Raw genomic sequence first — 132,801 nt, 5'->3', positions numbered from 1 at the left:
CCGCTCACATTTGTATTCACGTTTTTACACAGACTCACATGTGAATCCCAAGAGATGGAGCATAAGGACACGTTTCACACACAAATGCGTGACAGGTGCTCACAGTTCACACTCAGGCCAACATAATTTCTCATGCACACATCACCTGTATTTTTTATGATTTCACACACACTAACCACAGTGCCTGACAGTGGGCACTCGGTACTGGACGGAATTGCCCCTGACACACACCATTTTCCACATAAATCACTCACAGACCAACTTTGATTTACATAAATCACAGGCCCAGTGCCAGAGACACAGCAACATGCACACTCAGGCCCAGACACAGACCCAGGCTGCCAGAGCCCCCATCACAGATGCTTGGGCGGTAGATCACATCCCCAGTGACCCACGTCTGACACAGACTCATGGATGCCACCAGCCCTCTCCACTGCCTACACCCACTCCTTTCTGCCTGAAAATTTCCAGGGCAGCCCAGGCCGATGGGTGGAGAGAAAACGGGTGTGTGTGTGTGTGTGTGTGTGTGCGCGCATATGTGGCTTAGAGAAAAACCTTTTGAGTAATGATAGAGGGAGGAGAATAAAAACTGAAGTTTCCATTGTTTCCTGCATGAGTTGCTAGGTTCCAGAGACACATGGCTGGGTTTGCCGCCAGGAGTGAGGTGAGCTGTGGACAGAAGGAAATGCCCAGCTCGCTGGGTGGCACAGGGCTTGGCTCCGGAAGGCGTGTTCCCTGTGATAGGGGCCTGCAGTCTCCCTGGCACTCTGGGGCCTTTCATCCAGGCACCTGGGAGATTGAGATAACACTGGCATCCTGACTCACATCCCAGATAGATGCCCCATCTCCAAAGGACTGGGTTCTTCTCTACCCTGTGGGGCATATTTCTGGGGGACCAGCTCAGAGCTGGAAGGGGCAGAAACTACATCCATAGTGGTTTGCCCAACTCCCCGGTCCCAACCCAGATGCCAGGCACATCACTGGATAAGGTCTGTTTCTGCTCCAGACAGGGAGATGGGGTAGACAGAGGAGGGATGCCTGATCTTGGCCCTGGGTGAACCCCTAATCTGATGGAGGGAAGGGGGAGGATATAGTCCCTGCCCTCAGTCTGATGGGTAATGCTGCCTCCACCACCTTGCTGTGCAATCTTGAGCAAATTATTCAACTTCTTGATATCTCAGTCTCGTCATCCAGAAATGGAAAATAATGCTAAGACCTCCCTCATTGTGTTGTTATTAGGATTAAGATGAATTAATATATTTATTTTGCAAAAAGAACACTTTGAGGCACATGATAAGCCCTAGATAAGTGGTAGCCTTTTCTCTTATTCTCTTGTTCCTGGGTGAGCTCCCAATCTGAAGAGGGAGACACGACTTTGACCCCAGGGGGCTGCAGCCTGATGGAGGAGCAGCCTCTATACCCAGTGTGTGCTCCAGTCACATGGCCAGATGCAGCCCCCACCCCACGGTCTCCAGCCTGATGGGGGAGCATCCTCTACACCCAGTGTGTGCTCCAGTCACATGGCCACATGCAGCCCCCACCCCACGGTCTCCAGCCTGATGGGGGAGCATCCTCTACACCCAGTGTGTGCTCCAGTCACATGGCCACATGCAGCCCCCACCCCACGGTCTCCAGCCTGATGGGGGAACACAGCCTTGCACTTAGGAGCTCCCTGTCTGATGAGGAAGGCTACAACACTTCACTGACTTCAGAGCTGGCAGGTGGCCAGCCTGGTGGCAGGATTTCTCCAAGGCCTCGCCAGTTTGTGGAGGGTCAGCTCCGTGAGCTGCCTCAGTGTCTGTTCCCCACCTCGGGCCCTTTAAGTTCCAGAGCTTTGGCTTCTTGGATGATTTGCTCATGAGCAAAGGGAAAAGGGGAACAAGCGACCCTTTGTAGATGTTTGGTCAAGACAAAACCGGAGTTATAAGTCTTGCTTCCTAAAAGAGGTCCGGGAAAGCGATGGTAAAGCTGACTGGAGACTGGAAGGAGCTAGGCTGATGCCGAGGGCAGGAAAATATGGCCTGTCTAGAAAGTCTTCCAGAGTGACTCCACCCACCCTGAGGATTGGTCATCCACCTATTTATTCTGCGTCCTCTCCTTCCCGCTAAGGGATTTGGCTGGCTCTGTTTTGTTTTGCAGTCCTTGATATCTTTAGTAAGTGTGCTCAAGTTGCTTTGTCTAGGGCCTGACTATCTCCTCATATGGCTTAGAAGAGGAGCAGAGGCAAGGCCTTCTGGGCTTTGCTGAGCCCAGGAGGCGCCTATAATCGTACTGGACGTACTCATAGCTCAGGGTGCTCGTCACACTCTTTGGGAGAGAAACAACTCAAGTCTCGCACAAGCTTCCTTAGATAAAGAGAGACTACAAGAGTTTGGATAGGGCAGAGCAGCCAAACTATCTGGCTTCTGAGAAACAGGAGTTGGGGGGCTTCTGAAACCAGTAGCCAGAGTTTGTGGGTCTCCTGTCTGCTGCTCCAAAATTGACAGGACTCAGCTTTTCCTGTCTTCCACTCCCATTCCAAATCTTTTCTTGCCTCAGAACTTCTCACTCATCTCACATTCCTTTATTCATGCATTCATTCATTCAGGGCTGCAGTGGGTGGTTGGCAGGTTGTTCACTGAGCAAGAGTATGCAGCCAAGGGTATGCTGCATGTGCCCAGAGTGGGTACCTTTTGCTGATATGAGCAAAGGTACTGTGTTGGGTAGCTGTGGCCCTGCATTCACTCAATAATGAGAGTGATCACCTATTATGAGCAAGGGTTCCAGTGCCTGTGTGGGAAAGCAGATGCTGGCGGGGTAAGGATATGTCCTTGGGTGAGACTGTGGACCAGGAAATTGGTATGAAAGGGAGTGGGGATGAGGACAGGGAACAAGGAGATGATGTGGAAAAGAAGAGGAAGAGGAGGGAGGACACGGTTCTAAGCAGGCGGTGAAAGTTCTCATGGAGAGGGAGGGGACCCTGTAAGGCCTGGAGGATGTAGACCTGCCCATTTCTCCAGCCACATCCCTCCACAACATGGTCTTGCCCATGCTGTTCCTTCTCCTCAAGTGCTTTTCCCACCTAACACCCACCCTCCTTCACCCTATTCTCTTTTAGGATTCAGCTCAAACATCATGTCACCATAGAAGCCCCCTGACCTCCCAGGCTAGACCACGTCCCTCACTATACTTTTTCACAACCTCCCTCCCCCATGCTTTTCTCTCTTAACAGTTTTGACAATTGTAATAATTTGGAAGATCATTTAATATTATTGAGGTAGGGGCCGGCCCTGTGGCGTAGCAGTTAAGTGCATGCACTCTGCTGCTGGCGGCCCGGGTTCGGATCCCGAGCGCGCACCGACGCACTGCTTGTCAGGCCATGCTGTGGCGGCGTCCCACATAAAGTGGAGGAAGATTGGCATGGATGTTAGCTCAGGGCCAGTCTTCCTCAGCAAAAAAAAAAAAAAAATGAGGAGGATTGGCATGGATGTTAGCTCAGGGCTGATCTTCCTCACCAAAAAAAAAATAATAATATTATTGAGGTACAATGAAGGCAGGGAGCATGACTGTCTTGTTCCCAACTATATCCCCTGTAAAGAGCCCGGGGCCTGGCGGAGTTGGCACTTGAATAATTTTACTTGAATGAAAGAACAAGTTGGTCCAAGCATGGCATAAAGCATAAATATCCCCCTTCTGGTTTGCGCTCGGGGCCGAGGTAAACTCCCTCACAGTTTGATCAACATCGACTCTCTTTGATCACTACCACAGTCCTAGGTAGTAGGCAGGTGACTGTATTTTGTTACCGCCCTATTCAGACAAGGGGACTGAGGCTTGGGGATGAAGTGGCTTGCCTGGATCACACAGTCCATATGTGGTGGAGCCGGGATTCACATCCATGTCGGTCTGACTCTAGAACCCACATTCTCTCTCTCTTTTTTTTTTTTTTTTGTGAGGAAGATCAGCCCTGAGCTAACTCGTGCTAATCCTCCTCTTTTTGCTGAGGAAGACCGGCTCTGAGCTAACATCTATTGCCAATCCTCCTCCTTTTTTTTTTCCCCCAAAGCCCCAGTAGATAGTTGTATGTCATAGTTGCACATCCTTCTATTTGCTGTATGTGGGACGTGGCCTCAGCATGGCTGGAGAAGCGATGCGTCGGTGCGCGCCTGGGATCCGAACCCGGGCCGCCAGCAGCGGAGCACGCGCACTTAACCGCTAAGCCACGGGGCCAGCCCTAGAACCCACATTCTCAACTGTACCCAATTCTGCCTCCTATGGGTGGTTCTCCACTCTGCCCAGGCAGACGTGTGAGTCTTCTGAAAATGGCCTCGGATTTGGCCCCTCTGCCCCTCCTGATATCTCCCCACAACCCCTCATCATTATCGATCACTTTCTTGCTGAGCTCCCGCCTTGGGTCGCAGGACCAGGGCAGGGTTCCCACCTGTGCCTCATGGATCACCTACCCTGTGAGATGCTCCTTGGAAAAAGGGTTCCCTGGTCAGGAAGTTTGGGAACTCTGCACTCTTTCCCGCACTTTGGCCATTTCAAGGGACACAAACACAGGGAAGTTTCTGAGCAGGCCTCCAGTAAATTTGCCTGTCCATCTCTGTTTAATGCAGCATTCCTCCACATATTTGAGAATGGAATCCACTGGTTTTTGTGGAAAACCTTTTAACATCTCACAGCACTGCTGTTTCTCGTAACACGCTTTGCAAATACAGCCCCAGAGCCTGGCTCCTGAGTTGACCATAAATGGTGTCTATCATTTGAATTTGTCACTTGTGGCCCCCCACCCCCACCACTCTTCTCCAGCCAGGCTGGAATTCTTCTGGTCTCCATACACCCCCTCACATTCCTGCCCACACACCCCTGCTTCAGCTATAGAAGACTTCCGTGGGGGGCCTGTAATTGGATCACCATAAATGCTCATTTCCCTTCCTGTGTCACTGTACCCACGTGCATTTTACCTCGTGTGATCAGTGTATGCGTATGATTTCATGTCTTGCTTTTCTCGCTTAACATTTTTTTCATAAACACAGTTCCATGTGTCAGTAAAGACCAGGGTCACCTAAAAATGGCTCTGTGGACCAGTTCGAATCCCCAAACTATTTATTACCAGTCTGAGACGAGATAAGAAGCTTGCTCAGAGTATAAATCTACTGTGTCACTAAGTGCTCTGTTTAGCTCAGCAGACACTTTTTTCTCTTGCAATGCTTGATCTGTTTTGGAAACAGCACATAGATTTAGATTCCGGTGCAAGCTCTTTATTGTAGATGGTAACCGCTAGCGATTTGTGGGCCAGCTACTTTGAGAGCACTCATATTGACTTTGCACATAATATTTCTAAGAATTATTTCGTATCGTGTCTCAGCAACACACCATCGTTCATTAACTCTGTCCTACTGTTGTGTATTTGGCCTATTTCCAGATCTTTGTTGTCAATAAAGCCTTGCTATGAATGGATAGTGTGCATTCGTGTGTTTATTTTTGTGGTTCCCTCAGTTTTTAAGGATCACACATCTGAGGCCAGAGAGGTGGAGTGGGCTCTGCAGGGTCCTGAGTGGCAGAGGTAGAACTTCCTCCTGGGGCCGCCTGACCCCCAGCCCCTTGTTCCTTCCTCCAGCCCGCACTGCCCTTCCTCCTGGGCAGATTTTCCGTCCTTTCATGCTTTTCTTTGCTAGGCTCTGAGCCTTCTGCAGTATTCCCACATGTTGTCTTTTGGAGCTTGAGAGAAATCCTTTTGGAATGTCCTGTGCCTTCTCCCTCCGAGTTCCCGGCTTTGTTCAATTGTTCACGAGAAATTCCTGCCCTGTTGGGAGGGGCCCAGGAGGCTGTTAAAAGAGTCTGCCAAAAATGGTGGTACCAACTCGGGCACAGCATGTCTGAGCTCTTTGTCCTCCCTGAGATTTCAACTTAAAAGAGGGCATTGTGGATGCCATTGTGGGGAGTGTGCCCCACTGCTAGTATTATGCTTCCTGTGTAGAGCAAGCAGGACCAGCCATATGACAGAAAAGACAGTAAGAGATAAAGTGGGCCTTTGGGATAGAGCGAGGGGTGGGGTGGGCTAAGGCTTAGAGGGTTAGGTTCAGAGATAAAGAAAGGTGAGGGGTGGAGGGAGGGTGGGGAATAGGATGAGTGTGTCTCACGAACACCTACCTTGGTCATACAGAAAGCTGCATTTATTTTCTAGAATCATAGAATAGTGATATCAGATTGTCTGTTTGAAAAGGGCCATATCAGATTTTTTTAAATATACAAAAATCATTCTAATATCATGTACCTATACCCAATGTTCCTAAATGAGGCAGGGACCAGTGGGGTGGGCAATTGAGACCCCAGGTGACCTTTGAGGAAATTTCTCCCTTTGTTTGCTATTTCTGGAAAGAGCATATTCCAGGTTAACACTGCCCTGTTCAGAACACTGGTGTTAAAAGGCAGCCCAAACCTCTGGAATTAAACATCATCTTTGTTTTGTCTAATTTACTGCATATTTTGGCGGCCAAGGTTTACCCCTCTTTCTCTTGGAATCCATGTGATAAATACTAAGAAAGAAGCTGCACTTTGGAAGAAAAGGGCATTGGCTGAAGGTCAGAGCCCTGGGCTGGGATCTCAGCTCTGCTACTTACCAACTCTCTGAGCCTCAGTTTCCCCCTCTGCAAAATATGGTACTAAAACTTAGCCTGGCAGGGAGCAGAGGCCTGAGAGCTGCGTTTCAGGCCTTGGCAGCAAGCCTGGCACACCGTGTGGGGGCTCAATAAATGATGACGTACTTCTGCAGGCGTGAAGGACTTTCCCCGGTTGCCCCCCGGCTGCAGGGATGCCTAGGCCACTTCTGCACACAAGATGGACAGCACGGCAGGCCGTGGTATTGTTCTGCAGCCAGCATGCTGCTTCCTGTTTACACGGACCCTGCACATGCACAGCTTGAACAGTGGACATGGAGGACTTCCTGTGGCCTCTGCATGGCCTCACGGAGCAGAGGGCATCCTCTAACTAAGAGGACTTGGGCTGAGCGACTGGTGGGAGGGATTCATGAGTGGTAAGTATCTACCCTGAGTAGCACTTGGGCCAAGCACAGAGATCCTGTCCCTTTAGGGTACAATCCAACCCCTAACCAACAGTCAAACTTCATTTGAGCACCTAGTGTGTACTGGGTTCTGTAATGACATCTACCATTCATTGAGCACCCACTGTGAGCATTTGTGGAGCGTCTACTACTTGTAAGATATTGTAATCATGAAGATAATTATTATTATTGAGCACCTACTCTGCATATAGTACTCTATAATGACAATGCCAACCATTTTTTGAAGAGCTGCTGTATACTATGCACTGTAACCATCTTGATCATAATTATTTATACCTGATGTCTCTGTGCTGCAGTTTCCTCATCTGTACAATGGGAACAATAGTACCTTAAAGGTCAGATGCAAGGATTACATGAGTTAATACATATGAAGCACTTAACACCATGCCTGGCTTATAGTTAAGAGCTTAACAAATATTGGCTGTCATTAATATTAATAATTATTGAACATCTATTGCATGGAAGACACTGTAATTATTCTTAAGTTAATAGTGGTTACCGTTACTGAGAAATTATTGGGCACAAGGCCCTGGAATCAACATCAATATAATAATTGAGCCCCTACTGTGAGCCAGAACTGGGCTAGATACCAGAGGCCTTAAGAGCAGTGTCCTAGGCAGGGGTCTCACACTCTGATGAGGGGAAATTGGACCGTTTTGGAGGTTGGCATCTCCAGGAGAGTCAGGGATGATTCCTATGCAAATATGGACCCAGAGCAGGAATAGGATGGCTTTGAGTGGCCAGAGAGAGAGTTCAGGAGTCAGGACACTCTTGAATTATCTTTTGAGCTGGGTGAAAATGGATTCTAACAAGCTATATTCCTTTGAATGTTTACCAGGGGAATGGGTCACTGGGGGTCTGAGGACCCATCAGACAAAGGCCAAACAAAGTCTTCTCCCTGGGGAGGGAAGGGATGCAAAAGACAGAAAGGAGTGTGCTGCTGAGCTTTGGACCCAGGGGGATCTCCCTTGTCCTCCAGAGATGGAATAGAAGTGGGGGTGAATTCAATGGGCTAGCGGTTCAGTGCCCCTGTCCTTCCTCCTACCCCAGGACCACCGTGGCAATGTCATGGTAGGGATCTTCAGGCTTGCCACCTTCTCTGCTTGGCCATAGGGCTAGGCCACTGAAGGCCACCTCCTCCAAGATCCATGGAACCTTGTAGACCTCCAGGTTCTGCATTATTTCAAGGTCAGCCCCATTCCACACTCTGAGCTTCTATTGGCCCTCATATTCCCAAGGAGATAGGAGAGCTGCAGCAAGAAGGGACTGGGACCAAAGTTCGGAGCCACGAAGAAATAAGCCCTGAAGCCTGACATGGCTGTTGGGCAGCCTGAGAAGATGGCTCAGGACTCAGGAGGCCTGAGTTCTTGGTAGGGGGCACACTCTCAGTTCTCAGCTGGGGAAGCACCAGGCCTGGCTTGGGACTAGGAGGAGAGACTCAGAAATATCAGAGTCTGGGGGCTCTTCGAGATCATCAAAGCTACCCCACTCATGTTCAGAAGGGAAAACAGAGCCCTGGAGAGGGGAGGTGGTGTCCCCAAGGTCTCAGGGCAGGCTAGTGGCAGGACTAGTCTGGAATCCTAGTCTCCAGAGTCCCTCAGGCAGCAGGACGGTGGATATAGCTGGGGGCCCCATGGGTTCTGATTTCTCAGCACCCAAATCAGTTGAGTCTCTCAAGTTTGGGATCCCTCGGTGGCCCAGGGAACGTTTTCCCGGACATTCTCAGCAAGAAATTCGAGACCACCTCATTCTGAGCCTTCCAGCCCTCACTTGGCCTGGACAGAACCACCCTCTTTAGAGATTTCCCAGGAAGGGCCGTCCCTCCACCTGCAGCTATCCCTGGTTGCCTGTTCTGACATGTCTCCCTCTAGCCATCATAAAGTTTCTCTACATCCACCCTAGGTCCTGGTCATTAAAACCACATCTTTAAAAGAATTAATAGATATAAAGCACTTAGCCCAGTGCTGGCCACACAGTACCTGCTCTACGAGGGTTTGCTATCATCATCATCATCATCATTATTACTTCTACCTTTCTGATCACATGCAGCTGTGCTAAAATCAACAACAATCCTGAAAAAAAAAGAGTACAGATAGAGATTGGGAATGAACAGCCAGTCTATTTCTTTTTTTTTTTTTAACCATCCTCACGCTTCTTTGTTTTCTTTTTTTTCTTTTTGTGAGGAAGATCAGCCCTGAGCTGATGCATGCCAATCTTCCTCTTTTTGCTGAGGAAGACTGGCCCTGGGCTAACATCTGTGCCCATCTTTCTCCACTTTATATGGGACGCCGCCACAGCATGGGCTGATAAGTGGTGCGTCGGTGCGTGCCTGGGATCCAAACCTGGGCCGCCAGCAGCGGAGCGCGTGCACTTAACCGCTACGCCATTGGGTGGGCCCCCAATCTATTTCTTCACATGGGGAAACCGAGGCTAAGGGGGCTAGGAACCTTCCCAGTGATCCATTCAAGATATAAATCAGAGATTCCAAACTGAGACCTGGGGGTTTCACATTTGGCCTGCAAATATTTTTGTTCAGCCCACAGAGCACCATGACATTTTTTAATTTATTAACATATAAAAATCAGATTCCTGGCTTCTCTTGAAAAGGCAACAATCCATTTGAAAGCTGGGTTTAGACCAGGTATTCCCTCTCCACTCAGCCACAGTATCCACCACTCCTACTACCTCTCAGCCCAATTCACCCATTAACTTTTACTGCCCGGCCCCATAGGTCCTCAGATTTATGATCCCCAATCTAAATGGCCGTTTCCCCTCAATGGAGCCTTGGAAGGAGCATCTTGCCACAGACAATTTATTTTCCACAACTGTAGCCTGATGGACATGTGCCCCTTTCACAGTTGGTGTCGATGTCACCACCAGCTACAGGGTTTAGAGATGGGCTCAGGGGCACTCCAGCCCGAGCGGATTGCTTCCCAGAACTTGGGCAGATGACCTAAGGAAAAGATCCCATTGCCCAACAAAGGGAGCTCCGGCAACTTTATCCCGGGCCTCTGCGGCAGCATGGGCGTGAGTTTCCGGCTAGGAAGCCGGCGTGTGCAACTCGCAGAGTTGGCAGAGTCATCCACACACTGCAAAGCATGGACATCCCTGGCAGACGGCACCAGGCGGGTGCTGGGGCAGGCCTTGTCAGAGGTGGCCACACTGGCGCTGGAGTGGGAGTAACTGTGGGGGAAGGAGTGGTCTGGGGGGTCCAGGTGGATGGAGTTGGCGGCGTGTTGCAGGTAGTTGGCTGCAAGCCTCGGCAGGCTCAGTGATGACTTGGGGCAGTTAGTGCAGAAGGCATTGGTGGATCTGTCGAGGTAGTTGATGCCTTTGATGAGATGGTCCAGGAAGGTGGGGCCAGAGGGGCCCGCGGGATGATCTGTACAGGGCAGACAGTAGGGACTGCCACGGCAAGCGGGCTTTCTGGCCACCTTGCGGCAGTTCACCAGGTGGCTCGTCTCTACACACTTGGAGTTGTAGGGCCGGCCCATGCAGATTCTCCTCACTGGAAGTCTGGGGAAGCCGGGGCTGTCAGATTGCTCCGAGGGGTTGCTGCAGCTGCTGGCTTCAGAGCCATTCGGGGTGCGAGGGCGCTTGAGGCCATTAGCCCCGGTCACACTGGGGCAGTGGGACCAGCCTGGATTCCGGGCAGGAAAGGACACGTTGTTGGGATGGTTCAAGCAGCTGTAAGTGTTGGAACTGCTCACCTGGCGTCCAGACATGATCCCGGCTGAGTGGATTAAGCTTCGTGGCACTGAACTGTCGTGAGCTCACCTGGAGGCTGGTTGCCTGGGTCAGCGAGGACAGAGTTGGGTCAGCTCTCCTTGGCTCCCTGACACCTCCCTCCAGGTTTTCTCTCCAAGTGTTCCCTCTGCCTCCAGAGGGCCAACACCGCCCTTCTCCCTCTCCCTATCCTCCTTCTAGGCCCAGGGATCTTCAAACTGGAAAAGTGACACCCTATTCTTCAGAAAGCACAAAGGGCAAGAGATGGGGAGGAAGGCAATACCCTGAGGACAACTGAGGCCAGAGGACCACCTAGAAAAAGCGCGGCAGTCTCCTTTTTCCCTTAGCTCTAGTTCACATTCTGAAATTCCCATTCGCCTTTTAAGCAGGGACTCCAAAAGACCACAAACGCAAGGACTGAATCTCTAATGGTGTAATTCCAGGCACCGAGACAGACCTTCTTTGGAGGTAATATCAAATAGCCAATCATCAATCACACAATGCACCCTGATACTAAAAAAATGTGTCTTAGAAGCGACCTGATACTATGCTATATGCACTCTCTCTATGCCTGGCCCTTTGGTTTTCTTAAATGTAATTCTCACTCCAAATCAAGGAGGTAGTTGTTATCCTATTCCTAGTTGACAGATGGGGAAACAGGCTCAGAGAGATGATGTAACTTGCCTCAGATCAACAGTTTGTAAGTGGTGGAGCCGAGGTACTATCTTGGGTGTGTCTGACGACACCCAAAAGACAATGCTATGTTGTCGGGGTGACTTTGGCCCCCCTCACAGTCGCTAAGCAAGAATTCTCAGCACATCTGCTCCGCCTGCCTGGATGCAGGCACTGATGGGGAGAACCAGATGGAGAGGGGTGTTGCTAACCCTGTAACTAAGTTGATCCTGACTTTAGGAACCCCACATGAGGGGGAGCAGGTGGTACGACAAGTGTACCAATGGGGCTGGGCTTGTGAGATCAGAACTTTCTGGGATATTTGGTCTTGAGCATCTCTCACAGTAGGGGGTCTCCTCATCCACCCCACAAGAGGAAGGGGCATTGGGATTCCTACATCTCCTGGTCCAAAAGTGAGTACTTCACAGGGACTAAGGCCTGATCAGGCCAAAGAGATGCCCAGTCCCTTTAACCCCACCTCCTGTCCCTGGACTGCCTGGGCCCAGCCAAGCACAGTGTAGTCCCCCCCATTCCATTGTCCCTCAATTCCCCAATACTCCCCCCACACCAGAAAGAAGGCTCTGATTTCTCTCCCCCACTACTGCCAGCTTGATACTCATTTTCCACCTCTGCCTAGTGAGAATAGAGCAGAATTCGAGCGTGTGCCTCCCAGAAAACAGCTGCCTGCCCCTCTCCTAACCCACAGCCCCTCAGCTGCCGTTGTCCTTTGGGTCTGAATCCCGTGGAATGTCCAGACCCTTGTCTCTTCCCTGTCTGGTCCAACCCCACCCCATCTCCTCCTCCAGAAATACAGGCGGTGACTGAGGGCTGACCCTCTCAGGGCCCCATCTGCCACAAGGGCCCTCTCCCACTCTCACTCTGTCTTTGGGAGGTAGGTGACTTAGCCCTCCTCTTGGTCTCCACCAGGGATACCCTCATGCCGCTACTCCAGACTGCTGGCCATGTCATAGAATCATGGAATCCTAGAGCTGGGAGGGGCCTCCAGGGGTCACCCTGGTCAAGCCCCTGCCCCAGGGCCAGTGCCACTTTAAGCCCTTCAGGACAGATGGGCCCTATTTTTAAAACGAGGCTGGGGTGGACGTTTCCCAGTGTTCCCTGTTGTTTTTCTAGTGTTTAATTATGCTGAGAGCCAGGAAGTTCTATGCCGGGTCTAATATAACTCCCTTTGGCTGTAGTCAGCATCAATTTCTTGTCTTTTCTCATTGGGTCAGCAATCATGTATCAAGTCCCTCTAAAGTGCTGTCCCTCTGAGGGACCCATTCTTGGGCATAACAGCACCTTCTTTTCTCCCCTCTCACCTCTTCCTCGTGCAGCCAATGACCCGGTGTTGAGCACCTACTATGCAGGGGCTCTGGCTGGAGCTACGGATTGTTCAGGGAGCAAATCTCAGCGCTCCTTTCAGAACCCCCGTGCCCCTCGCTTGGACCTGGTCCATAGGCGGCATCCAGTATATATTGGTTGAATGAATGAACAAAATCCCCCTTTGAGGTCTCATGGTATTTGCCAGGAAAAGCCTCCATCCATCATTTCCTTCCCTCAAATATTGAAAATACAGTTTTATTTTTATTTTGAAAATTTTTCAAACTTACTGAAACTTACAAGATAGTGAAGTCCCCATATACTCTTCATCCAAATCCACTAATTACTAACATTTTACCACATTTATCACTGCACACACACACACACACACATTATTTTGAGAGTAAGTTGCAGACGACAGCATCTTTTACCCCTCAATACTTCAGCCTGTATCTCCTACGTACTGGAAGAACAAGGACATTTTCTTACATATCCACACTACAATTACCAAATACAGGCTATGTAAGGTTGATACAGCACTATTATCTAGTATACAGGCCAAATTCAAGTTTTGCTGATTGTCCTTCTGATGTTCTTTGTGGCAACTTTTTCTCCAATCTACCATCCAATCCAGGATCAGGCATTGTCTTCAGTTTTCAGGTCTTTTTGTATCCTTTAACCTGGAAGTTTCTCAGTCTTTCTCTGTCTTTTATGATATTAACATTTTTGAAGAGTGCAGGCAAGTTGTTTTGGAGAATGTTCTTCAGTTTGGATTTATCTGATGTTTCCTAGTGATCAGATCCAGGGTTACAAAGCACTTTAACAGAAAGCTCTGCGTGGGCCTCCCCAGCCCACAGTCACTAAAAGCCAAGGGCCTTTTGCCCTGGGGTGGGGTAGCGATAGTCACTGAAACAAGGAGCCAAGAGGAGGGATCAAGGGGCCCCCCGAGCTGGAGGAAGAGTGTGGGGGCTCAGTGGACCAAGGAAGCAGTGTTAACAGTTCTCTTCTGGGGCCTCAGCCAGGTCTGGTTCTGCTCTGGGCCGGGGACAGGGCAGGAAGGCAGACGGCCAGCGAGAGGGCTGGGCCTCTGTGCCGTTTGTCCTGAAGGTATCCAGGCATCTAGATCACTGGCCATTTCTGGCCTGGGCACTAAGATCCTCTGGAAATAGCTCCGGGACAATTATTTCAGGAGGAATGTGCTATTCCTGCATCTCCCCAGAAAGCCAGGCTGTGCCCCGTAAGATCAGGAACATCCCCCTCCGGCCTCCCCAACTCCCGGGGATCTCTAGGCCCTCTGGGGGCCACAGAGACCTTCAAAGCCAGAAGGGCTGGGAGCCTGGATTGGGGTCAAGGAGACTAAAAGCCCCTTCCTCACTGAGAGGAGGGGTGGTTCTGTCCTTAGATCCTGTGCTCTCAAGGCCCAGACTGGAATTAAGCCCAGCGGCTGGGGTCCAGCTGACTCCAAGCCTGGGGACACATGAGGGGGAGGGCATGGGGAAGCTGCCTGCCCCACCTCTTGCCCAAACCCATTCCCAAGAAACTGACATGGGGGAGCACCTACTATGTGCTGGAGAACCTGACATCCTTGGCACCAGGCCCTTCACATCCTCCCTCTCATTTAATCCTCACAGCACCCCTAAGATGTAGGTATTTTGCTTTCCAGCTGAGGTAATTGAGGCTCAGAGAGGGCAAGAGACTTACCCAAGCTCATCTCGCGGCCAGAATTAGAACCCGTGTTCTGGCTCCAGAGCCTTCAGGCTTCAGCACCGAGTGAGGAAGAGGGTGGGCCACCCCTCTCAGTGAGGACACAGTAAGTTACCCTGTGAACTGAGCAGCATTGGGAGGGGTCCAGGCTGGAGACGGGCTGGAGGGTAGCCGTAGCCCCGTCACTCAATAAGCCCCCATCCTCCACCACCCAGCCAGGCCCAGCTACCTCTCCCTTCCTAGCACTGCAGAGATAGATGTCAGGGTCTCAGAAGGTCCTGGGTGGGTGAGGTGCCTGCCCTGCACAGTCTCCAGCCACAGTGGTCCCCACCCTTGCCCCACCTGGGCCACCTCCAACCTTGGCGCCTTAGCTCCATTGCCAAACCAGCTGCAAATAGTGGGCTTTCCATCCTTGCCCCTCCCCCTCTCTCCTCTCTCCCCTTAGCCCCCTTCCCTGCAGTCCTATCCACATCCTTGTCCCCTCCTGTGCCCCACCAAAACCATCAGGAGCCCTTTCCCCACCGCAGGCTTGAGGAGTTCAAGGGCATCTCATTCCCCTGGGCTCCCCTAGAATGGAGGGAACAGTCCCCTTCTCCGGATAGAGACCTTAAGACCCTGCCCCATTAGCACGTATGCTGCTCATTAACCCATCACCTGCCACTCGGCAGCTTCTCCCTTCCCCCAGGGCCTAGATGGCAGGAGGAGTGTCCCCTTGTCCTTTCGGCCACATGGCTCTTGGAAGCCTGGGAGATAAGGAGTAAGCCCAGCTCAGCAGCCACAAGTGTGAGACAGCATGTCAGTCCAGGGCACAGCGAGAGCCAAGAGCCATGACGCTTTCAGCTGTCCCACCCTGCCTGGAGGACATATGTGCCCAGCCTCAGGCGACTATTGGCAGTGTGACTCACCTGAGCCCTTACCTGGCCTGGGGCCAGCCTGCCTGCAGGGCTGAAAATCTCTCCTGGGCTGGGTTCTGGCCCTCCCCTGGCTCCCTCTAGCCTTCCCCCCTCCCAAGCACAATGAGTCACACACGCTCATCCCCTAACACGTTCAAGGATTAGGCCTTCTGCTTGCCAGGTGCCAAAACAGCACTTCCCCAAGCCCACATGTGGCGGGGACATGCCAGGACAGGTCTGAGCTCAGGAGCACTGGGCGGGGCGGGGCTTGGCAGGAGACCCAGCCAGCAAGAACTTCCCTCCTGCCCAGTCACTTTTGAGGTAAAGCAGCCAACCTGGGACGGGTCAGGGCCCGGGAAATTCCCGCCAAGGGGGGTGGGGTGATGGTCATAGGCAGGCTTCTGTACATCCTTGCTGAGAGAAGGCCTGGGAAGTAGGACCGCAAGTAACTGGCTTGTGCCATGACCTTGGGTTAGTAGTTGAACTTCCGCAAACCTCAATCTCCTGTTCCGTAAAATGGGGGGAAGGAGGGTGCCCCGCAAACACTGTTGACTTGGTGGACCTGCAATAACAGCTAACGTTTGTGAAATGCCCCCGTGTTGCAGGCACAGTGGAGCCGTAGCTGTGTGCCGGAGCCAGCTCGTACTAGCTCACAAGAGCCGGTTCTTAAATATTCTGGAGTTGCGGGGCCGGCCCCGTGGTGTAGTGGTTAAGTGTGTGCGCTCCTCTGCTGGCGGCCTGGGTTCGGATCCGGGCGCACACCGATGCTTCACTTGTCAGGCCATGCTGTGGCGGCGTCCCATATAAAGTGGAGAAAGATGGGCACGGATGTTAGCTCAGGGCCAGTCTTCCTCAGCAAAAAGAGGAGGATTGGCATGGATGTTAGCTCAAGGCTGATCTTCCTCACCCACACACAAAAAAACCCACAAATATTCTGGAGTTGGGTGAACTGGTCGTTAAACCATTGGTAGCTTGAAATCAGCCACAGTGGGAAAGTTTACACCATGGGAATTGGCAAATGCGATAAATCAGGCTTTTTTTTTTTGTTTTTTCTTTTCTGAGACCCGGTTCACCAGTACGCCACGAAAGCCATGGGACTGGCCAATGACTTAACCTTTTTGAACCTCTGTTTCCTCACCCATAAAACCGTAATAATAATGGCCTGTATGTATTGAATGCTGACTGCATCCCAGCTGCTGTGTATGTTGCTGTATGTAATTTTCTGCATCAAGTTGACTGGGCCACAGGATGCCCAGGTATCTGGTTAAACATCATTTCTGGGTGTGTCTGTGAGGGCGTGGCTGAAGATTAGCATTTGAGCTGGTGGACCAAGCAGACAGCCCTCCCCAGTGTGGGTGGGCATTGTCTAATCTGTTAAGGGCCTGAATAGAACAAAAAAGCAGAGGAATGTTGAATTCACTCTCTGCCTGACTATTGAGCTGAAATATCAATCTTTTGCCCTTGGTGCTCCTGGTTCTCAGACCTTCAGACCGGGCTGGAATCTACACCATCGGCTCTCTGGCTCTGAGGCCTTCAAACTACACCACCAGCTTTCCTGGGTCTCCAGCTTGCAGTTAGCAGATTGGGTGACTTCTCAGCCTCCATAATCATGTGAGCCCTTACCTAATAACAAGTCTCTTTATATATATATATATATATATATATATATAGAGAGAGAGAGAGAGAGAGAGAGAGAGAGAGAGAGAGACAATGTTTATATGCTCCCCAAATTCCTATATTGAAACCTAACCCCCAATGTGATGGTATTAGGAGGCAAGGCCTTTGGGAGGTGAGTAGGTCATTAGGGTGGAGCCCTCGTGAATGGGATAAGTGCCCTTATAAAAGAGACCCCAGAGAGCATTCTTGCCTCTTCAGCTGTGTGAGGACACAGTGAGAAGATGGCCTTCTGTGAACCAGGAGGCAGGTTCTCACCAGATATCAAATCTGCTAACACCTTGATCTTGGACTTCCCAGCCTCCAGAACTGTAAGAAACAAATGTTTGTTATTTAAGCCACCGAGTCTATGGCATTTTTGTTATAGAAGCCCAAACATGGGATAACACACACATATGTGTTTCCTGTTGGCTCTGTATCTCTGGAGAAGCCTGACCACCACCCTGTGCAATGAGCTCTCTACGCATTAACTCATCTGTTCCTCATCACAACCTTCTGAGGTGGATGTTAATCCATTTTTCAGAGAAGAAACTGAAGGGCAGAGGTGAAATAACTCACCTAAAGGAACACGGCCAAGACACAAACCTAAGCAACCTGGCTCAGTTCTGCCCTGTCACCACCACACCTGCCACCTCTAGGGCCATCATTGCAGTTGCTCTTTATTAAGCATTTACCGAGTGGAGATGCTGTGCTAAGGATTTTCCATGTATCATAGGTGCACCCCAAAGCTTCCAGCCTTCTGGGGTACCTTTTCTTTAATAATCAAATCAAATAGCTCAAACCTCCATTCCATGTGCGGTGGGAAGTTCAGAGCCTCCCTTGCTGTTTCTGAGGAAGCCCTGGGGGCTGTTACGGCCTCTTGTCGCCCCTCACTGAGTCCCTGCTTCCGGACCAATTCTTAGCCCCACATTATGTCACCATCATCTTTTCTCAGTAATGTTGCACCCCCCACCCCCACCACTGTGACCACCACTCCCTCCTCATCCATGACCCAAACCACCAGAGACATATAGCAGTTGTGTGTGACAGACTTTACTTAAAGCACAGGGTGACAGAGGGGTGACAACACAGGACAGAAAACAGCCCGACACAGAATAAGTGGCGACCACTCAGTTCTTCATGTCTCTTGGCCTCCTCTCTCCTCAGGCCCAGGCGTCCCATCATGAAGCTCACAGGAGGCCCTTCCCCATCTCACCTCTTCCCCCTGCCCCCATTCTGGGGCTCCCTGCCCCACAGGCCTCCCACCCTCAGGCTGCCGATGCCAGAGTCCACATTTCCGGTTCCTCCTTGTATCCCAAAAAGTTGCTCCCTCGACTCTCACCTGGGGTGGGGTGGGGGGAGGTCACCTTCCATATGAAGGTGTTTCCTCCTGCTGCCCCCACTAAGCTGTGGAAGCAGCTGCTGGCAACTTCTTCCTTCCTGTAAATATGCTTGAGATGACTGGATCCTGTCAACAACATTGTGAGGTAAAGCCTTTGTCTTCCCGGAGAGGATCTGCTTCACACCAGCTCTATCAGCTGTCCGACCTTGGGCAAGTTGCTTCCCTTATCTGATCCTCAAATTCCTTGTCTGTAAGGGAGGGGTAATATGAATACCTGCCCCACAAGGTTGATCCCTCAGCATGTTGCAAATTCTCAATAAATCTGGCTGCTTGTACTTGACAGATGAGGAAATTGGGTTTTAGGCCCAGTGGTGTTATTAATTTGCTGAAAGACCTGGGCCTCAGTTTACTCACCTGGAAACGGAGAGGGTGGACCAAATGGTCTCTAAAGCCCACTCCAGGCCTGTCGTTCTCATGAAGGGCATCCGTGAGTCTTTACATTGGCGTGCAGGACACTTCCGGGCCTCGCCCCTATGTATTTCTTCATCTCAACATTCATTTGAATCCTTTATAACAAACTGGTAAACATGAGTAAAGTGTTTGCCTGAGTTATGCGAGCCGTTCTAACAAATTATCAAAGCTGAGGAGGGGGTTGTGGGAACCCCCAATTTATAGGTGGTAGGTCAGAAGTATGGGGGGTGGCCCCCAGGACTTGGTGTCTGAAGTGGGGGCAGTCTTGTGGGACTGAGCCCTTCAACCGGTGGGATCTGGCGCTAGTACCAGATAGATAGTGCCAGAAATGAATAGAATTGTTGGATACCCAGTACAAGGTGGAGAATTGGGGAACTGGTTGGTGTCAGGAAACACCTCAGCCTCTTTTGAAAGAAACTCTTACATGGAGCCCATGAAAGAAACATGTCCTAGGAAGCAAGGAGAGCATCTGGTTCAGGCTGGGAAGGGAGGTGCCAGCGACCACTGGAAAGACATGACAAAGCTTGGGGGTGGGTTTCCAAGGGGCATGGGACTGCTCTTTAGATTTTTCTGTATGCTTGAAATACTTCACAATCATCAACTTAAAAAAAAAATGCAAAGGTGGGACACAGAAGAAAGAGCCCCGGACTGAGTCTGGAGTTCTGGTCCTAGTTTCCACTGTGCCCTTGGACCACTCGGGGACTTGAGCAAGTCACAGCCTCCTCTGGGCCACACAGGCCAGTCTCTAGCAGCCCTGCCACTGCTGATGTTTTATTAGATAGTCTTCATTTACTTCAATCCAAACATGTATTGAATTTCTATTAGGTGATTATCTAGTTACACGTCTGATCTCCTGAGCAGACGCTGAGTCCCTGGAGGGCAGGAGCTGTCCCCACATTCCTGTCTCCCCAGTGTGCAGCTCAGGCCCTGGTACTTAGTGGGGTCTTTGAATGAAGGAAGGAAGGAGAGAATGGATGACTGCCAGGCTGAGTCATGGAACACTTCTGCCCCTTAAGGGTTTGGAGTCTATGGTTGAGGTCCCCAGTCAGGAAGCCTGGGGTCTCCTCAGGACTGGAGCTCACTCTGTGTCCATCCTTGTGCCTGTACTCCTGGGATGCCTGTGCTGGGGTGGGAGGTGAGGGAGGCTGCAGGAACGGAAGAGCCAGTTTAGAGGCCTCCACTTCCTGCTACAGAGACCCTGTCCAAGACAGGAGAGCGCCAGAAAACAGACCGGAAGGCAGGAAACCTCCTATGGGCTTGGCTTGGGCCCAAGCCCCTACCAGGCCTAGGCTGAGCCCTGAACCTGGTGGGCCAGAGCCTGCCTCCTCGCCCAGCATGGCAGAGCTCAGCTGCTCTGCCCTGGCTCCTCGACACCCTCTTTGTCCCTAAGAGAACTGCCAGCAGTTCAGTAAACAGCAAGCAGCCTGCTTGTGCAGGGAGGGTGGCTGGGGTCAGGAAACCTGAGTTCAATTCCTACCTCTGTCTCTCAGAGGCTGGGTAAGCATGGGCACTTTATCTTGCCTCCCTGAGCCTCAGTTTCTTCATCACATTTCTTGCTCAGTATTGTTGTGGAGATCAAAACAGAGAAGGTCTCATACCATATTCAAGGAACTCAAAAATAAGTTAAGCTTATAGATACAGTTGAAGCCACCTGAAGCCCTTGCCAACCCCACTCCCTCCCTCGTTGGAGGGTGCCACCATCCTGATCTCTGATGATCTGTGCTCCCATGTTTATCCTATGCGTACACAACGCTATACGGCATATCATTGGTTTTCATGCTTTGAAATATTATATATTATGGTATTATACTGAATGTATAATGTATGTGTATATGTATTCCGTATAATTTGCTTCATTACCCAAGGAAATGCTTTTGAGATCTATCCATGTTGATATATGTAGCTCTAATTCAATCATTTTCACTATCTAGTATTGCATTCTACAAATACACCACAATTCATCCACTGTCCTGTCTATATACATTTAGGTTGTTTCCAGTGACATTTTATTATTTCAAGCAACACTAAAATAAATATTCTTTTTTTTTTTTTTTTTGAGGAAGATCAGCCCTGAGCTAACATCTGCCAGTCCTCCTCTTTTTGCCGAGGAAGGCTGGCCCTGGGCTAACATCCATGCCCATCTTCCTCCACTTTATATGGGACGCCGCCACAGCATGGCTTGACAAGCGGTGCGGCGGTGTGCACCCGGGATCTGACCCGGTGAACCCCGGGCCGCCGCAGTGGAGCGTGCGCACTTAACCGCTTGCGCCACCGGGCCGGGCCCTGAAATAAATATTCTTGTACATGTCAAAAAATGAATTAAGCAAAGGTGAGTGTTTTCAGGGAGCTTATATGCATTGACCAGTGGTGTTCACTATTCATTTTGATGGCAATATTTCCTGAACCCAAATCAAGGAAAACAACTGGACAACGGGACAGACCATTTGAGGCTGGAACTCTCTGGAATGCAAGAGAAATAACTGCCACTTTCTGTTCAATGCTTTCTGTGGGCCAGGCCCTGTACCAAGTGTTTTACCTGCTCAAATTCTCACAAAAAAACCCTGTGAGGGAGACACTGGTATTACCCCAGCTGAGGAAACCGAGGTACAGCGAGGTTAGGTCTCTTGGCCAAGGTCATACAACAGTGGTTGAGCTGGAATTCAAACCAAACCTGGGTCTGTCTGACTCCACTGCCCATATTTTAGCCAGACCAGAGGGGCCTCAGTTGCATTCCCCAGAGCTGTGGGAGTGTAAAAGCAAGAAAGACTGATCCCAACTGTGGGCTCAGGGAGGCCTTCCTGAGGAAGGTGTCAATCCCAACTCCCCTGGAAAGATGGGGAGCATTGTAGTGGCAGCAGTGAGGAGCATCCAGAAGAGACACTTCCGGCCAGGGCACTGAGGCTGGCAGATTCAGCACTGCACCCCTTCACTCACCACCCTCGACTCCTCCCCACCATGTGCCTTCCTTGCATTTCTCTCTCTTTCCCCTGATTCCACCCTGATCTGTCTGCTCTCCATCCTTCTTCCCAATTCTTCTCTTTTTACTTTTTTTCTCTTGTGTCATTTTCTCTCTCTTTATTCCCTTAATCATCATCCATCCATCCATCCATCCACCCACCCATCCATTTATCATCTACTCGTCTAACATGAACTGAGCACCAACACTGTAAGAGGGCATTGGAGCCTGGGAGAGGCAGTCCCCAGAATTAGTGGTTAATTAGCATCCATCACACTCAGCTAAACTCCCATGAGGAACCCCTGAGGCCTGTTCTCTCCCTCAAAACACCCAGAGACACACCCTTACACAAACCAGGGAACCTACCAGAAAAAAAACAGAAACAAACACCAGAAGAGACGGTCGTGGCTCTCTGACACCCCCTGCTGGTAATTTGAGAAATTACATTCCGGGTTTGAGTGTCCCAGTGAGACTCCGGAAGGGGCTGCTCGGGTTCCCTGGCTTCACTCCTCCTGCACTGTAACCTCTGCCAGCTGTTCCACCTTAGGTGGGGTTCCTAAGGGTGAGATTCTTGTCAGAAATGTTTAATGTCCTAGCCTCTGCCAGGCCCAAGTCAAAGGCCAGAGTAGGAAGCAGTGAAAGATTGTTATGGATTAAATATTTGCGGCTCTCAAAATTTATATGTTGAAATCCTAACCCCCAATGTGAGGAAACTGGAAGGTGGGCCTTTGAGAGGTCGTGACGCTATCAGGGCGGAGCCCTCATGAGTGGGATTGGTGCTGTTCTAAGAAGAGACAGGAGAACGTGCATCCTTGCTCTCTGCTCTCCGCCATGTGAGGATACAATGAGAAGGGGGCCATCTGCAAACCAGGACACCGGCTCTGCCGGCACCTTGACCTTGGACTTCCCAGCCTCCAGAACGGTGAGAAATAAATGTTTGTTATTTGAGCCACTGAGTCTATGGCATTTTGTTACAGCATCTCCAGCAGACTAAGACAGAGATGTTTGTTTGTTTTGGGGGGAGGAGGTGTGTGCTCTGCAGTGTGTGTGTGAATCCTGTATGTGTGTGCTCTGGTGTGTGTGTGGCGTGTACATGGGGGAGCCAAGGTGCAAATTCTGAGCATGTGCTCACACACCATGCCCCGGGCATGCTGGAGATGGGCATGTGAATGATCCTAACACCTAGTGAGCACACTGCGTGTTCTCAGGGAATGTGCATGGGGAGACGTGCATGCAGCCTCCTCACACGTAGATGGGACAACTCCGAGGCGTTGGCTCCCAGCGTTCCCTAGGGGGGTTGGGCCCCAGTCGTCCATTAGCGCACCCTGTCTTGGCTTCTTTCCCTTCCCTGTCTCCCTTCCCTGCTGCCTGCATGTGCTTCTTGGGACCACCTCCCAAGTAAACGACCTGCACTCAAACCCTCATCTCCAGGTCTGCTCCTGGGACAATGAAGGAGGCAGCCCAGGAGGAGAGGCCAGCGCACTGAGGCTGGCAGAGCACAAAGACGGCAAGAGCTGGGTCCATGCTGGCATCACTGTGCCGATGAGTTAACCAACCGGTAACTGTCCCACCCTCCACCTTCTGGTTAGGTGAGAAGACCCTTACATTGAAGTCTCTTTTAATGGAGTCATCTGTTTCTTGTGGCTGAAAGCCTTCTAGAATATACACTCACATGGCTACTACACGGGGGCTAGCACACAGCAGGCACCCACTCAGTGCATATGGTGTGCATACACAGCTGCTGTGTGCACACGCACACACATACACACTCAGCGGGGCCCCATGCAGTGGCTGTGCATCTGGGACCCAGAACTGGGTCTGCCTGGCACATCTGGGCATGACCTCCCTCGTTCCCCTGTCAGTGCCAGGCTTCGTCTTTCTTTAGCACCTCCCTTGTCCTCAGCCCACCTGCTTCTCCAATGTCCCCACCCTGCTTACCTGGACAACCTCTGTAGAATCCCAGCTAGTCTCCCTCGTGGTATTCTTGCTCCTCTTTAAATTATTTTCCATTCAATGGTCAGAAAACATACGTCAGATCATGTTGTTCTTTTGTTGAAAACCCTTCAAAGGCCCCTGCTGCTCTGAGGAGCCTGCCCTGCAGAGGTCTCCAGGCCCACCTCCCCCTTCCCCTCCCACCGAAACTCCAGCCTCAGGTTTGCTCCTCACTGCATCGTGGTTGGGCAGGGGGACGGGGAGACTGACTCCTGCAGGCTGGATTTCCCAGAAGCCAGTGACAGATGGTTTCCAGCTGGGTTCAGCCAACGAGAGGCACTGGTGGGAGACTGGAGGGAGGAGGAAGAGAGAAACCAGGGTATATCTCCCTACATCTCCTCCATGGCTCCCACCGGACAGGCCTGGGCTGGGCCCAGCTTCTGCTGGGTGACCCCAGCTCATCTCCTCCCTCTATCCCTCCATCCTGGGAGGGAGCTGTGGCTGATTTCTGGGTTCCTCCACCTTCCCTGTTGTCTCTCAGCTCTTCCTCACCTGGGTAACCAGTTCCCTGGATTAAATCCCATCCATTTCAAATAGAGATCTCTGTTTTCCGGTTTGACTCTGACTCTCACAGGCAGTAAGGAGGCCTGAGGGGGAAGCCGGCAGCAGCCTGTGCAGGGCAGAGCCATGGGAACAGCAGGGAAGAGCTCCTGAACCCCGGTGTACTCCCCTGTGCTCCCCCTGCCTCTGGATCTGAAGTCGAGTCCTGTGAGATGATAAGTTTCCTAATTGTTTACCTTAGACAGGATTTCCTTTGCATCTGAAAACATTTGTGGCATTAGGTGCCAGAGACCTGTAGCTGCCTGCAATGTCCATCTTCCCTCTCTTCCCGGGTAAGAGGCATGTTCCTCACGCACAGGGCATTTCCAGGCTCCCAGGCAGCCAAGGGAGGGAGGCCACTTGCTGATTTCCTACCGTAGTCAGGGGAGATGTATGCAGACTCCAGGTTGTGTGGGTAAAGACAGAGCACATGCTTCCCCCCACCCCTTTCTCTGTCCAGAATGTGGGTGTGGTGTAGGAGCTATTCGATGCCATATTAGTTTCCTAGGGCCACCATCTGGGTAGCTTAAACAACAGAAATGCATCCTCTCACAGTTCTGGAGGCTAGAAGTCTGAAATCAAGGTGTCAGCAGGGTTGGTTCCTTCTGAGGGCTCTGAGGAAGGATCCTTTCCAGGCCCCTCTCCTTGGCTTGCAGATGGCTGTATTCCCTGTACCCATGTCTCTCTGTGTCAAAATTTCCCCTTTTCATAAGGACACCAGTCATATTGGAGTAGGGCCCACCCTAATGACCTCATCTTAACTAATTACATCTGCAACAACCCCATGTCCAAATAAGGTTGCATTCTGAGGTCCTGGGGGTTAGGACTTCAACATAGGAATTTGGGGGGGGCACAACTGAACCCATGACACGTGCCTTGCAGATGAGGGCACGCCCCAGGGGTGGAGGGGCCACGAGACAGAAAGAGCAGATGACTTCACATGGCAAGGCTGCAATGCCAGCTTGGACTTAGAAGTTAGAGGGGAGTAAGTTTCTATCTTATTTTATCCACTGTTGTTGAGGAACATTCAAAGAAAGTGCAGACAGGATTGGAGAAACCAGCAAGGGATGGTGAAATGTCTCAAGGCTATCAACAAAGGGGAGCCGATACCACCCCTAGGCCTGAAGGGGCAGAGGGAGGAGGCAGCCCAGAGATAGGAGCTGTGGGAAAAGGACAAGGCCCCCCGATAGGAGCCGGTGGTGGAAGGCAGCCACTGCAAACCCGAGGCCGGGCAGCGAGGGGGCTAGGGAATAGGGCCCCCACCCGCTCTCTCTTCCTGTCCTCCAGTCTCCTGCTAGCACCTTCCATAGACTGAACCAAGCCCAGAGGACAGAGGACCCCACTGATGCTATCCATCATGTGGGCCAGCGGGGCAGGGTAGAGCTGGTGGAGAGCAGATGGAGGGAACCCAGCAGACGACTGACACCGAATTCCGGCCGCGACACTCCCCCTGCTGGCTGTGAGCTCAGGAGGGCTGTGTCTGTCACCTCTGCAGAAGGATCCCTAGTGACCAGGACAGTGTCTGGAATCTAGTAGGTGATCGACAAATATTCGCTGAATGTGTACGTGCCAGGAGGGCAGTGGAATAAGAGGAGGGGGAGAGGAGGAGCTTCACGCCTTCAGCCCCTCCTTCACCACCACCCCCACAGTGGCCGGGGGTTCTCCCACCCACCCTTGCTCAGCCCCAGGAAGGCATGGCACTGGCTGTGGGAAGAAGGCTGTCCCTCCCTCACCCCTCCCCAGTGCCATTGCCCAACAATCCTTCCTTGGGGCAAGAGCCACCCGCATGCTGTCCCAGCCCTGGGTCCCCTCAGTGGCTTCTTGGTGCCATTGCAGGGCAGATGGGGCCATTGCCTCATCCTGGCCTCCCTCTCCATCCCTGAGTCTGGACTGTCCCCTCTGAACCACAGGGCAACGAGGCACCAGACGGTCCTGGACTTAAGGTCACTGCATGTGATCCACAGTGAACATTGGCACCTGAAAGGCTCTGAGAAGCCCTGCAGAAAAGAACCATTCGAACTTTGTTTAATCTCTCATTTCCCAGTCCCATTGGACCTTTGATTCTTTATTTTTTTTTTTTTTTAAAGATTTTATTTATTTATTTTTTCCCCCCAAAGCCCCAGTAGATAGTTGTGTGTCATAGCTGCACATCCTTCTAGTTGCTGTATGTGGGACGCGGCCTCAGCATGGCCGGAGAAGCAGCGCGTCGGTGCGAGCCCGGGATCCGAACCCGGGTCGCCAGCAGTGGAGCGCGCTCACTTAACCACTAAGCCACGGGGCCGGCCCTGATTCTTTATTGAGTGCCCACTGGGTTCTGTTCTGAGAGCTGAGCCCACAGCTGTGAGCAAAGCAGACAAAACCCCCCGCCTTGTGGGGCTCCACTCTCGTGGGGTCCTTTGTCACCGAACATCTATTAACACCCTCTAGAACGCTGCTCTTCAGAAGCACCACCCAAACGCTGCTGCTGGGCTTCTCCAGGACACGCGGAGGGGACGGCCTCCAGACGTGCCCTGTGTGAAGGTCAGGGTCAGCTGCGTTTTCAGGGCAGGGAGAACTTCCAACAATTGGAAGAGTCCTTTAGCTTCCTTCACTCATTCGTTGCCTCTCTAATGTAATGTGTGTATTGTTGTGTACCTACTATGTGCCAGGTCCCTTCTAGGCACTAGGAATTCACAGATGAATAAGAGAAAATTTTGCCCTCATGGAGGGTCCCATCAGGTGGGAACTAGAAATAATGGACCCCCTCCAAGAAAAAGGCTCCCCAGCCCCACCCACCCAGACCTACCTCTCAGTTCCCAATACTCTCCTGCCGCCCAGACCTCCACCTCCGGGTCAGGACATGGTTTGCTGTGCTTTAGGCTGAGGCCGCCCACAGATCTGGCCCCTCCAGCTTCTCCGGCCAGCTCCCTCTTCCTGGGGGTCGAGAGGAGGTTCATCTTTAGGGATTTTGCTCCAGAAATCCTCCAGAGGGTGAATCAGCAGCACAGCTGACAGTGTGTCCAGGAGGCCCTGAGGGTAAGATGACCTGATGGGGATTGTGATGAGAGAGTCACCCCTGAGGGTCTATCTCCCTTGGGACCCAGCAGAGGCCAGGGTGACCGCGTGTCTGTCCGCAGAGCCCACAGAGAGGCTCGGACCTCCTCAAGGGCGCTGGATAAGGGCTGGGGAGGCTTATCATGTGAAGCTGGGGAGGGAGGGTGGGCCTGCCCCACACACTGGGTACCGGCTGCCAGGACAGGCAGTGACAACCAGGGGTCCTTGAGCCAGGCCTTGCTGTTCTCCGGGTCTTAATGTCCCCATCTGTCAGATAGAAGAGATGGACTAGAGCATCTTTTAGACTCTATCTGTTTCAGACATGCCACAGTGGAATCGGGGGCTATCTGACCGGCCCCTCCGCTCCCCAGCCACCTCCTCGGCCCCTGCCTCTTTCTCCCTCAGCTCAGGGTCTGGGAAATGGCTCTGAGCTTCAAAGCTGAGCAAATAAACATATCCAGGCCCATAGGGAACAGGATGTAAGGGAGGGCACGGCTATTTTTACCACAGTTCGAAGGATTTTCACAGCTGCTTCTGTTGTGTCCACACACTTTCCACAGCCCAGGCCATTGGAGGAGCAGACATGACTGTGGGTGTGGTGGGAGGGGGTACACTCCTGATAGAAAACCTACCCAGCCGATGCCACCGTTAGGGAACCACTGAAAGCAGCTAAGCACTGCCCTCCTCCCGTGCTTCCAAAACGTAGGAGCCCCAAAGGAGGGCTCTACACTGAGTCAGTAACAATAGCTTTGCCCCACCCCCAAAATAGCTTCAGCTAGTCCCCCTCACTCTCAGCCCACAATCCTTCACGCAGCATCCACGAAGAGATTTTTTAGATCATGGACTTTGTTTTTATTTGTTGTCTTTTTTTTTTTTTTGGTGAGGAAGATCAGCCCTGAGCTAACATCCATGCTAATCCTCCACTTTTTGCTGAGGAAGACCGGCTCTGAGGTAACATCTATTGCCAGTCCTCCTCCTTTTTTTTTTTTTTCACCAAAGCCCCAGTAGATAGTAGTATGTCACAGTTGCACATCCTTCTAGTTGCTGTATGTGGGACGCGGCCTCAGCATGGCCGGAGAAGCGGTGCGTCGGTGCGCGCCCGGGATCTGAACCCGGGCCGCCAATAATGGAGCGCGCACACTTAACCGCTAAGCCACGGGGCCGGCCCTGTTTTTTTTTTTTTTTTTTTTGAGGAGGATTGGCCCTGTGCTAACATCTGTTGCCAATCTTCCTCTTTTTTCTTCCCAAAGCCCCAGTACATAGTTGTGTATCATAATTGTAGAGTTGTAGCTCCTCGGTATGGGAGGCTGCCTCAGCATGGCCCAACGAGTGGGGTGTATGTCCGTGCCCAGGATCTGAACCGCCGAACCCGGGCCACCAAAGCGGAGCGTGGGAACTTTGCTACGCCACCAGGCCAGCCCCGAGATTTTTTGAAAGTATAAGTGAGATCCCAGGCCCTTTCCCTACTTAATTACCTCCCCCCCCACCACGGCTTTCTCCTTATGCTTGGAATAAAGAGCCAGCTCCTGGGGCCAGCCCCTTGAAGTTGCGGTTAAGTGCGCACGCTCCGCTGCTGGAGGCCCGGGTTCGGATCCCCGGCACACACTGATGCACCGCTTGTCCGGTCATCCTGTGGTGGTGTCCCACGTAAAGTGGAGGAAGATGGGCATGGATGTTAGCTCAGGGCCAGTCTTCCTCGCACACAAAAACGATCCAGCTCATTATTACCTTGACCTGCAAAGAGACCCTACAGGGTCTGCCCCTCACTACTCTCTTTCCCTTATTCTCTCTCTCTCAATTTGGATTTCAGGTAACAGAACTGGATTAATCATAATCCTCAGTCCACTACATACTCTTATCATTGTTTCAGGTCATTAGTCCGCTCATGGACCACTTTCGTTTAGTTACACATATAGTTATTTTAAGTAATGTGGTTAGCACCTTCAAAACCACATTTAACATGATAACGCAGATGAATCTCAAAAGTGTTATGCTAAGTGAAAGTTGCTCAGAAACAAAAGATGCATACCGTAGGCTTCCACTTGTATGTAAAGATTCTAGAAAAGGCAAGACTACAGTGACAGACAGCAGATCACTGGTTGCCAGGGGCCAGATGTGGAGGTGGGATAGAATGTGACCAGGTGGGAGGGAAATTTTTTGGGTAATGACAATGTTCTATATCATGATTGTAGCAGTGGTTACATGACTGTATATGTTTGTCAAAACTTGTTGATTTTATGATTAAAACTGGTGAATTTTACTGTATGTCAATTAACCTTCAAGAAAGCCAAAGCGAAAACCAAAAACTACCAAAACAAAGCTAGAACCTTGAGCAACATTTACGCTATCCTCCTCGCCCCAACCCCAGACTTGAGCCAACCATCAACCAGAATCCTATGTCCATCCTGCCTTTACTTGCCCTTTTATACAGTTTTATTCACCTATTTGTATTCATTGAAAAGTATATTTTAAAATTTCAGTTGTTTTAATTCTATAAAAAGAGTATTAAACTGCATTTAATCTTCTGGGACATTTTTCTTAATTTATATTCCTGGGAATGATCTACATTGTGGCATGTCACTGTGATTCATTCTTTTTGACTGCTGATTAATATTCCATCCTGTGACTGTACTACACATATTCATCCACTCGCCTTGATGGACATTTGAGCTGTTTCTAGGGTTTTGCTATTGAGGATGGAGGACAGGGCTGCGGGGACCTTCTTGTGCCTCCTGGGGCACAGGTGCAAAATTTTCTCGAGGGTCTATACCTAGGAGTGGAACTGCTGGATCACTCGAGAATTCAGCCTTAGGAGACGCCTTTTCTTTGCCGTCAGCCCCCACCGCTCTCCACTTTGACCATTATGCTCCGGCCATGCTGACCTCCCTCTCCTCGGACAAGCCAAGCCCATTCCAGCCTCCAGACCTTTGCCCCTGCCGTCCTCTCCACCTGAACACCCCACCTGCGGGGCTTCCCAGGGCTGGCTTTCACATATCCTTTAGGACTCAATCAAACACTACCTTGTCAGCCCAAATGCCCCCACCCTGGCCCCCATCTAAATGAGTTACTCCCATTCCCACCCCAGTCACCCACATTTCCTTCTCTCCATAGCACCTACCACCACAATCAGAAATAGCCTTTATTTATTTTTGTTGATAGTCATTGTCTCCCCTACTAGATTCAAGCTCCAGGAGAGCCGGGATCCTATCTTATTCATGGACAGCCTGGTATAGAGAAAGCACTCAATATTAATCCCATGTTAGAAATGAGAAATCTGTGGCTCAGAGAAGTTAAGCCATGTGCCCAAGGTCACAGAGCCTAGAGGTGGCAGAGCCAGGATTTGAACCCAGGTCTGACCAGTTCCAGAGCCGTGTTCTTTCCTGGAAGGGGCTGGCTTGTTCTGATGCAACCTCTCCATCCCTCTCCTCTGTATCAGCTGGCCATTCAATGCCACCTGTGCAGCCACATGTTGGAGGAAACTCTGGGTCACTCCCCCATCTGCAGTGGGTAGGGACCTTGGCCTTGGACCATGGGAGACCGGGTGTTCCACCACCTGTTCCGGAAATGGGGCCCAGTCCGGCCCCTACCACCTGCCTTCTGTCCTATATTAGAGTCCCAGGCTACGGTCCCTTTCCTATCTCAAAACTCATGATGCTCCGGCTGCTGAGTTTCCTCCTATTTGTGGCCCCTGGTAAGACCCCAGCCTGTGCTGCACTGGGCCAGGAGCCCTTGAAATCTGCCACCCACCCTGGGTCTCGTGCACCCAACACCTGGGTCCAGAGCAAGGGACTCAGCTTATCCCTGGGGCAGGATTGTGGAGGCTTTCTCCTTGGTGCTGGAGCAGGAGAATGGAGGGGAAGCTGTGGATAGACCAGCGCAGGGGAAAGACTGGGGAACCCAAAGGGCTGTGGTGGGAGTCCTAGATGGGGGGGGCGGTCTGATGATGAAGAACTTGGGCACTGTGGTTAGACTGCTTGGGACAGAATTTCTGTTCCTCTGCTTAACCCTCCAACTCTCTTCTCACGCTCCACCTACCCCACTCCATATCCTGTGATCTAGTCTTTTCCTGATCTCTCTGCCATATTACATTCCAGCTCAAGGCCACCTCTACCAAGCAGCCTCCCTTGACTGACAGTAATTGTAACAGATAACGTTTTTTAAGTGCTTACTATATGCGAGGCAGAGTGCTAAGAATTTTTTCTTATATTATCTCATATAATCCTCACAACAGCCCCATGAGGTAAGTATTATTATTGTACCCATTTTACAGATGGGGAAACTGACCCTCAGAGAAGTAAAGTAGCCCCTCCTAGAATGAGGGGCAGAACTGCATTTTGAACCCAGTCAGTCTTATTCCAAAGCTTCCACTCTTTATGACAGGAGCTATCACTCCTTGAGGGCTCAGTGGGGACCAGGCACTGTTCTAAGTGCATCAACCCCTTTGATCCTGCCATGGAAGGAGGCCACACGTTCGTCTCCATCCCTGGACTCCTGGGACTCTGGAAACCCCTGCTCTGGTCCAAATGATCACTGTTCATATGCGGCTACTGAGGTCCAGAGAGGGAAAGGGGCTTGCAGGGGGTCACAGCTAGGACTGTACCACAGACTTTTTTCCTTTTGGGGACCCACTGGCTGACTGGCACGTCTGCTCTCCCCTCCTGCCTCAGGCTGTGGCTATCCTTCCACCCAAATCTCCTCCCGCGTTGTCAATGGCCAGGACGCGGTCCCCTACAGCTGGCCCTGGCAGGTAAGAGCAATATCAGCTGCACTATTTCCCACCATGGGCTCTGCATCGCATGTTCTGATTGCAAGGCATCCAGTCTTGACCCATTTGCTTTGCTTCCAGTATCCACTTCAGCTTCCAAAGGCCGGGAAACCCTTTGACAATCTACTTCCTGTGGAAGTTTTGCCCATTCAATCTGTTACCCTCACTGGACTGTTTGCAAGTTAGAAGTGGAATCCGGGGCGAGGACAATGCTTAGCTCGAGGGGTTGGTGCGCTAAGAGTAGAATTTTAGGCACTGTGTTTAGGGAGAGAGATTTGGGGGGACTCATTTCTAGTTTTGTTTGTGTGTGTGAGGAAGATCAGCTCTGAGCTAACATCCGATGCCAATCCTCCTCTTTTTGCTGAGGAAGACTGGCCCTGGGCTAACATCCGTGTCCATCTTCCTCTACTTTATATGGGATGCCGCCACAGCATGGCCTGACAAGCAGTGTGTGGGTGTGCGCCCGGGATCCGAACTTGTGAACCCCGGGCCACTGCGGTGGAGCGTGTGCACTTAACCACTACACCACCGGACGGCCCCAAGGGGGGGACTCGTATCTAGACTCCCCAAATTATACAACAGGGCTATAAGGTCTGAGAGCAATAAAGGGATGAGGGGCTTTACAGAGGTCAGTGGAGGGAGGCACAGAGGGCTAGACTCCCTGCACTAACATACCAGCCCATAACACTAGCCATACGTGGCTGTTTAAATTTAAATTAATTAAAATTAATGTTAAAAATTCAGTTGCTCAATGCTAGCCACATTTCAAATGCTCAGTAGCCGCATGTGGCTAGTGGCTACCATATTGGACAGCCAACATAGAGAATATTTCCACCATCATAGGAAGTTCTATCGATGGCACTAGTCTACAGCAGGGGTCAGCTAACTTGTTCTGTCAAGGACCAGAGAGGAAATGGCTATATGGCCTCGACTGCAATGACTTAACTCTGCCACTGCAGTGTGAAAGCAGCCACAGGTGATCCACAAATGAGTGTGACTATAATCTCATGTCTTCCAATAATCTTATGGACAACAATAGACCACAGGCCAGATTTGGCCCATGGGCTGTAGTTTGCCAACTCCTGGTTTAGAGGGAGCTTTTGAAAATCAGAATGTAGGAAATGAGAAAAGAGGAAATGAGTGGAAAGGACGCAGGGAGGGTTGTGCCTCAGAGTGCTCAAGAGGCCCTGAGAGAACTGAGGTTCAGGAGAACCCGAGGCCTGGGGCCGGCCCAGTGGCGCAAGCAGTTAAGTGTGCGCACTCCGCTGCAGCGGCCCAGGGTTCGCTGGGCACGCACTGACGCACCACCTGGCAAGCCATGCTGTGGCGGCGTCCCATATAAAGTAGAGGAAGATGGGCATGGAGGTTAGCCCATGGCCAGTCTTCCTCAGTGGGGAAAAAAAAAAAAAGAGGAGGATTGGCAGATGTTAGCTCAGGGCCAATCTTCCTCACAAAAAAAAAAAAGAAGAAGAAGAAGAAGAACCGGGGGCCTGATAGAACAGAGGGCCTCTGGGCTCTCAAGAGACAGAAGGTTTGGAGATATCCTAGAGGGCAGAGAATGTTGAGGTCCCCAGGGAGGTCATAGGGTTGGGGGTTGGACAGCTTTGGAGAGTCAAAATGTGATCCTAGTGGAAAAGTGATGGGCCACCACGAGCAGTTGTGCAGGTTGGGCACTGCACATTTCTAGAGCGTAAGATTCTTTTCTACATGAATGCTGCCCTCTAGAGTTGTACAGTGCACGACCTATACAGCCATGGGTAGCACCCCTCATTGTGGAGCCCAGACAACTCAGGCTGCTCCCTCTCTGGCCACTAGGTATCCCTGCAGTATAAGAGTAATGGAGCCTTCTACCACACCTGTGGTGGCAGCCTTATCACCGCTGACTGGGTCGTAACTGCGGGCCACTGCATCTCGTGAGTTCTCTCACTTGTCCCCGTCCTTGCGTAAGACCCAGGCAGGCCAGGGTGGTGGGTGACTCTGAGAGGGGAGGGAGGGAAGCCAATCAGGCCTGAACTGACCTCACTTCCACCGGCAGGAGCTCCCGGACCTACCAGGTGGTGTTGGGCGAGTATGACCGGGCTGTGGAGGAGGGCCCCGAACAGGTGATCCCCATCAACGCTGGAGACCTCTTCGTGCACCCACTCTGGAACTCCAGCTGTGTGGCCTGTGGGTGAGTGAACTCTCAGGCCCGGGACCCAGGGTTTCTCTACTCATCCCTCTGTGACCCAAAGCTGATTCTGAGGATACTCTCGGGGACAGTAGGGCTGGGTCCAGGTCCCACACACTGAGGGTCGAAGTCAGCAGAGCCTTTAAGAACCATCTGTAGCAAACCTCTCTCCCGACAGAGGGGCAGCAGGCCCAGGGAGGGGCAGGAACTCCCCCAAGGCCACTTGGCTAGTTGGCTTCAGAACCCAGGACTCCTCTGGCACCCCGTCTCCCAAATCCAAGGGTTCCTCCATTTGACATTCATCCCGAGCTTCCTGGTTCCTGGCACCATGACAAAAGAAGAGCAGTGGCCTGAGGGTCAGGCTCCAGCACTCAGCTGCTGTGTGGCCTGGGCGAGTCACCGCCCTTCTCTGGGTCTCTGTTTGACCACTTGTCGAGGGTGACCTTCTGGGCTTCCTTCGTGGTTGTGAAGGTCAAGGAGGCAATCACTGGGCGAGAACACGAAAGCAGGGCTTCTTGAGCCCCTCAAGCAGGTGCAAAATTGTGTGTCTGTGTGGCTCAGCATTTTTCTGGTGAAAGGGTCAAAGAAGGGTACAGAACGCCTGAAAGTGCAGGGCAGGAGTGAGGGGCCTGATGGTCACGAACTTGATCCATCTTCACGGGGGGTCCTGGGGTAAGTGAAGAGAATAAGCGAACCCAGGTGAAATGACTTGAGTGACAAGCAAGCAGATGAAGACCAAGAGCAGCGCTTCTCAAAGCGTGGTCCCCAGGCCAGCGGCATCAGCATCGCCTGGGAACTTGTTAGAAATGTGACTCCTCAGGTCCCACACAGACCCACTGCATCAGAAACTCTGGGGCTGGGACGCAGCAACCTGTGTTTTAACAAGCCCTCCAGTGATTCCGATGCAGCTGAAGTGTGAGAACCACTGGCGTAGAAGCTGAGGACAATTATGAAGGCCAAGGGTCAGCAGAGGCTCAAGGGGCTGGGGGGCTTCCTAAAGTTGCTCAGCCATAGGAATGAATGGGATTTGGAGGGAAAAGGAGCGGCAAGGGCATACCCTTCGGGAATATCTGGAGCAAAGGTTGGGAGGTGGGGCTTGGTCTGGCTGGAGGACCAGGCTCTCTGTGACTCTTCCTTCCTCCCCAGCAATGACATCGCCCTCATCAAGCTCTCGAGCAGCGCCCAGCTAGGAGATGAGGTCCAGCTGGCCTCTCTCCCTCCTGCCGGCGACATCCTGCCCAATGAGGCGCCCTGCTACATCAGCGGCTGGGGCCGTCTCTATAGTATGTGCCCACCCCTCCAGCCAGCCACAGGGACAGTGGCAGGAAGATAGGGCCTGGGGGCCAGAGGTTGAGGGCAAACACCAGGACTGGTCCTTTCATGTTTCTCCCATTCCTCCTCCAGTGGCAGCCTTCTCCCCTCATCCTCCCAAACATGAATGTGTTCAACTGAACATTTTTTAGTGTCTTCTATGTGCCAGGTGCTGGGGATATTATAGTGGACAAAGCAGACAGGACCATATAATTTGGTGGGAGGAGAGTCCCCATCAGACTAGAAGAGCTGCCTGCCTCAAACCCCCCACCCCACTCTGAGGCTCCCAGCCCTGACTTCCAGACCCCAGCCCAAGTCCTGCACCCCCACGACCCCACACACAGTGCTCTCTATCCCTGCAGCTGGAGGGCCACTCCCGACCAAGCTGCAGGAGGCCCTGCTGCCTGTGGTGGACTATGAGCACTGCTCCCAGTCGGACTGGTGGGGCAGCAGCGTGAAGACCACCATGGTGTGTGCCGGCGGGGACACCCGCGCTGGGTGCAACGTGAGTCAGCTCTCTCCTGCCCGAGGCAGTCCCAGGCTATAGCCACTCAGCTGGGCAGGGGCCCTGGGTATCTCTGCCATCTGCCTGGAAGGTAGAGGAGGCATCTTGCCTGCTTGTCCCCTTCAGCCTCCAGGCCAGCCAGGACTTGGAGGAAATCAGCATAGTCCAGACACAAGACCTTGGCCTGGGAGTCAGGACACCTGGATTCTAGTCCCAGCTCACACTGACTTGCCCTGGGGCAAGTCACTGTCCCTCCCTGGTCCTCAGGCTTCCCCATCAGCAGAGCAAGGGATATTGACAGTATGACCTCTAAAGTCACCTTCAACTCTGTAGTCCTGAAGTTATAATCAAACAATACTATCGTTTTATTATAAGTATGAACCGTAATATTCATAATTAACTATGGCACTAATAACGGGAACTACCATTTATTGATTGCTTTCTCTACTAGGCATTGTGCTAAGATCATATATCTATTCTTTCATTTAATTCTCACAGGATCCTGTAGGACAGATATTATTCCCCAATCAGAAATGAGCAAACTGAGGCTCAGGGAGGTCAAGTAATATAGGAGTTTCTGGAAATCGCCAAAGTCAGAACCAACTCCTTAAAGCTCAGACATGGATCAGGCCCCCATTGCTCTCTGACCATTCTAGGGTGACTCTGGAGGACCCCTCAATTGCCCTGCAGCAGATGGCTCCTGGCAGGTCCATGGTGTGACCAGCTTCGTGTCTTCCCGCGGCTGCAACACTCTCCGGAAGCCCACAGTCTTCACGCGTGTCTCCGCCTTCATCGGCTGGATCGAGGAGGTGAGCGGAAGGCGAGCCGGGAGGGCTCCGGCGCTGGCTCCTCCGAGAGGTGCTGGGGGGAGGGGTGAGAACAGCTGATCCTGAGCAGGGGCTGAGAGGATCCTGGAAGGTCAGCAGTGGAGGGGCCCTTGGGGACATTCCTTCTGGGTGGAGCTTTGAACTCCTGCTGAACTTCCTTATTTCAACAAGTGTTTATGACGTGCCTCCTCTGGTCCAGGTCTTTTCTTGTCATGGAGGATAGAGAGATGTGTCAAAGGGCTGCTTCGTGGGGGACAGATGATTAAGTGAACAATAATATGAAATGTGGTGAGAGCTGTGATAGGGGACACTCAGGCCCCAGTGAGAGTGCAAACCTCATCTGGGAATGAATGGTCAGGGAGGATTAATAATGTTCATGAAAACAGTAATATCCGCTATTTATAGACTACTTTAACAGGTGCCAGGCAGTCTGTTAACTTGTTAACTAACTTGTTAACAGTTTAATCAAAAACCCCCATGAGGTAAGTACTGTGATTACCCCCATTACACAGATGAGGAAACTTAAGCTCAGAGAGATCAAGTCACTCTCCCAGGGTCACATCGCTAACTGACCCTGGGAGTTGAATCCTGTTCCACACGGCTTCAGAATATGTGCTCCTAACTAGACTATTCTGGGTTTTTTTCCAGACCATTTCAAGCCACTAGAACCAAGGCCTGGATGGCAGTGCTGATCCACACTCTCTGTAAAAAATAAAGATTGCTCAGAACATCCTGACTCCAGTCTTTCTTTCTTCTTTGACTCACCTCTTCCCCTCTGGCCTGCATCTAAAATCTTAGATCTGCTATGTAGAGACAAGACCACATCCAACCCTCGCAGATGAAAATGAGGAAAAAATGAGGCCCATTGAGAAGAAAGATGCTATAGGGTGACCAACCATGCCACTTTGCCTGGGACTGAGGGGGTTCCCAGGACACGGGACTTTCAGTGCTAAAACCGGGAGAGTCCTGGGAAGTTGGTCACCCTAGTATATAGCCACATACAATCATTGGCTTATCAATGTAGGCATAAAAACATGGTAGAAGCTGCAGAAAAAGTGCCTTTGCCAGCCCCTTGGGAGGCTCATGGTGGAGTGGGAAGGGCATGTGTTTTCGGCTTCTGTTGATGGGTTGAGGAAGGAAGGCTGTGGTCATTCATTCATTCAACAAGCATTCATTCCTCGTTCCAGAGGAGGGCTCAGAGGGGTGAGACAATGTGGTTCCTGCCCTGAAATGGCTCACTATTTAGATCGAAATGAGCATATTAGAGTATTCATCAAACATTTACTTGGCACCATCTTTGTGGCAAACTCAGGGCTTGAGTACAGACATAAGTAGGACAACTTCAGGGGGACCCTGTGCTGCAGGCCGGGGGTGGGGGAGAGAGGGGGGCAGACACACACACACATGCTCATACAATGCTGAAAACGAGCTCAGAGCCCAGTGAGCTGTTGCTGAGGTCCAAAAGACCGCCACCACGCAGCCAAAAGCAACATAAAACAACCGAATTCCTTTACTCGTGTCTTCTGACTACAGCAAAAGGAAACACGGTCCTAGCAAGGACACATATATACACAATTTTTAATATTAATGTTGTTCCATTGCTCCCTTCCTTTAAAAATTATACGTCTAGTTTTGAAAAGTTTGAAAGATACAACATGGAGAATAATACAGGGAACATCTTGTCGCCTCCCTCCAGAATGAACAAATTTCACATTTTTTGCTTCATATTTTCTAAAATAATAACTATAGCTAAGGTGGAGGCCCCTTTGTACTCTTCCCAGAGGTCATCATCATCATGGGTGTGGGGTTGTCCCCCAATATTACTGCTTTTCCTTTGGGGCACATAGTAGGATAGCTCTTGCCTGCCCCCTTGAGGTAGAGTTTGGCCACGTGGCTTGGTCTGGCCAAGGTGAAGATTTGAGAGACAGGACCATCTGCCGAGCTCTCTTTCCCTTTGCCATGGCAACTGGTAGCTACAGATCAGCCCAGTCCCAGAGTGAGGAGACATGGAGCAGAGCTTCTGCTGAGCCCTCATGGATGTGCAGCACAAGCAAGAAATAGACTCTGTTGTTACAAGCCACTAAGATTTGGGGTGTTCATTACAGCGGCCCTAACCTATCCTGACTGATAAAATGAGTTTGGTGTTTATCCTTCTACTTCATGCTGTTATATTTTTATCACATATATAAACATCCATAAACGCTATACTGCATTTTTTTGTTTTTAAAAATACATGCATGGCTTCACGCTATACGAGTTATTTTGCAATTTGCTTCCTTCACCCAACATGATGTTTTTGAGTTCTCTCCATGCTCATTGATGCCTCTCTAGTTCATTGCTGCTAGTTTTCAGAGTATCCCATTGCATGACAACACTAGTTATTTATCCTTTTCCCCCTGCTGATGGACAGTTACAGCAGGGCCAATTTTTTTGTGATTATAAATAGTGCCTCAATGAACGTCCTTGGACATACCTCCAGGTGCACGTGTGAGTTTCTCTAGGGTGTATTCCGAGAAATGGAAGTGCTGAGTGGGAGCGTGTGCTCATTTTCAACTTTACCAATTGCCAAACTGCTCTCCAAAGTGATGGTATCAACAATACTTCTTAAAATTCCCTTTTTTCCCTTTTCCCATCCACTGTCTCCACACACTACAACTGCCCCACATTTTTCTCCTAAAACCACTCCTGGAATCTCAGCCCTCTCCCACAAAACTCTCCTCCAGACCTCACCCCACTCTGGCTCCTACAAAAGCCCAAGAACTAGTCTGGCAAGGCCAGAGTGAGGGCAAGGAAGGAACTGAGTCAAGGAGAGCAGAGACCTCTGCATAACAGGGGTGCTGGGGAGGATGGGAGAAATTCTGGAACATGCATGGGTTAATCATTTGTACTGAGTCAGTGCTGGGTGACACATGTATCTGTCAGGTGTTCCCAAGGCACAGCAAGGTTGCAAAAGGTGAGTATCTAATTCTTCCCAATGGGTCAGGGAAAAGCCCTTGGACAATTTTCAAAAATAGTTTTAGGATAAAGGCAGTCAAACATGTAAAATTCCACCCAGCCTTGGGGGGAGGCTGACACCTTCTCCTGCATGGGCAAGAGTTTGGAAATCTTGCCTAAAAGTGCCGACAATTTGATCAATAGTTCAATTTCCTTTTTTTAATCTCCAACAATTCAAATCCTTTAAAAACCATATAGTCAAAAACTATTTTTTTTGAGTAATGATTTGAGAATATCAATACCAACAATTCTTTGTTTTTGTTTTCTAAATTAGGAACAATCTATTTTCTGAAAAGGCACAATGTCAACACTTCTATTCTTTTTTAAAAATGATAAGGGCTCAGTGTTGCAATGCTCTCTATTTAATAACACGATGTCAACAATTTAGTTCTCATTTTAAAATCATTAAAGTGTTGATAATTCATTTTTTAAATCTTAAAAGAGTCAATAATTCTATTCTCTTTTCCTTTTTCAAAACATTAATATTGGCTATATTTTAGAAACTTGCACTTTAGGAAAGATTATTAAAAATCACCCACATTCCTACCTCTCTTATACAGCTGCTGCTATCATTTTGATGTTTCCTTCCACTTCTTTGTGTTTAGAAAACCTATCAACAGTCAGATTCAATGAACATGGACAGAGCACCTACTGTTATTCTGTGCCAGGCACAGGCAGAGGAAAATGACCCAAACTTGACCCAAGTCCTCGATGAGCCCACAGTCTGGCTGGGAAGCTGACAGGTACACCCAAGCGGGGAGGGAGACTTGACTCTGTTCTAATGGAGGCGCAGAGTGATGTGGGGTGCAGGGAGCCAGGGTCACAGTGGGATGGGAAGATGGGAGCTCTCGGTGGTCCTCACACTCAGATGATCGAGGCATCGAGGGATTCCTGTCAAAGGTGAACCCATCAAACCTTCTTTGTCAATTAACACCAAAGACATAGTGCTGAGAAACTCTGCTGTCGAAATCATGTTACTAAGAATGGAACATCCCCTTATCTAGTGGGTCGGAGCCCCATTTGACACAGAGAAGCAGCCTGGTTTACCAACTCAGGTGCAGAGCTTCAGACAAGGGGTTTTTGGCACAACAGTCTATATCTTAACTTTGTGATGGCCAAGAGAACAGGACTGAGTCCACTTCTCAGCCTAAGCCAGATGTTAACCCCTTTCCATACAGCCAGGTTTGCTTTGAGCCTATCAACACTGCTTCATCTCATTTTCACCCAAATTCCACTCTTCCCCCAAATTCTATGATAATCCTGTTTCTTCCTTTATTTAGTAAGGCACCCCATGGTTCCTCTGGGTGCTTGTTGCATCAAGTTAATGAACCTAAGTTTGTTAAACTACACCTGTGTCCCTGGTGATCTATATCAGATTGGTTTTACTATAAAATTCAAGCCTTTGTTCATTCATTCACTCATTGATTCATTCAACAAATGTTTACCCAGCCTATGTTCAGTTTTAGGTGGAGACATGGTGACAGGACAGTCATGCGGACCCTGCTTCAAGTGGACGAGATAGAAAATAAACAGGTAATAACAAAAACAGAGTAACAGGATACAAAGGGACCGGATGGGTGCCTTTAGCAGAGGGGAGCAGCGGGTGGGACCGGTGGCACAGTGGGTAAGTTGCGCGCTCCACTTCAGTGGCTCAGGGTTTGCGGGTTCGGATCCTGGGCGTGGATGTACATACTGCTCATCAAGCCATGCTGTGGAGGTGTCCCACATACAAAATAGAGGAAGATGGGCACAGTTGTTAGCTCAGGACCAATCTTCCTCAGCAAAAAGAGGAAGATTGGCGACGGATGTTAGCTCAGAATCAATCTTTCTCATCAAATAAAAAGAAGGGTGGGCAGCGAAGTCTGCCCTGGAGAGACTCCATTTGAGCTGGAATCTGGACAAATAGATCAAGAAAGCATTACAAGCAGAGATCACCAAAGAGGTGAAGGGGAGCCAGTCAGGTTTGCAAACTAACAAGCTCAATGTGCCTGGAGCAGAGTGAGTGAACAGGAGGGTGGGGAAAGATGAGGGAGGTGGGGCAAAGTACAAGGTTTACGTTTTATCCTGAACGACACAACAATCTTGTGCAGAGCCACAACATATATACTTTTTAAATAAATTTATAAGCCTATAAAATTGGAGCTGCTGTGGGACCCAACCTACTGTCCCCCCACCCTGCAGTTTTCTGAAGCATCCCCAAGGAACCTAAGAGTTGGGAGTGGGAGTACAAGTGGAAGTCCTTAACCTAGCCCAACTCTCTCATTTTACAGATGGGCAAACTAAGGCTGAGAGGCGGTGAAAGGTGCAAAGGGTTGTAGGAATGAGTGGGGGCAGGGCCCACGGTCCCTAAGGGAAGTAAGGGTAGGGCCATAGCAAGGAGCCCTGGGTCTCCAACCACCAGCTGGAGTACCTGGTCATCTAGGAGTTTACTGACCAGCACTGGCAGTGCAAAGGGCACATCATCCCTTTCCCAGAGACACTGGGTCTGGGATGATACGCCAGCAAAGGGGCCTTGGGGTGCCCCTCTTAATTCTCTTTCCCATCCTATTTGGATAGGCCAGTTGGAAGGAAAGTGGGATGACCCAACCGAGTGCCTCTCCCTAAAGGCCAAGTCCCTTCCCCTTCAGGGTTAAGAGCCAGGTGGGAGGTGCCTTGGTTAGTATCTCTGCACTTCCTCTTACAGGAGGTGCTATTTAACCTATGTGCCCAGACTCAAACCAGCTCAGCATGACGTCAAAACTTCAGTTCTCAACCATCAGCAATTGCAAAGTCTTGGGGAAGAGGCACACAGGGCTAAGACTGAGCCTCCTATACACACGGGGTCTCCCCCTGGACAGAATGTCAACCCCCCACGGGCACATGCCCACTTCTGTCTGGGTACACCGAGGCAGGGCTACCTGCCCTGTGAGACTGTGCCCACTGCTCATGGGGAGTGATAAGACGGGGCGCCATCCAGGACCACTGTCTCCCAACAGCAGCCACCCGCCCTCTATTTTGGGTTCTTTCCTCTGGGTGGTGCCAAGGCTCCAGGGTGTAACCTCGCGGTGGGGCGCTGACTCAGCTGCGGGCGGGCTCCGAGAGTGTCTCAGTTCCCGCTTCATCTTCTTTCCAGTCTGCAGCTGGGCAAACCGCGGCTCAGCAAGACAAAGAACTTCCCCGAAGCTCCCCACGGTAGGAAGGCCGGAGCAACGGGGCAGCCCAGGCGAGCACCACTCACCAAATTCAAGAGCGCGCGGAGCCCCGCCCCGGCCCCTCTAACTTCGTTCCCGCCCCACTTCCAACTTCCGGGCGGGGCGCACTTCCGGTTCCGGCGGGGGGCTGCGGGGCTCTGCGCCGGGAGCCTGTGGTGGGCTTTCGAGTGTCGTCGTGAGCTGTCACCGCCCCGCCCCCGCCCTTGGAGGGGGCACCTGCGCAGGTGAACGCTCCGCTCCCGCCCCTCCGCCCCGCCCTCCCCCGCGCGCGGACTCTTGGGAGCGGGCGGCTCTAGGAGCGGCGAGGCCCTGCCCTTGGGGTCTGCGGGCTGCTGGGGTTGATGTGGCCTTGGGCCCCGCATCAGCTCAGGAGGGGGAGGAGACGGTCCCAGCCCTAGAGCCCCAGAAGGGCATTTTCCGCCCGACCTGGGCCCTCCGAGCCGCGCCCTTGTGGTGGGAGGTCCCCGCCTAGACGCCGGGGATTTTTTTTACTCGGGTGAGTGGTCCCACCACTTCCCAGCCTTGTGACCTTGGCAGGTCCCCTCTTCCCGAGCCCCCGTTTGCTTATCTGTGAATGCAAATGACAGTAACTGTCCTACTGGGTTATCGGGAAGATTGGATGAGGGAAGGCTTCTGCGGAGTGTCTGGCCGGTAAAATTCAACCAGTGGTAGCGGCTGCTGCTGTTGTTGATGGAGACAACCGGGGCGGTAGAGAGTCGTATCAGGAACTGAACCCGAGCGGCTAAGGGGATCGTGTAGAGGGGAGTGTTTGTAAAACGCTCAGCGCAGTGGCAGATAAGAAATAAGTGCGCAGTAAACTGGAGTGATTACGTGGTGAGAGTAAGCCTTGTGTCTGGCGGGTGGTCTTCTAAAACGGACAAGTTTATAAGCTGGGTAAATCGTGGAGCTGGTCCATCTTTCAGAGTCAACCTTGAGAACTGGCCTACTGACAATTGAAACTGTTCCTAGAAGGCGGGGTTGTAAAGAAATCTGGTGCTGGAAACTAAAAGAATTAATAAAAGGGTGTTTTCCTAAGTCGATTAGGGGTTTTCACTCAGAAAGCTTTTGGGCAGGAGGGGAAAGCCTGAAAAGTTTTCTCCCTCTTGAGTTGTTATGAAAGTAATACATAGTTGTAGTTAAAAAAGAAACAATGCAGAAAGACATGAAAAATGTTTCCCTCTTCTGCTGTTCCTGCCCCTCAGAAATAAATGCAATTCATTTCTTTAATAACCTTCCAGGTATTGTTTGTGGATATATCAGGTCATATATGCTTCTGTGTATGTATTTTGAATTTCCTCTCATGTGATCATACTACACATATTGATCTGCACCTTGGTGACGTGGTGATGTGTTGTGGATGTCCTTACATATCAGCACTCAGAGGCCTACTTCAGTCTTTACAGGGCTGCACAGTATTGCACTGGATGGCTGACAGTACTTTATTTAATCATTTCCCTGTTAATGGTCACTTGGGTTGTTCCCAAAGTTTTGCTTTCCCACAGTGTTTCATCTAACCTTTCCTTGATTAAATATGTCCTTTTTATCCAAGGCATCCCTAAGTTACTGGGATATTCTGCCTTTGTCCTTCTCATCATCCTAGCTTAGTAATAACTTATTTTGGGGGATGAGCACACCCTGTTGATTGAGCTAAAATTCAGATAATATGAGAATTGGTGTACTCCAAAAGTATCCCAGCTGCAGGGTCTAGAATCAATTCAAGGCTCCTAGGAAATGGGTCAGGGGATGTTTAGAGAAAAGGTGATTAGGAGCCGAGAACTAGTTAATGCAGGGCAGGTCGTCAGTGTTGGTGCTTGTTGGCGTCTGTCAGTTGTTGCCCAGGAAACAGATTTGAGAGAATCTCTGAGGTAGGAGGGATTTTAAATCTCAACACTTCTGCCACTGTAGACTAGGGAAGGATTTGTTCTTGGGGAAGGGGGTATTAATGAAAAAAGAGGTGATTCTCGAAAAGTGACTACATCATAAGGGTTATACTCTTTGATTGGACATAGCCTGACGTGAAAATTAATTTAGTCATTTCTGTATTGTCCTCTGAAGTCTTTTTTTTTTTTTTAATAAATTAACATAGGATGTGGTTTTCCTGTAAATAACCCCTCTTTTGGACTGGAGCCCTAACCCAGATGAAGCTAAGCCTTTTTTTCTGGCATTTTGCAGATATTTGATTTGCCTCCCCTTCCTCCCCCTACAGCTGGTTTGCTAATCCTGGAGCTGTCGTGCATCCAAAGAGTTGGAAGTCTCTGCTACTAGGATTCTGACAAGTTCAATTTCCCGTACACTGATTCACCGGTTGAAGGACCTTTGGATCTTGATCTTAACAGCTTTTTTCTTTTTCTTTTCTTTTCTTCGGCCTTAGGCCCCACCCTGATGGTAGCTCCTAAAGTACTTTGTAACACCTGCTCTTCTTTCCTCATCCGAAAGAGATGGGGGGAGGTGGGCAAGACAGCAGAGTGACGTAAATGAACGGAACTTTCTCCTCTATTTTAGCACTTCTTGATAATTTGCTTTTGGACATAGCAAATGCTCCATAAAAATGGTTGGAGGAGGGGCCAGCCCGGTGGTGTAGCGGTTAAGTTCGTGCCTTCTGCTGCGGCAGCCCGAGGTTGGCCAGTTCAGATCCTGGGCACGGACCTACTCACCGCTGATCAAGCCATACGGTGTCCCATATAGAAGAACCACGACTCTACAACTGTGATACACAACTATGTACTGGGGCTTTGGGGAGGAAAAAAAAAAAGAGGCAGATTGGCAACAGATGTTAGCACAGGGCCAGTCTTCCTCAAAAAAAAAAAAAGGTTGGAGGAAGCAAACACCCATGATTTTAAGGATTTCCTCCCTACAAATCGTGTGCATATATGTTTTTTTTTCTTTTAACATAATTTAAAATACTTTGTAATGGAGCTAAAAAATGGATGAAAGATTCTCCAGCTAGCAAGGCCAGCGTTCTTTATTCTTCCTGCTTTGAGAATCTACATTTTTCATTTTGGTGAACCAGTGACACATTTTTTCAACAGTGTCAATTGATCCAGCAAGAAGAAACAAAAATAGAATTTTTAGTAGCTTTCTTAAGAAACCCTGTTAAGATTGGAAAGCTGATGGAATCTGGGTCTGGATTAGATCCATGAGATCAAGGTGGTTTCCATAGCCTTTGTGGTCTGTATTTGCTGACCCTGACTTTTCTCTTTGTGCCTAGGAGTCTGAGACATCCAGGTACAACATTTCCAGAGTTCCAGAATGGAGACTGAAGGGTACCCAGACACACAAAGAAATAGAGAAGTCCAGAATGATCAAATAAGGTCACAACCAAATGAGATAATGGCTGAGGAGCCAGAAGTCGTCCTAATAGGGCCTCCCCAGGTCCAGGTTTCACAAGAGCCTTCTGGGCTTTCACCAGAGAGCCTCAATGAAGAGTCTGTCGAAGACCTGGAGACCATGCCACGAAGGAATGCTCCCAACCCTGCAGTCTCCAGGCAGAGGTTCAGGAAGTTCCCCTATGAGGATGCAGCTGGGCCCAGAGATGTCCTCAGACATCTCCAGGAGCTTGCTGGACAGTGGCTGAGACCTGATATTCACACAAAGGAGCAGATTGTAGAAATGCTGGTGCAGGAGCAGTTCCAGGCTGTCTTGCCTGAGGAGCTCAGAGCTCGGGCCCAGCGATGTCAGCCTGGGGTCAGAATCACTGGCTAAATCTTGGCTGCTCACTTCTTTGTCAACCTACATGTGACAAGTAACCAAAGGTTCTGTTTGTTGCAAGATCCAACTGCAATCACAGGAAATCTGAACCTCGGTTTTCTTTGAGCTTGCCTTTGACTGGTTGTAACAAGAATCAATCAAAACCCATGTCTGGACCTCTTTTTGGCTGAGGCTGTTTCCTGGGACTGTGAACTCCAGAAGGAGTTTCTCTGCCCTCTTGTTAGGATAATCAGAGTGCTGCTTGTTTTTGCTCTGCTGAATGCCTCCTTTTTTGCACTTTGTGACATGCTTTAATATATTGTTTTTATGTATCCAAAGAAGTAATTGCTTTAACTTTCAGAAATCTTGATTCTTGCTGTGGTGGCATGAATGGAAGCTTCTGTAACCCCACCAGTAACTCCTTTGGGATGTCCTTGAAATATTAAAGTTTGGTCCTTAATAAAAATGTCCTGTGGTGATTTACAGTTTAGCTCTTAGTAGTCAGCATTTGAGAAAGGTGAGATCATTATCAGGAGTAGATGTGAGCCAGAGATAAGAGCTATGACTGTGGCATTCGCTGAGCTGGCAAATAGGAACAGGCCTGGCCTTTGTTTTCAAAGTCAGAATTTAAATTGGACAAAACTGAGAAAGGAGTAAAACAGGGTCATCAGAGGTAAGTAACTCTTGTGGAGAGCTGTTCGATGTGCTCTTTCTCCATTTCTGTCTCCTCTGTTCTATAGCTTGTCCTCCTGCAGGAGAATTCACTCTAAACCGACTGACAGTTCTGTTCTGCTCTTCCTGAAACAGATCATCCTGGCTTTCTATGTGCAGAGACCTGTACTTTGGCTAACAGCTGAGACAGAGCCAGAGCTGTGGTTGTGACAGGCAGAGAGTAAATAGCAGCTGCTTCCCCAACATGACCCAGTGTCGAGGAGCCTTCCTGCCTCTGTGGCCTGGATCTTGGATTTGTAGATCTGCTCCTGTAACAAACTTGGTGCCAATTCGGAAACTAATCTTTTGGGATAGGGGCTGGTTAGCTCCAGGCTGGAACTCATGTTTATTCTGCTGGTGTGTTTAGTACTTTCTGTGCCTTCAGGACTGTTCTAGGTGCTGGGATACAAGCATAAAACCCAGTTCTAAGGAAATGTGTGGTTTTTGAGGAGAGAGGAAGAAGCGATCAAATATATTGTTAGCAACGTTAGAGTAAAACTAGTCGTCTTTTGGTATCTAGTTTTGAGATAGCACTAAGAAAACACATTTCCTATTAAAAAAAATACATGTTAAAAGCAAAGAAGAGAGGAAATAGCCAAGTTAAGGAAGTGACATTTTAATGGAACTCTAGGCATAGTAAATCACTGGATACAAGTCACACCTTGGCCAAAAGCATGAGAATGCAAAGGCGTGTAGTGTTTGAAGAATAGGGAACATACAGAGGAGTGAACCATGCCTTTTATTATGAGGTTCAGCTTTTCTGTTCTTAATTCTAAGAGTAAAATTTAACATTGGCAAAGGAGTTAGTAACCCCGAGAGGGTCATAGTATCTCCAGTACTTTGGTTTGTTCAGAACATTCTGAAGGTATTTCCTTTAGTCTGCAGGGATCAAGAACTCGTGGTGGTAAGGAATTTCCTGGCCTGCACCAGTTTCTCAGCTGCTTCGATGATGTAGAATTTAGCTTGCAAGTAAAGGACCCAAGTTTCCAGGTGAACCCAAAATTTTCACCTTACAGATTTTGTGGCAAGACAGCTGAGGTTCCCTGAATGGAGTGAATTTAGCACAGATATTCTCAATCTTGACCCTTTTGGGCCAGATAATTCTTTTTTGTAGGGGCTTGTCTTATGCATCGTAGGATGTTTAGCAGCATCCCTGGCCGCTACTCACTAGATGCTTGTAGCACCCCGCTAGATGTGACAACCAAAAATGTCTCCAGACGTTGCCAAATGTCCCCTGGGGGCAAATTTGACCCGTGGTTGAGAACCACTGATTTAGTAGGAGAGTTCATTACAGACATGCCACAGATTACCCTCAGATCCCTGGTCTCTAAAGCTTAACGTTGACTTGAGAAAGCTGTGGGAAGAGTGGCATAAATTGGGCTTTATATTCCCTTTGTGTGTTTGGGTAATGCTGCCTATTCTGGCAAATCTTAAGAAGCTCTTTGGTATGAAGATTAATACTGCATCTCCAACCTTTAGAACGTTTTTTTGGGATGGTTGGTTTACTGTGTGCCGGGATCTGGACTAGATGCATTCAGGATTCATTTAATCCTAACGGTCATGTGAGTTTCGGTTTTCATGTAAATAAACATGCTTATGATGAGAAAACTGAGCCCCAGCAGTTAAGCAACGTGGCCAATAAGTAGTGGAGCTGGAATCTGAGCCTTGGATTTCTGTCTCTGTAATTTTGGGCTTTTTCCATCATGTCTGGAAATGTTAATTTAACAAGCCTCTCTTGAAAATCTCCTGTGTGCGATATGTTTCTTTTTTTGCTTTTTTTCATCTTTATCTTGCGATTTAGAATAACATTTCTTAGATTCATTTGATACAGAAAAAGTAGGAAAAAACCCAAAAATGGTCCATAATCTCACTTTCTAGGTAACTCCTGTTGACATTTTTTAACGTAAAAGATATATTTGCATGTGGATAGAAAAGTCCAACAGTATAAAATGGTATAAAAGGAAAATTTAAAGGCTCTCTTCCCATTAACACTTTCTTATATATCTTTCCAGAAAATATGAATTATACATATGTAAGCAGATACATACACACACGTGCACATATATACCTTTTTTATTTACACAAAATATATATTATGCATGTTTAGCGTATTTTTTTCTTGCCCACGAGGTCTTAGAGGTCTTTTGCTGTCAACATACAGAAATTTCTTTATTAAAAAAAATTTGGGGGGGGCTGGCCTGGTGGCACAGTGGTTAAGTTCTCGCATTTCACCTTCAGTGGCCCAGGGTTCACCAGTTGGGATCCTGGGTGCAGACCTACTCACTGCCCGTCAAGCCATGCTGAGGAGGCGTCCCACATAGAAGAACTAGAAGGACCTACAACTAGGATATACAACTATGTACTGGGGCTTTGGGGAGAAAAACAAAAAGAGGAAGATTGGCAACCGATGTTAGCTCAGGACCCATCTTCCTCAAAAAAAAAAAAAATTTTTTTTAGCAGCCACATAGTACGTTGTATGGCTAATACCCAGCCTTACCCTTTCCAGTAAAAAACACAAGGTAGAGGATTTAGGTATGGGGTCAAACCTCCAAAGCATAAGTGAAGTTTAAAGAGTAAGTGACAGAGCCAGGGCTCAACCGCCAGGGTCTGAAACCAGGACTGGTACATTTCACAATTGCCCAACACTGGCTCCCAGCAACCCTGTGGTACAGCTCTTTCCCATGGAAGTGAGTCTACAGATGCCCCAGACAAACCCAGTGAGAGGAGAAGCTGGAGTAAGAGGGAAGCTGGAGTTCATCTCCATTTCTGCTGGCTCTAGCCCCATGTTCTTGCCGTGAGGTCACACTGCCTGGATATCAAAGAGTAGACCAACTCCAGTGTTTCCAGGGCTCTGTGGGGATTTGGGAGTACAGTAATTCCCTATATCTATTGCTACTGCAGATTCCTGTGCTTTTTCTACTCAGTTGGCACCACCCAGTTACCCCCAGTGCCTGTCATTGTCATCTCTTGAGTCAATCCAGACCTCAATTCTAAAGATCCCTAAACACTTTTAATACTGTGAGTGATGGGGAAGGAGGAGGACAAAGGAAAGGAGCTAGAGGGAAGTATTTCTAAAATGTCTCATGTGTCTAATTTTCCCTTTGTGATTATTTTGACTCCAAGTTCCACAAAAGAATAATTTCATCTAGTTAGTGAAAAATGCTCCTGCCAGATGGCTGTTGGTGAAAACCAGCGTTGGGGCCACAAGGTAATATGAGATTCCCAGCAACTGGCTGGTGCCATGGAAAAATATGTCATCTGTTGGGCAGCTACTCCCTGAGCAGTGAGTGGGTGCCAGGCCCTGGCTGCTGGAGAGGAGGCCAACTCCAGGAGGTGTGGGGGCCAGGAGGAATCTACCACGATGGTGGTGGTGGCTGGAGAATTCAAATGTAACTGGCCTTCCCAGGAGCATCGTGTGTGGTCAGTTTCCACAGGCAGCTCAGTGCAATGCCCTTGACAATGACTTGCCTATTTTGCTAAGCATTTTCCACCCACTGCCATGCATTTATTGGACATTTTCCTTTGGCCCAGAATTCCCCTCCCCCTCTCCTCCCCCAGCCTACTCCTGTTCATTTTTTTTTTTTTGTGAGGAAGATCGGCCCTGAGCTAACATCTGCCAATCCGCCTCTCTTTGCTGAGGAAGGCCGGCCGTGGGCTAACATCCGTGCCCATCTTCCTCCACTTTATATGGGACGCCACCACAGCATGGCTTGACAAGCGGTGCGTCGGTGCGCGCCTGAGATCCGAACCGACGATCCCCGGGCCGCTGCAGCGGAGCTCGCGCACTTAACCGCTTGCGCCACCGGGCTGGCCCTCCTGTACATTCTTTATGATGCAGACAGGCATGGTCACCTTCGTGAAGCCTTCTTTGACTTCTGCCTTTCATCGGCATCTGAAACCCTCCTGTGAGCTCCTATAACACCTCAGCTTGAGTTCTTCTCGGTCCCTGTTCATTCAGCAAATATATATTATACCCAATGTGCCAAGGCCTTTTCTAAGTATCACACTGCAAGGCAGTGTCTAGTTTGTGTCCCCAGGCAGATTGTGAGCTCTATGAAGAGGGAATCTCTACGTTCTTGGCCTCTCACACGGTGCCTGCACGTGGCTGATCCTCAAGGAGACACATGGTTGCTCCCGACTTAAGTGTTTCCTTGTAGTGAACACAAATAACTAGAGTTCATGGGAGACCAGTAAGTGTTACACTGGGAAGGGGGCAGGGAGTGAGATGATTAGTTCCTGTGTAAGTGCTGGGGATGGCAATGAAAAGAAAACCAAAAAAAAAGGGAAGGCTTCCCTCAGGTGGCTGGCTTCCCTCTCTGTTCTGCACCTTACCTTGCAAGGAGGTGAGGTTAACTGCCCTTGGCTGGCTCCGCTTGAAAGCTCAAGGCCCCCCTCTTGGTGCCTAGCAACAACCTGACTGGCCAGAATGGTGATTTTGAAGCTGGGTGTGTCTCCTAGGCAGGAAGCCACCAACACCGCCACAGCAGCCCGGGCCTCCCCTTCACTTCCTCTGAGCCAAAACTCCGCCTTCAACTGGGGCCAATGCTTAGCGTTTTGGAGCCCTGTCTTAGCAGCACAAATGGGATGTTTGTAGCAAAGGTAACTCCAGCACTTAAGAGCTGTGTGATCTCAGACAAGTCATGTCACCTCTCTGAGCTTCAGTTTCCATATCTGTCTTGTTTCTGTCTTATTCCCAGTTAGGGTCACCCTAGCACAGCACCGGAAGCAGAGAAACATTCGGTAAATGCTATGGTAGCTGAATCTGCTTGGTTAGGGGAAGATTCTGTTAGTGACTCTTTCTCAGCTGTCCCTTTGATCTTGTTCTTTTCTTCTGAGCCTCTCTCTTGAACAGCTCCATCTTCTCATTTCTAATTTCTACACATAACAGCCTGTTTTTCTCACTCCCTATTTCTCTCCTTGTTGCTTATCTTATCCACAGGCATTAGATCTCATCATCGAAAAAATTCTACACTTCTTAAAAAATCGCAGGTGTTTTGGTTTTTAGGCCAGTACTACTGCTGTAGTGACCTTTAATTTTTTTAATATAACGTACATCCTGTAAAATGCACAAATCTTAATTGTACAGCTTCATGAATTTGTACAAAGTGGGTGTACCGCTATAACCACTTTCTGGATGAAGATACAGAATATGGCCAGCAACTTAGAAGTCTCCCTCATGTCTTTCCTAGTTATTAATGCCCTGAAAGGTAACTGCTATTATGATTTCTATTGCCCTTCAGTAAAGTGGTCTGTTTCTGAACCGAATGAAATCATACAGTATATACTGTTTTGTGTCTAGCTTCTTGTGTTCAACATTATATCTGTGAGATTCATCTCTCCCCTTAGCATCCTGCTTTTCCATGCCCATGTACCTGGACATGCCTGCTCTTTCTGCCAGGAATCTTTCTGTTCTTTCAGCATGCCCCACCCTAGTCTGGCCAGCTTAGGCAAGTCCTCTAAACTCAGATCAAACCTTGCTCGTTGGGAAACCTTCCCTGACCAGCTCTGGATTTGAATCCCAGCTCCTCCACCTGCCAGCTGTATGATTTTGGGCAAGTTTACTAACCTCTTCATGCCTCATTTTTGTTGAAGATAATGGTTTCTATATTCCAGAGTTCTTGTGCATTTCAAGTGAGATAATACATATTAAACCCTTAGAACAATACCTGGAACATAGAAAGTACTTAATAAATGCTAAGTGTAACTATTGTGAATACTCTGCTTTTTTTATTCCCCTAGATCCTTGTACACGCTCTCGTCCTAGCACTTATTTTGATGATTGCTTGTCCTTCTATGAGACCTTAATTATTTCAGTAGGGATGGTATCTTCATTCATTGTATTACGTCAGCAGAAATTTACTGAGTATGTACTGCATTCTAGCACTGAGGGTACAGTGGTGAAGGAAGCCCTTCAATTTTACTTTTTAATGGGAAGAGAGAGTAAGAAAAATAAAGAGGTGAGATCATTTTTAATAGTGGTAAGGCTATGATAAATAAAGCAGTGTGGTGTGATAGTGGGTTGAGGGTGCTACTTAAGCTGGATAGGGGGGAGGTCTCCTTGAAGAGGTGTTATTTGACCAAAGACCTACAGGGTGACAAGGAGCAGGTGAGTGCAGAGCAGGAGAGAGAACAGCAAGTGCAAAGGCTCTGAGGTCGGCACGGGAAGCTCGGTTATGTCCGATGAACAGCAAAGAGGGCAGCATGGCTGGAGCCCAGTGAGTGAGTGCATGGTCCAGAGGAATTTGGAGAGAAGGACAAGAGCCTCGAGAAGGGGTTAAGCAGGGGGCTATCGTTCACCTTTGCATCTGAGGTACCTAGCACATAAGAGACACTCACTAACTGTTGATTATTGGTCACAACGTGACCATGACCAATTGGTCCACATGAGCGATTCTCAGATCGTTTTCAAGTTAAAACTTCATCAATGTGCCATGTGCCTCTGGGTTCTTACTAAACCCTACTGGATGGGGATGGAGTTGCTCAGTTATTTGTAGACTTTTCTCTCCCCTATCCCATCTCATCCACCCTTCTTCAGTGACCCAGATTATCTCCCCAGAGATGTAACAGAGATGAAGGAGGCAAGCCTGGGCCAGTGAAAGAAAATGCAAGTAGAAAACAGGTTCGGTCAGTTCCTCTCCTTTCTCTGACTCCAGGAAGGGTCCAGGTCCCTGGACAAGTGTAATGATGAGCACAAAGTGGAAGAGAGAGGCTGAGCAGCAGGAGGGGCTGCAGAAGAGGTAAGAGGAGCAGGCCGGAGCCTGTGGAGCAGGCTGCAGCTGCTTATGCTGTGGCAGGTCCAGCCAGGAGCCCATCTGGAGTCTTAGCAGCAGAGTAGAGCAGCTGGCAAGGCCTGGGCCATGACCAGTCGGAGGAAGGAGAGACCAGCCAGTAGATCAGAATGGAAGCGGAGGCTTGAGTCTCAGTGACAGGAATTTATACAACATCAACCTTTCAGTAATAACAGAGAGACTTCATTTTTATTTTACTTACTTATTTCTAGCTTTTATTTTTATGAAATATTACACATGAGAAAAAGCACATAAAACAAATGTATAGTACAATGAGTAGTTATAAAGCAAACATCCATGTAACCATCACCCAGGTCATGACACAGAACATTGCCAGCACCATCCTCCCCACACCCCTCCCATCCCTTCCAGATTACAACCTTTTTTAGAGGCAGCCAGTAGCCGGATTTTTATAATAATCACTTCCTTGCTTTTCCTTTTTTTTTTTCTAAAGATTTTATTTTTTTTTCCCCAAAGCCCCAGTAGATAGTTGTATGTCATAGCTGCACATCCTTCTAGTTGCTGTATGTGGGACACGGCCTCAGCATGGCTGGAGAAGCGGTGTGTCGGTGCGCGCCCGGGATCCGAACCCAGGCCACCAGCAGCGGAGCACGCGCACTTAACCGCTAAGCCACGGGGCCGGCCCAATCCTTGCTTTTCTTTATAGTTTTATTGCCTATGAATCACAAGGAAAGTCTTAAATTAGGATTTTCTCATGTAAATCCTAAGACCGAAGACCACAAAGGAGAGCCTCTCTAAGGTGGATCCTCCTCTTCTTTAGTAAATCTTGGCAGGCCCTGGGGAGACGGTAGTGGATTTGCGGTCTTCGGCATTTGGCAGAGAGCGCAGTTCTGAGGCTTCTCGTATTTAGCCGGTGTTTAAGTGCTCACTGTGTTTAAAGCACCTGAAGAGCACTGTGAGAGGCACTAGGATATGTCCCAAACCGAGCCTGCCCCTGGGAGCTAACAGTAGGGCAGAGAAAGCGTGATATACAGGACAGAACAGGGTGAGAGCCTGCAGAAGTCCTCGGAGAGGTGCTGTGGGAGTTTAGAAGAGGCAGAGATCACTTCTGGCAGCAGGAAGCGGAGCAGGCTTTGTGGAAGAGGTGGCATTACGCTCATTCATGCATTATTTATCACATATTTTTGAGGGCCAGCAGCATGCCAGGAAATTAGGTAAAAGGATACAAAAATGAATGAGATAAGATCCCCGTCTGCTCACGGCCTAATGGTTTAGTTAGTACAGATGCAAATGATTCCGATACGGTATGCTTTAAATATAAAGTGTAATAGGAATGATTGGTTGCCTGGGCTTGTCAGGGAAGGCTTCAGAGCGGAGGTCTAGGCTTGTCCTTGAAGGAGAGAAGGTAGGGATTTGGCAGACAGAGAAGGGAACCACTGAATCTGCAGAGGCTCAGAGGTGGGAAAGGACACAAGGTCAGTTGGCAAAAGGTATGGTTCATGGTGGGAGGGAGAGTGGGGCTTGACAGTTAGGGCGGATGAGTGGGAAGGGTGTTCTAGGTAAAGGGAACAGCATCAAGAGGGGCATAGAGGAAGGAAATCATGGTACCTGCACGCACAATACTAAGTAATTCAGTCTAGCTGTAGCATAAGGTGTGTGATGGAAGATGTGATGGTTGATTTTATATGTCAACTTGACTGGGCCATGGGGTGCCCAGATATTTGGTCAAACCTTATTCTGAGTGTGTCTGTGAGGCTGCTTTAGGGATGAGTTTAACATTTGAATCAGTAGACTGAGTAAAACAGATTGCTCTCCCTAATATAGTGGACCTCATCCGATCAGTTGAAGGCCTAACTAGAGCAAAAACGCTGATCCTCCTTCAAGTAAAGGAGAATTTTTCCTGGCTTTGGACTCAAACTGAAACATTGGCTTTTCCTGGGTCTTGAGCCTGTGGGACTGCGACTGAAACATCGGCTTTTCTGGTTTTCAGGCCCTAGGACTTAGACTGGAACTACACCATCAGCTTTCTTGGATCTCCAGCTTGCCAACTCACTCTGCAGATCTTGGGATTTATCAGCCTCCATAATTGTGTGAGTCAATTCCTTACAATAAATCTTTTTAGACAGATAGATTAGATAGATGTCAACATAGATTATCTATCTATCTATCTATCTATCTATCTATCTATCTATCTATCTATCAATCATCTATCTCTCCTATTGATTCTATTCCTCTGGAGAACCCTGACTAATACAAAAGGGAAAAGAAATAATTTTGGGGGGCCGGCCTGGTGGTGCAAGTGGTTAAGTGCGCATGCTCTGCTGTGGCGGCCCAGGGTTCGCCAGTTCGGATCCCGGGCGTGCACTGAGGCACCGCTTGTCAAGCCATGCTGTGGCGGCGTCCCATATAAAGTGGAGGATGATGGGCATGGATGTTAGCCCAGGGCCAGTCTTCCTCAGCAAAAAGAGGAAGATTGACAGATGCTAGCTCAGGGCCGATCTTCCTCACACACACAAAAAAAGAAATAACTTTGGAAAGGCAAGATGGTGCCAGGAGGACAGAGAATACCTGGCTAGAGGACTTTGAATTTTATTTTGAAGACAGATGAGAAAACACTGGGGGTTCCTGAGCTGAGAAGTGACTTAGAGCTGAAATCTGGGAAGATGAAGGCTGTGCTGTGTAAATGAATTAAAACAGAGATTCTTAAAGGAAGCCTCTAGAAATTGGCTATTAATTTTGTGGGTATAGGATTTATGATGCAGAAAAGGTTGGGAATCCTTGGATGGACAAGCGTGCAGGGGCTCAAAGCACACATAAGCACTGCAGAACCTGGAGCAGGTGGGAACTGGAAGATGATTTCAGTGGCGCTGAGGGGACTTCTGAGTAGCTGGAAATTTGGAAATGGGGATGGGAATAGGAGCTGGAGGAGGTAGAAATTTGGGAATCATCCACATAGAGTGTGGTGGCAAGTACCACACTGGGGCAGACATGGGGGGCAGGAGTGGCAGAGTGATTTATCAAGAGTCTTGCAACTTGCAGTTGCAAGCAACAGAAACCTGTTCAACCTGGCTCAGACAGTAGAGGGAATTTCTTGGCTAATGTGACTGAAAATTGAAGCAAGATTTGATCCAAGGGCTCAAACAATGTCACCGGGACTAGGGTTCACTGTCTCCATCTCTCAGCTCTGTTTTCCCCCCTCCATCTTGGTCTTATTCTCAGGCAGTCTCTCTCCTGGCTGCCAGCAGTGCCATGATTGCATCCTGTCCTCAGCAGACAGATTCACTCAACTAGACAGTTCTGACCAAAGTCCCAGAATGGAATCTCACTGGTTCTCATTTGGTCATATGCCTATTGCTGGAATGCTGTGGCAAGAGGGCTCTCTAAAATGCCCTGATTGGCCAAGACTGGGTCACATGTCTATCCCTGCAACTGGGGGTAGAGTCATATCCTCAAGAGCCACATGGATTGAGAATTGAGGGTGGGGCTGCTCCAGGAGAATGCAAATGCTGTTACCAGAAGAACGAGGAACGGACACTGGGCTGGTAACCACAGGGGAAGGGGAGCTGGAGACCCATGGGCTGCCCCTCCTGTTAATTCGAGGCAGCTGCAGCCACTGGGCAGTGGGGAGGGGGCACTAGGAGGCTGGGGTCTGGGCCGGCAGCAAGGCAAGGGGTAGACTGGGTCAAGTAGTAGCTCCTGCCTTCAGGGCTGTGAAAAGGCCAAGGAGGGCCCTCCTGACAGAAACCTGACAACATAATCGACCAAGTGCTAAAAGAGTCCTTGTCCTCAGAAAAAAGGCAGGAAAAGCCAAGCAGTTGGGTGACATCCCATCAAGATACTGCTGCTGATGGAAAGGGGAGACACTGTCTGGGGACATTCATGGGATTGTGAGACGGGATGAAGGAAAGGTCACTGCCATCCGGCCTTGCAGAGGGAGAAAACACAATAGTCAAAAATTTATAGTAACCAAAAACAACCTAAATTCCAACAGTAGGAGATTGATTGGATAAATATTATAATACCCATGCAGTAGAATGCAGCATTTAAAATCGATGATTTACTTGACATGGAAAGATGTTCACAATGTAGTTTTGAGAGAGAAAAGCAGAATACAATCTGTTTTTGTGCAACAAATGTGTATACACATCTCTCTGTCTGTATCTATATGTATCTGGAAAGGTGTACACCAAAATGTTAATAGTTGGTATCATTAGGGGTAGGAGTACAGCTGAAGCTTATATTCTGACTTCTCTATGCTAACCTGCTGGGCTGTATGATAATGCAGTGGTCAACTAGAATCAGGCTCTTGGGTCCAAGTCCCAGCTGTCCCACTGCCTGGCTTGTAGACCTTAGGCAAGTCCCTTAACACTTCTGAGCATCAATAAATGGGGGTGACAGTTCTTAACTCATACAGTAGTTGTATTACATTAGCTACTGTTTCATGCAAAACTGTTAGCACCATGCCTACAGTAAACACTCAAAAGTGTAGTTTTTAGACACTTCTCCAAAGAAGATATACAGATGGCCAATAGGCACATGAAAAGATGTTCAACATCACTAATCATCAGGAAAATGCAAATCAAAACAACACTAAGATATCATGTCACACCCTTTAGAATGGCTATAATCACCAAGACAAAAAACAACGTTGGAGAGGATGTGGAGAAACAGGAACCCTCATACACAGCTGGTGGGAATGCAAACTGGTGCAGCCTCTATGGAAAACGGTATGGAGATTCCTCACAGAATTAAAAATAGAAATACCCTGTGATCCAGCTATCCCATTACTGGGAATCTATCCAACGAACCTGAAATTAACAATCCAAAGAGGCTTATGCACCCCTATGTTCATTGCAGCATTATTCACTATAGCCAAGAAGTGGAAGCAACCTAAGTGTAGTCCCTCGACTGAGGATTGGATCAAGAAGATGTGGTAATATATATACAATGGAATACTACTCAGCCATAAAAAAAGACAAAATTGTCCCATTTGTAACGACATGGATGGGCCTGGAGGGTATTTTGTTAAGTGAAATAAGCCAGAAAGAGAAAGACAAACACTGTATGATCTCACTCATATGTGGAATATAAACCACCATATGGACAGAGAAAACTGTATTGTGGTTACCAGGGGCAATGGGGGTAGGGAGTGGGCACAAGGGCTGAAGGGAGGCATATGTATGGTGATGAACAAACAAAAATGTACAACCCAAAATTTCACAATGTTATAAACTATTAAAACATCAATAAAAGTGTAGTTCTTCTTGTGTAATTAAAAAGTCCAAGAGAAAATATGACTATTAAATCAAGTATATTGGAAATAGGTGTCTTTCTTGAGCAAATAGCTTTGGTAGTCATCCATAAATGAACTATTATTAAGATAAGCTATTTTCCGGTAACACGGGGAAACATCTGAGCGCAAGACAGAGAAGCTTCCTATTCTCCCAAAGCCTGCACACTAGCAGGGAAGACAGATGATAAACAGGTGCCGTGAGGATAGGATGATTAGGAAGGCAGTGACATCTGAGGGCTGAGAGCCAACCAAAGGGCTGGTGAAGAGCAGGCAGCCAGGGGAAACAGTGCAAGGCCTTGTGGTGGGGAGGAAGTCTCTAAACCAAAAGACGACTGCTGTGGCAGTGGGGTGTGTAGGCAGAGATGAGGAGCGCGGTACTCTGCTCTCACGCCACGGCCTGAATACAGGACTGGGGAGCCAGGGGACCATCCACTTGCAGCGTGGTCTCGGGCAAGTCACTGCCCCCCTTTGAGTAGCCTCCGTCTTCTCTGCAAAACTGGGATGATAATACTTTGCTTCACAAGGCTGCAAGGATCAAAAGAAACGTTAGTGGAAGCAGTTTGCAAACGACCGTTTGTAGTAGTAGTATAAAAACAACCACTGAAGAAAAAGCTGCAGGTCTCAACGGCGAACGACCAAGCAGCGCCGGCTGGCGCATGCGCGATAGGCGGCCCGAGCCAGAGCGGTAGATGAATTCAAGCCCCGCCTTGAACCACTCGCCTTCTCGCCTCCCGGCCCCTCCCACTTCCGCGGGCACCCAACCGTGCGTCCCCTGCGTGCTGACGTCAGGCGCGTGCCCCTGTCCGGCAGGCGAGGAGACCCCGCGCATTGCTGCCAACGCCCCGGCGGAGGAGCTGAGGTGAGTGCGGGGCTCCAGGCTCCCCGCGGGAGCGGCACTGCCGTGGTCCCGTCCCCACCGCGCCGGCCCCGGCCTCCCTGTGTCCGCGGGGACACCCCGCCTCGGGGATCCTGGGGGACCTGGGAGCGCGGGGCGCGGGGGGTGGCCGGCTCGCGCGGCGCCGTCGGGGAGGGCGCGGGTCCGGGTTCTGTCGGAGCGGAGGGGCGGGGGTCCGCGGGGCAGGCGCGGGGCGCAGGCCCGCCGGGAGGTGCGCGGCCGGGGTCGGGGCGCCGGCCCGAGGGCGCGGGGGGGCCGGGCTGTCACCGCGCCGCGGCGGAAGGAAGGGGCCACACCCACCCCGGCCGCCGGGCTCCCCCCCCCCCGGCCGGCCCCGCGGGCCCCGAGGCGGCGGGCGGGCAGCGGGCCGAGGCGCCGGGGGCCGGGCCGCGGAGCCGCCGGCGGGCGCCGGGGGCGGGGGTGCCGGCGGCCGGGTCCCGGGCGGGGTCGGCCCTGCGCCCCGGCCCCGACTTCCTGCTTCGCCGGGCGCCGCCGCGGACATTTTGCGGCGGGCGGGGGAGGGGAGCGGGTGGCGAGCGCGGCGGGCAAGTGGCGGCCGGGGACGGGGCGGCGGGGTGACCGCCGGGCTCGGCCTGCGACGCGCTGCGCCCGGCGCCTGGTCCGGGCGGGCCGGCCTGCTCGCCGCGCCTCCCGTCTCCTTTATGCCTGCCCTCGGTCGAGTTCCCAGTACCGTTTCCGTTGGCTTCTCCAGCTCTCTCCCTGCCTGCTCAGCTGAAGCTTCCCTTTCGGGGAGTTACCTCACCCCCTCTCGAAACTGACCTCCTGCCGCTTGCCTAATTCCTCTTCTTAGGGGGAAATTTTCTTTGTTCGTTTGTTTTTTGTCTCTCCTTTAAGTCCAAGAGAAATGCAGTGTGGAAGATTACGTCATCGCAATATAAGGGGTGAGAGTTTTAACTCCTACAAGTCAGGGACTCACCAAATTAAGCCGGCTTTTTGCAGCCTTTGGGGGTCACCCAGGGGCATTTCTTGCTTGCTTCCCAACGCATCGTATTCAGAGATGATCTTTTGAAATCTTGGCCGTCTCCAGTGTGTCTAAAAGCCAGGAGCGTTTAAAATCTCAAGATTAGCTAGTGCCAAGGAAAAAAGCGTAAGACAACACCTTCGACAGCCACTTGCGTAGGCAGTAACTTTAAGGATCCTTTTGTACTCGAATGAAGTGAATTAATTTGTGGAAGCATTTCTTTGGTCCAGAATGACTTTTCGCCACAGTTTAACTTCTCCCATATGACTTATTGATGCCGAGTACGTACCTAACTTGACTCACGTGCGCTTTTTGTGGCAAGGGTGTGGTGGAAAGAGAATCAGTTCATTTTACGCCTAGTCTCAGCTTGCTAGACACTTTAGTTTTGTAATTAAAGACGAGTTTTGGACTTTTAACCAAAAAAACTTAAGTGAGCAACATTTTCAGACTTTTGGGACCACAGTATTTGTTCCCCAGAATGTTAGGTACATCTCAAATTGTATAACCTTCATTGACTACAGGGTACAGTAGCACAGAAAAATGATAGCATTGTAAAGCAAATGAGATCCAGTTGTGTAATGCATTGTTATAAGAGTAGTACTTGTTTGAACAAGTGCTTTCCTATTGTTTCTCATTTGTATAGAGTGGACAGATTGCTTAAGGAACACTTAAAAGAAGTGGTAGGTTAAAATCAACTTTCTTAGTGTGTAAGTGTTGAAGGTGATTGGATAGGTGTGGAGCTTGGATCTTCTGAAATACTTTTGTTTGCCATAATGTATCTTGTTTTAATATTATAAAAATGGAACACTTTCTGCTCCCTAATTCCTGAGTCTTCTATATTTAAGAAGTTTGAATACACACATCAGTTTGCAGTTTTGAATACACACATCAGTTTGCAGTTTTCTTTTTAAAATATATCCAAAAGGCTTGAATTTATAGTTTTTAGACTGAGGCAGGGAGCTAAGAGATTGGTAATTAACTGAGTATTAAAAATGAGCTCTTTTTCAGTAATTTCTTCAAAACCAGAAAGGTATCACATGCTTTTAAAATGTTTGCATATACTAACCAACACCTGTAGTCAGTTAAATTTAATTTTTCAGCAGTCTAAGGCAGGTGTTAAAGCCTACGGTAGTGGTGGTGGGGGCTTATGTCAAACATCAGTGAGATTCGCAAAGCCCACTGAGACCAAGTCTTGATGTTTTCTGTAACATCAAGATTTGTTTTCCTTTATTCAGATACTTTTTCCAGTTATAATTTTATGGTCTATTAGAAAAGCATTTCTAGTTATTTTTAAAATGGTTACAGTAATGTTTTGATCCAAGGACTGTCACATTTGGAAAACTTGGAAGTACAATTTACTGTGCCTGTCTGGGAGGAGTATTTATAGGCATTCTTGGAAGTAAAAGTCAGATTGTACTTTGTAGGTACATTTTAAATGCATTTCTTTGTTGTTTTAGGGTCTTTTTTGAGAAGATGAGGAACACTTAACGAGGAGCACTTCAGACTACAGGGCTTCCTGTGCAGGGGAAGGAGGGGTTAATATTTTGTTAACTTATGTCCCATATCTGTATATCCTCCTGTATTAAAGGGATTCGTTCTAGGCTTTTATGATAATGCCTTCCTCAGAGTTCTCTTCCAGATCTGTTAGTTTCCACTCTAATGTAAGTTCTGTGAGGGCAGGGCTTTGACCTGACATGGTCACCCCTGTATCCCTAGCACCTAGAACAGTGCCAGATACATAGTAGGACGCAAGAAATGTTTGTCAAATGAATGAATTTGCTGATGTCTGAGGGTTAACATTTTCATTTTCTGCATATTCCATAGGTTTATTTACTGTGTTTCCTGAGACTTCTTTTGTGCTTGGTCAGCCATATCCATATTTGGGCTCACTGAAGTGAGGATTACTAATCTACTCCTGCTTGACCTTATCCATGTGTTCAGACCAGTGTCTTCTGCAGCTGTACTATCTGGACAGTTCACCATTGCTTAGAAAATCTTTGCTGATGACCACTTCTTAGTCTCCTAAAAATTATTCAGATTTTAATGTTTATTTCCTTCCTCTCTTTCTTTCTTTGCAAATAGCTTATTTTTGCCACTGCTTCCCCTCTGCTCAAACGGTATCAAATTCCTGGTCATGTTATGCTTTGTACCTTACCAGTTTCTACTTTTAGTTACTCATCACTTCAGTCCAAAATATTTTTGCTAAAGCAGTTTTCATTACTTGTCATTTCAGCTGTATCTGCCATGGCTGCTATTATAAGTCCTGGATGTCAGAACCCTTCTTCACTAGTTGCTCCGGGGACAGTGGTCTCAAACTTCTTATTCCATGAAGTGAAACCAGGGGTTTTGCCACCAAAATGGTGTCCCATTTAAAAAAAATATTTTAGAAAAATATTTTTTCTCAAATGTTTAGCTATTGTGCTGAAGTCCAGAATAGTTTCTAATATAGCAAAAAACTCTATACTGTTGAGTCATGGTATTCACCAAGCATCGGTGGTCTGTCCCCTGAAGAGAACCTCTGTTGCTTACTCTGTTGTTTAACACTACACTTTAACACTTGGGTCATTTTCTCCAAAAGGAAGCAATTTCGATTTGCCATTTTAATTCTGCTGTGTGTTATTGAGAGATATACTGCTAGTGTAGTGATTAAAAGTGTAGACTCTGGGGGGCCGGCTGGGTGGAATAGTGGTTAAGTTTGTGCATTCTGCTTTGGCAGCCTGGGGATCCTGGGTGCAGACCTACTCACCGCTCATCAAGCCGTGCTGAAGCAGCGACCCACATAGAAGAGCTACAGCTCTACAACTATGATATACAACTATGTACAGGGGCTCTGGGGAGGAAGAAAAAAAAAAAAAAAAGCAAGATTGGTAACAGATGTTAGTGCAGGGCCAATCTTCCTCCAAAAAAAACCCAAAAAACAAAAACAAGTGTCAACTCTGGAACCTGACTCTGGCATCAAATCCTGGCTCTCCCATTTATCAGCTATGTGCAATATAAGTAGTGTCTCTGTGACTCAAGTTTACCTTTTGTAAAATAGGGCTAGCAATAGTCCCTTCCTCAGGGTGTTATGAGAATCCGGTCAATTAATCTATGTGAAGTACTTAAGACAGTTCACTGGGACCTAGCAAGTGCTCTATAGGTGTGTGTTCTTGTTATTACAGTCTGTCTTAGGCCCTCACCTTTGAGAAGTTATCTGCATTTCCCCCAAACATCAACCTTTTAATAACCATCCCTCCCCCAGATTAATCTTATGAAACCATAAAAATTATTTTAAATGAAGTGGGGATTGTTGCCTCCTTTAAATTTTTTTCTCTTACTTAATTAGTGTCATATAAGCAAGAGTGTGAAGTCTCAAATATGCAGTGTGTGGTCTATGGACCAGGGACGTAAGCATCACCTGGGAGCTCATTAGAACGCTCAGGCTCCACTGGCTGCCCCGGTGGCCGGCCCGGTGGCGTAACGGTTAAGTTCTCACGTTCTGCTTCAGCGGCCCGGAGTTCGCTGGTTTGGATCCTGGGCGCAGACCTACTCACCGCTCATCAAGCCATGCTGAGGCCACATCCCACAAAGAAGAGCTACAACTCGACAACTATGATACACAATTATGTACTGGGGCTTTGGGGAGAAAAAAGAAAAAGAGGAAGATTGGCAACAGATGTTAGCATAGGGCCAGTCTTCCTCAAAAAAAAAAAAACAAAAAAAAAAACCATGTGCAAAAAGATTAAAAAAAAAAAACTCTCAGGCTCCCATCTCAGTCCTTCTGAATCAGCATCTGCATTTTAACAAGATCCCCAAATGATTTCTATGCACATTAAAGTTTGAAGCACCCTCTTTAGAACTGCTAGAGTGATGTGTTAAGGAATTTCAGAAACAAGGTTGAGTGCTTTATTTTTATTTTTCCCCCTACTGAAGTATAACCTGATCTCTTTTAGGCAGTGTACTGGAATTTATTGCAAGGATCATAATCTGAAAGTGAATGTGAAACCTATTTGGCTTTTAAAGGAGTTACAGTTTTTTGCCTGTTGTGTAGAATTGCCTCATGTCTGTGCTCATTATCAGGAGTTTAAAGTTTTTGAAGTGCCATTGCCCACTTAGTAATAACTAAGTAATCTGAAGTTCTGGTTTAGTTTGTCAGTTACACATTTAAACTCAAATGACATTTTATTGGAAACTAACTTATGAAGAGCATATGATCAGGATAATTCATGTAATTGTTGTTTATGAAAACAGGTGAAATGCAAAGTTGGCGTTTAGCTGGTCAAAGGTAAAAAATGTTTTCTGCTTTCTTTGCTAAAATAGACCATATCTGGAATCACAAGGGAAAATGTTAATAACTAAAATCTAGTCTTATCTAGCTGCCATCCTGAAAAAATTATTGCTATTTTTTTAAGGACTGGATTGAATTTTTATCTAACAATTTTTCCTTTTTCTTAAACTATTTGGTGTAGGAGAAATTCACCAGCGCTATCCCTGTGCAGTGTATGCTCTAGAGTAGTGTTTCTTAATCCTTTTCAAATCAAGGCAGACAGAAAAATATTTGTATGCCACATTGGAGTAAATGGATGAGGCTGCTCTTGGCTGGCTGGAGGTGCTGCAGACTCCAGGAGAGCTGGGGATCAATGTCTCAGGCACCCTAGGTCCATTCTCTATGTCCCGAGTGGCAGTTTGAAGCCATCTACTGTTGGATATTAAGCCACAGCCATCTTTTTCAGCTAAAAAGATTATCATTGTTGGTTGTTCCTTGAAACAGAAGAGATTGAGAACAGATCAGATGAGGAGCAAATGAAACCAGAGGGAGAGGTGGAGGTGGAATAAAAGAATGCTGTGTTCAGTCGTGTTATGGAGTATGAGAAGAGGTTAAGTTTTGTAGAAGAAAGCATAAGCAAGATTTCAGCTGTGATTCCATTTGTTTTGTTGGTAGGTAATTTAAGAGTATTTGTGGTTTTGGTTTGCTTTTATTTATTTATTTTTTTGTGAGGAAGATCAGCCCTGAGCTAACATCCATGCTAATCCTCCTCTTTTTGCTGAGGAAGACCGGCTCTGAGCTAACATTTATTGCCAGTCCTCCTCCTTTTTTTTTTTTTTCTTCCCCAAAGCCCCAGTACACAGTTGTATGTCATAGTTGCACAGCCTTCTAGTTGCTGTATGTGGGACGCGGCCTCAGCATGGTCAGAGAAGTGGTATGTGGGTGCGAGCCGGGGATCTGAACTCAGGCCGCCAGTAGCCGAGCGTGTGCACTTAACCGCTAAGCCACGGGGCCGGCCCTGGTTTGCTTTTAAATCTGTTGAAAGCAGGTGAAGAGGAGTGGGTAGTAACCAAAGTTTCTTAAGGAATTTTTATTTGTAGTTTCAGGGAATTTCATTGTCATAGAACTAGTGACTAGTATTTGTTTCGCTAGCTGAATGCTATTTGAGAGGAGCTTAATTTTTAGAATCTTCTGGAGTGAAATTAAACCATCTATATATCATTACTTTCCCAGAAAACCATATTTTTATTGTGGAGTTGAAGAGTAACAGTAAGATTTTTAAATAAATTATTAGATTTTAAAATGTAAATTGTTCATTTATTAGATAACTAGGAAAAAATGGATAGTTCCTGTGAATATTAGAGTGCTAGGGTTTAAATTAGTATTTAATACCCTCGTTTGTTTCAGAAAGTGTACAAATAGTAAAATAGTACAAAATATAAGCTATAGAAATGTTTGAATTATTTTAGGTCATATTATTTATTTGCTCTGCTCATCATAGGGCCAAGGGGAATGTTAGATAAGGTTTAGAGAAGTTAGAGAATCTGTTCAATTCAGTGTTTCTTAAACTTGTTTGATGGAGCTTTTTTTTTTTCCTCCTGTGGAACACCCTTTAAAGTTTTGAGAAAATGGACTGGGAGACACTGGTGTCTGGTGGTTTAATCTCCATTAGGTTCAAGGCTGTTGGTGTAGCCAAACAATGTTTGCTATGGATAGAAAAATGGGAAAAATTTTCTCAAGTTCCTGAGGCAGGTGAATGGAAGAGACTTCAGCAGACACCGTGGATGTTCTAGTCTTGCTGAGCTAAACTCCACTCAGGAGCTGTTGTACACAAATTGCTAATTTGCAGTTTCTTGGTATGGAACCAAGCCTGTTATATATAAAACACATCTTTGGGATATCTATGGGGAAGTAGCTCCATCTCAGCTTAAAGTTGAGACAAGGTATTACAAGGGAGAAGCAGACCAATATTAGGGACTGGGAAAGTGATTGTCCGGTGGCTGCAAGGGCAGCTTCTGAAATGGAGTCACTGTCTATAGTTTCCTCTGTTCTTGGATCAATGATCCTAGTTTGCGTTTTTTATTGTGTTCCAGTATTCTGAAAAGCTTGTAGTAATTTCAAAGCTAATATTTTAATGTTATGAGAGTCATATAATTCATAACTTTTATTTGCAATCCAAAGAGTTTTTATGAAATTTAAAAAATAATTGTTCACATACGTGAGAAGTTAAGTTTTTTAGGAGCTTGTGGCAGTAATCTGTAGATTTTTTTGTATTTTATAATTTGACTTATTTGTTTTGCTTTTTCTTTGTTGTCACACATGCTGCCTAATCCCCCCAACCCCAAAGAAAAAACCCCACCTCAGATCCCATCTTTCAGCTTAATTTTTTTTTTCTGGTTGCACCTATTAGATGGAAATGAAAATATATTCTTCTAAAAACTTGTTCTTGCTTCTGGTTAAATCAGAGCCAGGAACAGAAAAATCATTTCACTTATATCGATGTTACCAGTTATTCAAGAGAGATGGGAGAGTGGGGAAAGACATAACTTTGTATATCCAGGTTGGGGTTAGGAGCTTAGATTGGGGGCCAGCCCGGTGGCGCAAGCGGTTAAGTGCACGCGCTCTGCTGCAGCGCCCCCGGGTTTGCCGGTTCTGATCCAGGGCACGCACTGACGCACTGCTTGGCAAGCCGTGCTGTGGCGGTGTCCCATATAAAGTGGAGGAAGACAGGCATGGATGAGGCCAGTCTTCCTCAGCAAAAAAAAAGAGGAGGATTGGCAGATGTTAGCACAGGGCTGATCTCCTCTCACACACACACACACACACACACACACACACACACACACACACACACAAAGGAACTTAGGTTGGGCTGTCTTATTTCTTTAAAAAAATTACTATTTTTTGGTAATTGAGTAAATTGTCTTCAGGGTCAAGGTTAATTCATGTCCTGGATGTGACATGTGTTGCAAATTCAAAAGTTTGTTTTCTGCTGACACCAAATTCTTTATCTCTGCTACTTTCAGTTGGAGAAATTGGTATCATTTCTGCCCTTATAAAATATAAATCTGTCTCTTTCGCTCTGTCTCTCTTTTTTTAATATGATGATGATATGATTCTTTACAAATATTAAAAAAAAAAACCCACCAAAAAAGCCCTAAAAAAAGAAACAATATGTAGAAGCAGCTTTTAAAATAGAGCTAATCAATGGCACAGATTTTTGCGAAGACCTAAATTCTAGAGATAATTCCTTGGCAATTATGTGATTCCTTTTCATTATACACTACATTAATTGATTTAAATTTAAGTGAATTGTTTCAAAATTAGAGGTATATTAGAGGTATATTTTAATTATAAAACTGAGTGTAAGATTGGTTACGTTAACTATTTCACTGTGATATAGTTGAAAACACAAGTGATAACACGTACTTTTTGGGGGATGCTGCTTTTTCTAGGAGAGTGTCTTTTTTTTGCTAGTTTAAAAGTCTTTAGGTCCAGCCCCGTGGCTTAGCGGTTAAGTGCACACGCTCCGCTACTGGCGGCCCGGGTTCGGATTCCGGGCGCGCACTGACGCACCGCTTCTCTGGCCATGTTGAGGCCGCGTCTCACATACAGCAACTAGAAGGATGTGCAACTATGACATACAACTATCTACTGGGGCTTTTGGGGAAAAAAAAGGAGGAGGATTGGCAATAGTTGTTAGCTCAGAGCTGGTCTTCCACAGCAAAAAGAGGAGGATTAGCATGGATGTTAGCTCAGGGCTGATCTTCCTCTCTCTCACACACACACACACACACACACACACACAAAGTCATTAGAATTGTGCATTCCCAGAACAGAATAAAGTTTCTCATGGTGATACAGAGTATTCCCTGAAAGTGATACTGGGTGGCTTTAAAGTTAAACACTTGGTATTAACTATTTTAGTGTACGCTTTAGGAATATGATTTTTCTCTTTCGGGAGGGTATTAGATTTTTTGGTTGTTGTTCTTTATCCAGATAGTAATAGAGAGTTTAGGAGCTTAGAGGCCCCATATATTCTGAGTCCAAAGAACAAGTTTTTTGACTTGCTGCATCTCTAAACCATACTATCTTATTAATTTATGAATTCAACAACTCTTTGAGTGCCTGCTCTGTGACAGTCACTGTTCTAGGTGTTGGGGATATAACAGTGAATAAAATAGGCCCAAACAAATCTCTGCCTTCATGAAGTTTACGTACTAGTGTGTGAGTTAGAGATGAATGTTTGGAGAAAAATGAAGAAAGGGAGGAAAATCAGGGAGGGCTAGGGGTGGGGTACAGTAGAGTGCTGCTTTAGGGTATGGTAGACCTGGGGTGGTAGTTAAAACTGAGGTAGTTAGAGGAGTTCTCACTCCAAAATGACATTTGAGCAAAGACCTATAGGGAGTGGGACTGAGCCAGCCATCCAGGCAAGAGCATTCTAGGTAGAGGGAACAACTGTAATCACTTTTAATCAATGACAAGTAATGTTATGCTTAATTTTAATTTTTATTTATATTTATTTTTTCCCCCAAAGCCCCAGTAGATAGTTGTATGTCATAGCTGCACATCCTTCTAGTTGCTGTATGTGGGACACGGCCTCAGCATGGCCGGAGAAGCAGTGTGTCGGTGCACGCCCGGGATCCGAACCCGGTTCGCCAGCAGCGGAGTGCGCGCACTTAACCACTAAGCCACGGGGCCGGCCCTATGCTTAATTTTATATGAAATCTTTAAAAATGGACGTTAAGCAAATGTATTCCATAATGCATGGAGTACCATTTTAGGAGCTTAGTTTCCCAAAATATGGTATATGTGTATAATTTCCATAGAAACAATTGATAGTCCAGGTAGAAGTTTGTACTTTGATGGTGTCCTTCTTGGTTTCAAAGTGTGCTTGGAAAGGCAGATTTGTTGCCAGCAAATATTGGTTATTTTTCAGTCTTTGCAACTCTATCTCGGTTGTTTTTGTTTCGCTTGATCTCTTTTAGTAGATAGGACTATACTGTTACTGCTGTGCAACCAAGCTGAAACATCTGCAGTCATGCCAGCTGTGCTGCATCGACAGAGACTGGTGCAAATGTTACAGCATCCTTTGTTATTTGTCGAATTCTCTCTTGAAGTATATGGTTGAATGTTTCTGTAGAAGTTCACCCCCTTAACAACAGATTTTACATCAGAATTGGTAGACTGTTTTGATTCAGAATCTTGGTAATCTTGTCTTGTTCTTTTAAAATATGGCTTGTGGTTCATAAGACAGATTGTATGAGAATCTGAATGTAGTTACCTCTGCCTCATCAGATGTCACAAAGAAAATCTAAATGATCATGGTTAGTTTTGTAGTTGGCATCTCCCCTGGTAACTTTTCAAAGAAAGATTCTGTTTGTCACTCATTTTACAGTGTATGTTGCCTAGGTAATATAGTGACTTATTTTTTTGCTGCAAATGTGTGCTTGTATGTAGGATTTCTCATACAGGCTGGTGCATGATTTCATCCTTGATAGACTTAGGACCAAATTACTGTGCACTGATTCTGAAAAGGCTGTCCTTTTGCATGCTTTCTTACAAGAGTGCTTTAAGAACATGGTAGCCTGACCTTAAGCTTTCTTCTTCTGATTTCTCCATTTGTCTGTGGTACAAACCTGTCCTCTAATTTCCCTAACTGAAAAACTTCCTCATAATTTACCACCTCCTTAGACAAACCCACCCTGCACCTACACACCAGTCAACTATTTCTTCTGTTTCCATGCTGCTGCCCTAGTGCAGGTCCTTCATTTAAGTCTTGGATTTCTAAAGTAGTTTCTTAGCTGAGTTCCTTTACTTTATCTGGTTACCTTTGACAGTCCATCTTGGAGTGTGGGTACAAGGTTGAAAAAAACGTGATGTTCATGGACAAAAAAGAAATGTTAGCTTCCTGTTTCCCACCCAGGTTAAATTAAAACTCCTCTGCCTAGCGTTCAGAGTCAGTATCACTTGGACTTATCCAGTTTTTTGTTTTATTTCTTCCACTTTGTAGGTTGGGACTACTTGTGCCCTTTCTCCTGATATTCCATCTAGCTAGAGATTTAGTCTCACATCCTGCTAGATCACTCTCCTATATTTATTACTCTTTTGAAAATCTATACCACTTGTAGTTTATAGTGTAATTTTGTAGCAGTCTGACTACTACGGTTGTGTTAGCCTCTTCTGCTTATAACCAGTGAAGTATATGAGCTGATGTATTTTAGGCTATCTAGCATAATGTTTGGCACAGAGTGAGCATTCAGTAAATTATTGAAATGTTTTGAAGGCCTTCGAAGGCAGGGTTTGTCTTACTCAATGTAGTGCTATAATGGGCACTTAAATATCTTGCTGACTTTTATAGTTAATAGAGTTGTTTCTTGGGAGAACAGAAGCCTATTGTAACATGCTCTAGGTCCTGTGTCCTGATGCAGAGGATTGGGTAAGATCTGTTAGGTGCTTGGGTCTTGGTCTTTAACTGACACAGACACGTGCATCAGCACAGCAACACCAAATTTTAAGTTAGTGGTAGTATATGTTTTTAATAACATTGTGTTACTATGTTGGTAGTCTTCATAACTGTTTCTAATATGTATAGCATTTCATCCTGTGGTGTGTTGCTACTTACTTTTCTGTTGCATTAACTGTTTTAATGTTATAGCATTCCATTGTTTCTTGATAAAGTATTTTCTTCTTTTTGGATAAATTATCTGAAGTGGATTTTTTTTTTTTCAAAGAGGGATACAGATGTTATAATTGTCGAAATATATTGGTAAACTGAGTGATTTACATTGCAGTACTAAGTGGATGAAGTGGAATTATTGAGACAAGTGATGTGAATATTTTTATGGTTCTTAAAATATATGCGCAGGGCATTTAAAAAAACTGCCTAGGCTCATGAAATAAATCAGGGATTTTGGTGAATTTGGTTTATCCGGACTTATTAGCTGTTAGACCAAGTTTACTAATGGTGTTTTTCTTAATTGTTGAATATGTCTTGGAGATCTTTTCATTTTAGTAATTTTTTTCAAAATTAAAGAAAATACTATATGCACATGGTGAAAACTTCAGTACAAAAGAGCAGATGATGAAAAATAAGTCTACTCATCCCAGATACCTGCATTCCCTTCCCAGAAGCGGCCACTGTTATCTAGCAGATATGTATGTGTCTTTGTAGATAGTCTCTGTACTTGTATCTGTCTTTGTAGGTAGTCTTATGTGTCTTTGCAGATAGTCTCTACCTGCAAGTAAATATGAATCTCCTTGCCATTAAAAAAACTCACATAAGTTGGCATGTTATACACATTTTTCTGCACCTAGCTTTTTTTTTTTTTTAAAGATTTTATTTATTTATTTTTTCCCCCCAAAGCCCCAGTAGATAGTTGTATGTCATAGCTGCACATCCTTCTAGTTGCTGTATGTGGGACACGGCCTCAGCATGGCCGGAGAAGCGGTGCGTCAGTGCATGCCCGGGATCTGAACCCGGGCCGCCAGCAGCGGAGCGCGCTCACTTAACTGCTAAGCCATGGGGCTGGCCCTGCACCTAGCTTTTTAAAAACTTAATATATCTTGGAGGTCTTCTATATTGGCACTGTATTAGTTTGCTAGGGCTGCCATAACAAAGTACCATAGACTGGATGAATTAAACAACAGAAATTTATTTCCTGACAATTCTGGAGGCTAGAAGTCCAAGATCAAGGTGTTGGCAGCATTAGTTTCTTCTGAGGACCTCTAGAAGGCCCTTAGTTTCTAGATGGCTGACTTTTAGTGTCTTCATTTGGTCTTTCCTCTTTGTCTGTCTGTTCTAATCTTATAAGGACACCAGTCATATTGGATTAGGGCCTACCAATATGACCTCATTTTATCTTAATTACTTCTTTAAAGGCCCTATCTCCAAATACAGTCAGTCATATTCTGAGGTACTGGGGTTAGGACTTCAACAAATCAATTTTTTTCAGGGATGGTGTTGGGGGGACACAGTCCATAACAGGCACTATAGCTCACTCTTTTTAATAGTTGCATAATATTCCTTTGTATGATGACCTATTTTACCAGTCCCTTGTTGGCGCACATGTAGGTAGTTTCCTGTCTTTTGCTCCTACAAGCAAGGCTGTGGTAGATATCCCTGTGCCTACCTCTTTGCATACTCGGAGAAAGTCTTAGAAATGGAATTGCCAGGTCAAAGAATGTACGTGTTAAATTTTGCTAGATATTGCCCTAGACGTGGAAGTCTCGTTTCTTATTATTTCTCATATATTTTTTTTGAAAGCAAAAATTTGCCTTGTGTGTTATGTTCTAACCTAAAACCACATTTTATTTTCAGGGATATGCGACTGGCTTTCTCTTAGCACTTTGGAGTATAAACACAACCCTCTATACAAGAAGGCCTAGATAATCAGATTCTTTTTTTATTTTTTTTATTTTTTTTATTTTTTTAAAAATTTATTTATTTTTCCCCCAAAGCCCCAGTAGATAGTTGCATGCCATAGTTGCACATCCTTCCAGTTGCTGCACGTGGGACGCGGCCTCAGCACGGCCGGAGAAGCGGCGCGTTGGCGCGAGCCCGGGACCCAAACCCGGGCCGCCAGCATCGGAGCGCACGCACCCAACCGCCAAGCCACGGGGCCGGCCCCTAGATAATCAGATTCTAAGGTGACTGCTTATCTGGGTTACTTCACAATGGTAAAAAAAAAAAAAAAAAAGCTCATATTTGAGTGTTAAGTGCTGTAGAGAGGAGTAACTCAGTTAATTCTTACAACCTATGATGTCAATACTATTTCTGTTTACAAATAGAGAAACAAAGTCTTAAAGAGCTTAAGTAGCTTGCCCGAAGTCACACAAGAATGGGGATTTGAGCTTAGGGCTACTTAACTTGAAAGCTTCTGTGCTTGACTGCTACTCTATATTGTCCTCCTGGGGCATAGTAGAGACTTGATAAAGATTTGTTGTATGATTAAGTAATGTTATTTTGTCTCTTCTTAAAGTAGAGGCAGATTACAACCCTTTCATAACATTCCAAATCCTTTGGCTACAAATATGACATTTAGTTTAAGCTCTTTGAAATCAGAGTGCAAGGATTGATCAAGTTAGCAAATAACCCTGTTAAGTAGAAGCAAAGATTTTTCTGAGTTTCCTCTTATTTATAGTGTTTAGATGCTTTCATTTAACAGTAGTAGTTCTGATCTTTATCATAGGGCCATTTGGTTTTTGCAAATTTTAATTGGGGCTAAGAATAAGGTGCCCATATTAGGTGTTTACTCTGTGCTGGGTGATACATTAGTTGCTTTATATACATTACCTCCCTTCTCTTCATAGCAGTTTTGTGAGTTAGATGTTATCATGTAGATGAGGATATCAAGGTATAGAAGTGAAGTAACTTGCCGGGATCACAGACATTGAAGCGAACTAAGATCGGAACTCATATTTGCTTGTCCTTAAAAATCCCATGTTTTTTTCATATTATTACTTTAGTCAACAAAGTTTTTATTATTTATTTTTTTTTGTGAGGAAGATCAGCCCTGAGCTAACATCCATGCTAATCCTCCTCTTTTTTTGCTGAGGAAGACCGGCTCTGAGCTAACATCTATTGCCAATCCTCCTCCTTTTTTTTCCCCCCACAGCCCCAGTAGATAGTTGTATGTCATAGTTGCACATCCTTCTAGTTGCTGTATGTGGGATGCGGCCTCAGCATGGCCGGAGAAGCGGTGCGTTGGTGCGCACCTGGGATCCGAACCCAGGCTGCCAGTAGCGGAGCCTGTGCACTTAACCGCTAAGCCACGGGGCCGGCCCAACGAAGTTTTTTTTTTTTTTTTTTTTTTTTTAAGATTTTATTTATTCATTTTTTTCCCCCCAAAGCCGCAGTAGATAGTTGTATGTCATAGGTTCACATCCCTCTAGTTGCTGTACGTGGGACTCGGCCTCGCGTTGGACGGAGAAGTGGTGCCTCGGGGTGCGCCCGGGATCCGAACCCGGGCCGCCAGCATCAGAGCGCGCGCACTTAACCGCTAAGCCACAGAGCCGGCCCCGAAGTTTTTAAAACAATTAAAATATTTTATTTTTTCTTGCCCTTAATACAGTCATGTGTTGCTTAACAACGGGGACACGTTCTGAGAAATATATCATTAGGCGATTTCATCGTTGTGTGAACATCATAGAGTGTACTTACACACACCTAGATGGTATAGCCTACTATACAACTAGGCTATATATGGTAATAATCTTATGGGACCACTGTCGTATACGTGGTCTGCTGTTGAACAAGGCGTCGTTATATGATGCATGACTGTATATGCTCAGTACTGTATTAGGTGCCTTGGGAGGAAGATGAAGAAGTGTAAGCCTAGTTTTTCTCTCAGAGAGCTTACAGTCTATTAGAATAAACACAAGCACATGTGAGTAAAAACAGTGTGATTCAGTACTCAGTTGTGTGATTTTATTTGTTCAGCGAGTACCTACTGTGTGTCCAGTATTGAGTAATTTTCTGGAAATACAGCACAGTCCCTGCCTTTATAGAGATTTCCTTATTTTTTATGTCGTCTTTACTGTAGTATAACAAATAAACAAGATAATTCTAGATTATGACCATACTATAAAGGAAATAAACAGGGTACTATGATAGAAGGAGGGAGGGGGCTAGATATTACTCTGGATAGTGTGCTTAGGGGAGGATTTTTTGAGGAGATGATGATTTCAGCTGAGATCTGAAGGATGAGAACTCAACAGCTGTAAGAGCAGGGAAAAGAGTACTCTTGGCAAGTATAGAGACTTGAAGGCAGGACAGGGCCTGGCATGTTTGAGGAATATAAAGAGACCTGTGTAGCTGGAGCATAGAGAGTGAAGGGGAGAGGGGTATGAAATAATATTTAAGAGCTAAGAAAGGCCTTGCCATGGAAGTTCAGAGAATTGGGGCAGTTTTCAATAGCTGGAATAGTTAGGGAAGGTGTCTCAGACAAGGTGGGATTTTGGGGTGGAAAGTTAGGATAGAAATAGGATGAGTTGTAAGGCCAGGCATGCAAGGTTTGGAGAGATGATGTGAATAAAGGCACAGACTTTGAAATAAGCACCAAACCGAATTGGATAATTTAAATAGTGTCAGGTAATTGGCAATTGATAGATGGGCAGAGTAAGATGCATAGAAGCTGGTTGAGCAATGGCGGTCCTGTTTTCCTCAGGTTGTCTAGATCTTAGAGCTGTGGCAAATTCAGATTTGAGATTTAGGGTAAGCGAATTGCTCTTATCTTTCATTATCTGGTCTTTTGTATGAGACTGAGGGGAGGTTTGAGTGTGTTTAATATCTTCTTGCCCTTTCTTGATTAGGAGAATGGAATTATGTTGCCCTTAATTAAGAGACCGGAGTGGGAAAAGTGCATGTAAGGGTGTGAGTATCACTGATGTTATGAAGGAAGAACATGTGTGTTTGGGGGGTGTTTGTTTGTTTGTTGTATACCCCACTTAGGATTGTTGCCCCAAGAGGACATGAACTTTGTGCCAGGCTTAGGGGGATATGGCAGTGTATTGGGCACTGCTTGGCACATATTAGGTGCTTAGTAACGGTTTGTTGGATGAATGAATAAATCTACAGGTCTTGCATATTTTGAGGGAAAATATTGCAGTTTCCGTTTTCCAATTAAATATGTAGTACTCTTATACATTATTGCATACTCTTCAATTTTTCCAAATTGTTTGAAAATGTTAAATTTAAAAATTATGTAGCTTATTTAAATATTTACTAATTGGATTTTTAAATGTTTTTTTTTGGTCACAAATACAATATAAAATGATGACTCTCGCTAGCATCCCTTAGTTTTTGCCAGTTTGAGGAAGGAAAACGCAACATTATAGTAAAAATAAGGACTTACGTTCCCATTGGATCAGACATTTTGGAATGAAGTAATTTTCAGAATGAAGCTGACACAACAAACTTCTAGCACTGCTGAAAACGTCTTTTACCACATAGAACATAATCGTTCATTTTATGAGTGCTGCTGTTAGCACTTTTTTTGCTGACAGTTGCTTCATTTCTGTCATCTCAAGGACCCATAGAACCTTAATTTGAGCCCACTTTTCTACTCTTGCTTCTAGGTTGTGATTTCACAGCATGTATCAGTTTCTTTCACAAGTGACAGAAAATGGAGGAATTTGAATAATCGCTTTAATGAGTGCTTAATATTTGCCATCCAACACTTTGCGTGTATTAATGCATTTAATTGGCAGCTGGAGATATTAGAAGTTTTGCAACCATTTTGTGAGAGAGATGTGCGTGAAGAATTCCAGATGGTTTGCATTGATCAAAAACCCAAAGATCCTTTTTTATGCAACATCTGAAAAGTACATTTAGAGGAGGAGGGGAAACCCCTGTATCTTTTCCAACATCAAAAGCTGTAGTAGTGCTGTTAGCACCTACATTCTGCCTGAGTCTGCTTCTCTGATTTCCTTGTTTTTGGTAAAATGTCTACCAATTTTGCATTATTCACCAGTCTTGGCTCAGAAATCAACAAGAGAAAAGCAACAACAGGGTTCTCGGACATGTACCATAGAGACCTTGTCTTTTAAATTTCTATAATGACTTAATTCTAAAGGTGAATAAGTGGAATTTTTGGGGAAAATAAGGTTACTCACAGCTATTCAAGGATAGGAGAGAACAAAATAAGGTTTGTTTTTTTAAAAATTAAATTTTATTAGCCTTACTGATTTAAAGCAAAACAAATTAATAATACATAATTTCTCTCTTATTTTGTTTTATATTTTGCTGGGAAAGATTTGCCCTGAGCTAACATCTGTTGCCAATCTTCCTCTTGTTTTTTTTTCCCTCCCCAAAGCCTCAGTACATAGTTGCATATCCTAGTTGTAAGTCCTTCTAGTTCTTCTATGTGAGCCGCTACCACAGCATGGCTACTAATTTCTCTCCTATTTTTATAGGCTCACTGTGAGGAGCCACCTTGTTTACCAGCTTTCTTGATAATAGGATTCTGGCCTTCACTATTTTCTTTCTGTTAAAATAGACACCTAGAAGACGGAACATAAATTAAAACAACCAATCAGTTTCTAGAAAGGATGTGCTGGCTGGCCTGAGAGTGAGGAGAAAGTGGAAAAAAATCTTAAAAATTATTTCAGAGGCCGGCCTGGTGGCTTAGGCGGTTAAGTGCCTGCGCTCCGCCGCGGTGGCCCGGGGTTCGCAGGTTCAGGCGCGCACCGATGCACTGCTTGGCGAGCCATGCTGTGGCGGCGTCCCATATGAAGTGGAGGAAGATGGGCACGGATGTTAGCCCAGGGCCAGTCTGCCTCAGCAGACTGAGGATTGGCAGATGCACAGGGCTGATCTCCTCACACACACAAAAATGAATAAATAAAAATAAAAAAAAAGAAAAAAAATTTATTTCAGAAGGATTTTCTGTAAAGAAAAAAGTGGAGCAATGAATAAAATATTTAAGACCAGGTGTTCTTACCTAGCCTCTACTCTAGTAATTATTCCAAGAAACTGATTGCTGTATTATTTACATAGAAAACTTAAATTCACAGCAAAAGGATTATCTCTCACAAAGCTCAGTCAATCAAGTAAACAAGGCCTAGGATTTTATTTTACTCTTTTTAAAAGCTAATAGGGAAGCCTGGTGGTGTTTTATGGATCCTGGCAGAAGACGTGAGACTTGTGGGTCAGAGACACAGAATTTAATTCATTAAGGCACAGCCAGCAGCAACGGATCAGTGTGTGTGTTGCTTGCCCTTACCCCTAAGACTTTCGGGCATGCGGTGGGTTTGTGTTAGATCTAAGGAACACTGAGCTTGGGGAACCCACTGTTGAATAGCAAGCAGGAAACAAGCCTGCTCTTTGTCCCAGAGGGAAACATTACTGTACCTTCAAGGCTGTTTGCTGCAAACACGGCCCTATGGGATGGCCTGGGTACAGAGGTCAGGGCCTTGCATTCTTAGCATACCTAGCAAGATATGTAGGAGCAAGAGAGACCCGTGGGGGACTGTCTCTCTCAACGCAGGGTTTCCTGCTTTTTACTAATTGAAAGATATTTTACAGAATTCCAGTTTTAAATTATTTCTCAAATTGGAATGGATACATTTATTGTTGAAAACTGAGGCATACTGCTAATTGTATTACGCTTTTGGATTTTTATTGGGGCAGATACTTTGAGCAGTAGCTGTATTTCTTTGACTTTTTGAATGAGTGCCAAAGTTTTCTAAGATTATTTCCTGATTACTGAGGACTCTGAAAACAAATTATAAAGTTCATAAAGAACTGTCTTTATGTAGCTTGTTCTGTATTTGCCTGAAGTCTGAAGAGTTGGAAGCGAGCGTCAGGAGACATGGGTGTTAACTGTCTGGCTTTGGGGCAAGTCCTTTGCGTTTAGGCTGGAATATCTACAAAATGATAGGGTTAAGTTAGTTCATTAAGGGATATTCCAATTCTTAAAAAAAAAAAAATTCTCATTCTTTATTTTGGTTCTTTAGGTAATATTGGGTGAACTCATACGATTAAGTTCTCTTAAATTTTGTTTGAAGCTAAACATTTATTTCAAGGTTTAAAAATATTCCTTTTACAGTGTATTATTTGTTTTGAAGGAGAAAGGTAACTGATAGAGGTGTAATAGGATTTTTGGTAGGACTTTCTAAGCAGTATTATATTCTTAGTTGATCATAGAAGGTCAACCATATGCTTTGTGTTTTCATGTATGTTCTGACTCAGAACCCAACACCTGAATACATGTGAATGCATGGGATACATCTCTGTAGTTTGAGTACTTTGGTTACTTAATAATCACTTGGGCAGATGTTTAAAAAATTGTGCTTTGTTATGCTATTATAGGGGCTTAGCAGTTAAGTGTGTGCGCTCCACCACTGGTGGCCCGGGTTTGGATCCCAGGCGTGCACCAACGCACTGCTTGTCCGGCCATGCTGAGGTGACGTCCCACATACAGCAACCAGAAGGATGTGCAACTATGACATACAACTATCTCCTGGGGCTTTGGGGAGAAAAAGGGGAAAAAAAGGAGGAGGAGGATTGGCAATAGATGTTAGCTCAGGGCCGGTCTTCCTCAGCAAAAAGAGGAGGATTGGCATGGATGTTAGCTCAGGGCTGATCTTCCTCACAAAAAAAAAAAGAAGATATGCTACTATAATTTACAGCAAAAGGTTATATGAACTATTCTCTAAAGTGACTGAATTTGATAGGAGAGACAGGTGGTGCTGATTTTATTTATTCTGTCTAATCCTGTAACCAGACGAGCTGTTCTGTTGGGTATGTAAGGAAGGTTTGTGAAATCCAGGGTCATTATTCTCTTGATTTCTATAGTGCCTCTTCTTTCTTGTATCCTAAGAATGAAAATGGGTTAGTTCAGGGGTAAATGTATTTCAGATGAAAACAGCATTACTTTTAGTGTATTTTGCATTAGTGTGAATACGGTATCTTTTCAACCACTTTTGTCAATTCACTTCTGAGACTAAGTTCCAGAATTAGTGCAGACCCCACAGCTTAAGGGCTCAGTCCAAGACTGCCTCCACTTCAGGCACCAGCTGCAGATGGGGTGCCCAGGCTATTCACCCTTCTGCCTGGCCGACTACAAATTTGGGGGTTTCCATGACCCCCTCAGGTTTGATAATTTGCAAGAATGACCCCCCAGAACTCAAGAAAAACACTTAGATTTACTAGTTTGTTATTAAGATACAACTCGGGAACAGTCAAATGGAAGGGATGCACAGGACAAGGTATGGAGTGGGGGTGGAGTGTAGAGCTTCCATGCCCTCCCTAGGCATGGCACCCTTCAGCACACTGATGTGTTCATCAACTTGGAGGCCCTCCAGATCTTGTTCAAGAGTTTTCACAGAGCTCCCCCCCACCCCTTCCTGAGGTTGATAGGTGGGGCTGGAAGTTCCAACCCTCTAATCACTTGGTCTTTTTGGTGAACAGTCCCATCCTGAGGCTATCTAGGGGCGGGCCCTACCCTAAGTCACCGGTAGCATAAACTCAGGTGTGATTGGAAGGGGCTTATAATATGAATGACAATAGACACTCCCTATCTTTTAGGAAATTCCAAGGGTTTTAGGACTCTGTGCCCGGAGCCTGGGACAAAGATCAAATACTTTTTTTTTGGTGAGGAAGATTGGCCACCAGCTAACATCCGTAGCCAGTCTTCCTCTTTTTGCTGAGTGTGTCAGTCTTCCTCTCTTTTGTATATGGGACTTCTGCCACAGCATGGCTTGATGAGTGGTGTGTAGGTCTGCGCCCGGGATCCGAACCTGCAAACCCTGGGCCACAGAAATGGAGTGTGCGAACTTAACCACTGTGCCACCGGGCTGGCCCCCCAAATACTTATTTTTACCACAATGAATTACCAAAAATTTGACTTGCCTTTTACTCACATTGTTTACTATTAATATTTGCCATAGTTTTATAAGGGATATAATAATCTGATTGAGAATATACATTTTTTGCAAAACCACGCTTATTAGCAAATACTTAATCTCACATCTTTTCATATGCTCTTTGTGCCTGGAATGAACCAGGGGGGATGGGAAGAAGGGGTAGCTGGGAACCTCCCCTTCCCTCTTACAAATCCTTTCCCCAAGAATTGGATTGTCTGGTGGAGTTTAGTTGGCACCCAGCCAATAATAATGATACCAAAGACAGGGTTCTATAGCCTCTTTAAATCTGGAGCGTAGGGACTCCATAAAACTAAAGGGGCTTTAGTTCTGAGGTTCTCCAAGGGTGTTTGGACCACAAAGGCATTTAAGAACCTAGGAGATAGGGGTTTTGGTGTGACTGGCAGAGGGATATAGGTACTGGGAAGGAATGTAGACATTACATCTTATTTCCCAATTTATTTTCCTTATGATTGGCAGAATCATTTTTCATGCTCTAAGTTGCCCAACCCCAATTCTGAGTTCTGATACAAATGAACTTCATTATTAAGAGGGATAGTATTTAGTTATTGGTACAAAATAACTTTCCTAGCCACTCTGGATAGCAAAATGGTCATTGGTAGTACATAGACTCTTTGCTGCCAAGGTGATTTGCTATTGTTTAAAAAGAAAGTTAACATAGGATATATAAACATGTCTGGCCTACTTTCCTCCATGTTGTTGAAGCTGGCATTGTATATATTGCAAAACCAAAGTCTCTTCCCTGGTCGCCTGTTTTATCTGCATCTGTGGGTCATCCAGTGACATTTTAATACATGAAATTATTAATTAATACATGTCAAATGCTTTGCAGAATAGTCTTAATTAAATTGGAGCTTGACTCTGAAATGACCACCTTTGTAATGGTAGCTCTAAATTTGATTGCATTTGTAGTGAGAACAATAAGTACTGTAATTATTTTGGAAATAAAAAAATCTATGTGCTCCCTTCTAAGTGGGTTGGAATTGTTGCTGTTTTAAAAGTTATATTGACTTAATAGTGCCTTTAGTCACTCAAGAGTAATAGCTAACATTTACTAAGCGTTTACTGTATGCCAGGCACTATTTTAGGTTCTTTACATGTATTATCTTATTCAATCAATTTACCTATGAGGAAGGTATAACTGTTTTCATTTTTAAATAAGGTATACTGAGCCATAGAGAAGTTAAATAACTTGCCTGAGGTCACCTAGCTAGAGTGGTAGAGCCGCTCTGACTCCTGAACCGATGATTTTAACAGGGGGCCCACAGCCAGTTTCCAACAGAGTGTTGAGCTGTCAGGTCAGGAAGCCTTAGAAATGGCAGATTTGTGGGTATATAGAAAGGGGAGGAGCAAACTTATATCTTACTCATTCTCTCTTCTTGCTTCCTTTCTCCTCAGTAAAATTCAGTAGTTGTCTGCAGGGTGAAGAAACAGGAAATGAACTTAACTCCTGTTTCTTGCTTCTTCCTGTGCCTTCCTCTTCCCAGTGCTGGCAGCTGTCATAAGTATATACTTGCCCCTCCATTTGTGATCATGTTTGTTCTTATTAATGTCACTTCTCAGGAGAGGTAGTGTAGTATAGTGTTTTAGAGCAGGGTCTTGACAGACTGCTTGGATTTAAATTCCAGTTCTACCATTCACTGGCTCAGTAATCTTGGCCTGGTTACTTAGCTTCACTGAGCCTCACTTTTCTTACCTGTAAAATGGGGGTAATTTAGCACATACCTCATAGGGTTTTGGGAGGATGAAATGTATGAATATGTGTAACATGTTTAGAACAGTGTGTGGCACATAGTAAGTGCTATGTAAGTGTTGGCTACTATCACTGTTATTATTTGAGAACACTTTTAGGTTGAACCAGTAATTGAAGCATCTCTGATGTACCTTGGTTCATGATCTTTCAATATCCAATGTGAATTTTTCATTATTAAATATGTAAAATTCATACTGATAATTTGGATTCTACTTTAAGAAACTCACTTCTAGGTGACCCAAAATGCTAGTAATGTTTATCTTAGTTTAGATTCTTGTGCTAATGGTATTCCTTGTCTTGCTATCATACAGGACAGTGGTTCTCAAACTTCATTGTGCATTAAAATTACATAGAGAGTGTTGAATTCTGATTTATTAGATTTAGGGTGGGGGCCCAGGAATCTGAATTATTAATATACCCATTCCAGGTAATTCTGACTCTGGTGGTCTGAGGTGATAATTATGGAAATACTAATTTAGAGGCCGAATTCAAGCATAGCAGGAGAAAGAGATTATAAAAGGTAATAACTGTCAGATTTTCATTAGTTTGTGTGTAGGCGGTGATGATTTGTAAGCTAAAAAAGCATTTAATTTGGTGTTGTAAAAGATAGTGATAGAGTCTATTCTCATACCTAAATTGTTTTGTTAACACCTGTTAGATAACTTGGTTTTAGGGACTACTCTGTAAATACAGAAATAATACAGGAAATACAGAAAGAAAGAATACTGGAGTCTTCAGGTGAAGAAGAAATATTTGGGTAGATTTCTTGGTTTTTGTGTCATTAGCTAAATAGCAGATATATTCAGTTCATTTTAACCTGTTTTGGTGTGCCTGCTATGTGCAAAGTGTGAAAAGTTTTGATTAGATAACAGTCCACTGAAGAGAAGAAAGTACAGTGTAAGTTTTGACCACTGGATGGAAATCAGTGTTGGGGCATAGATTGAACTGGCACACTTGGTAGAGGAATTCATGTATATTGAGTATGTGCTATGGGCTATGAGGTCTTTTTGTATTATTTAATCTTTATGATAGCTGTGCAAACTGTTGATATAATTAGTTCTGTTTTACAAATGAGAAAATTGAGGCAAAAAGAGATTAAGAAACTTGCCCAGGTCACTAGTAAGTGCTGAGCAGAGGTTAAAACCTAGAGTTTTCCTGACTTCCGCGTTAGGAAAATTATTATTATTTTATGTTTTTTTTTTTTTTTGTGAGGAAGATCAGCCCTGAGCTAACATCCATGCTAATCCTCCTCTTTTTGCTGAGAGAGACCAGCTCTGAGGTAACACCTATTGCCAATCCTCCTCCCTTTTTTTTTTTTCCCCCAAAGCCTCATTAGATAGTTGTATGTCATAGTTGCACATCCTTCTAGTTGCTGTACGTGGGACGCAGCCTCAGCATGGCCGGAGAAGCAGTACGTTGGTGCACGCCCAGGGTCTGAACCCAGGCGCCGCTAGCGGAGCGCGCGCACTTAACCGCTAAGCCACGGGGCCGGCCCTTATTTTATGTATTAAGTGTATGTATTTTAGATATTCTTTCCAGCTTATTAGGTAGGACACACAAGAAGGGCCCAGTTGGCTTGGGAGCTGTTTCTCCTGCTCAGAAAAGAAAAAAGAGGGCCGGCTTGGTGGTTAAGTGAGCGCGCTCCACTGCTGGCGACCCGGGTTCGGATCCCGGGCGCGCACCGACGCGCTGCTTCTCCGGCCATGCTGAGGCCGCGTCCCACATACAGCAACTAGAAGGATGTGCAGCTATGACACACAGCTATCTACTGGGGCTTTGGGGAAAAATAAATAAATAAAATCTTTAAAAAAAAAAAAAAAAAAAGAAAAGAAAAAAGATACAGATTTCTAAAAGTTCTCAAAGTAGTAGTATTTGTTTAATGATCTAACCAAACTGGATGCACGGCACATTTCTCCTACGCAAATTCTATTTACCATTACCTTCCATTGGAAAATCTTAAACATCTCCCTCAGAATTTAGCTGTAATGAATTTGTGCTTAAGAATGCAGAGATATTTTTAAAAATGACACATTCAAAAGGTAAAACTGATGAGCCGATTTGAAATATTGTTACCTTTCTTCCTAAACTTATGTTGTAGAGTTCTTTAATACAAATTGTATTGTATCTCTGATGTTCTACTAAACAGTTGGAAGTTTCTGGTGCCTGGAATGATCTTTCATTTTTACCATTTTCTTATACTTACTGGTATCAGAGAAAGAGGTACCGCATTTAAGTTTTCCACTACATAAAGAAGCAGTATTCTAAGACTGCTATTTTTTTTTTTTCCCAAAGATTTTATTTATTTATTTTTTCTCCCCAAAGCCCCAGTAGATAGTTGTGTGTCATAGCTGCACATCCGTCTAGTTGCTGTATGTGGGACGCGGCCTCAGCGTGGCCGGAGAAGCAGCGCGTCGGTGTGCGCCCGGGATCCGAACCCGGGTCGCCAGCAGTGGAGCGCACTCACTTAACCACCAAGCCACGGGGCCGGCCCAAAGACTGCTATTTATGAATGGTTTCCTGAAGACACTTCATTTTGATGGGATTTCCAAATAATCTATAATATAAAAAAGGAATTCATAATGCCATTGAATTGTACACTTATGAATGGCTAAAATGACAAATATTATGCTATTTATATTTTACCACAAAAAATAGTAATAAAATTTTAAAAAGAAAAAAAATTAAAAAGGAGTTTAGCTTGAATTAGATTTAAATTATTCTCTTTTAATACAGTTCTTAATGATAGCTTTTCTTTTCTTTGGAATGAGTGTTTTAGACCAGCTCTAACCTTCTCCATCACAATTTGTGATAGTTTGTGATTTAACCATGTGGCCGTCATATTTATGGCTTTAATCATGGAAACTATTTGTTCTCAATTTCCTCTTCCTTATTCCTTAGGGAATTTTAATGAAAATTTCAAGAAATGATAGCTCTTTCTTAGAAGTTTCAACTTTATAAACGGCCTGTTGATTTTGTATTTGCTTGTTAGTATGGGATATAAGTCTTAAAAATAGATACCAGGGGCCGGCCCCGTGGCCTAGTGATTAAATTTGGTGCGCTCTGCTTTGGCAGCCCAGGTTTGGTTCTCAGGTGGGAACCTGCACCACTCATTGGCGGCCAAGCTGTGGTGGCGACCCATATACAAAACAGAGGAAGATTGGCACAGATGTTAGCTCAGGGAAAATCTTCCTCAAGCAAAAAGAAGAAGATTGGCAACAGATGTTAGCTCAGGGTGACTCTTCCTCAGCAAAAAAAAAAAAAAAAAAAAAAAAAGTGAATACCAGATATAGAATGAAGATAAGGAGCTTCATACCTTTAGGGATGACGATTTGATTTCAACCACATTTGAAACTAAAAAACAGCATTTATCTTAGATGTTTTTGAGACAGTCTCAAAAGTAGTCATGTTTACTGTAAAGTTACTTGATAAATCCAAATATTAGTATAATTTTATTGATTCTAAGACATTTTTCTCCCACATCTAACATGTCTAAATTTAGGATGTATTTTAAAATCATTGACTTCTTAGAGTCTATGCAATATAGTAATTAGGATTCCAGTTCTGCTGCTGTAACAGAGAAATCCAAAATACTAGGGGCTTAATGAGAGAGAATTTTCTTTCTTTCTCTTGTAAGAGGCCTAGAAGGCAATCCAGGGCTGGCTCCTCCTATTGTGTTACTCATCCTTAACATGTAATTTCGGTCTTGTGGTTCAGTGTGACTGTTTCAGCTCCCATCATCATGTCTGCATTCCAGCATAAAGGCTGGAACAGGGGAGACTGTGCCCCTTGCTTTTAAGACTGGTCTTGAAAGTCGCATCTATCACTTTCACTCCTATGTGCCAGAATTTAGTCACAGTGGTCACATCTAGCTGCCAAGGAATTTAGGAAATGTAGTCTTTACTGGGAGTCATATGCTTAGGTAAAAATTCTGTTACAAAGAAGACAGGAAGAATTGGCAGACCACTAGCAGTCTCTGCCATAGTGATCAAACACATTACTTTCTGTCCAATGTTTATGATTAAACGATACATTAAAAAAATCCCCTAGTAATAATGGTCAAGAAAAATAGAAGGTACAAGAATTGAACTTGAAATAGATTTGTAGGCACCTGGAAAATATTCTGTAGGATGATCAGAACTCTCTCTGTTTACCTTTCTTTTCTTCACTTTGAATTGAAAAGAAATTCTATAGAAGACCTTGTTTTTTAGCAGAACATTATCCTGTTTTTCAGAGATCGACTCAGGAACCACGAGAAGATATCTATTCCTATTTCATATTCTTGCCTTTATTATTGAGTAAAAGACATTATTGTGGAATAATTCTCTATAATTAATTTAGTACTTAGTGTGCTTGGTTATTTTGAAAAGTAGTTTTGATTTAGTTTAGGGATCAAGATCTTTAACCTTTGATGCTATACTAGTATAAGTTCTTCTCTAGTGCATTATAGGGAAAAGAGAAGGAAAAAGATAAAAGGAGGTTAAATAAAGAGAAATATAATCAAGGTGGTTTTGATGAGGAATGGGAGAGTGTATATTTACTGTAGATGACTCACTCCTAATGTATGCACAGAAATGTTAACAGGCATTTCTAAACCATCATGATTAAGAATTGTGTAGGGTACTGTAGAGCACATAGGCATGGCATCCAATCCAGAGTTATATGGTTCTGTGACATTTGTGTGTTTAATAAGGTGGTAGCTCTAGTCAACAAAAATTTGTAACCCTTTCAGGATTATAATTGAAATAGGACTTTATCTTAAAACAAGTATACAGGGGGTAGTGTTTCTTTTTTATTCTAGAAAAACTGTTAAAATTTTCATTGACTCAAAAGATACCACTTATCCCAATTTTGTAGATGTCAGAATGGGGAAAAAATGGCTGGTAACGGTTGTAAGAAACCTTTGGTAAAGATACATTCTGATTTTAGAGACGTTTAAATGTGAAAACAAGCATCTCAGAATTGATGAAATATAATAAATTTCTGGTGCATTTGTAATTGATAGCTTCTTAGAATGGAGGACTACAGTAAGAGACGCTAAAGTAATTATATGTTTATGAGTCAGTATGCTTTAGAGTGATCTGACTTTTCATTATAAAAACTTAGGTTTTGGGCCGGCCCCGTGGCTTAGCGGTTAAGTGCGCCTGCTCCACTACTGGCGGCCCGGGTTCGGATCCCGGGCGCGCACCCACGCACTGCTCCGGCCATGCTGAGGCCGCGTCCCACATACAGCAACTAGAAGGATGTGCAGCTATGACCTACAACTATCTACTGGGGCTTTGGGGGAAAAACAAACAAACAAACAAACAAACAAAACACTTAGGTTTTGGCCTCTTCATGCTGTGAATATTGAATTAGTAACTAGGCACCCTGGTGCTAAAACAGCTGCTGAGACCAGAAATCACCTTGATCTTCATCCAGTCCTCATGTTGCTCATCTGTTACGGGTGTTGGGGGTGGTGGTGCTCTGCTTTTTGTTGGTTAGAGCCTGAGGAGCTGTGGCTCCCAGGTTGGGTGAATGGGCCAGTCTTTAAAGCAGTGGCCTTTGTATTGCAGTCTAGTACACGTGCACGAACACACGCGTGTGTGTGCACATATAACTGAAGTAAAAGTTTCACAGAGTAATACTTGGCTCACTACATGGGATTCATTTTGAAACAGCCTCTTCTCTTTCATTATAAAAAGAAATATGCTGCCCTTTACACTCTTTTAGACATTTAAAAAAACACATAACACCAAAACAACCAGCAATCGCAAACTTAGAAAATTAACTCTTATTTGTTATCGTGACTTTGAGCAAGTCACTATTTTTCTTTCTAGGTTCTTTCAGCCGCAGTAGTTGGGGTGCTAGTTCTGTTCTTGCTCTGAATGAGTGAACCTGTTGCAAGTTGAAGAAAAATAATACATATAGAAGTACAAATAAATAAAATAAATATCTTTAATCTTTTTGTAGGTCGTCATCGAATTTGAAATATTTAAAGTGGATACAAAACTGTTTCAGCAATGCAGACAATTAAGTGCGTTGTTGTGGGTGATGGTGCCGTTGGTAAAACATGTCTCCTGATATCCTACACAACAAATAAATTTCCATCTGAGTATGTACCAACTGTAAGTATAAAGGCTTCCATCTGTTAGTGAAATGAATTATAATTTGATATCCTTTTAAAAACTCTCTTTGTGTACTGAAATTTTTCTGTTGTCTGCCTTTGTTTCCTGTTTTTAAAGATCTTGACTTCTCATGGGTAAATTATATACACTTTAAAATTAAACAGCTGAAAAATCAGTGGAAAGTCAGAAGGGGTGACACAAGGGTTTGCAAGAAGTGCTTGGAGGCAAAACTCCAATAGACAAGATTCTAAAGAGTGGTGGTCTCAGTTTGGAGAAGTATGCCCTACATCTTGGAATGAGGTGACTTTTTTTTTTGATATCTTGGCCAATGATTAATCAGTGCTTGGAGGTATTCTGGGTTGCTTTTTGGGGTTATGTGACTTCAGAGAAAGTAGTGTATGTCTCCACTTACTCTCCTTAGGGAATAGAAGAGAATCTTATGGAGCTGTTGTCTTAGCAGTACTGGAGCTCCACACTGGGTTTTAGGGGCAGAGAAGACCTGTTTTTGGTATAAGATCACCAACAGAAGCCTTTGGGGGTTCTCTCCCGCAAATACTTTTTACCATCTCCTTAGAAGAGTAGAGGGAAAATGGGAATAACAAAGGTAATGAAGTGAGAGAGAGACAGAGTTATTTAGAGTAACACTGACTCGTGAAAGAATGTGTTTGGGGATCCAATGTTTGTCCCAGGTTGGTTCACCAATCCAGTGGTATAATTATGTTAAACATAGATGTCCATTCAGTGGTGAGAGGGGAGCGAGGGTTGGCCTGGCCTGGCAACAACCGTCTCTGTTAAGTGAGCTATTTTAGGGGTTATGGAGAACCTATGTATGATTAATATGGGACTAGTATTGTTTGTAAATAAAAAGGAAGAAAATGTATGAGTATTTTAGGTTAATCCTCAGACATGAGCATTGTTTTTTTTTTTTTATAATTTTATTTATTGATTTATTTTTTCCCCCAAAGCCCCAGTAGATAGTTGTGTGTCATAGCTGCACATCCCTCTAGTTGCTGCATGTGGGACGTGGCCTCAGCATGGCCAGAGAAGCAGCGCGTCGGTGCGTGCCTGGGATCTGAATCCGGGCCGCCAGCAGTGGAGCGCGCGCACGTAACCGCTAAGCCACGGGGCCGGCCCAACATGAGCATTGTTAAGAGGGTGAATACAGGTTAAAGGCTTGGCAATTACGTTTAATTGGAATTGACAGTCTATAATGTCCCAAGGTAGGTAAAGTGATTGAGGTAGGCAAAGGCTATAGGAAGAAAGAGGATTTGGTTTCTTGGAGACGGAGAATTTGAAGGTATAATTAAATATAAAATCATATTTTTGAGTTGGCCCATTTGGGGACATTGTAAGTGAAAGAAGTTCTGAGGTCGAAAGGGACTTTTACCGGACTTTTAGAGACACACAGATCTTGTTTCAGAGTAAGGGCAACTTTCAGAATTTATTTTTTTTTTGAGGAAGATTGGCCCTGAGTTAACATCTGTTGCCAATCTTCCTGCTTTTTTCCTTTTTTCTCCCCAAAGCCCCGGTAACTAGTTGTGTGTCATAGTTGTACGTCCTTCTAGTTGCTCTATATGGGATGCTGCCTCAGCATGGCTTGATGAGCGGTACGTAGGTCTGTGCCCAGGATTTGAACCAGCGAACCCCGGGCCACAGAAGCAGAGCGCGCAAACTTAACTGCTACACCCCTAGGCTGGCCCCTGAAATTTTTGTGTTTCAGTCTTCCTTAAAGTTATTTTCTTATAAACATGATTTCTGAGTCTGTTTTATGATTCTGTTCCTTAGGTGTTGTGTTTAAGGTGGGCTTGTGGATATTCTTTATATATGTGTTTGTATGTGGATCTCTGGAAAAGGATTAGGTATGACTTAAGAAAATAACCTGTATGGTGTGAGAGCTTAACCACATTTGTTACATTTCCTTGTTCTTGTTATGAAGAACTGACTTTCCTTTAACTGCCACCTCCCCCATGCCCTTGCTTCCACTTTTGTTTATATTTAAACAGCTCCCAACAATCCATTAAAACATGGAACAGAGAATTAGAGTTAGAGAGCTAAAAGGTTAAGCAGGGCTGATCTTAAAATGTAACATCCTTCTTCTAGTTGGAAAGCATTGCTTTTCAATTGTAAATTAATTTGAAGGAATCCATGAATTAGTGTGGGGTCTTTTTCCATTTAGCACCATTACCTCCCATTTTCACAAATAAGTTTAGTACAACCAATATTAGTATATGTTGAATTTATCCTGGATTTTACAGTCTGTTTACAAGTAAAGCATCTAGTTAAGATATCTTAGGTCATGTGATGTGTACCTAATAACATAATTCTTTTGTTCATGAAATCCCAACAAATAATCTGCCAGCCTTTTCCTGGACACTTTCCTCGTACCTTGAGGGAAGCTTTTTTCTCTCTAATGGATTTGTTTGCAACAAGGCTCTTCCTGTGTTGAACCCTGAAAGGAAAAAGATTATCATGGATCTGGGAGATTTTAATTCTAGATTAAAAGGAAATGGTCTATTAAGAAATAATTTCTTAGAAATCAGATTGAACATTGAAGTAAACTATAAACTGTCTCAGAAGTTTCAAACTTGAACAGGATTAGCTAGAGGACTCTGCTCCTGTGACACCTCTCACCTTTCTGTGTCTTTTTATCCAGGCTACTGGGGTAGAACAGACATTCCAGAACACATCCCCTGTCACTTTTACCAAGACCCATTTAGCTCATGCAAGGGTTTAGTTGGCCAGGTTGATTGTATAAGGCAGATGGACTAAGAGAGGATTAACTCTTAGGAAGGAGGCGTCACCTTAGCTTAAGAGTTGTCCTATCCCATGTTCACCATCCTTGCACACTAACAATGTCGTATTTTTGTGTTTTTAGGTTTTTGACAACTATGCAGTCACAGTTATGATTGGTGGAGAGCCATATACTCTTGGACTTTTTGATACTGCAGGTGAAAACTTGTTGTCTTTTATACTGTTTTGGTCTGTAACTATAACAGTTGCTGGTTGTCTGTGTTTTTTGGACATTTTGGGAAACTAGGGTGTTAGCAAACCACTTGTCTTTTGTTAATAGTTAGCAGGACTGAATATCATGATGGTCAGTGCTTGACCAAGAGGCAGTCCCAGACCTGGAATGGCAAATAACAGTTTGCAGTACCCTGGGGGGTGGTGTGGAAGGAGATAAAGAAGGATGAGAGCAGAGTACATTAGACAAGTTGTATTATCACTCTCTGAAATTTGGAGGCTTATTTTATTTAGGATGTGTGTCTGTATGATATATGTACGATAAGCTTCTTAAAATATAGCGATAGCTTGTTATTTTATACTACATCTGAAAATACTTTGAGGGCAAACCGATATCTAGCTCACAGTATTGACATTTGTGGTCACCTCCCCCCCCCCCCCCCCCCCCCCGAGGAAGATTAGCTCTGAGTTAACATCTCTTTCCAATCTTCCTCTTTTTTTGCTTGAGAAAGATTAGCCCTGAGCTAACATCTGTGCCAGTTTTCCTCCACTTTATATGTGGGTTGATGCCATAGCATGGCTGACAAGTGGTGTAGGTCCGTGCCCGGGATCTGGGCCTGCGAACCTGCGTCGCCGAAGCGGAATGTGCTGAACTTAACCACTACTTCATGGTGCCGGCCCCTCAACTTTTCAAATTAAAAGGAACAAATTACTTTCTTCCTTAAGTATACCCGATTCCTCAGTGTTATTTCCTCCTTGTTCTAACAGTGGCTGCACTTCTTAATTTCTGACTTCTTTCTCTGTACTCTCTGTTATTATCAGCTCAATCAGCCAAAGGAAAATTTCAGAAAGGTGTCCTTTTAGTATGTAGGAATTCTAAACTTTTTACTTTTCTATGAGTTACACTCTTGCTGTCTGCCAGCTGACATATTGCTCTTTTTTTTTTTTTTTGATGAGGAAGATTGGCCACGAGCTAACATCTGTTGCCAATCTTCCTCTTTTTGCTTGAGGAAGCTTCACCCTAAGCTAACATCTGTGCCAGTTTTCCTCTGTTTTGTATATGGGAGGCTGCCACAGCATGGCTTGATGAGTGGTGTGTAAGTCTGGGCCTGGGATCCGAACCGGAGAACCCTGTGCTGCTGAAGCAGAGCGCAGGAACTTAACCACTACATCACCAGCCTGGCCCCTGGCATATTGCTGTTAGGGAGTGTATTATACTACCCACTGTGAAGAACTGTCTGGGTTTAATTGGGAGGGTGAAATGGAGAGACAACAGTAAACAGTTAAGTTTAGAGATCAGTGGCTTTCTAATGGTGTCTCAGGCTTTTCACATTTTTATGAATTAAAAATTCTAAGAGTAGTGGTATATTAGAGGAAACTTGGAAAATAGAGAAAATAAAATGATGACCCATATCGCATGATAGGTGAGGGGTTTTCTGTGTTTATGTGTGCCCTTGGAGGCAAGCTATATGCAGAGCAAAGACAGTTTATGGCTACTTGGGTTTGAAAACTAATTTTAAATTTTATTTTCCAATTTCAAAGCTTATTTTTCATAAGCCTTTAATCAGTATTTTTTTTAGCTTTATTGAAGTATAATACAATAGAATTCACTCATTTTAAGTGTTCAGTTTGATTAATTTTACTGACTATATAGTCATGTAACTTCCACCATAATCAGATATATCACCCTAAAAAATTTCCTTGTGCTCGTTACAGTCAGTCCCTTCCCTTGACCTGGCCTCAGGTAACTGCAGATCTACTTTCTGTCATAGTTTTGCTTTTCTAGAATTTCATATAAATGGAACCATATGATATGTAGTCTTTTGTGTTTGACTTCTTTCATTAGCATAATGTTTTTGAGATTCATCTATGTTGTGTGTATCAGTAGTTTGCTTCTTTTTATTGCTGAGTAGTATTTCATTCTAGGAATATAGTAAAATTTGTTTATTTACTATTTGATGGGTGTTTGGGTTCCAATTTTAAGCTATTATGAATAATGGTGCTATGAACATTTGTATACAAGTCTCTGTATGGATATATTTTATTTCTCTTCAGTAAATAGCTTGGAGTGGGTAAGCCTTTAAATTTAGTTGCACAACTTGTTAAATTTTTTATTAAAATAGTTAATTTTAACAAATCGTTCTCAAGGTGGCCAAGGGTCCTTTGATTAATACTGGTTTATTTAACTTACGTTGACAAGACTTTAATCCCAATCATCCTCATTTACAACTGTGTTAAATTTCTTTCAGCACTTTGAACTGCATTTATAAATCCATTTTAAGCAGTTCGGTTTGCTTGACCTGACAAGTGAAACGTTCACAAGTTTTTACATACATTACTTTAATAAACCTAATAACTTGTGATTTCTTGTATTTATGTTTTAATTTATCTTAAACAGTATTATTTACAGGCTTCATGAAATTCTTAACATTTTTCAACAAAAAAAATCTCAAGTCAGTTACTAAGTTACACATTTTAAATTGGAATCGGAAAACTAAATCTATCATGTTCTTTAATATGGCAGATTATTTTAAATGTAAACACTGAGTGTTAAGGAAGTATAGATTATTCTTAGATGTAACTGAAAATTAACAATAATAGTATTTAATTTATTTCATCTCTATATTAGATTCTGAATCTTTCTGGAGGTTAAAAGACATTCACTAAGGAAATGATTTTACCATCCCAGGCAAGTTGAGGCGGGGACGTTTCCATTTCAGCTAGTTGAGGTCACCATAAGCCAGAGATCTTTTTTGACAGGCCCTGGAGACCTGGGCCTGTAGGCATCCAGAACAAATCTTTGTCTTTGACACACTTAAGAGGAGACTTGTATTCTTCTGCCAAGGCCTTAATCTCAGAGTCCCTGTCTCTGGTTCCAGTCATGCCATTAACTCAGTTTTCTTTCTGCTAAAACTTTCATCCCCACTGAGATGGCCTCTGACTTCCTTTAACTCTTTGGTTGTGTTTAATCTGTTGACTGTCATTTTGTTCTGAATTCTTTTTATAGTATTTCTGTCTCACCTCTGGCTGCAACTCTTACAGACATATTTAAATAATATTATTTAAGACCAGAGATAGGGCTCTCCCTCTGATTTATGGCTTTATTTCTCTGCCTCTGTGGTCGCAAGACTAAATTCTTGCTAGTGAGTCCCCACAGTTATTTTGTTCTTTTTCGTGCATATATTTTACTATTGTGTGTGTAGTTAGCTTTTTTCACTTAACATGTTTATATAGGCTCTTTCCCATGTTGTATACTCATCACGCCACCACCAATTCCTTCTTATGTCACAATTTTAAATGTTATTCTTTATTACAAAGATGCAGGTTTTGCTTATTATAGGAAAAAATCATCAAAATATAAATAAGCAAAAGGAGAAAATGAAAAAGCATCTATATCTGGAGACAATCACATCTGTCTGTCCTAAACAGAGCTCTTCCTGTACATTTATTGTCTTTATGCAGAGGAAGAAAAGGAATATTATTCTTTTTCTTCCCTCCCTGTACCTGCCCTTTTCTCTTAAAAAGAATACGGTGACATCTCTCGATGTTGTACTTGTATGTCCTAGTTTTCATGGTTACACAGTAGTCTGTTGTGTGGCAGATCACGCCACAGTTTAACTTTTTTTGTTAACCTTTGGGGTGCATTTGCAATTTTCTTTTAGGTTATGACCTTTCCCTGCACAAACATTTTTATATTTTGATGTTCCTTTTTGTCACTTTTTATCCTGATTTAATTTCAGACTTAGAGAAAAATTGCTAGTACAAAGAACTCCTTACGAAGTTCACCAGTTCTTAACATTTTGTGACATTCTCTCGCTCTATATGTGTATTACTTTGATTTCAAAGCCATTTGAGAATCGGTTGCATACATCATGCCCTTTTGTTTTTTAATGCTTCAGTGTATTTCTTAAGAGCAAGCATATTCTCTTACAGTGCACTTGTCAAATTCAGGAAATTTAACATTATGTGTAGCATTTTAAACTTTAATACACAGTCAACGTTCTAATTTTGTCAGTTGTCCTAATGTCCTTTATAGCAGTTTTTCTTTCTGGTACTATGCCACTGGGCTGGCCCATACCATTGGCAGTTTTTAAGGAAACAGGCCAGTTTTCTTACAAGACGTTTCTCAGATTGAGTTTGTCCATTTCTTCATGAGTAGGTTCAGGTTATGCATTTTTAGTTGGAATACCAAATTAGTAATGTGTGCAATTCAGGGCATCACCTTTTGGTAAAAATAATTTTGATGATTTGGTTAAGGTGTTATCTAGTTTTTCTACTGTATGTTTAGAATTTTTCCTTTTATAATTAATAATTTGTGAGGAGATTCCTTAAAACTGTGTAAATTTTCTATTCTCATTAAACAGCTGACTCTCTAGATTTAATAACTATTTACAATTCTTGCCTGAATCAATTTTTCCTACAGTGGTTGCAAAAGGGGAATCTAGGTACTAGACATGCTCACTGTTATGGAGATCTGGACAGAGATAAGAGAGCAAAAACAGCTGTAACACATTGATTGTAGTGACTTGTCCTGATTATCATTCATCTGCTAAGGAAGAAAAGAACAGTAGCACGTTTGAGCTGGATACAATGAGTTTTTGTTGATACTTCCAATTTAGTCCAACTCCAGGAGTCTTTGCCTTCACCAATTCCATATTTTCATCTCCTTTTCTACTATAGTTAGAATCTTGGTTTCCAGAAAGATCTATATATTTACTCATTTTCAGTCCTACAATACATAGTTTCAGAATTGCTATACCGTACTGCTATGAAAAACAAATAATAAGAGTTCAAGGTTTGTTTGCAATTCTTTTTTTCTTTGGTCTAATAGCGTATCAAGTTCTTTGCTCAAAAGTTACTTAGATTTGTTGTGTACACCCCCCCCCCACCCCGCCCTGCCCCAGTTCAGTGTGGCTATGTTAGTTGGAATTCAGTTGGGTTCATTTGTTTATATTTACATTAAATTTTAGGTTGTTTTACTCCTATCTGCATGTGTTTTATTTAGATATACTCTTTAATTGTTTTCTTAGGTTCAATTTTCAGAAGATATCTTCACTTTTGAATTTTAATCCTTGGAATCACAATCACTCAGTTATTTCAGGCGTTACCATGGTAACAGAAAAGAGAAAGCTTAGACTTTGATGCTAGATAAACCAGTTAGCTAGATAGCTGGCAAATTACTTAACTGTATGCAGCTTAATTACCTTGAAATGTAAAATGTTTAAAATACTTTCCTTTTAGAGGGGCTGTGAAGATTGAATGATAAATAATCAATTTTAAAAAGTGTATACATATGTAAAAACTGAGGAGCTGTGTCTTTATGATTCGTACACTTTATTGTATATTAAAAAAAACCCAGCACACGGACTGGGATATGCACAGCTAGTATTCTCTTCCTTAGCAGATGAATAATATTCAGAACAAGTCGTAGTGGTGAAGTTTGACCTGCTTTAGCTGATTCTGTTTTTTGTTTGTTTGTTTGTTTGTTTTTTAAAAAACCTGTTCTTTCATGGAGCTGTTTTCTAGTATCTGACAATTTTCTGCAATTATTGATCAATTACATTATCGAGAATGACAGTACTCTCCATAGAGATATTTATAGCCTTCTTGGTCTCTTGGTTTAGTGCTATTGTAGAATCTTCCAGAGGGATTTTGATTTGAGTCTTCAGTAAGTTCTGCATTTACATGCATTAGTCTAGATTTTTGCAGATGTTATACATAAAATGGTAGGAATCTCAGGTTCCAGAGTGTCCCCATTTATTTTTGGATTTTTTCTTCTTTTTTTCATTAGATAAAAGATGTTATGAAATTATTTAGGAGTAAGCCCCATGATACAGATGAAACAGGATCACTGAGTGCCATTAAATTCTGAGTAATTGGTTGTAGAAAAAATGTTTAGGTTTTAATCTGTAGTGTTAAATACTGTGAAATGTTTATTTTGCTTTCTTCTTGTGTTTATATAATGTCCTACTGGAATTCTCTAAAAATGTTGCTTTTTGACAGTATTCTTATTTTTCATACCATATGATCCTTTTAGACTTTTCATATAGACCAGAGTCCTCAGTTCAAACTGACTTAGTTCCTCTTGAATTTGAATTTTAAATAATGAGATTCTAAGCAAGGAAAAGATCACCAGTCCATGAGATGTATCCCTGCGTTTTGTCAAGTGTTAGAAGTTATGGTGACTAGTGCTGTTAGAATAGAAATAATTTAAGACTTGTAGTCAAAACCTGTCTTACACAGTAGAGTGAAATTTTCTTGATCATGTTGTGTACCTTAAAGGATGCTAAACGATAGCGCTGCCACTCTCTCGAGTGAATAATGGCTATTTGTGACTGACTTAGAGGATAAATTTTAGCTGGATAAATTATGCTTGGGTATTGAAGAATCTTGCTCATCTAAGGGACCGTATTCATTCTGTTTCCTTAAATGTGGTACTTGTAGCAGAAGTAGAGGTAAGGTAGCCTACTTTTTGTTTATTGAACACTTTTACTTCTGATTTTTTTCTCTCTGGGAAATGAAAAGAAAGATTTTTAGAGCTTTGAGAGCTTGTTCATTACAAATAAATGGACTGACCAGTACCGCTTTGGACCTAGTATTCAGAAAGAATAGCTATATTTGTTTTCTGTCACCAATCCATCTGAATAGAAGGTTGGTTGCTTGTAAAACATTGGACATTGATTTAGATGCTCTCAGTATTGCCCAGGAATATAGGCTTGGATCTGTTTTTGATGCTCACTGATTGCAGGGGCTAAATGACTAAAAATGAAGCCTTTTCTAGTCTATGCCGGGCTTAATTGTTTTGAAGTATATTCCGTTTGAATAGGGAATAGGGCTAAGAAAAGTTATATGAACATCTGTACTTCTTTTTACAAGGCTTGGTTAACTGTGTTTTCTTCTCATTTTTTTTATTTTTTGGTGAGGAATATTGGCCCAGAGCTAACATCAGTTGCCAATCTTCCTCTTTTTGCTTAAGGAAGGTTGTTGCTGAGCTAACACCTGTGCCAGTCCTCATCTGTTTTATATGTGGGATGCTGCTGTTGCATGGCTTGATGAGCGGTGTTTGGGTCCATGCCTGGGATCTGAACCCATGAACCCTAGGCTGCCAAAGTGGAACACACGAAGTTAACCACTATGCCGCCGGGCCAGCCCCTTGTCTTCTTATTTTTTAAATTTATTTTTTGTTTGTTGTTTTATTGGAGCTTTGGTATGTGATGCTTCAAGCCCCAGCCAGCGTTAGAACTCAGGCAGTTTAGACTGAGAGAACTGCTAAGGAGTTTGGCTGACTTTGTTTTCTTTAAAACCTATTCTTTCCTTTTTAATCCTTTCTACGCCTGTAATTATACCTTATAATTTAAGAAGTGAAAGTTATATATCTAAGTGCATACCTTTGAATTCCTTTGACTCTGACCCTAGCATATTGGCATAGTAAGTATTCAATAAATGTTAGAGGTACTGATGGTGATTTTATTGTTTTGTAACCTCCTTCATTTTGTTTTTTTGTTTTTTTTTTTTTTAAGATTTTATTTATTTTATTTTTCCCCCCAAAGCCCCAGTGGATAGTTGTGTGTCGTAGCTGCACATCCTTCTAGTTGCTGTATGTGGGACTCGGCCTCAGGATGAATGGAGAAGTGGTGCCTCGATGCGCACCCGGGATCCGAACCCGGGCCACCAGCATCGCAGCGCGCGCACTTAACCACCAAGCCACAGGGCCGGCCCTAACCTCCTTCATTTTGAACTTCTCCTTTCACCTGTATTTAATTTCTGTAGAGTGTTGTCCTGAAGATACCTTTATTGTCTACTTAGGATATATTACTTATTTAAGTGGCAATAATAGTAACATCTTTAATTATCATGTTTTCTTGTATTCTTTCTCAATGATGGCAAAAAATAAATAAATAAATAAATTCATTGGCATACAAAACATTTAACTTTGCTTTTTTCCTTTGAAAAAATTTTATTGTGGTAAAATACATGTAACAAATTTTACCATTTTAATGTGTACAGTACAGTGGCATTAAATATTGAGCTATTCTTTTAATACATAGGATGGCTTGCTGTAGCTCAGTTTTGAAATTGGAGTGTTAAATCCTTCCCCTGCAACTCCTCCCCTCCTCTGTCAGTTTTGGAAATGTGTCTGGGTATTTTTGAAAACTTTTATCTGGAAATAATTTCAAGCCTGTAGTACAGTTGCAAGAGTAGTACCAAGAGCCCCCACATATGCTTTAACCAGATTTACCAATTACAAACATTTTCCCTATTTGCTTTATTATTCTTTTTTAACATATATGCACATTAATTTTTTTTCCCTGAACTATTTGAGAGTAAGTTGCATACATCATAGTCATTTAGCCTTAAATAAGTAATGTATTTCCTAAGAAAGGAGACATTCTTGTATAACTACAGTAATCAACTTCAGGAAGTTTAACACTGATAGAGTACTTAATCTAACATCTGTATTCCACTTGTGTCAACTGATCCAAGTCCAGTTTTTGCTGCTTTCAGTACAGGACCACGTATTGCATTTGGTTGTCATGTCTCTTTAGTCTCTGTTAATTTGGATCAGTTCTTCAGCGTTTTTTGTTTTTTCATGACATTTTTATAGAATACAGGCCCATCCCCTCTCTCTCCTCCCTTTATAAAATGTTCCTCAGTTTGGGTTTGCTCTGTGTTTCCTCATGATTAGATGCAGGTTACGCTATTTTGGTTGGAATACTACATTAGTGATGTGTCTTTCTCAGTATATAAATCTAGAGACATGTAATACTCATCTGCCACTCATTGGTGATAGTGATTTTGATCACTCTGTCAAGGTGATGTCCAGTTTCTTTACAATGTAGTTTTGTTTTTCTCTTTGTGGGTTATAAACAATCTTTGATATCATACAAATATTCTCCTTTTCACCAGAATTTTCCCCACTGATTCTTGCCGAATTATTTTTTTCTAGGTATTCTCAGTTTTAGATACGGGTCTTAATATGCACACATTAACTAAACATGTGAAGCTGCTTTGGTAGTCATGATGGGCAATGGATTTTGTCAGCTTGGTTTCACTGAGATTTTTGTTTCCTTAGATGGTTTCACTGTGATTGTTTCTTAACCAGATCTGAGTAGGACTGATTTTTAACCATTTTTGTAGCAACAGTTTGTTGTTTTTATTATATTATTATTGGGTTAATATGGACACAAAGATTGCAAACTAGAAACTGGTAATAAAGCAAACAGTATATAACAAATTTATTGCTGTTCTAAGGGCTTGAAATATTAAATAGAATTAGCTGAGTGAGAATATTGCTCAAATATTACATTACAAAACCATACATTTTGTAGATAAGTAAGTTGCTTTCTTGTTAATGGTCAGTGTGCTGTTAGCTGCATGCTTAATCTGTTACTGACTTGTGATTTTAATGCTGTGAGGACAATAAGATTTAGTTGCTGATTTTTCCATTGTTTTCCCCCTAGGGCAAGAGGATTATGACAGATTACGACCGCTGAGTTATCCACAAACAGATGTATTTCTAGTCTGTTTTTCAGTGGTCTCTCCATCCTCATTTGAAAATGTGAAAGAAAAGGTAAGTTGGTCAGATATTTTTGCCCTGAAAAAGATTGTCACAGAACTTCTATTGACCTGTTATCAGTAGCTTTAGAGGCTTGTGGATTAATGCAGGTGTATTTTTTAAAAATACCTTTTCTCTAGTGGGTGCCTGAGATAACTCACCACTGTCCAAAGACTCCTTTCTTGCTTGTTGGGACCCAAATTGATCTCAGAGATGACCCCTCTACTATTGAGAAACTTGCCAAGAACAAACAGAAGCCTATCACTCCAGAGACTGCTGAAAAGCTGGCCCGTGACCTGAAGGCTGTCAAGTATGTGGAGTGTTCTGCACTCACGCAGGTGAGGACTGTGTGGAACCCCATGTCTATTTACAGTTGAGTAGTTTCTTAGAGCATTAGGATTCAGGGCTTATTTCTAACAATGGTCTGCAGTGCTCCAGAAAGCTGCCCAGAATGACTATGACCAGCTTCATAGTGTGTATTCTTTTGCTAGAGGTTTCTGTGTTTATGGAGAAAATTATTAGTCTCTAAGTAAAGCTTTTGAGTTGGTGAGCTTCCATGTTGTACTGAATCATTTGTAGTGGTCAGGGATTGTGTTAAAAAAAAAATTATGGGAAAGATTCAGACTAGCACCTATTTACAAGAGAATATGTGAGTGATTCCCCTCCCCCCCGAGACTTAAATTTTTATCTAAATATATATCTGATCTTTTCTTGTCAATTCTGACAATTGATGCTACACTGTTTCTGGAATAATTCAACTGGGATAGAGAATTAGTCATAGTAATTGAGACTTTCATGTCAGAGAAAACTGCCTTGGCTGTTTTTCAAGCATACTTTATGTAGTGTCTCTATTGTGTTTTTAGAGGCATTCCTTTGTCATGTGGTCCTCTCTTTCCTTCTGTCCCTTTCTGAGTGATTTCAGTGGAGCTCTTCTCATAATTTGTTGGGAGACATCAGATTCTGAAGATAGGGAGCAAAGTTAAATATTTAGAGTGCAAGTTCTACCTGATCTCTGTGGTTTCATCTTCTCCACCTTCATGGTGTCACTGACAGATTCGCCCCTGTTAAGCACTGTTCTGGGGGCAAAGGGAAGAATTAGCACAGAACTCTTTTATTCTACTGGTACTGGTGCTTTGACGTTTGAACAGTGAGCAAATGTGTCTGATTAAAATAGGGCAGAGCCAAAGGGTGGAGTTTTCTTATAATTACATTAAATCCACTTATATTTATCATGCTTACTTTTTCAGGTACTTGTTCTTTTTTAAGTTTTTTTAAAAACACTGTTGGATTCTTGATTATATGTATACTAAGATAAATGGCATATCAAATTACGTATTATGCATGTACTAGGTATTTAGTGTGTAGTGCTAGCTCCAATTAAGTGCTAGGTTGGATATTTAAAAATAAAACTTTTATGCTTAGCTGGATATTCTACAGGATCACTTCAAGGCCTAATATCATTCTCCTAAACCCAGTTTTCCTTGGCAGTTTAGTTCTGTTAAAGCAGGTATGTAAAGTTCAGAAGATTTTATGTCTTCTCACACATCACTGATTGATACTTTTCAAAAATGCCTGAAAATGCCTGATACTTCTGTGTTTTGATACCATCCTCAGAAAAAGAGTGTGTGTGTGTGTGTGTGTGTGTGTTGGGGAAGGATGTGTGTGGAACATGCGTGTCAGATTATAACTTAACTCTATGTGCATCTGTTGCTTACCCCTGTTCTCTAAATATGTGTCGCTTTTGGGGGAAGTGGAGACAAATAGGCCATGTAGACCTAATTTTAGATCACTGTTGAAGCTTATTTTAGAGAATTGGATGCTTCTATATGAGATTTTTTAGGGCCGGCCCCGTGGCCTAGCGGTTAAGTGCGTGCACTCCGCTGCTGGCGGCCCGGGTTCGGATCCCGGGTGCGCACCGACGCACCGCTTGTCCGGTCATGCTGAGGCCGCGTCTCACATACAGCAACTAGAAGGATGTGCAGCTATGACACACAACTATCTACTGGGGCTTTGGGGGAAAAAAGGAGGAGGATTGGCAATAGATGTTAGCTCAGAGCCGGTCCTCTTCAGCAAAAAAAAAAGAGGAAGATTAGCACGGATGTTAGCTCAGGGCTGATCTTCCTCACCAAAAAAAAAAAAACGACAAGATTTTTTAAAAAGTATGAACAGGTTTATATAGTAAGTCACTTTGCAGAGAATAGGAATTTGAAAAGGTCTTAGCAACTACATTTTTCTTACCAGATTTTGAAGTTTGGAGAAGTCAAAAGAGGAGGAGATAGAAAGTGCGGTCTCTGGTTGTGTTTGGGAGCTAGAACTGTGAGGCCTCCAGATTCCGTTTGTTGATTCCTCTAAAACTGAACTCGTTGTATAATCAGATAGTGTGGGTAAAGCAAAGATTAGTTTTGTTTTGTAGGGGGTTAGTTGATCTTTGTCAATATGTAGGAAAGGATTTGCTGCTTATTAAGGGATGCTCTGGTTTCTAATAATCGACCTTCTCCTTTTTTTTCTTATAAAATATATTTCCCTTTCTATCCTCCCTCCGTCCTTTTATATTTGACTGCCAGAGTTTGCTTCTAGATGTGTAGAAAGAATTTCAGAGGAACTTTTTTTGTTTAGCATTTCTACTTTGTAAAAGACATAGAAGAAAAGTTTTTAACTCTTTGCTTCTTTTTAAGTACTTACTGTTATTTCTCATGTATTTATACCTAATGGAATATGTGGGAGCCAGTCCTCTGGGATGCTGTGGTGGAGGGTAGGGTGGGGGTGGGAACACCTGGGGTAGGCTGGGGCTGGCACTTGTTACTGGAGCTGTGTTCTGGGACTTTTGGGAATTACTTGGGATCAAACTGACCTAAAGAACATGTGAAACTCTTTTGGGTGGTAAACCTGTGGCTTCAGATTTAGGTGAGTTTAGGTGAGTCTATAGACCTGGGCCCAAAGTACCAGTACTGCTGAGTCACACTGTCACATTGGAGTTCTGGCTGAGGTGTCAGTATATTTTTGCATCTTAATCCCTGTAGATCTGAGAATATTCCTTGTTTTCACTCCATGCTTTATGCTCTGATACCCATGCGGACATCTTAAAGCATTGGACTGCTTGCTAAAACTCATTTTAGGACCCCATTCTTTGTTTTCCTATGACTTGGGTGGTGGTTACTTGCTCTAATAACATTACTGAATAACTGAAGTGTGTGTTGTTTCTAGAGTCTGTTCTTTAAACTTCTCCCAGTTTGTACTGTTGAACTATTAACACTCTTTCTAAATGTCTGAACCTTTTTGTTCTGGGAAACTGGTTTACTCTGCAATCCTGAATAATCCCATCCAGATATGTCACTGAATCTAGAAACATGTAGCATGCCTGTTAGTCTGCTCTTTGTGTCCTTCAGTTATTCAGGGGCTGAATTCACAGAAGCCTGAAAATGTAATTGATTTTGTTCCAAAATGCATGTGCCATTCTTATCATTAGAAATACTGGGCAGGGGGCCGGCTCTGTGGCTTAGTGGTTAAGTGCGTGTGTTCTGCTGCTGGCGGCCTGGGTTCGGATCCCGGGCGCACACTGACGCACTGTTTGTCAAGCCGTGCTGTGGCGGCGTTCTAGGTAAAGTGGAGGAAGATGGGCACGGATGTTAGCTCAGGGCCAGTCTTCCTCAGCAAAAAGAGGAGGATTGGCATGGATGTTAGCTGAGGGCTGATCTTCCTCACACACAAAAAAGGAAATACTGGAGAATTCTACAAGGCTTAATTATCCAGTGCATCTATCTTGTGTTTACTTATCCATTTTTCTTTCCTGGCATTATTTTCTTTAAAATGTCGTAATGTTAGATTTCAAAGTGTGATTGTTTTAGAAGTCAATATATGGCATTTTCATAAAAATTGCTTTCTTGCTCAGTTAACCTCTTTTGAGGTAAGAAGTTTCTGTTCAGTTATCTACTTTCCTGATAATGAGCTTAAGATCTAGCTTTCTGCAGTTGTTTTTCTTAAGGCACATTGCTTCTGTGAATTCAACCCATTTAATCTGGACTGCTGTTGTATCTGCCAGTCTTTCTAATCCTCTAACCTGGCTGCTATTCTCTCTCCTCCCCTCTGTCTTGTAGAGAGGTCTGAAGAATGTGTTTGATGAGGCTATCCTAGCTGCCCTCGAGCCTCCGGAAACTCAACCCAAAAGGAAGTGCTGTATATTCTAAACTGTTTTTCTCCTTCCCCTCTTTGCTGCTGCTTCCTGTCCCACTATTGTAGAAAGATCGTTTAAAAACAAAGGAATAAAATCATCCTGTTTGAAAGCCTCTGTGTCTTTTTACTCACCACCTAGAGCAACCTCTGTATTAGTTTTTGATCAAGAATGCAATATCTTATAGACTTTTTTTGTGATCAGTAGTCAAGTTGGATGTTTAACTTTCTGCTGCTTGAGTTGCCTGATGCTCAGAGCTTTTTGGTTTGGATTACTATTGCAAAGGGAACTTGGTCTGGCATTGAGAATGTCCTCTTGGAGAAAATATGAAGAGTTGGAACACTTCTATATCTTAGTTCTAGATGGAGAAAAATGACACAAACATCATTTTGCTCTTATGATCAATTGTTAATTGTAATTGCATGACAAACTTTATGGAAAAAGGGTGACCTGCTAGTAGAGTATAATGGGGAATGGAGGATTCTTTTCTCGTTTTCCTCTGTGCAGTGAATCTTTGTGTTGCTATTGCTTTGGCTGTCTGTGCTGTAGTGGAGTATTTGTCAGTTTGGGGTGGGAAGGATATTGATGTATCTGCCACTGCTTTATGAGATCATTTGTTACATTATCTTTTAAGAATAGCATCCATTTTAACAGTTGAATTAAGGTTTGTTAATGTTGAGATGTAAAGCTGCCACCTTTATATTTTCCTGCTTTTGATTTTATTGTTGTGAGGGAAACATACAATTGTGGTTACCTTCAAATTTTGAAATTAAAAGTATACAATCGTTTGTATAAATGCCTGATGAAGCTTTATTCCTGTTGTACTGACTGACTCTGGTTTTATGTATGTATCAGGTATCCACATTTTTGCTTCCTTGAATACCCTTCGCTCTGCCTGTGATTGGCGTGATAAAGGGAGTTCAGAGTGCATATCTTTGATGCAACCACTGTACTCGCTCTCTCCATCTTTGCCTGTGCCTTCCATATAATAAGGATGCCACTGCCCGGTGCCCGTCCTCTCAGTCCTGTTCCATATCCAACTGTTTCATTTGAATGCGGAGCTGCTTCACTCGTTTTTATGTAAAATGTTTCAGCAGCACGTTACAAAACTCATATTGAATGAGCAAATGACACATGTGCTTGTTTGCTTCTTGTGACATACATTGGTCTGCAGAAAGCTTTCTCAAAGGACCACTGTGTCACTCATGAATATCTGCTCCTCTGCTCCTGAGTTGCTGGATCCTTCCAGTGCCCTGCCCGGACAAAACTTGGTGAAGTGAGATGGTTATGTTTGAGATTTCAGGATTGTTTTTAATGTTTTGTTCTTTGCCAACTCTTGGGGGTTTGAATGTTTGAAATTTTATTTTCAACTTTGTTGTACTGAAAATCAGACTGCCCGTTTTTTTCTTTCTACCCCTTTTCAGAAAGGCCTAAAGAATGTATTTGATGAAGCAATATTGGCTGCCCTGGAGCCTCCAGAACCGAAGAAGAGCCGCAGGTGTGTGCTGCTATGAACATCTCTCCAGAGCCCTTTCTGCACAGCTGGTGTCGGCATCATACTAAAAGCAATGTTTAAATCAAACTAAAGATTAAAAGTTAAAATTCGTTTTTGCAATAATGACAAATGCCCTGCACCTACCCACATGCACTCATGTGAGACAAGGCCCGTAGGTATGGCCCCTTCCCCCTTTCAGTACTAGTTAATTTTGAGTAATTGTGTATTGTCAGAAAAGTGATCAGTACTAGTTTTTGTTTTGTCGTTTCAAAAAAGTTTTTTTTTGTTTAAAAGCAAGGCATGCTTGTGATGACTCTGTAACAGACTAATTTGGGTTGTTGAAGCTGCTCCCGGGTTCCGCTCAGGAGAGTAATCTGGGACATCTAGGTTTTTTTTGTTTTTGTCTTGTTTTTTTTTTTTTCTTTTTTTGGGGGGGGTAGTGTGTGTGGGTTTTTTTTTATTTAGTCATGTTTTTTTAATTCATTAACCATTGGACAGCCCTTAAGGGGAGGAGGACGGATTGATTCCACATTCCACTTCCTAGATCTAGTGTAGAAAACATGTTCCCCACCTGGTGCTCTTAGGAAGGAGTATAGTAAATGCCTCATTTAATAACATACTCCTTTTTGAAAGTTGCCTTTTCTCTCCACCCTTGAGTAGGTCCAGTATTTGATGAAACTCGTGAAAGTGGGTGGAACCTGTCTTGCCCCTCCTCTTTTCTAGGATGCACTATATATGTGACTGTGACTTGCAAGGAAATTTGTTTGCCATTTGCTGATTTTTTTTGAAGTTAGTTTCTAACTTCTTTCACTGATAAATGAAGAAAAATATTGCACCTTTTGAAATACACCAAATGGATTGAGTACGTAATTAAACATTTTTTTCCCTGTCAGTCATTGTCTTATATGCTTAGCATAGATGTGCAGCTTAATAGTGTATGATATGGTGTTCCTAGAACACAGCTGAAGACCTGGTGTATGGAGGAAATATGAGGGGTGGTGCTGGAAGACAGATGTTTATGGAGTGATTCACATCCTCTTTCAAGTTATGAGGATGGAGACCTGCTTCATGAAGAAGCTGGGGGGGGGGGGAGAACATTTAACAACACGGGGACCAGTTAGGGGAATCCCCTTATTTCTGTTTTGCATATGAGGAACCCTAGAGCAGCCAATTGAGGCTCTCAACTTTAATAAAAATCATGGAGAGAGTCTTATAAAGACTCGTCATAAGTGTTAATAGGGATTTTATCAGCTTATTTTGGTTGCAGTTTCCAATTTTTAAAAATGTTTCGGTAATCTTCTCCACCTTCCCCAAATCCTGATTCCTGTAGATTCATTAGTGTTGAACCAGTGCTTTCTCATGTCTCAATTCTTTGTATCTGCATTCTTTTCAGATGTATTAAACAAAGAAAAAACCCTTCACAAGCCAGCCTGGGGGTTGTTATTTTTCCCTCCGCCTCTTACTTTTTAGATATTTAGGATTGGGAACTTGACTCTTATTAGCATCAATTTCTAACAAATTTCAGGATAAAGTTTTAAAGTTTTTTTATTTTTATGTACTTTATTTCTTTTCTGGCATTCAGTTTGAGATAATGTTTTTCCCTCCATATATTCAGATTTGTACCATCTCCTCTAAGTTTGGCAGGTAGCCTACAAACTCCTTCTCTTAAATACCAAGTGGGTTCATAATAGTTCTTAGTGAAGAAATGTTCAGGAAGCTCACTCACTGCTCATGTTGTTGGAAATGACAGCACACCTCTAATCCATTGATTAGTTGGAAAACAGCCAGTTTTCCTCCAAGTTTTCTGGATCAGTGGTTTTCAAACTTTGCCGCTTACTGGAGTGCAGCTTGAGCAATGGGGTATTTAAAAGCTTTCCAGGGATTTCCAAAATGCAGCCAGGTTTGAGAACTGCTGCTCCTAGGTTGTTAACCCAAACTGCCTCTGTCAGATTCCAGATTCTGTGCTGTGAATCTGAATATGGGACACATTTTCTTTAGGTGTCAAGAATGATTCATTTACCTTAAGGGCATTGTACTGATCTGTATGAGAATCCTCGAAACTAAGAACTGTTAATCCAGTTAATAAGGTTGATAGAGTATAGCCTCATTTTGATAGTTTTCTATGTGGAGTCATTTGGTTTGATTCCATACTGTGCTAGAATTAAGCTGGTTGGTTGAGAAGGGGGTAGGAAAAGTCAGATCTAAGCTTTACTGTTTTAACCAGTGGGTCTTACTTACTCCTTGTTGACCGGACTAGGGAGAGATGCTGGATCGTGCTGTGAGACCCTGGGGAGCAGGGACTGTGCATCCCTAGTTCTTAGTACAGTGGCATATAGGTCTATCCTGATAATTGCTATATCCTTGGCCTAGAGCAATGTTTGACACATAAGAAGTGGCTCTAAGAATAGTCGTTGGGTGGGTACATGATTTCAAGAATGAATGAATGAAATAAAGCAGTTCACGTAGTTGTGTTGATGAATTATCTACACATCAGAAGAACAATGGTGACAGGGAATTGATTGAAGCTAACATTGTTTTCTAATTAAATATTTTTAATTTGACTTCCACATATCAGAAGAACATGGCTGGCAGATGGGTGAAGCTAACATTGTTTTCTATTTGACTTAAACTTGTCTGTCATCTTGGTTTAGTGAGCCATACTGCCCAGGGGTGTGATCTAGAGGTTGAAAAAGGGTTATTTAAAACAGTCCTTAGCAGACTTAACTTGTGGCAAAATTTACAATATTTAGGCTAATACAACACTAACACATCACTGGTTTTCTAAAATATCAATGTTTTACTTAAGGTCTTAGAAATAGGTTCTGTTGTTTGTTAAAGTTGTACCCTTAGAGCTGGATTTTATGCCAATAGGGGAATGATTCTAAGGGGAATAGAGGATTGTGGTATGAAAGGAACAATTGCAGTATGTCGTTTATTCTAAGGTATATTTTTCCTCGCATTTTCATATTATAATCAGAATATCTGTTAAAATTTGTATATTTAATGTAGTACTTGTTTTTTTGGTTCTGAAAAGCTGTCATTAAATCAATGGTGTCTTCTAATTGTTATCTTCACAGAACAGATAAAATAATGGTATTTCTTTTTCTTCATTGTTAGATTTTTTTTCTTTTTTTTAAGATTTTATTTATTTATTTTTTCCCCCCAAAGGCCCAGTAGATAGTTGTGTGTCATAGCTGCACATCCTTCTAGTTGCTGTATGTGGGACGCGGCCTCAGCATGGCCGGAGAAGCAGCGCGTCGGTGCGAGCCCGGGATCCAAACCCGGGTCGCCGGCAGTGGAGCGTGCTCACTTAACCACCAAGCCACGGGGCCGGCCCATAGATTTTTTTTTTTTTTTTCTATTTATTATGTTTTTTTTTTCCTCCTCCCATTTTGATGTTATTGGTGGTTATTTGGGTGCTGAGAGCTAAGAAACTGGTATACAAGGAGCTTGCTCCTTGAGAAGGATTGGAACTTAATCGTGGCTGGATACAGCTAACATATGTTGGGAATCTGGTATATAACAGTGGGGAAAGGACAGCATTTCACCAGGAAGTAGCAACTCCATTATCTTTCCAGAAAGGGTGAGCTCTTCATGGTTAGGGTATCTCTGAATGATTTGTGAGGGAAGTAGCTTTAAATCACATTCCTAATTTAGCTCTCCTTGTTTTCTGTAAGCCTTACACCGAATTCCCCCAACCTCAGAGCATGGTGATTTATCTACATAGAACAACAGAAGACCTGACCTCATTATTTTCTTTCCAGGGCTGTTTAAATACTTTGTTTATATATTACTTTGAGTTTTTTCCAAAATGCCCCTATCTTTCTTTTAACTTTCATTTTATTAGCTATTGCTGCAATAATGTTTCATTACAAACCACCCTGACACTCAGCGGGTTACTGCAAAAAGCATTTATTTTTCTCACACATGGGTCAGTTGGACTTTGCCTCCAGGCTTCAGATTGGGCTCAGGTTGGCTCTGTGTTTCTCATTCTGGAACCTGGCTCTAGACAGCAGTGGCTACCCAAGAGTGGACTTCTCATGGTGAGCCTGTTGAGCTGAAGAGGGTGCAAGGGCAAGCACGTTTAAAATTTCCCTCGTTCCATTGCCCAGAGGGTTCCATATAGCCAAGCCCAAAGTCTGCGCCACTCATTCGTTCATTCATATTTAGTAAATTTAAAAATAGATTTTTTTTTTTTTGCTGAGGAAGATTCACTCTGAGCTAACATCTGTTGCCAATCTTCCTCTTTTTGTATGTGGATCACTGCCACAGCCTGGCCACTAACAGACAAATGGTGTAGGTCCGTGCCTGGGAACTGAACCTGGGCGGAGTAAGCTGAGGTTAACCACTGGGCCACCTGGGCTGGCCCTAAAAATAGATTTTTATAAGCATTTAATAAGGCTCTGAGGATATAGCATAGAATAAAATAGATATGGGCTCCTGACTTCTAGTCGGAATTTTCTTTCCCTTATAATTTTGATAGCTGTCTCTTCTTGAATAACCATGTGGTCTCATCCCACTTAGAATGGCTCTCAAGAGAATAGAAATCTTGTCTGTGTGTGCATGCCCATGACACACATTCATTTGTCAGAGCGCTTGTTCCGTACTGGGCACTGGAGACATAAGAGAATGACAGCCCTAACTCAGCGTGCCCTCTGGCAGGTAACTTTCACTCTCCTGTACTTAGTCATCTTTGAGGTCTCAAATGCAAGTCAGGTGCCTTCCCAACAATTAATGGGAAGCTTAAGAAAAATTTCCTCTGTGAGTCTGAATCTATAGGTATGGGATGGGGGACCTGGGAATCAATCTAGTTTTTTTTGTGTGAGGATTAACCCTGAGCTAACATCAATTACCAATCCTCCACTTTTTTTTAGCTGAGGAAGATTGGCCCTGGTCTAACATCATGCCCATCTTCCTCTACTTTATATGTGATCTGAACCTGTGAACTGTGGGCTGCTGAAGCGAAGCGTGGGAACTTAACTGCTACGCCACCGGGCCGGTCCCTCAGTCTAGTTTTTAAAAGCTCCCCAGGTAGAACTTGGATTAGCTGTATTTGGGGACCAGTGCACACCTCAGTGATTCTTAACTCTGGCTGTGTGAATGTCTTCTAAGGAGCTCATTTAAAAAAACCAAAACAAACAACGCCTGGGGCCATTTTAGGCGATCTCTGCCTGATCTAAGGGCCTGGGCATCACTTATAATTTTTTTCAAAATTTTTTTTGAGGGGCACCACTTCTTTAAAGCTCACCCACTTATTTTAAATGTGCCACTAGGTTTGAGAACCATGGCGTTAGATGATCTCTTAAGGTTTCATTTATATCTGACATGAATTTGAGAGTAATTTTGGGCTATAAGTTTTTACAGCTTTGTTTTTGTGTGTGTGTGTGTGTGTGTGTGTGTGTGTGAGGAAGATCAGCCCTGAGTTAACATGCATGCCAATCCTCTTTTTTTTTTTGTGAGGAGGACCAGCCCTGAGCTAACATCCAATGCCAATCCTCCTCTTTTTTGCTGAGGAAGACTGGCCCTGAGCTAACATCCGTGCCCATCCCCCTCTACTTTATATGAGACGCTGCCACAGCATGGCTTAACAAGCGGTGCGTCGGTGCGTGCCTAGGATCTGAACCGGCGAACCCTGGGCTGCCGCAGTGGAGCGTGTGCACTTAACCACTTGCGCCACCAGGCCGGCCCCTATCCTCCTCTTTTTTTTGCTGAGGAAGACTGACCCTGGGCTAACATTTGTGCCCATCTTCCTCCACTTTATATGGGACACCGCCACAGCATGACCTGACAAGCGGTGCATCGGTGCATGCCCGGGATCCGAACCCAGGCTGCCAGCAGAGGAGCGTGTGCACTTAACCGCTACGCCATGGGGCTGGCACCACTTTGCTTTTTGAAGAAAGAGGTTTTCCAAACTTGTGGTCCCAAACCAGCGTTCAGTTCTTGACTCCTTAATCAGAGAGAGGGTTTGCAAAGTTCATAGTCATATAGTCTTATTGGTGAACTGGCACTGAGATAGTTTGGGCAGGCTCCTAAGTAATTAAATTACTTAGGCAGCAATTTGAGAGAGGACAAGTATTTGAGTTGTAGAGATCAGCTAAGATTTTCTAAGTCAAAGCTAGAATGTAGAGGAAGGCTGTATTTCCCCAGTAAGTTCAAGAAAAGTATGCTATAGAAGTTTCAGTGGAGATGGATATCCTTTCCATTCTTCTCAAGAATATTCTAATTCATCTGCAGCGAGTACACAGACCCAAATTCTAAATAGTGTAAGTTAGTGCTAGAAATGAATATAAAATTAAAGTGGTTCCAAGAGACCAAATTGAATTGCTGCTAACTTTAAAACAAAGTCGCATTGTTCCTCTACTGCAGATGCTGCAACCTTGCCCCCCCCCCACCGTTATTTGTCAGACCTTTGGGCAGAGTGTGGGCCAGTGTTATGTGGTTTTATTTCCCCCTTTCTTGTCAGTGAATATATCGTTCCAGGTGGATTGATTTTTTTAGGTCTGAGTGATTAAACAGGTAGCTGCTTCCTTTTGTGTTAGCTTGATACTGATGAGTTAATATTTGATTGGATAAGGTCTTAGTATCTGTGTCTTGGTCTGTGGTTTAGCTGTAAATTGATGCAAAGTTACATGGCCAGTCTTCTCAGAGGCAGGAACTGGAGAGAAGTACCAGTGTGGGTTTGCAAATATTCAGTGCTTTTGAGCCATAAGCCTTGAACTGAACGTTCTTTCTTAACTCCCTGATCATGGCCGTTACGGCATAGACTTGCGAAGGTGAGAATGCTTGTGCCAATACTATGCTGTCTGCTTCTTGCTTCTTTTAATCTGTTGAGCTTCCTTTTAACTCTGCTCTTTCTGGAAGAGCTAGCCCATGCACTTCTTGGATTGTTGAGATTAGCTCCCCCTAGTGATGAATTTAAGTTAAAACTCTGGCAGTTGAATCCAGGATGCGCTGTACCTAATATCTAGACACCACTCCTTACGGGGTCTTGATAGATGACAGGAGGGTAGGGAGAAGGTGGTGAGGCAGAAAGGAATAGAGGCTGAGTCAGTACGCTGGTAGACTGGGGAGACTTCTGAATTATCTAGGAGAGGTTGTTAAGCGTCAGTCTGAGAATTCACAGTCAGTCAAAATTTAAAATCCAAGATGGTGGTGTCTGCTGTAGGGAAATAATTGCCCTGAGTCTTGACTCTCGCCTTACTAGCTGCTTGATCTTGGATAGGTCAGTGAATGTCCCTAAGCTCCATTTGCTTCATCTGAAATTAGGAATAATGATGATATCCACATCTCAGAGGTGAGTGTGAAGATTAAGTGAGATCATATGTGTGAATGTATTTTGTAAACACAAAAGTGCTATGCAAATATTATTACCAGTTACTAGATTTACATTGCAATGGGAAGAATTTAGTTATGTGTAAGGAAGTTTTTATTCATATCATTCTGACATGCTACTCAGTGTACGTTGGAGATTTTGTGTTTTAGTAATTATAGGAGTACATATTCAGTATTTATAGAACTAGGATGTTAGAGCTCCAGATAGTTTAGAGCTTTCTTTAAGAAGAACCGAAGACCCAGAGGTGGGGTTTCTCCCACGCTTTTTAATTTTATAGAAGTACTTCATGTGCACAGTATGTTATATCCAAAGAGCTCTAGATGCTTCATCTCTGAAATTGCTTTGTCTTTTTAGTACCCCTGGGAGGCAGGGAAACGAAAAATCTCTGAAGATCATGTCAGCCAAGCAGTTTGCCCTGTGTCCCAGAATTACCAGGACAGGTTGTCTTAGGTTGGCCAAATCTGTGAAGCTTGAGGATCTTACTGGTCCAAGCCAGTTTATAAACATCAAGGGATAAGAAATGTTCAGAAGACGTTATTATATTAAGAAATACAAATCTCCAAATGCTTTTGTTTTCTGTAAAGTCACTTTAGCAGATGTTTATTTAGTACTAAGAGGCCCTTTGTTACATAGCAAGGTGGATGGTGAAGATGGTTCTAGTAAGAATAAAAGTAAAGGAGAGTAACTGAATATACTAGGAAGAAGAGAAATCATATTTAGTTGTGTATGTATATTTTTGGGGGTAAGACAGGGAGAGGGGTGAAATCAGCAAAGTCTTCTCGAAAAAGGTGACATTTTTGGTTGTACCTTGAAAGATGGGTCTGATTTGGACATGCAGAGATATATAGGGGTGAGGGTGGGGTCAGATGGATAAGTATGGATTTCTGGGTGGAAGGAATGCGAATAAAGATGGGAGGCACCTGGCATGTTTGGAGAGTGGTTGGGAACCCTATTTAGGAATAGGTGTAGTAGGAAAAAAGCTAGCTCTTAAGGGCCCCTGCAAACAAGTGAGTGAATGAAAGAGGCAATATTAATCACACCCAGGGAGGGCTCTGCTTTAATTACTGAGGATCATAAAAGAAATGGAACATACTCTTTGGTGAAAGAATAGCTATGTTGAGTACTTAGTATGTGCTTTGCACTGTGTTAAACTCACAGTATTATCACGTTTAGTTCTCAACAGCTCTGTGAAATTGATACTACAAGTATCTTTATTTTATGGATAAGGACTCTGAGGCTCCATAATTGCTTAATATCTCTAGCCAGAGTTGGAACTCAGGTCTGTCTGATTCTGGAACCTTTGTGCTTAACCATATATGTATCTTGTGAAAATAAAATGTATATGACTAATTATAAAGCTGAAGATTGTAGTTCAAGCATCACATAATGCCTAGGGCAAGCATAGCAGTGTAAAAGGCTTCACCCAGAATGACAGCTTAATTGGGTAGGAGCTTTTTGAGGAAGGTGACTTTAGGAACAGTTATAGCATGAGAGAAGGATATCCTTTTCCTTTCTGTAGCTTTAGAGGATCTTGAGGTGCTTTTGAATTTGGGTGGTCTGCCCCTGGAGTCTCTGCTCAACTGCTCTTTTTTCCGTTATAGCAGCCCTGTGAGTTGGCTGAGTTGGCAGAGCAGGGTTTGTTGATGAGAAAGCTAGACCTTAGTGAGTACCCAAGGCCAAGGGTACAGTGGGAGTGCCAGTTCTGGAACCTGGCACCCTTTCTCTTTTCTGTTTACCATCGCACAGAATGGCCTTTAGAATAACATCATTGTTTTCCATCTATCTAATGTGGACCTGGTGAGGAGAAAGGAACCCTGTTATTAGGTAACAAAATCTCATTAGCTTGACCCAAATAAAGGAAGGTGAGTAAGATTCTGGAGCTACGTCTTCTCCCCAAAGGTTAGGGGTCCTCACACTGTTTTCAGTTCAGGTACTAAACTCATAAACTTCAAATCATGTTTGTATTAGTGATATCACTTGATCTTCAATACAAGCCTGTAAGGGAGGCAGGATAGATGATATCATTTGTCAGATGGCAAGGCTGAGGTTAAACAACTTGGCGTTGTGATGGAAAGTGCATGCATAGGCTTTGGATTTGAGTTTTGGCTCTGTCACTAACTTGGTCTTTGACCTTAGGCAAATAACTTAAACCTTCTGAGCCTTGCAGTTCTCTGCGAAATGGAAATAGCTATGCTTAGTTTATCTGAGAGTTGTGAGGGTTAAATGAAATGCTGTATGTAAAGCACTTAGCACAGTGCTTGGCAAGTAGTAGGTACTGGGCAGTAAATGGGATGGATGGAAGCTGTCATGATCATCCCCATTGCCATTGGCTCACTTCAAACCAGGGCCAGAGAACCCCGTTGGCTTCTGGGTCTTAACACTGCTATACAAGTGAGGGGCCCTCAGCCCCATTGCCAGGAATAGGATAAGACTTTCAGGGAGCTTGAGAGTATATCATGTTCTCCCTTACCTCTCATCTCTAACCAACTCTGTGATAGGGCTGGACATTTGTCTGGAGCTCCAGACTCATAGTGGAGCCTCAGTGCCAGCTTCGTGGACCCCCTTTGTAAAGCTCTGTGAGATCTGCACTGGTCTGATGGGAGAGAGATTTTTGGCTTAGTTCTGAATCTCTTACTGCCTAAAGAACTGCTCCCTTTTCTCCATAATTTGAGGACTTCACAGTTGTATTGTGTTAGGGAGTTGGGTGCATCCCTTGGCAGCTTGTGAAGGCCGAGCAGGCACCTGTGAATTCTTCACTTGCCTCATGTGAGAATGACTTTACTGCATGTGCTGAGTTGCGGTTATCTCAGCTGCTACTATAAAATTCTCATCTTGAAAGCCAGACCATTCTTTCCTTAGCCCGTAGGGCTCTCGAACCCTGGTAAATGTAGTGTGACTGAAGGGAGTCCTGGTTTCGCTTTTAGCTTGCATTATGGTGTTTGCTGTTATCTCTTCATTTCTCCCATGGTAGTAATATGACTGCTGGTAAAAGCTCTGGATTGGGAGCTGGAGACCTAGGTTCTGGTTGGGGCACCAGAGTTTGAACAAGTTGCTGTACCTCTTTGGGTTTCAGTTTCCCCATGTGTAGATACAGTGGTTTTCTGTTCCTTTTTGGTTTGTGTCTTTTTAGCAGTAGACCTCTTTTTTTCCAAAATAAAATCTTACATAGAGCCCCATTAGAGAAACAGAAGAGGTATTCTGTGAAACAGAGCTGCTATAACTGAAGCAAGCCCAGCAGTTTTGCTCCCCTTTCCTTGTCCCAAACATAGATACACACTCTGTGCACCCCTGTGGGACCTCTAGGGCTCTGCCAAGAGATGTGAATACCACTGGTGCAGGATCATCTCTACAGCCTTAAGAATTTTTTGCTGTTGACAGGTAGTTAATAAAAATCTATGAAACCTATATATTAAATATACCAGTAGACTATTGAGGCTTCAAGAAGGATTAGGTTTTCATCAATATATTTGAGAGGTTCTAAAGTTTGGTTCAGTCTATAGTGTTTTGTATATTGCAGTGTCCAGTAAAGACTGACTTGGTTTTTGCTTGTAGGATAAATACCCACTATTAAGTTTCTTAATAGTGGCAGGCACGGTATTTCCCTGTCTTATGGACCACTTCCTTCTGAGAGTACCAGTAGGATCCAAGCGTTAATATAATTCAGTAGTGAAACTGGATCCCTTTACAGATATCTCTTCTTGTAAGTATCTTGGCATTCTCCATTACAATTTATATGAAGTAGAACATTTGTTGTTATTTGTGTTTTGGGAATCATTCTAGTGCCAGTTCCATACAGAACTTTTTCATTTTAGAGAGAAACAGTGTCGAATAATAGGAAGGGCACACATACTTTGGAGTAGAGGGACCTCATTGGAATTAGATTCTGTCAATAACTAGCTGTGTTTGAGCAATTAGTGTACTTGAGTTTTTCAGTCTTGATTTACACATCTGTAAGTTGAGCCAGTAACCCCAGCTCACCTTTTGCCGAGTTGTCATAAGGATTAGCAATAATGTATCTTCAACCCTGATGAATGTCATTCAGAAGAAGGGACAAGGATTGGTCTGTTACGAAATTCCTACGGACGAGCATCCGATTTTGTAATGTTAATGGGTTCAAAATGGTAAGTCACCCAGTGTGATTTGGAGTCACACACAGTGGATTTACTCTTGCTTAGGCCTTTATTCATTTCAGGGAACACTTGTTTATACCTCATCCATTTTGCAAGGGGCAGTATAGAGTAATAACATGGATTCTAGAGCCAGATTGCCTGAGTTTGAGTCTTGGCTCCTCTGTTTACCTGTTGTATGATATTGGGCAAGTTATTTAACTTGGATATTTTTCTTGTGGGGATAATAATAGTACCTGCCTCCTCAGGAGTATTTTAAAACTAGGGTGGCAAATCCCTGTTCAGTCCTGTAGAAAGAGAAAAAAGCACACAGTTGGAGAGAGAAGGTCTGGCAGTCTGGTACTAGTGATACAGCTAAAAATTTAGCAAGAGTGTATTTCTACTTTCTGATTATAGACATCTTTTCTACTTCATTTAAATGTGTTGTTTGTTTTTTAAACAAATCAGTATTAGCTATCACAGGTTTTTGAGGAGGGTCTTGTACACCTGGAAGAGATCTAAGGTTATCTTGAGTCCCTCATTTCACACATGGAGAAGGGAGGGTACTTGCTCACAGCGCATTTAGTGGTAGAACGAACCTGGAATCCTGCAGACAGTCCAGGACTTTGTTACACAGCAGAGGATACTCACTTTTTTATTTTTTATTTTTATTTATTTTTTTGCTGAGGAAGATTAACCCTGGGCTAACATCCATGCCCATCTTCCTCCACTTGATATAGGACGCCACCACAGCATGGCTTGACAAGCAGTGCATCAGTATGTGCCCGGGATCCGAACCCCGGGCTGCCGCAGCGGAGCGCGCGCACGCACTTAACTGCTACGCCACTGGGCCGGCCCCAGGGATACTCACTTTTTTAAAAGACTGGAGGGGGCCGGCCCAGTGGTGCAAGTGGTTGGGTGAGCGTGCTCCACTGCGGCGGCCTGGGGTTCGCCGGTTCGGGTCCCGGGCGCGCACCGACTGACTGCTTGTTAAGCCAAGCTGTGGCAGCGTCTCTTATAAAGTAGAGGAAGATGGGCACGGATGTTAGCCCAGGGCCAGTCTTCCTCAGCAAAAAAGAGGAGGATTGGCATTGGATGTTAGCTCAAGACTGGTCCTCCTCACACACACACAAAAAATAAATAAAAGACTGGAGGGGCCACTCTTGCTAGTGAAGACTAGCAAAACTTAGTATTTAATAAATTATAGGAAAACAGGAAATCTGCAAACATGGGGGAGTTTTTCCCCAGAGGATGTGGGCCATCAGACTCTCGACTAAGTGCTTGGAAGACTGAAAATGAGGAGAATGATCAGTGAGGCGAGGCTGATAGGTAGGAATTCCAGAGAGTAGAGTCCTCAAGCCGGGGCTCACAGGAGATGGTGTGTTCCTCATGTCTTGTACAATGGACCTGGCTTGTGGAATGTTACCCCAAATGATAGACCTGCTGTTTCCATTACAGTAGTGGGATCTTATTCGTAAGCCTTTTACAGGCAATTTAGGGTCAGAATAGCTAAGTAACTTGTCCAATATGAAGCTTCAAAATGATCAAACCATGGTTCAGCTCCAGAGCTATCTGATTCCAAAGCCAGTGTATTTCTTGCAGTGCATGCTGTCCCCCAAAGTGTGAATGAACGTTTTCAGAAGGGATGCGCTCCCGCTGGAGCCACAGTTTAGGAGGACCTCTATAAAAAGAGAAAGGACCAGACCTGGAGGCGGGCTGCATCTGCCCTGTCTTTCTTTCCTCGAGGCAGTGGGTGTGTAGATGTTCCTGAAGGTAGGAAGAGAGGGTATCCATCTCTTGGAGGCAGAGGCTGCTCAGGGCTTGAGAGGAGGGCATGGAGCAAAGTTATTCTTTTTTTTTTTTTTAAAGATTTTATTTATTTATTTTTTCCCCCCAAAGCCCCAGTAGATAGTTGTGTGTCACAGCTGCACATCCTTCTAGTTGCTGTATGTGGGACGCGGCCTCAGCATGGCCAGAGAAGCAGCACGTCGGTGCGAGCCCGGGATCCGAACCTGGGTCGCCAGCAGTGGAGCGCGCTCACTTAACCACCAAGCCACGGGGCTGGCCCATGGAGCGAAGTTATTCTTAATGGGACTGGTCTTAATACCAGTTTGAGTTGGTTCAGGCCAAGTTACCAGTGCTGGGACTGACAAAGATAGATGACTCTGTCTGCCAAAAAGATAACTGGAAGGGCCTTCAGAAGTTACTTAGACCAACCCTCTCACTTTTTTTTTGGTGGAGTTGGGGGTGGGGTGGGATGCAACAGTGTTATTGAGATATAATTCACATGCCATACAGTTCGCTTATTTAAAGTGTAAAATTCAGTGGTTTTTATATATTCACTGAGTTGTAGGACTGCATGTTAGAACATTTTCTTTACCTCAGAAAGAAACCCATACACTTGAGCTATCACCTCCTAAACCTTCCTCTTCTCAACGCCAATCCCTTTATCCCTAAGCAAACACTAATCTACTTTCTTTTGCTATAGGTTTGCCTATTCTGGACATTTCATATAAATGGAATCATACAATGTGTGGTCTTTTGTAATTGGCTTCTTTCACTTAACGTAATGTTTTCAAGGGTCATCCATATTTTAGCATATATCACAACCTCATTCCTTTTTATGGCTAAATATTATTCCATTGTATGGATAGACCACATTTTGTCTAATTCATTTATTAGTTGATGGATTATTCCCTTGTTTCCACCTTTTGGCTATTGTGCGTAATGCTCCTATGAAATTTGTGTGCATGTTTTTGTGTGGCCTCTCAATTTGCGGATGGAGAAATTGAGTGGAGTGATTTGCCCAATTCCCAGTGCTGTGCCCAGCATATCCTGGGGCCAGAGGAGGCTGTGGTGCCGGTGGTAACTAACTGCGAGGAGCTTGGAGCATATAGGTATTTATGGAAGAATTGAGATTATCTTTAGTTTTTGGGCCTTCTCTTCCTCCAGGAGGAGTGATACAGTGGCATGAGGATGGATTTAGGTATCACATTTTCCACTGACCCTCAGTGCAACCCTGGACAAGTGACTTGACATTTTACGCCTTGGTATTCTATTTGAAAAGTGGAATTAATACCTACCCTGCAGTGTTATGAAGACTAGCAGTAATGTAGGTAAAGCACCCAGCATAATGCCTGACTGTCTAAGTGGTACCATTATTTAGGAAGATACTGGAGGGGCAGAGGAAAAGGGCCACAAGGTAGCCCTGTAATGCTCCAGAGGAGCCACTAGATGGCAGAGAAACAGCAAGAAAAGTCTGGTTGGTTGTGCACCTGGGACTTAGCAAGGTTTCTTGAGTTTCTGCCTTTCTCATTGCCCCTGGGAAGAGAGTATAGACTCTTAGATTGCTGGGAGAAGAGCTCACTGCCCACAAGTCTTGTCTCCTATACCTGCAGCCTGTACTTCCAATTCTGAGAACCATTGGTACCCTCCAGAGCCAATGATCTTGCTTCCTGTTTCTCAAATAACTGAATATCTTTCATTTAACCTTCAGCCAAGCATCAGTCTTCATTCTCCCTATTTTTTTTTTAATTGGATCATGAACCAAGCCTTGGTGCCATGTCTTTGGGGAGCTTGCAGACCAAGACGTCCTCTGTTATAGACAGAAACATTCTGTCCCTGCAAGCAGCAGCATCAAATTTGGGCTGCCAGGGAAGACAGAAATGTCCATGCATGGGGTGGGCATTGGGGGAATTGGTTTGTTTGAGGGCTGTAGAGAAGTTCGGTTGGTTGGAATGTGTGCAAAGAGAAAACTCATCTTAAGGGCATACACTGGGACAGTTAGGCCAGATGACTTTCACATTATCCCTCAGTTCTGAGCCTAAATGGCCAGAATGGGTAAGTAAGGGGAATCTTCAGCTTTTCCCTGGGTCATTCAGAAAGATTTCCTATTGCTTGGTTTTTCCCAGCCCTCTTTTGCTCCCAAGGAGGGAAGTTGTGTATCTGATATAAGTGAGGCTCCCCAATTTGCCAAGGCCCGTAAGTAGAGGGTGGAAAAAGCAGGGAGTTAGGGGCAGTTTGGTGGGATCCTGGGGCTGGAAGTTGCCTCAAAAGATCATGTGGTCCATGGCCTTGCCTTTGGGCAGGTGAATGTCTGAATTAGGGGGAAGCTAAATCTCTAGTCCTGAGGAACCACAGGCAGGCTGAGAGGGCCTTGGGCAGCAGGCCTGAGGCGTAAGTAGACCTTGGCCATTCCTCAGCAGGCCTGGCCCATCGGGTCATTGGTAGCCAGTTGATTCTGGTCTCACGTTGTCTGATCTGACATTTCTGTCATCTTTTCTTAACTGGTGTGTGAGCCTCTCCTTGGATCCAGCATGGTGTTGAGCACATAGTGGGTTTAGATGTTTGAACAGAAGAAAGGCAGGGAGAAGAGGGGGAGTCAGGAATGTAAAAGAAACCAACAGGGGAGAAAAAACACACGGGTCGCAGTACCATCTGTTTATAAAGCTACTGGTAAAATGCTTTCACATTCATCTTCAGAAAAGCCTATGAGGCGAGCAGAACAGGTGTTGATTTTACAAATGAGGAAACTGGCTTAGAGTTGAGCTTTGTAAGCTTTCCAGACTGAATCAGTTTTTCGGTTCTGAGTCCAGGGTTCCCTTTACTTGAGCACCTGACTTCTGTGTGGATGCTGCCACCTTCCCACCCAGTGGGTTCTGTGGTTACGAAAGCTGGGACTGGCATTCCACAAATTCACAAAATTGAAAAATTCATCCTGAGCACCTGTCATGTCCATTTAGCCTCTGTGAAGCCACACAGCCTTGGGACAGGTTGTCAGATAGAGGTAGAAATGACTCATAGGAGACCAGGCTGGCAACTGCTGCTTTGGCTTCCAGATTAAGGAGTCTGAGTTTTACTTTCCTCATATGAATTTTTCCCTTCAGATATTAAAGGGTAACCCTCCCACTTTGGGGTTGAGAAACTGGACATTAGGGAAGAAGGAACGTTATAAAAAGGAGGGATATTTAGAGTTAACTGTGGAAGTTGCAGGCTTTGGAGTAAAACAGATCTGGGTTTCAAGCCATCTGTGCCATCAAATAGCTATGACTTTGGACAAGTCCATTAACCTCTTAGCTTCAGTCTCTTCATCCCTAAAATGGAATGGTTCCTATGTTGTGGGGCTGGTGAGCATTAGAGATGCATGCCTCGAGAGTGGCATGTTCCCCAAGTGGTGTTCCATGTCCAGGTTATTCACACTTTCTCCTGTGTGCTGCTGTGGGATGGACCCTTGATTGCCTTCTGCTCTGGTGAGCTGAGAGCACGAATCCCAGGCCTGGTTCTTGGGAAGCTCACCCCAGGGGCTATAGAATCTGATGCATTTGTACTTTCCCAGGAGAAGGGGGAGGATGTCTTTAAACTTCTTGCTGGCTGCTGGGCCCTGAGACAAAGGGGAGACAAGCCCCAGGACTGAGACAATCATGTCTTTATTATCTCAGATGTCTCAGGCCTGTCCCCCGCCTGGAGATATATGGCCGGGAAGGCTAGCTCCATGGCCTCGGCGCGATTCCAGGTCCTAGGAATGTCTGGCTGTTTTATAGCAAACAGGATCACGCACAACAGCCCAGCATCCAGGCATCTCCGCCCCAGCAAGCTCCTTCTCTCCGCCAGCTTGTAAAACAGTGGGACCTACAGCAGTGTGACACAGACCCCATGCCACTTGGGGTCCCAGCAGCCTGGCACAGGGCAGCAATTCTGGGCAGTGGCGAACCCGTGCAAGGCTCTGGGAACAGAGCCAGCAGCGCAGGCTTGGCTATACCCGGGGACCATCTTTCAGACCAGGTCCTGCCTGGCTCAGTTCTCACTTGTAAGCCATGGGCTGCCCTGATTCTATCTTGTTTCTCTCCCTTTTGGCCCCTTGGGAGCAGCTGCAGGGAGCCACTGAGAAGGCTTGTTTACAGATGCACTTGGCACCGGATGGGGAGACCAGCAGCGATGAGTCCTTGAGTTCCAGCTTCCAGCTGCTCCCAGGTGCTGGGGAGCCTTCCACTCTGGGCCCTAAAGAAATGAGTCCACACTGTTGTCTTTGGCTGAGGCTTCAGGAACTTGGAGATGAGGAGACCAGGAGACAGTGGGTCAGATGGCGGGCCAGGGCATCATTTATAACAAAGCCATGTGGGCTGGCCCTCCAGGGAGGCCTTGTGCAGGGCCCAGGGCTTGTGGACCCAGGCCAAGGCTTTTCTCAGGGGCCCTGAAAGGGGGATGGGGTCCTGCAATCCAGGGATAGTAGCGGATGAAGATGGTTTAATCTACTCTCCTTACTCCTCTGTTCTGGAGAAGGAGTCCAGAATAACAGCTGTAGAGCTGTAGCGTTTTAGAGCTTTCAAGGATTGGAGCCCACTCCTATGCCACCCTTCATCAGGTTGACGGTCCACCTTGTGCCTATCTAGTGCTCAGCAGACGGTTGCGTTGTGTTTTTTTCTAGAGTGTATGCCTTGATTCATCTGACATTTATTCAGTGCCCTCTGGCAGGCCCCCTCCACCCTCCCCCGTAAAATAGAAGGTCCAGATCCTGCCCTGAAGGAGGTCACAGTGAGGGGGAGAATATGAATGTGTAAGCAGTAGTGTGTGTGGCACAAGGTGGCATGTACTTCAGGGGAAGCACAGGTCAGTAAAAGGGGCACCCACCCATTTTTCTGTAAAGTGTGTCCTCTGCCCGGTTGAAGTCTGGGGAGCCCACTCTGAAACATCTGGCTCAGCGAGTCTCAGGATCAGGTGAGGGGGTGGCAGCAGGAGCATTCGCTAACGATAACAGCAGTCGTAATAGCGAATGGCTGGCCACCAGCTGTGTGACGGGCAGCGTGCTGAGTGCTTTCTGTGCTTCATCTTCACAATAGCTCAATTTATAGCTGAGGAGACAGGTTAAATGACTTACCCAAGGTACACAGCTAGGACGTGGTGGAACTGGGGTTATTTGACTCCAGAGCTTTTAACCATAGACTCCCCTTGGGGAGGAGTATTAGACCAGCCAGTGGACAAATGGTGGATGTAATTTGAAATGCTTATTTTAGTCACAAGATTTATTTTGAAACGTCAGAACTAACAAGGCAAGGGTTTTGTCTCTCTGACGCAGGGGGCATAGGTTAAAGGTTGAGAACCTCTTTGTTGTTAATGAGCGGATGCCTGTGCTGGTGAGCTGGCCGGAACTCTGACCCTCGAGAGCAAGGTGGAGGAGAGTAACCTGCCCTTCCCCTCACCATGCTGGGGTCCTCCTATCAAACTGAAGCTTGTTGTGGTTGCAGCTGGGCAGCTGAGCAGTTTGGGGACCAGAATCAAATGCCATATTGAGCGTCGGCTAGGTGCTGAGAGAAGAGGGTTGGGGGATGTGTGTAGGATGCCGTCAACAGACATACGGCTCTGGTAACTGGCCGGGTGGGAAGGGGAGAGTGCATTTCTCAGGTCAGAAGTGAAGGGAATGGGGCCGGGAACTATTTACTGGACACCTACCTGCATTATGGTTCAGTTCCCACAGTAGCCTTTGAGATGGCGTGGATGGGGAGGCTGAGACTCATAGGGGTTAACTCATCTGAGGTCAACCTGCTAGCAAGAGGCCTAGAAGAGGGTCAAACCCAGATCTTTGCGACTTCAGCCCTCAGGCTTCTTCCACCATGCGGTGCCAGTTCTTTTTTTTTTTTTTTATAATTTTATTTATTTATTCTCCCAAAGCCCCAGTAGATAGTTGTATGTCATAGCTGCACATCCTTCTAGTTGCTGCATGTGGGATGCGGCCTCAGCATGGCCGGAGAAGCGGTGCGTCGGTGCGCGCCCGGGATCCGAACCCGGGCCGCCAGCAGCGGAGCACGCGTACTTAACCGCTAAGCCACGGGGCCGGCCCTGTGCCAGTTCTTTTGAAGAATGAGTCTCAAGTCCCCTCTCCTCATCCGCTTCCTATTTGAATGATTGAGCTGCCCTCTCTCTCAGCCTTCCTCTTTCCAGACTGAAGCAGTCTGAATTCATAGCAGCAGCCCTGCATCCTCTTGGTCACTTCTCTGGATCTACTCCAGCTCCGTGATGAATCAGAGGGGCAGCAACTCGCCCTGTCCTGGCTGCGATAACCATCAGCCATTCCTGAAGCTTCCCAGGTGGCTCTAGCCGCTGTCCAAGAAGGAGATGAGGAGGAGGCCCAGGCTGCAGGAGGTGCTGGAAAGAGGGAGGAGGAGGGATGGGAAGACTCCCAGGAAAAGAGAGACCCAGCAAATTCTAGTGTCATCTAAACCTGATGGGATGAGGAACCTACGATGCCATCCCCACATCCCCAGCACGCACTCTCTCTCACTCTTAAATAAGTAGCCAGGGTGCTTGCTGGCTGGTGACGACCATCAGTGTCCCTTACAGCCCTTCCTGGTCCACAAAGCACTTCCCTATTCACTGTTTCACATGGTCCTCCAACAGCTGTAATGTCGGGGCGGGGGTGGGAGGCTGTATAGAGTAGAGGCTTTGGAATGGGAGCAGGCTTCAGTCCTGGCTGTGCCGTTGTCGTCTTCTCCCTTTTACAGGTGAGATTTAGAGGTTACTGACTTGCCTTCAGATTCCACAGGCTGCCAGCAACGGAGCTAGAATGAGACCCCAGGTCTCCTGCTGTCTAGAATGAGGCTTCACAAGGACGAAAGGGAGAAGCGGCATCTGTAGGGCTCTGGTTAGGTGCTGGTTAAAGTCCTGCTCGGGAATCTGCTTGTTTCTGTGTACTTAGGATCTGTTTGTTTTCCTTCAGTTTCCTAGTAGATGATCTTTTTGAAAAATACCTCCCTTTTTGGCTGAACAAAGGGGAAAAGGACTCATCTACTCATCTATATCTTGGTCCAGGCTAGATGTTCTAGAGCCAGGTGTAGGAGCAGCCCACAGAGGGTTCGGACCATGGATTGTCAGCCCCTTCGGGCTGCAAGCAGGAAGCTGACAGCCTATCTGGCAGGCTTCGAAGTGGACCTGAAGTCTTCTGCCATACCAGCCAGGGCAGGGGATGGTGGGCAGGGCTGCTGCTTCCAGCTGTGGCTTTGTCAGCCCTAGCACTGTGCCTCCAGCCTTCCTCACCCTCTGCCCTAGAGAAAACTGTCATTTACAGAGTGATGTAGAGTGACGGAGTGACATAGTTGAACTTATCCCAGCCAGAGACAGATAGTGCTGCTTTGTGGGGACGGGGTAGGCTCAAGGCTCTGAGGCCCTTTGGCCTAGGAAGCATCAGTGTAGATCTAGGCCAGCAGTGGGGTGAGGGAAAGTGGAGAGGCTTGTGGCACTGGAGGAGGGGCCTGGTGACACACTACACTCTGACTAGGAGCCTGAAGATCTGGGCTCTGGCAGTCTCTTCCCTTCTGTGGGCCTCGGTCTCCTTATCTGTAAAGTGGGGATAAATCATACACCTTGCCTCTCAGTTGGTTTATCCAACAGGAGATATTTATGTTGTGTGATTTGCTTGTGACCATTACATGGGATAACACTGGTAGGTGGTGTTTAGTGTGGGCCTGACCCCACAATCAACAGGTGCTCAATAAATGATGGTAGTGTTGCATGTGGACCATCAGCACAGAGTCCTGAGAGGCCTCGCCCATTCAGGAAGGCCATGTCACTTTCCCAAGTAGAAGCTCCCAGAAGGCTGCAGTTTCTAAGGTTGCTGCGAAGTCTGCAGGTACCTGGGTAAGTGAGGGACCAAACTGATGATAAAGGATGTGGCTCAAAAAGGAGATGCTCCCTGGCCAAGGGCTGAGAAAGGTGGAATTGGGCTGGAATCAAGAAATAGGGGTACAGGAGTAAGGCTTTGTCTGGGGCCTGGGCTTTCCCAGTGGTGGCTGGGTTAAACTAGTTAAGTTCAGAGGAGCCACTTCCTGGTCCAGTACCAGTCTGTGCCAAAGTTTGTTCTGGATCCCTGTGGCTCCCTTGGTGCCATCTCCCCCATTTATCAATCTCTAGGCCTCAGTTTGTTTCTTCTCCTGGGTCCCCTTTGCCTTCTCAGTTGTGGGGGTTCTACCATAGCCTTTCCCAGTCTGGAGGAGTTGCTGGTGGAGCTAGAGACTGGCCCTGCTCCAAGGTCGTACACAGTCTGTTCCCTCACTAGACTGTGAGCCCCTTGAGGGCAGGGTCAGGTCTGAGTTTTCTCTGGGCTCCCATGTCCAGCAGGGAGCCTGTAATCCTTGGGTCCTGACCAGAGAGCTCAGCCCCTCTTGGCCTCAGTTGTTGGGCTGGCCAGGGCAACACAAGCCTGAGTTGGCCCTTCTCCATCACAGGTGGCATGGTTGGGGGTGGGAGTGGGTGCTGAATCAGAGTATATGGCTCTTTGTGTCCAGCTTCCTCTTCCTGGCTGGCCCGAGGCTTGGGAACAGTGGCTGCCTTTCTGGGGCGGCCAGGGCACCTGGCCAGAGTATGCTCTGTCGGGCACTGTCAGCCCTTCAGCAAGCCCTGGTCCTCCTCTTAACCTAGAGAAGGCCCCAGGTTATTGGTGTTGTTCTTGGCGGACCACCGGGCCCCTCAGCAAACAGGGAGGCGAGTGTGCACCCGGCCTGGGCCTGTTTGTGTTGGCCTCACCAGGCGGGGGATTAGCTCAGCTGGGCTGCTAATTGCCTCCGAAGTGCCGGCCGGGGATGCTGACAAGGGCTGGGCCTCTAGGCCCCTCCTCCCCAGCAGGCACTATGCCAGGCTTGGGGGTCTGCCCCAGAAGGGCCCCTTCTCTCCCCTGTCAGCGCCTGCTTGGCCTAGACCTTTGAGATGCGGGCAGGGGGTCACCAGGGCTGGCGGCTCAGGAAGGAGTTGGGGGAGATGCCTATGAAGTCATCGCCTGGGCCAGGCCATTCCACACTTCATCCCCCTCCCCCACATCCCTTAGACATACCACCCCCCCCCCCCCCAGCCCGCCTGCCCCTTTTGAGTCAGATGTCTTCTCCTGAAGCTCAGCACTTTCTCCTCTTCCTAGGAAGCTGCTGGGCTCCTCTGCCCAGATGCCCTCAGTTCCTTAGTGCCTTCCTTCCTTTCTTCTTAATGTCTCTCTCTGTTCCTGTGTCTGTCCTCCCACCCTCTGCCTTTTCCTCACTCTGTTGCTCAGCCTGTCTTAGCCCCTCTCAGTTGCCCAGAACCCTGTACTTTCTTCTGCCCTCTGTTTTCCTGTGTTCTCTGGCTCTTCCTTGGCCTAAGCTTCATCTTAAATCCTGCCTCTGGTCTCCCCAGACTTCCCTTGGACCACTGGCTGTCAAGAAGGGGCTGAGAAGGAGGTCCAGTTTATCACATGGCTTCACAACCTTCCCAGAGATCTTCAGGCCTGAGCTCTGAGGGCAGCTGTCAGGGATGGATCTGGACACAGCCTCTCTGCGAGCTGACCCGGCCTGGGAGTCCTGAAAGCCTTCTGTTGTCACAAGCGGAGCCCCCTGGGCCCCACTACATAGGCTTCCTACAGCTCTGACATTCCCCCGTCCACTTCTGACTGTGCCCTCCTTGGCCCCCCTCCTTGCCCCAGCCCTGCTTCTTGCCCACACTGGGACCTTGGCTCAGCCTCTCCTACTAGTGCCTAAGGGCAGCTTTGCCACTGCCTTGCTTGCTGCCGCCTGGGTATATTGGCCCTGGGATTCTCTGTCTCCTGCCTGGGGATCTCTGCCTTGAGACATCTGCCTGCTTCTGATCTCTGGGACGGGGCCAAAGTGGGACCACAGTCTTGGGACACCTGCCTTCAGCCCCTAAGCGATCCCACACTGTCTTTGCTTTCTTTCTTGTTTCATCCTCCCTCCTGGCTCCCTCAGTCTTAGAGCTACTTTAACTGCCTCCTATGTTCCTGAAAAGGGAATAATAATATTTCTAGTAATAGCTGTCATTTGTTGAGCTTTACATATTTTATTTAGCATCCCCAAGAAGTAAGTTCTATTATTATTTAGCCCCATTTGAAGTTGGGGCAGGGGGAGCATCCCTGTATTATGAATGAAGAGAATGAATCCCAGAGAGGGGCAGTGAGTTGTCCAAGGTGCTATATAGTGAAGAAGTGGCAGTCCTGGGATTCCAGCTCAGGTCTGTCTGATTGCAAAGCCTGGGTCCTTTCCACAGTTCTAGAAAATCGTTGGGCATGGACACCTTCACCTCTTCACTCTGCCATCTTGGACCCTCCATATTGCCCCTCTATATCCCCTTCTCTCTGCCTTTGACCCTGATTTGAGGATGAGATATCCTTTTCTATCCACCTGTACTCTAGACCCCTCCCCTTCCTCTGTCTATTATCCCCTCCCCAATTCTTCACAAATTCCTGTGTACCCCTGCTGTCTTGAAAGCACTTTGCTTTAGCCCTTTTATACCCCGCTACACTCTTGGAAAGCCAAGCACATAGCAGCCTAACTGTTCCCAGGCTGGTGTGGATTTGCTTCAGTGGGGGCGGGGGGACAGGCCATGGCCCCCTTGGTACGGATGAGGACTGAATCCATTAGACCGAGCTTCCTGAGAAGCTACCTTGGGTCTCCCCATCAGCTGTGACTCGAGTTATATGGAGTTTTCCATCCAGACTCCTCATCCTGACTGGGCTCCAATCCTGGAGTTTACTTCTAGCCACAGGCCTTGGATCCGTGTGTCTTTGGGCAGGAACTAAGTTCTTTTCCATTTGTCTTCTACCGTCTCAATTGGGACCCTTCACCAGTCCCTCCTCTGTCATGGTATTCATCTCTCCTTTTTTTTTTTTGTTTGTGAGATCAGCCCTGAGCTAACATCTATTGCCAATCCTCCTCCTTTTTTTTTCACCCAAAGCCCCAGTAGATAGTTGTATGTCATAGTTGCACATCCTTCTAGTTGCTGCATGTGGGACGCGGCCTCAGCACGGCCGGAGAAGCGGTGCATCGGTGCGCGCCCGGGATCCGAACACGGGCCGCCAGCAGCGGAGCGCACGCACTTAACCGCTAAGCCACGGGGCCGGCCCATCCCTCCTTTCCACATCAGCGCTCACGAAGGGTTCTGAGGCCTTGGCTCAGGCCAAGGGTTAAATAGCTGACCATGGCTCAGTGGAATGCAGATAATAGCTTCTATGTGTTAAAGGTGAATTCCAGATAGCATATAGGGGGGCCCTTGCCTCGTGGCCATCAAACCAGTTATTCAGAAGGAAAGAGGGCAAAGAGGGTCCCCGTATCTAGAATTTGCTACTATAATATACTACTGCTTTCCCCGTGTCCTTCCCCAAGTCTGTCTTCTCTCTCTTCTGTAAATAAAGTCACTGCCACAATTGCAAGATAAAGAAATAATCATTTTATCGTGCATCAGACTATTTCGTGGGGATGTCACAATGGCAAGGAGCCTAGTATAAAA

At 45.2% G+C, this 132,801-nt stretch overlaps 4 protein-coding genes and 1 long non-coding RNA gene across 8 annotated transcripts; 3 read left to right on the top strand and 2 right to left on the bottom strand.

The window, feature by feature from the left end:
• Positions 1-9,933: 9,933 nt before the first annotated feature.
• LOC101396888 (uncharacterized) lies at positions 9,934-10,788 on the bottom strand. The gene has a single exon (XM_004425689.3). The coding sequence runs from the start codon at positions 10,786-10,788 to the stop codon at positions 9,934-9,936; it is 855 nt and encodes a 284-aa protein (XP_004425746.1).
• A 7,280-nt stretch (positions 10,789-18,068) lies between these two features.
• On the bottom strand, positions 18,069-27,288 carry LOC147914132 (uncharacterized). Its single transcript, XR_015555834.1, has 3 exons — positions 27,118-27,288; positions 18,788-18,951; positions 18,069-18,621 (listed from the first exon to the last, which is right to left on the bottom strand). It is a non-coding gene; the product is annotated as an uncharacterized LOC147914132 (long non-coding RNA).
• Positions 27,289-30,941: 3,653 nt separating this feature from the next.
• LOC101397155 (chymotrypsin-like elastase family member 3B) lies at positions 30,942-37,669 on the top strand. Its single transcript, XM_014783749.2, has 8 exons — positions 30,942-31,056; positions 32,033-32,112; positions 33,946-34,043; positions 34,166-34,300; positions 35,444-35,580; positions 35,971-36,113; positions 36,770-36,922; positions 37,589-37,669. The coding sequence occupies exons 1-8, from the start codon at positions 31,014-31,016 to the stop codon at positions 37,604-37,606; spliced, it is 807 nt and encodes a 268-aa protein (XP_014639235.2). The 5' UTR covers positions 30,942-31,013; the 3' UTR covers positions 37,607-37,669.
• Positions 37,670-43,148: 5,479 nt separating this feature from the next.
• Positions 43,149-47,353, top strand: LOC147914131 (SCAN domain-containing protein 1-like). Of its 2 annotated transcripts, none has more exons than XM_087446608.1 (2): positions 43,149-43,349; positions 46,334-47,352. In XM_087446608.1, exon 2 carries the CDS (start codon positions 46,375-46,377, stop codon positions 46,825-46,827), a length of 453 nt encoding a protein of 150 aa, XP_087302734.1. In that variant the 5' UTR covers positions 43,149-43,349; positions 46,334-46,374; the 3' UTR covers positions 46,828-47,352. The 2 variants fall into 2 exon arrangements, with proteins under 2 accessions (XP_087302734.1, XP_087302735.1); XM_087446609.1 differs by lacking the exon at positions 43,149-43,349 and adding an exon at positions 43,367-43,621 and having other exon boundaries at positions 46,334-47,353.
• Positions 47,354-60,322: 12,969 nt separating this feature from the next.
• Positions 60,323-109,539, top strand: CDC42 (cell division cycle 42). 3 transcript variants are annotated; one of them, XM_004425693.3, is made up of 6 exons: positions 60,323-60,424; positions 89,777-89,931; positions 92,807-92,879; positions 102,354-102,463; positions 102,589-102,786; positions 106,543-107,674. In XM_004425693.3, the coding sequence occupies exons 2-6, from the start codon at positions 89,827-89,829 to the stop codon at positions 106,630-106,632; spliced, it is 576 nt and encodes a 191-aa protein (XP_004425750.1). In that variant the 5' UTR covers positions 60,323-60,424; positions 89,777-89,826; the 3' UTR covers positions 106,633-107,674. The 3 variants fall into 3 exon arrangements, with proteins under 3 accessions (XP_004425750.1, XP_004425749.1, XP_087302733.1); XM_004425692.3 differs by lacking the exon at positions 106,543-107,674 and adding an exon at positions 108,041-109,539 and having other exon boundaries at positions 60,325-60,424; XM_087446607.1 differs by lacking the exons at positions 60,323-60,424; positions 106,543-107,674 and adding exons at positions 61,135-61,362; positions 108,041-109,539.
• The last annotated feature ends 23,262 nt before the right edge of the window (positions 109,540-132,801 follow it).

Source organism: Ceratotherium simum, chromosome 22, assembly GCF_057802395.1.
Source record: "Ceratotherium simum simum isolate JZ-2026a chromosome 22, ASM5780239v1, whole genome shotgun sequence".
Taxonomy (NCBI): domain Eukaryota; kingdom Metazoa; phylum Chordata; class Mammalia; order Perissodactyla; family Rhinocerotidae; genus Ceratotherium; species Ceratotherium simum.
The sequence above is the reverse complement of the archived record's forward strand: the minus strand, read 5'-3'. Positions and strand labels throughout refer to the sequence as shown.

What these genes read in the sequence shown, in the direction of transcription:
- LOC101396888 (XM_004425689.3), bottom strand. Translation starts at nt 10,788, where the DNA reads ATGTCTGGACGCCAGGTGAGCAGTTCCAACACTTACAGCTGCTTGAAC.
- LOC101397155 (XM_014783749.2), top strand. Translation starts at nt 31,014, where the DNA reads ATGATGCTCCGGCTGCTGAGTTTCCTCCTATTTGTGGCCCCTG. An exon ending in ACTGCGGGCCACTGCATCTC is followed by an intron (nt 34,044 to 34,165) that starts GTGAGTTCTCTC and finishes TTCCACCGGCAG; the next exon opens with GAGCTCCCGGACCTACCAGG. An exon ending in TCCAGCTGTGTGGCCTGTGG is followed by an intron (nt 34,301 to 35,443) that starts GTGAGTGAACTC and finishes CTTCCTCCCCAG; the next exon opens with CAATGACATCGCCCTCATCA.
- LOC147914131 (XM_087446609.1), top strand. Translation starts at nt 46,375, where the DNA reads ATGGAGACTGAAGGGTACCCAGACACACAAAGAAATAGAGAAGTCCAG.
- CDC42 (XM_004425692.3), top strand. Translation starts at nt 89,827, where the DNA reads ATGCAGACAATTAAGTGCGTTGTTGTGGGTGATGGTGCCGTTGGTAAA. An exon ending in TGGACTTTTTGATACTGCAG is followed by an intron (nt 92,880 to 102,353) that starts GTGAAAACTTGT and finishes TTTTCCCCCTAG; the next exon opens with GGCAAGAGGATTATGACAGA. An exon ending in TTGAAAATGTGAAAGAAAAG is followed by an intron (nt 102,464 to 102,588) that starts GTAAGTTGGTCA and finishes CCTTTTCTCTAG; the next exon opens with TGGGTGCCTGAGATAACTCA.